This window comes from Oreochromis niloticus, linkage group LG10 (genome assembly GCF_001858045.2).
Source record: "Oreochromis niloticus isolate F11D_XX linkage group LG10, O_niloticus_UMD_NMBU, whole genome shotgun sequence".
NCBI lineage: Eukaryota > Metazoa > Chordata > Actinopteri > Cichliformes > Cichlidae > Oreochromis > Oreochromis niloticus.
In genome coordinates, this window is record NC_031975.2 from 31964310 (window position 1) to 32078770 (window position 114461).

General features: G+C 38.5%; 11 protein-coding genes and 1 pseudogene across 12 annotated transcripts; 10 read left to right on the plus strand and 2 right to left on the minus strand.

Moving 5' to 3' along the window:
* Window positions 1-11293: 11293 nt before the first annotated feature.
* On the minus strand, window positions 11294-21543 carry LOC100696948 (homeobox protein CDX-1). 2 transcript variants are annotated; one of them, XM_005465113.4, is made up of 4 exons: window positions 20894-21543; window positions 16082-16192; window positions 15395-15543; window positions 11294-14577 (listed from the first exon to the last, which is right to left on the minus strand). In XM_005465113.4, exons 1-4 carry the CDS (start codon window positions 21360-21362, stop codon window positions 14332-14334), a joined length of 975 nt encoding a protein of 324 aa, XP_005465170.1. In that variant the 5' UTR covers window positions 21363-21543; the 3' UTR covers window positions 11294-14331. The 2 variants fall into 2 exon arrangements, with proteins under 2 accessions (XP_005465170.1, XP_003459584.1); XM_003459536.5 differs by lacking the exon at window positions 16082-16192 and having other exon boundaries at window positions 20894-21542.
* Window positions 21544-30780: 9237 nt separating this feature from the next.
* LOC100694836 (histone H4) lies at window positions 30781-31191 on the plus strand. The gene has a single exon (XM_003459529.5). The coding sequence runs from the start codon at window positions 30832-30834 to the stop codon at window positions 31141-31143; it is 312 nt and encodes a 103-aa protein (XP_003459577.1). The 5' UTR covers window positions 30781-30831; the 3' UTR covers window positions 31144-31191.
* A 2304-nt stretch (window positions 31192-33495) lies between these two features.
* On the plus strand, window positions 33496-34337 carry LOC100694569 (histone H2B 1/2). Its single transcript, XM_003459528.5, has one exon. The coding sequence runs from the start codon at window positions 33537-33539 to the stop codon at window positions 33909-33911; it is 375 nt and encodes a 124-aa protein (XP_003459576.1). The 5' UTR covers window positions 33496-33536; the 3' UTR covers window positions 33912-34337.
* A 2169-nt stretch (window positions 34338-36506) lies between these two features.
* On the plus strand, window positions 36507-37063 carry LOC100694299 (histone H4). The gene has a single exon (XM_005465112.4). The coding sequence runs from the start codon at window positions 36523-36525 to the stop codon at window positions 36832-36834; it is 312 nt and encodes a 103-aa protein (XP_005465169.1). The 5' UTR covers window positions 36507-36522; the 3' UTR covers window positions 36835-37063.
* Window positions 37064-40164: 3101 nt separating this feature from the next.
* On the plus strand, window positions 40165-40704 carry LOC100694023 (histone H2B 1/2). The gene has a single exon (XM_003459526.5). It carries the CDS (start codon window positions 40205-40207, stop codon window positions 40577-40579), a length of 375 nt encoding a protein of 124 aa, XP_003459574.1. The 5' UTR covers window positions 40165-40204; the 3' UTR covers window positions 40580-40704.
* A 1620-nt stretch (window positions 40705-42324) lies between these two features.
* Window positions 42325-42840, plus strand: LOC100693754 (histone H3). The gene has a single exon (XM_003459525.5). The coding sequence runs from the start codon at window positions 42378-42380 to the stop codon at window positions 42786-42788; it is 411 nt and encodes a 136-aa protein (XP_003459573.1). The 5' UTR covers window positions 42325-42377; the 3' UTR covers window positions 42789-42840.
* Window positions 42841-45923: 3083 nt separating this feature from the next.
* LOC102076201 (histone H4-like) lies at window positions 45924-51326 on the plus strand. Its single transcript, XM_025910736.1, has 2 exons — window positions 45924-45943; window positions 51009-51326. The coding sequence occupies exons 1-2, from the start codon at window positions 45924-45926 to the stop codon at window positions 51274-51276; spliced, it is 288 nt and encodes a 95-aa protein (XP_025766521.1). The 3' UTR covers window positions 51277-51326.
* Window positions 47550-47987, plus strand: LOC100693492 (histone H2A). Its single transcript, XM_003459524.5, has one exon. It carries the CDS (start codon window positions 47595-47597, stop codon window positions 47967-47969), a length of 375 nt encoding a protein of 124 aa, XP_003459572.1. The 5' UTR covers window positions 47550-47594; the 3' UTR covers window positions 47970-47987.
* A 1990-nt stretch (window positions 51327-53316) lies between the features above and the next one.
* On the plus strand, window positions 53317-54115 carry LOC100698543 (histone H1-like). Its single transcript, XM_003459541.5, has one exon. The coding sequence runs from the start codon at window positions 53457-53459 to the stop codon at window positions 54066-54068; it is 612 nt and encodes a 203-aa protein (XP_003459589.1). The 5' UTR covers window positions 53317-53456; the 3' UTR covers window positions 54069-54115.
* A 7747-nt stretch (window positions 54116-61862) lies between these two features.
* Window positions 61863-62706, plus strand: LOC100696682 (histone H2B 1/2). The gene has a single exon (XM_003459535.5). It carries the CDS (start codon window positions 61905-61907, stop codon window positions 62277-62279), a length of 375 nt encoding a protein of 124 aa, XP_003459583.1. The 5' UTR covers window positions 61863-61904; the 3' UTR covers window positions 62280-62706.
* A 541-nt stretch (window positions 62707-63247) lies between these two features.
* LOC100695624 (histone H4) lies at window positions 63248-63838 on the plus strand. The gene has a single exon (XM_003459532.5). It carries the CDS (start codon window positions 63479-63481, stop codon window positions 63788-63790), a length of 312 nt encoding a protein of 103 aa, XP_003459580.1. The 5' UTR covers window positions 63248-63478; the 3' UTR covers window positions 63791-63838.
* A 13956-nt stretch (window positions 63839-77794) lies between these two features.
* LOC100696151 (histone H4-like) lies at window positions 77795-82439 on the minus strand (annotated as a pseudogene).
* Window positions 82440-114461: the final 32022 nt, after the last annotated feature.

Sequence of the window (114461 nt, forward strand, 5' to 3'; positions counted from 1 at the left end):
GAGAGCTTCAGTCGTGAATGATTCACACGTCGCATTTAAATAAAAACATGATCTGTATGTGGACGCCATGTCGATCTTTGAGCCGCTGCTGAAACATAAAACATTTAAAAATCTTCACACATTTACTATTATATAAACAAAATATAAAAACTGTCGACTTTATTCCGTGTTTATCAGCTGTGATATATATTTGTAATATCTTTTATACGCAGGTCTGTGTCTGTGACTCAGAGCAGCACAGAATCCCTGTTTGTGGTTTTTATGTTATTTTTTCCAACATAAAATGATTTTTACTGTAATTCTGTTACTGCCTTTATTGTGTTTAGAGTAGACCACAGTGCTCTACATACTCCTCCTCACTGTTTGACTTTTGAGGTTTATTTTATAAGTTTTGTAGTAGTTTAGTCTTAAATCATAAACTATAATTTTTATAACTTTATACAGGGATAATTTGTGGTCTCCTATAAAAACAGTGCCGGCACGCTGCTGCAGTGTATATGACTCTCACATTAAAGGCAGTAAAATCCTAATAAATGGCTGTGAATCATGTAGACACAACAATATTATAAACTTCACTTAATTGAAATTGTTCAGCAGATAAGGGGACACACTTAAGTGTGCGTGTGTGTCGTCTATCTGATGTCGGCTAATGGGGCTGCGCTCGTTTACTATATGATGAGCTATAATTGGAGACAATAATGTGTCTGACTGATAGACTCCAATCACTGTTCATAAAACCGCTCGTTTCACCTGAAGACAGACACACACACAGTATATGATACGATATAAACTATAATAATCTGCCACTGTTTCTTTTTTTAGCGAGTTTAAGAGTTTGTTCTGTAATAATGTTGAATGAACTGTGTAGCAAATATATTTATATGTTTTTATTTGAATCTAAATGTAATTATGAATCTGCTGCACTTTTTATTTTTTTATTTCAAATTCCTTTTTGAGTTTGAAATTTATTTTTTTCTATTTGTGTTTTTCCTGAATTTTAAAATTGAATTTTAAAAGTGGGTCAGAAATATTTATTTACATTTTTTTTAAATTTAGAATTTTATTTAGTCTTGAAACCAACATATTTATTTTCTCTGTTTTTCTATTTTGTATTTGTGATAAATTTTATTTTTAAGTGTTGTTTTATATTATTCTTGCTCATATTCTTTGTGTGTTTTCCTGAATTTTCATGTATATTTATGCAGTTTTTAAAATTTGCCTTTACATTAATCCTATAATCTTCATTTCTTCCTGTTTTTTGTAAATTTATTTGCTGACACATTAAACTGGGACCATTTTCTCACTTATTCTTTATATATATTTTTTGTCTTAATTCAGTCTCGTCTACTGAGTGTATCATGTGATTTTATGTTTTTATTAATGTTTCTGTACAAACGTGTGTAAAAGTAATACAGTGATCACACACACACACACACACACACACACACACATGCTCCGTGTTGAGAATATCATCGGATGTGTTTCACGGAGCTGCTTCGGGGGAATACCGGTAGTCCCCATCATGTCTTCAGTATTATCTTACCTTTACAGCGCACTACCGTTCCTGCACTGCTCCTTTACGACTTCACTGTTTATCCACAATCAATGTGGCCAATACAGGGGCGTATTAGGGGCAGTAAGTATATTGTAAATGAAAGTTTATGGTAAAATGGCCCATAAACACGCGGCTGTATAAGTCTGGATGAGCTGCTGTGAGAGACGACTCCCTGAAGGATTATAGACGCTGGCGAGAGGCTGAGAGTTATTTGCTCGTTTTGTTGTCTTTTCCTTTTATTTGCACTAACTGTTTCCTCTGCTGACAGAAACGATGCAGTAAACACCTTTCACTTGCTGCAAACGTGTAAATGCGACATCATCGAGTCGTTTCATCAGCGTTCAGCCTCACTTGAAGACTTTTTTGTTTCAGTGCGAAGCCGCCGTCGGCCGTCGGCCTCCCGCCTGACAGATTTGTTCAAGGTCAACACTGTGCTGTTTCTCTGGCAGCCATTTTGTTTAGAAGAGATAAAAGGTGTCCTGAAATGGCCGCCACCCCACTCAGATCGTCACGTTGTCACTGGTGATCGGAGGCGTCTCTTCTCAAACACACCGACCGTTACCAGGAAGTGCAGAACACACCTGATAGCGCTTTGCCACAGAGCTGAAAGCTCGTTAGGAAAAAAATTTAAACGAGAGAAAAAAATAGTTACGTAAGTTCAGGGCTCGCTGTCCTCCACAGTCCCGGCCTTTCGAGTCCTCTGACTCGCTGCCAGGTGAACATTTGACCTCAGTGATAACAGACGAGGATGTAGTTCCTCATTAAAAGAGCTCACAAACAGCAGTCAGCCACCAGGCCTCCGTCATAAAAACACTCCTCCCCAGTGAATAGTTTCACACTCTTTAGGTAGAAAATCATGTTGTGGAGCTGCGTTCTCAGCTCAGTCATTTTAGTCTTCGGCTCGCCCACCTTTGCATGATTTGAAGCTAAGAAGAATAGTAATGAATCTTCTGCTGGTTCTTGGTCTCAAATAAGCTAATACAGCTGCTTTCTTCTGATTGGCCAGCTTCCACAAGCCTACAGAGGGGCATTTTTTCAACCTCAAGCCTCAAACAGTTTTTTTTATTACTGAAAGTGTCAAAATTGAGAGCAGACAAAACAACTGCTGTACAATGCTGTCCGCCATCTTAGTTGAATTGGTCACATGACTGGATCATATGACTAAAATGTGTCATCATTTTCGAAAGCCTCCGTTTCCGCTGTCCACACTGCGACGTGAAAACGACGTTTTCAAATGTATCCGCTTTGGAGAGCGTTTTCAAAAAGCCCCGTATTCCCTGACCAAAAATGCCGTCTCAGTGTAGACGGCCAAACGGGGAGAAAAACACGTGTTTTCAAGCGAAAACGTATTAGTGTGGGCAGGGCCTAAGCAGCAGCAATGTTTGTAGGGTTAATGAAGCGGAGCTAACTGATCTATATAATGATGTCAGAGCTGTGGTTAGGCTAACATAAACACATTATAGCACAGGCAAGATGGAGAAGGAAGATTAAAACTGCCAAAAACATACCAGCAGGCTTGGGCGATCCCTCCACAGCACGAGTCATTACAGGGTTCCTGCACGCTGCTGTGGGTTAGTCCTGATCCCGAGCTTCACACTGGAACATTTCTCAGCTGACAGTGATTCTGTTCTCAACATGTGGAGTAAAATTACTTTTGAAATTCAGCTGAGTTTTATTTATACAGCGCTAAAGGTGCCTCAAGGTGCTTTATATTGTAAAGTAGACCCTACACATATGACCCCCTATGAGCAAGCACTTTGGCGACAGTGGGAAGGAAAAACTCCCTTTTAACAGGAAGAAACCTCCGGCAGATCTAAATCTTCCTCCCACTGTATTATTTTCTTTCACTTTGAGCAGGTCCGGTCACATGACTGCACGTCTGCTTTACATTTGCCCATTTCCATCTTTATTATCCCTTAAAGCTGAAACAGTGGACGTGGCCCTCATCAGGTTTCAGGCACAGTTTGGCTGTCTGCATCTCCACAAGTCCAGACTCTGGCGGTGAATCCTCCGGCTGATGTTCGTCGCTGCTATCAGAGCTCATCGCGCCTCCTCAACAAACATTTCTGTGTCTCTGTGGTGAAGCCATTTTTATGGCGTCCACCCCCTAATAAACTTTATGGCAGTGAAGAGGCAGCGGCCGAGCAGCTCTGCTCTCATTACCCTCTGTTTACCTAAAAATGAGACACCGCCACAGCTGTTGCTATTAACAACACGGATCCACTCACTTTCTCCCTTTACAGAAGAAAAACATGGATGAATCTATTCATCATAGATTCAGAAAGCTTTGAATTGTTGTGTGATTGTTGTATACAGCCGGCCTGCTCATTCACCTCTGAGTTTTTCTTTCATCTGATCACTTTTATTAGCCTGTAAAACATGCAATTATGAAAGTTTGTGTTGCATTTACTGACCCCCTTCCTGTTCAAATAAAAAGGTGGTTTCAGTGCAGAGACAGTCACAACACAAACGATCTGCCACGCAGCGCTTAGGTTTGTTTGGATTCACATTTCATCAAACTGGTGTGGTTAAATATCATTCAGTTTGTACCTCATTATAAACAGACACCTCTGAAAACTGACGAAAACTTCAAAAACATCTTTGTCAGGCAATTTCTTTAGCTGCTCTGATGTTGTGGTGAAGAGATAATCCAGGGCTGAAAAGCTGCAGTTACTCTAACGTCCACCAGAGGCATCAGCTGTGAGCCAGTCCTCCCATGTTAAAACGTCCAACTTTACAGTAGAAATAAACATCTTTACAGTCGCCTACAAAAAGCAGCTCTGGTCTCTGTGGTTTCCTCTTTCGAGGGTTCATTTTTAATATAACTGTTTAAATTCTCAATGCAATACTCAATGCATCATGGGGGATTCCCATGATGCATTGAGTTTTTCCCTTCCAGTCACCTTTCTCACTCACTATGTGTTAACAGACCTCTCTGCATCGAATCATATCTGTTATTAATCTCTGTCTCTCTCCCACAGCATGTCTTTATCCTGTCTTCCTTCTCTCACCCCAACCAATCACAGCAGATGGCCCCGCCCCTCCCTGAGCCTGGTTCTGCTGGAGGTTTCTTCCTGTTAAAAGGGAGTTTTTCCTTCCCACTGTCGCCAAAGTGCTTGCTCATACGGGGTCATATGATTGTTGGGTTTTTCTCTGTATGGATTATTGTAGGGTCTACCTTACAATATAAAGCACCTTGAGGAGACTGCTGTTGTGATTTGGCGCTGAATGAATAAAATTGAATTGTACTAAGTATTAAGGTTTGCATTATTAGGGGCCTCTTTAACTGAGAGGTGGATGACACAGGTAGGTGCTGCTGGCTGGCTTTAGGATTTTAATTTAGATGCTACTGAACACTAATTAGCATGTATCTGTGTGATGCTAGCGTACAGTCTATGAATGCAGCTTGATAACCAAGCCGGCCAGCATTAGCTGATAATAACACTCCACTCTGTCATCCAGATGTGGTCACCTCTGGCTCTGAAAACCCACTATGGAGTCAATTACTCTAGTTGAGGCTTCAGAGTGGGATGCTGCAAATGAGTGTATTTAATCAGGGTGGCTACATCCATCTTTTCTACACCTTCTGTGGCTGTGGTTACAAAATACTGTAGTTCTGAAAAGTCTTTATTATGTCAGATTCCTGTCATGACTGAAACAACATAGCTTTGTATGATTTACCGCTACCTTTGTCATCTGAAGGTGAAAGCTGTCTGTTAAAACACTAAAACCTAAAGTGTAGTGGGTGTCCACACTTACATCAACTTATTATTGACAGCGTATGTTTTTGTTGGCTGTGTCACAGTGAATCATGTCATGTGTGGGCACAGTCCTATGTACTCTTAATCCAATATTGTAAAACAGTAAGACATTAACTCGGGTTCTTTTTATTTATGTTATTGTGACATTTTATTTATATCCATTATAACAAAGTAAAGTGACTTCACTTTGTTGTGCAATGACAATACAGATAATCAGATGATTATTTTTTGTCTTTGGTCTATTTGTCTTTGGAAACGAACAGGATATAAGCCTGCTAAATTTTAAGGAAATGTTTTATTTTCCACCACCTGTGTTACTGTTGGTCTCCTATAATTGATGCATGGACTGACATAACACTAACAACAGTCTGTAGTTAGGATAGACCCAGAGTTCTAAACATCTGGTAATAAAGAACTTATTTGAAGGTAATTTGGGGTAATTTTACATAGATTTTGGCTGCTAGACAGTAAAATGAGAATTTACATTTCATTATTTAACTAAGACTGAATGATTTTAGGCATGTTGCTTTAACATCTCTATTGAAGTCCTTTGAAAAGATCATCATTCTGCAGCAGGCAGGAAAGCTTATTGATCTACTGCAATTTGCATACAGGCCTTGTAGTGGCATTCAAGATCACGTTATCAAATTCCCTGTATCATAATACTATCCAGCCACATCTTTAGCTGATAAGCTTCTTAACCCATTTTTAACTTGATTTTAATCTTGTCAGCTGGATTTTAGACTAACAGATGTTAGGGTGTGATAGTCAACGGCTGTTTTTCCAATCAGCTGAATTCTTCTACTGGTTTGCCACAGGGATGTTGTCTGTCTCCCATATTATATATTTTGTACACTAATGAGTGTTGCAGTACACAGGCTAACAGGCATTTCATTGGTGTGATCAGTCATTTTTAAAGATCAACACACTGAAAACTAAGGAGCCCATCCTGGACCCCCCCATCGTGCACTATCAGTAGTAAATGGTGCAAACATTGAACTGGTGGATAGTTATAAGTATTTGGGGGTTGTTCTCGATAAGGCTCTGTCCTTTGAGCCACATTTTACTGCTACAGTGGAAAAGGTCCAACAACAACTGTACTTTTTAAGGAGATTGAGAGTTCTTAATGTTTCAAATGATAACCCTTTTTTGTTTAAATAAAAGTTTTATTGAATCTCTTTTTTAATGTTTTGTATCACTACTTGGTATGGTAATCTGTCTTTGATCAATACGACCAGACTTGGTAACCCGGTCAGGCTGGTCAAATTTCAGGGCGGACTCAGGTCCAACTTGTGGACTTCACATCAGGACATCAGGCAGGTGCTGAGGAAGGCGACCTCGGTCATGTTATGTTCAGATCATCCTCTCTTTAGAGATTTTCAGCTGCTTCCTTCAGGTTGTTGGGATAAAGTGCCAACAGTGAAGACCAAGAGACATAGAGTCTCTTTTATACCTACTGCTGTTGTCATGCTTAATAACACTGTAGCTCTTTTCATGACAACACAGACACAGGTTGGTTCTTTGAAACGGGCGTTTATTACTTGGGCTTTCTCTCCTCCTTAGCTTCACCATCGCCAATACGCCGTGAGAACTGGTCCTGAGCGAACGGTACAAACCAATTAACAACTTTATATGAGACATATTAACTCCAAACACAAACAAAAACATTTCTCAAATGACAAATACCTCGCTGACTGCTTGTCCTGAAAGGAGGTCCTTAAGTCCTTGTGTAGCTTTTCTTTTAGTAAACCTTTAGCTTAACACGCTTCATGAGAGACATCTGCTCCCTCGCAGTCCATCAAAAGTCTTGTGTACTCTTGTTAAGGGTATTCTCACGAGACACTAGCTCTTACACTTTACACATGTACATTTCAAATAAAGACATTTTTTAAGGCAAACTATATATATTCATGAAATTATGCAACTTATTATAAATCAATCATCCACATCATGAACTCTACATAGAACATTATTTAACAGCATTTACAAACACTAAATAATAAGCATTGTTGCCAACACTATCGCACATTGCACTTTGTTGACGTGGTTATTCTGACAAAACAGGCACACAGCTGTTCATTTTTGTTTACATCAGAGTACTGCAGAACAGCGCTGCCTAGCATGGTTGACATATGTTTATGTTCCATCTTTTTTCTACTTCCATTCAATGAGAGACAGCCGTGGGTAGTGGCCAGTGGCACTGTAACATTTGAACTGGTAACTGTCGTTGTACATGGAGCCACAGACTGAAAGGATCTGTCTGCTCTAGTCTTCAGTCTTGTATGAAGGCAGCTAATAGATTTTCAGCTTGTTAGCAAAGACAGTGGGCGAGCAGTGTGTAACACAGGTTTTGGTATGTAGTCTGGAGTTTGTCCATTTAGTACTTGTTTTGTAAGTATGACAATTACAAAGTAAATTTTTAAAAATGTCTGGGAGCCAAAGTAAAGAGAATAAAATATGAGATTGGTTGCTAGAGTGCATTAGGAGTCTGGCTGCAGCATTTCGCATCATTTTTCTGTACTGCAGTTTATTATGAGTGGACTAAGTGGAGCTGGGAGTGTCTGTTATCTCTGCTGAATTATAAGTGAATTTGCTGTTGATTTCTTCCCTGATAAACTTAACTGTCTTCTTCAGAAGAACTGCTGTTGGCATGCTCACTACTCAGTAATAAAGTATATTTTTATTACATTGCAGAATGACTGGCCTTTATTGCTTTGCATGCCATTACTTAGACTTTCAATTCTTTTTAGAGTCATAATGACAATTTTGAGATGCTGAATGGAGAAAAGATAAAATATACCGTCAGGCTGACAAAAGTTATCCAGTGTTTTTGCTCATTGAAAGATGACGACGTCTGCATTTCCTTAAATCTGCTGTAATTAATCATTTTAACAAATGAATACATTGATTAAAAAAACAGTTTCCTTGTGTATTTTTGCACATTAGCACAAAAAATATTGATATTATATTTATTATCATTTAAGAAAATACAAAATTAATATCATAAATAATATTCCTGTTGACATTGTTGTTATTTTTGCTCTTGATTAACTGTGGATGTGAACACTAACATCACTTTGCTTGGGGAGGGTGACAGTCGCACAAACCTCACAGCAGAAATAAATATATTTAAAGCCCACTACAAAAAGCAGTTTTGGTCTCTGCAGCTAGTTCGCTCCATTCATAACATCTTTATGGGGAGAAGTTATTATGTATGTTTGTGTGCTTGCTATCTCCTCCCAGACAAGCAGAGGAATCTTAATGAAGCTTTGCTACATTGTCAGTGCCAACGTCTGTTTCGCATATACGAATATTTTGTACAATTCCTACAACTATATATATACATATATATGTATATATATAGTTGTATATATTTATATATATATGCAAATTTGACAGTTCAATTGAGCCCTGAATGGTGACCTCATGACTGCACTCACTCTGCGCACATTTGCTGACAATTAGTATGTGTTGCTGTGTTCATTTAGTTAGTGCATATTCTGCATTTATTACGCTGCTGATTATTGATCAAGTTGTTGAAAGAAGCCACCATAAAATGCTTAAAGTCTAGAAAACAGTGAACCACAGCAGAAAACAACGACGTTGGTATAAGAAGACGAGGTTTGCGTGAGCATCATCATGTCACACAACTCATTGGATATTAAATCTTCTATATCAATGTATCATCATGTTACAACATGTATCTATATTATTTTAATACATTCTTCATTTTACATATTTATATTGTTCAAAATATGACATCTAACAGATTTGTTACAGTCTTACACTCAGTATTGCTCTACTAAATCTCCCAGGACACTGAACTTGCTAGTTTTATGAAATTCTGTGTAAAAAACATCATCTACTCATGGCCTCAAGTTCAAGAAGGCTCTTTACCTGTCACCATGATCACCTGACACACACACACACACACACACACACACACACACACACACATACTGCTGATAGTCTCTATCAGAGCTAAGATAGGACCGTTGTTGAAGGCAAAATGACCTGAGAAGGACAAAGGTCCAAGTATGGACGCACAAACACACACACAGCAGATAGCAGGATACTGTGCTCTGTTTGCCTAGTGTTCCTCTCTGCCCTTTGGACACCACACCTCAACTGCTGCATCAGTTAGCAAATACATGTGTGTGTGTGTGTGTGCACGCAACTATGTTTGCTTTGAGACCTGAGTTTACCACTTGACCCTGAAAGATGGTTATTAAACTACTATGATAACCTAAAACACAAAGGGGATTTGGGTGCACTCTGACCATTGTGTGGACGTTCTTCTGAACCAAAAAGTATACCTCATCCAGTTTTCCCTTCCATAATAATAAGAATGCAAAACGTGGATACCAAAACTAAACCTGCACATTGTGGAAGAACGGAGCCCCGGTGTCCAGGTTGATTGTGAACCTCAACACATGTAAATTTGCTTTCTTCCCTTCTGACACATCAGTGATTCCTGATGTTTCAATAATGCCGCCTCACCAACATCCATCCACAGTCTGCAAGGACGATGTTTACCCATCAGCTCTAATTATAATTTAATGCTGTGATAAATTGTTTTAAATGCAGATTATCTGAGTCAGCTTCCTTTATTTTTGTTGGTGCTCAACCTGCAATTTAAATCCTTTTAAACTGAAGGAAATCAAACATGTTGGAGGTTCTTCTAACATACTCAAGACTTCCCAGTTTCTGTTTTATAGGGGGAGCCTGTGATTTGAATTTGTTTTCTAGTTTGGACCTTGGCATCGGACAATACAATTACACAAACTTTCCTAAGAGTCAAGAAACCCAAAACACTAAAAAGAAGCTAGATTTTACAACATGTGGAGTTCCTCAGGGCTCCGTCATTGAGCCTGCTTTATTTAATACTCACACTTAGATTAGATGGGATTTGGGTCAGAAAGAGGCTCTATGCAGGTGAAAAATATTACATTTATGGGACAAATCTTTTTTCTTGTGGTATTCTTCATATTTACATCTGTTGCAGTTGCAGGTGCCATTGAGAGAGGGTGTCCCATTGTAAATATTTAATGTTGATTAACTGAACCGAAAGACCTGATTAAGTCTAAAAGCATCCTGCAGTCTTTTTCAGTACAACCTTACTGTAATACATGTTTGTTTGACTGTTGCCTTCAAACACTTCTACACATTCAGGAGTTAAGCAACCAAACTTGGCACACAGGTAGATCTTCAGCCCCTGAAGGTTTTTATCCATATCAGATATTACGACATCATCACATTGCATAGTAACAACCTACGAATGAGCTAAGACGACCCAAGTGTAGCATTTCAAAACTTCTCACACCTACAAAAAGCATTACGTGACTTTATTTTCATAATATTGATGTCTTATGACACAGCGACCTAACAACAAACTAAAATCACAGACCAAACACTGCTGTAGCTTGGATGTGTACTAGTGAGGTTTAAAAGAAGTGAAATTACTTTGTGATTGGCTGCAGCCAATCACGTTACACCCAGTTATTTATCAGTGGTGTTTACTGCACAAGACTTTTGCTCTTTGACTTCAGCTTTAAGGCAGCACTTCCTCCCAGTCAACATCCTGGAAAAAAACTACAGCAAGTCTGCCAAGAAGCACTGCCTCGAGGACAAACTCCACCCTTCTCCTTAGTCCAAGAAAATGCAACTGCGTGCTTGAATCTTACAAACCAAAACCTGAGAGATGACTACATTTAAGTTCTTGGTTTGTAAGATCATTCAATAGTAACTAAATCTGGAGATTAATTGGAAAAATATTCACATATAACACTTTATAATTACATACTTAACCTAACATTCCAGTCAAATGTTGTTCATTTCATTTATCACTGCATATAAATGATAAAGGTAGGTTACTGTAACACTCGGGTGTTCTGTTTAGTCTGGAAAATAAATACATTTCTTTAACATTATGTTGCTTTTCTAATTATGTGAATGAAAAAAAGAGATCATCAACCTCTTTTATGATAAAGCTTTTCCTTTTTTAATAAAAATTCCATTTGAAAATATACACGTGATAAAGTCTGACAGGTGAGATCACAAACATTTACAAGACATTCACTGTATGTAGAGAAGAACAAAAGAAGCAAAGATTTGACTGATTTTACTCACTCATACCACTGCTTTACTCATCCATGTGCCACTAAATAGGTTTACAAGCACTAAAGTAACGAGATTACTGAAAGTCTCATCTGGGCCTTACTCTGGAGGCATGTAGCTTCCTGTTCTGATATCATGTTAATATTTTGCCTGTTAAAGTGGACTGAAAATCAGCTTTTCCTCACAGTGTCTCAGTTTAACAGTCTGAAGTCAAGTAAAATTCTTGCAACTTCTGAAATGTGAGGACTAAAAAGTTTTTGTCACATATCATCCTAAAGTGAACAATTTCATTAAAAAAGAGAAGAAAAAAAACCCCCACTCAGTGCTGGAAACCAGCTCCAGGATGCTGCAGAGACCAGGAAAATCAGGTTTAACTACCATACACAGAAACCAGGACTGCTACATTCACAGCTTTATCCATTACAATCAGCATTACTGTAACCTGGCTGACTAAACCTCTGTCACCTGAAGAAGATCCTGAGTGAACTGAAGACACTGGGCCTTAATATGCAAACAGGTGATCTGCTGAACCTGTTTCACATTACAAACATGTTGCTTTAACCCTTTGGGCCATCAGGCAGTAAAAAGAAAAGCAAAGCACTCAGTTCATGCTTCTGTTTGCTTGCAGAGACTTTGGGCTACAATTTTAAAGTGCACCCATTTCATCTGCAGTGGTAGATGTTCATGTTAAACATGGCCATCGTCAGCAGGCTACCACTCAGAAGAAAGTGTGCTTTAAAGTTGGAGGGCACTGCACCAAGGCCAATCAGGAATCATCATTATGAGCTCTTAACAAAGAAAAGCCACTCTAACAGAGCTCGAGAATAAAATATGGAGCTGGAAATGAACATAATCCACTTTAACGAGACAAAACACACCTAACCAAAAAACAAACAAATTACAGGATCTATTTATAAGATTGGGTGGCGTCACATCAGTGACTTTCTTATATCTCAAAAAGAAAAACACACTTAATTTAGTAAAGAGTAAGAAATCCAAGGCTTCAGTGAAACAACAGTGCAAAGACCCAGAATAGACTTATCAATGCTAAATTTGTTTTGATTAGTAAAACATGAGCTGATCACATGATACAAACTGAGTGAATCAGGGTCAGTTTGATGACATCTGAGCTGATGTGAGGCTAAGAACCAAACCCCATGAAACCAAGGCTTCTGTTGAAGTGGGCACCAATGGCTCCTGAAGTCTCATTTAACCTTCTCATGTACAAAGTTCAAGTCTTAAATAAAGACAAAACTTTCCTGGTTGAAAAATCTGTTCAAAATATAAAAACATTTTTTGATTTTTTTTTTAAAATAAAAAACTGAAAGTTTTAAGAAGCACATGGACATAGAAAGGTCTCAGGACGAGTTATTCCACTAACACGTTAAAAAATAAACATAAAAAATCCAGAATCTGCTCTCAAAGTCAGAATTTCATCCTGTTTGTGACATCTTTATTTCAGCCTCCTGACTTTACTGAAATATTGATGGATGGCAGTTTTAAATAAATGGTTACTTCTTGCTATAACTGACTGAATAAGAAACTCTGCAAGACTACAAGTGTCTCACAATTTGGAGTCCAAAGTAAAAACATTTGATTCTACTCAAACAGCTTGTTAAAACTTTTCCTTAACTACTTAATCTCCATCTTTAAATTAATTTAACAGGCTAAAAGTAGATGGTTTAAAAGTCTCTAAAAATCACCATGAAGAAAGCTGCTTAAAGACATGGAAACATCTGAGGACACTTAAGCTAATAGTTTTCTACCGTGGTCCACGTTGAGTTCTACATGCTGTGAGTCGTGAACTTCCCTGAGCTCAAAATCTGGACTTTGTCGACTCAGTTTGAAAATTCCCAATTTCCAGCTTCAATTAAATGCAGCATTAAAACTGTGTGATACTAAAAATGGACTCAAACTAAAGGAGCACTTCCTTTAAGCAATCATGGTGCCATATTCATGCATGCATTCACAAGCCGAGTTCAGCAGCAGCTCCGGTTCGAGGGTTTTAAGCTCACACAAAAAAAGTTGTCATATTTAAATCAGCACAAAATCCGAGACAGTTTTATGATCAGTAACATTGGAGCTGTCGCTGTGAGGAACACCAGCTGTTTCTACACCTCATTAGTTCGTGCTACACTCATAATATTTATAGTTTAGTGTTTGGATCAAATAAGAAGATTTCACTCTAACAACATTGAAACAATATTAAATTGAAAACAAACTTCTACAAATATAATATAATTTGAAAATGTCCTCCTTGAAGTATATTTAGTGTTAAAAAAATGACTATTTTCCACACTGACAGAACAGTTTGTATCCTGTATCTTCCTGCTGCAGCTCTTCATAGAGCTAAATGAAATATTTAAACCACAACACTCAAGAATATTTCACAAAAAAAAAAGAAAAAAGGAAAGAAAGACTATTCTGTGTGAGAAGACAATGCACACAAAGTCAGCATTATATTTAGTACCTCTGTTATTTAACTCGGGCTTTTGTTTAAAGAGTTTGAAAAAACTTGTTTTATAAATATATATTTGCAGTGATGAGCTCAACAGCATCTTTGTCAAAGGTGAAAAATGTGTTTTTCCCCAAATACAGAGCTCCACCCACCACAAAGTTAGTCTAGGACATCGTGTGGTTGTCCTTTAACGACTGACCAATCCTTCGACAGATGGAAATCACCTGCAGAGATTCCTTTTGGTTCAGAGTCCAATCACAACAGGGAATTATTTGATGGACTGGAAGTTGCTAGCAACATCTCTCATTGAGATTTCTCTGATTTTCAGTGAACTTTAGCTTTAAGAAGGCAAACAGCAAGGTGCAGGATGAATGTTTCAGTCTGTAGTTCAGGATTTTTGGTCCACATCCCCGAAGTCAGTGTCCAATAAAACGTCGTCCTCAGTACTCCTCTTTGATGTTCAGAGCTAGAGAAGGAGACACCAGCCCATTGCTTCCACTGCTACTTGTCACCATTGCGACGTTGCTGCTCCCATTTGCATGGAGGCCATTGCCTCCACCTCCTCCGCCGCTGCCGTTACTGCCGGTGGGAGGGGTTGGCGTAGTGGTAGAGGAAGCCGGCTGCTGGAGTTTCTTCTTGTTGATCTTGCGCTCCTTTGCTCGCCGGTTCTGAAACCAAATCTTTACCTGGGATAGGAAAAAGGTCAGACATTGTTTACAGATTAACATGAATTATTCAAACACTTCCAACTATTGCACGTTTTTTTTCAGTAACATATTACTGTTTCTGCACGATCAGTAAGAATTTGAACTCTGAGACCTGACTTATAATTAGTGACAGCAGTCTGAGCTCTGAAATCTAAGATTATATTTGGGAAAAATATAAACCGTTCTTCGGTTTTTGTTCCCCGATTGCCAACACTCTACGATCATCACAAATGAGGACTTTAACAGTGTTAAAGGCTTCGTTGTTTTTGCTTAAAGGAACTCGTCTCACTTCTAAGCTACAGGAGATGCCAGAATTAAAAAACAAAACAACCCCCCACCTGCCCAATGATCAGAAGCCTCTCTGAGTGTCTCTACATCCATACTGCTTTTGAAAACTGCAGTTTTTTCTTTTTTGAATTGGATCCAGCCTGACTAATTAATCACCGAATGTATGCAGATGATACACTCGTTTTTGTGTATATCAGGTCTGAACAGTAAGCATTATTTATAGGCCAAAGATCCAGATGTGACACCTTACTCATGTTTGCCTTAGTGTCAAGAAATGAAGAAGTGCATTAATAATCCCAGTGCCGAGATAAATGCGAGGGTTTATTGACTTCACCTTCAAGTTGTGCAGTTAAAACAAACGAGAATCTCACTTTGTTTTCCTCATACTGGACAAAATCTATATTTTGACATAATGTCAGTGCTAAAAATCATCATGTTAGTTTAAAAGGGCAATCAAATAATTTCAGTGGTCTTCAGTAACAGGACAAGACATTTAGCTTTTGTGTACCTGTCTCTCTGACAGACTGAGTGCCGTGGCAAGCTCCGCCTTCCTTCTGATGGTGATGTATTTGCTGTAGTGAAACTCCTTCTCGAGCTCGAGCCGCTGGTGGTCGGTGTAAACCACTCGGTATTTGTCCTTAGTTCGTGTCTTTCCATCTGAAAAAACAAACAAAACATTTTTTAAAAACTGATTATATGAAAAGCTTAAGTCTCTTCTGCAGGATGCGCCCCCTGCAGGTAATCACTGCAAAGTTAAAGGGGGCTCACGTCAGTTTAACTTTTCTCGCTGCATCACTCAGCTCATGCTGGATTTGTGCATTATCTGCTGAATTTCTGAAGCAATTTTAGCAGAAAGATGAATAATTTAGCTACAATTAGCCAAGCTACACCATGTGTTTACTTGTCAAGTAATCACAATACAACTACTCCAAGTCCCATAAAAGCATATTACTCTGTTAGAGGCTATTCCTCTACATAAGTAGTGTGCACTGAAGTCATAATTTATATGGCTTCAGTGCACACAGGACATCTCACACCTCCATGTTTAATCATCTGCTTCAGCTACACAAAAATCACACCAGCTATTAGTGTGTAAAAGTGTGAATGAAGCGTATGTAGTGGAAGCATTTTATATTATGTGCTATAAACCTGTGAGACAAACTGCTGTAACCCTGATGGAGCTGCGTGTTCTTACCATGACTCCTGTATTCAAATTGACTCCCCGCCTCGGCTGCATTTGCATAAAACAGAGCCCTATCTGCTTTTATTCCTTTATGGTCCCGGTGTTCGTGTGTTACTGTGAACGCTGAAAATGAAACGAGCTGTTCAAACATTCAGTTAAATATTAAACTTTGAAAATTGGTTATATACCACACTGTTCCTCCACCTTAACTCAGGTGCCTACATTACCCACAATGCAAGTGGACTCCCAAAACACCCAAGAGCTTAAAGTCAGAGTGCTTTTAACCAATACGTCAATGGATCCCATGAATAACTCACACAGTTAGCTTATTTAGCAACATTTTTGGGTTATTTGCAAACACTTCATAGTATGCAATGCATTATTTATGTTATTATTTTTTAAAAAGAAAAAGAAACCCCTGAAATAATCCACTCTTATATGAAAAAGATTACATAACACAATAGTTGTTAATGTGTCTCAGAATCAGGACAAAAAGATCAAAGGTTTGAGTTTTGCATGTTGACCTCGAACACCTCATGACACCTGCTGTGAGAAAAGCACAGTGAAATGTAATCAGTCGTGTTTCGGCTTCAAAGCTCGGTTCTCTTTAACACAAATCTACTCTGTTACCTACATTGGTTACTTTGTTACTTTAACTGTCAAGAAATACATAAATCTTAAGGTCACGCTGTCTGAAAAATGATGTATTCATATCTGGGAACTGCTTTGATTATCTTCTGTGCTGTAGGGGGAAAAAAAACAAACAAACAAAAACAAATCGAACATCTTCATTGGTGGATTTTGAGAAAATCCAGAGACTGAAAGTCATTCATCTATTTTCAGTGTTTTGTATCCTTTTAAAATTATTATTTATTTGGAAGGATTTATTGAAACTCTGCTTTTCAAAAATTGCAATAAATAAAGAGTCAGTTCAGAAGGAAGTCACTGAGTTTGTGCCTTCTAGAAGCATTTGGTAAGTGAACCACGGAAATAATCTAAGGCATGATTTTTGTTGAATTGGGAATGCAACTTCAAAACTAAAACATGAAAAAGAAAGAAGCTAAAGAAATCATTTCACAGCTTTAAACAAGAAAATAAACCTACTTTGTGTGTATGTGTGCACACAACAGGAAGACAGTTGTGTTAAAGTTAATTAAAAAGGCCTTCATGGCTCTTTAACACGCTCTGATTCAATATTAACACTAAACACACAACAGCTCAATAAGCAGCGTGGCACCCCCGTCTGTGCTCTAATCGCTCACCGGGGCGAATTAAAACTCAAACATTTTAGTTCAAGAGGGAACATCTGTCTGAACTTTAGAGTTTCTGCTTCATTTGTTGGAAAGTAAAAACCAACAGTTTGATTCTCCTTCAGCTGATAAAGAGCCGAGAGAGCGGAGACGCTAATGAAGGAGCGTAAATCAAAAAGACAGAGAGGTTTACTCACAGCACAGACTGAGCCAAAGATGGGCTTTCAGAGGCACCGAGAGCTAAAACTGATGAGCAAATACAAGAAAAATAAGGAATCTTTACTCATTTCCTAATTTCTGCTTTAACAAAACCTGGTTCTGATTTCATGTGTGCTTCTTGTGGATGTTAACTCACAATTATGAGATGTATCTACAACAGGCAAACTGATACGACTCTAAACAATATGGAAATGTTGGAAAAAGCAAACACGAGTCACACAAACAAACTATTCACTCTAAACTTACAGTCAATAACAGAAAAGTGCTGTATTTTTACAGCTTCTATTGCAGAGTTACAGCTGATTACCAGGAATAAATGTGCAGCTCTTTACTGTATTCTTACATCTTATTTTTAACAGTAAATTCCTGCAAATGATGACCTCATCGTCAAATGCTCCAATGTGCATTTTCCCATGCAGCAGTTTACTATAAAACTACAGCTGAATACAGCTCAGATTTCACTCCAAACACCCGTCGAGATTTCGAGTGTTGCATTTTTATCCTTCTCAGAAGCAAGTGGGGAATTTACAAGCGCACATCTCTCGACTCCGTGGATGTAAACCACTATTTTTTCTTCACACTACAAATAAAAACACCCATAAAAGTCAACATGCATACAGAAGAGTCTTGCGTTTAAGTGCCGCGCGCAGCCGTAAAGCATGAAAATACAAAGAGTACGGGAATAAAACAGCTCCTCAAGTCTCACCCAATAAAAACAGAAGCAGTAAATTATACTAATAAGAGTACAAAACAAAATATTCACATCCACAATAGAGTAGAAGATGAAATTAACTTAACCATCACCCGAGGAAAGTACTTCATATACTCAGAGAATGAAATGAGATCCAGTGGAGGAATGTAAGATTGACCCGACTGTTTGTTATTCCCTCTCTCTGTCACTGACAGAGCGTGAGGTCATTTTTAGAGCTTTCTCCTGTAGGTCATGTGCACCTTCAGTTTTGGGACTTTCTCACTGACAAAAATATTGACTCTTGCAGGTGTAGTCCGCAGGGATGGGCGGTTAATCAGATGTTAGTCTCACGGATGATTTTAGCTTTAAATACTTCTGAAAACAGCATCATCTGCATCAAACTGCTATTCTTTGGGCTTTTTTTTTAGCTTTTGAAAAAAAGCCCAAAGTTAGTTGCCAACAGCTGCAACTCTCACCCGCCTGCATCTTTCTTTACAGACCTGCACAGCTGCAGACTTCCTGCGGTGGCGGTAGGTCGACTGCTACCTTTGAGTTGGCTTCATGTTCAGAAACACCTGATAGTCCGGCTCTAACTCCTTGAAGAAAGATGCTTTATCCTCTAACATCCCTTATTTATTTTTCATTCATATTTAAAATGAAAAACACATATTTAAGTTAAAGGATAATAGAGACTATTATTAATTTTTTTGACATAATATATCAGAATCAGAGAGCTGTGTTCAGGCTTTTCTTTGTGATGTCTCTAAACCTTCTATATTAACAGGATCCTTTACGATAAAGAGTTTTTAAAAGGCTTTAAAACAATTATTTAATATAAAATAATAAATGATGTTTAAAGTCTGGTGCAGTGCCACTTTTCATGTATATGAATTAGGGAATCAGGCTCCCTATGGAACGTTTTCTACACCAGATTCATGCATTTTCTATTAGATATTTTAATCACCTGTGGCCCCCGCCTCCCCTGTTCTGTGCCACCCTACTGTAAAATTCCTGGATACACCCCTGCTTAAAATGGACTCTGGTGTTTAACCTCTTACTGACCTCTCATCTCTGCAGGTTTCTAACAAATCCTTTTAAATTTTCAATCATAAATGCAACTTCAGACCATTTCAGGGAAATAAACCCGAAGGTAGTTTTTAGCCAGGTGTGTGAAACCCAAGACGTACCCCAAACACCCAGTCAGATCTTACTGAGCCTGTGCTATTGTTTTATATTAGAAAGTAAGATTAAAAAAAGAAAGCTCCTCCTGTGTTCCAGCCAATCCTGCTGTTCAGTTTGATTTACTGATTTTATTTTATTGCTTTTAATTATCATCACTAAAAAACGCATTAAGAAGCGAGGCTGAAGTTATTTAACAATCATTTCTTTAGAGCTGATAAGATGTTTTGTGACATGTAAGAGCTGCAGAAACCTCGAAGCCTGAGCAAAATTCACACTTCCCACTTCAAAGTGGGAACTATCTTGTCGGCTCTTGTTTTCTCCGCCCAGGGACAAGCGGAGGACAAAGGCCGAGCTCAGCCTGCCCGGAGTCACGACCAGCGGGGCGCATTTACATCACAAGGCTTCAAACCGGCTTCACCCGTTTGATCCGGAGACAGGCCGGGACCCGGACCCGGTGGGAACGCTTCAGCAGTCATGTCCTGACAGCGGCACCAGCTCATTCTGCAGGTTCAAACCTCCACGACGAATAAACATCGAGTACGAGTCAAAATCGGTGCAAAGAAGTGAAACATGCGATTCTGATGAAGAAAAGGTTTCAAAAATAGTCTGAAGGGGACGAAAGGAAATATTGGGCAATAAAATAAAAATAAAATAGCGCCAGGGAATCAAATTAAGCCGAACTGAGGTGAAGCTGCGTGACATGTGGAGCTTTTAATCTGAAAGTCTTAAGGAAACCAAAACATTAAAAATAATGAAAGCGGTTTAAAATAAATAAATAAATAAATAAATAAATAAATAAATAAATAGAGCGTCAGTGATGAGTTTCAAATTTAAATTCATTAAATTAAGTTCCAGGGTGAAGGCAATTACATCCAGATAATAAAATAAAAACGATCTGGGAAATCTTTCAGGAATAAATCTGCACAAGAAAAGGGGGAAAACGGAATTTAAGTAAATATAAAGTTTAAGCCTTGAAAACGTCAATTATGCGGATTAATAACATGTTTAATTCATTTTATTTTTACTGTGAGCATGAGTGGCTACATGCAGCTTATTTATAATATCTATGAAAGGAAAATCATCTCATCATAAGGAAAAGAATCCATTATCAGGATCATAAAGGAGGGGCTCGTTTTTTGTTAACCAAACTTCATCTCAGGCCGATTAATCGATTATAAGCGTGTGTGTTTCGTGCCGGGCTGCCGCTATCTCCAACCCGAGTACACATGTGCAGACATTTGAGTATCACTGCGTCTCATATCAGCCTCATATTAAAATGTCAAACAGACTGTTGGAGCTCGGTTTGCTTCAAGAATAAAATAAAACGGCAAGCAGCTGAAAAGTGATGAGTAAGCGGTTAAAGGCGGAAACATGAGCGGGTTTAAGGTAAAAACCTGGATATTGTTGGGGTGTTCGTTAGCTTAGCTGAGCGGGAGCAGATACATCAGCGGCATTAAGAGGGAACAGGTGTGGAGGTCTTACTGGGGTTGCTGGGCGGCGCGGAGGTGCGGATCCACTCGTACGGGGTCCTCCTCCGCGGGGAGCCGGGGGACAGTGGCCCCGCGGAGGCGTTCAGGGAGGCGGGGATCAGCGCAGGCGGCTGGCCAGGGAACTCCGTGGGCCCGAATCCCAGGGTGGTGCCCACCGCACCGGTCACGGAGGAGGCCGCGGGAGGCGCGTAGGGATGCGAGGACCAGTCGTCCCGCGCGGGCGGAGGAGGCGGGTATGCCGGGCTCCAGCCGCCGGCCGCCGGCGGAGCTTGCTGGGCCGGGTGCTGCTCGTTGCCGATGCCGTGGTGGTGGTGGTGGTAGGAGGCGAAGTCCGGGTACTGCGGGGGGGCGGGCACCGAGAAGTTCTGCGGGCTGAGGCTCAGGCCCGGGTGGCGCGTGACCGGGTTCTGGTGCGGGTACATGGCGGGGTCCTTGTCCAGCTGCAGGTAGCTCACGTACATCTTTCCAGGTGAGGGGACTCCCTCAGCATACTGCGGATCCAGCCTGCCTCTCTCACCTGGTCTGCAGGTAAACTTCAGTCTCTGAGTGCGCGCGTGTCTACCTGTCCACACCTCCACCTGCTCGCACGCCCTCTCTCTCTCTCTGTGGCGTCTCCATCAGCTGCCTGCTAAAAAACTGCAGCAGTCACATGTTCACTTTTATTGCTCTTATCTCCCTCCCTCACCTCTCCTCACCCGCCCCCCACACTCTCTCTCTTCCTCTCGCGCTCTTCTTCCTCTCTTCACTTCCACCCACTCCTCCTCTTCCTCCTCACATCATCCTCGTTATTTTAAAACTAAAACCTCTTTTTAAATTAAACCCCGATAAAAATTGAGACTCCACAGCAGGTTTTTCCCACGCTCGCCTCCTCCTCCTCCCCCGGCCTGCAGGCTCCTCTCTATCGGCCTCCATTTGCATGACAGTCCGCTGCTGGACTTCAAAGGCCTCCATCAAACGGACGGAGACGATCCGACAAATGACAGAAAACAGCTAACATGTCCTCAGAGAGACGGCAGACCGAGACATCCATCATTTTTTAATCATGACACTTTCAATATGATCTTTTCTTCATATAGACAAGTTTATTTGGCGAGCTTGAATTTCTTTTTCAAAAAGCTGAAATTTAAATGGAAGAAATCTTAAAATGTGAACTGGAACTGAGAAAAAAATCTGATATCAAAGTGTTTATAATTAAAATACATGCAATCACAATATAAACACTTATATCACATATTAAATATCAAATAAATAAAGTTTTTCAAACAAAAGACTTTAATAACTTCGTAAATCATCAGGCTTTAAACGATTTTTACATCCGACGTGTAAAAATGATTCATTTCTTGATGAATTCTGCATTTGAGGGAAAAATAGAACATTTTCTTCATGTGGACAAAATGTATAAAGATCATGAACGAAGCATTTAAACTTTGGATTCCTATTTTTTTTAATCCGTATGAAGGAGTGTAAATAAAACATCATCTGTGTTCATCAAAGTATTTAAAGGGTTAAACTATTTATCTTTGATCAGCTGATCTGTTAGGAGGTTAATATTGATCATTTTCATCTGTTTTATATGTCTGTCTGTGAGACACATTTCCCTCATTTTGCTCTCCAAATTTAATGATTTCTAATAAATGATTCAAATCTGAATATTTCACAGGCAGATGAACAGAAGCAGCTTTTCACTTTAGGTTAATTATTTTTTCTCTGTCAAAATTCATATTGTGTTTATTTGTGCAGCATCATTCAAATATAATAACTAAAATAAAACTGTTTAAAAAAGAGGATAACTGGATGAAAAATAAAAGAACTAATATTTACAGGTCAAACACATTTTTCCTTTGTTTTATTTATTTATGTATTATTCTCAAATTTGTGTTTTTAAATGTTTTCATCTACCATATATCTTAATGAATATGAATATTATATCTTTGACTACTAAAAAATTATCTGTTGCAGTTCATGTAAAATATAAAATGAAATGTGAAAAAGATAAAAATAAATAAATCAAAAAAACTTTTTAGTGTTTTGTAAAAACGTTATTTTTACTTCAAAGTACAAATAAAGTTAAAATAAAATGAATCCCAATCTGTCAAATTTTGAAAGAAACCGTTTCATATTAAAATCAAGTATTTTTTTATTTTGTTTGTTCAATTTAGTTTAATTTACCATGGTTTTATAAATATAAATAATATAAATGATAAAAGCAGATTAAATATATTTTACTCCATTTAATGTCAAACAGAGAATAAAAAATAAAAACAAGAATCTTAAATATGTATAAAAATAAAAAATGCAGGTCTGGAGGAAAAAGGGGTCGATAAAGTCGCCTCCAGGGACAAAGGAAGCAGGAAGGTCGAGTGGAGGTCAGCAGCAGCTTCGTCTCCTTCCTGAACTGAAAGTAAAGAGAAAGAGGGCGCGACTGTTTCACAGCACACTGACAGAAGCTAACGTGAGGCTTCAGTGGGTTTAAATGTCTTAAAACATTAAAGTTTGGATGATTTATGGAGCTGCAGTGTAGGAGAGAAGGAGGAGAAACTCTTCACTCATTTTACCATGGAGACGGGGACGATGGTTAATCAAATAAATTTATATGTTTATTGCATTATTGTAGCCTGTATACAAAAGATGGAGCGAGGGACGTAGCCACGGTAACAGCACTCGCTGTTTACTGAACATTTTGAGGCGTCAGCGTTGCTGTTTTGGATGCTCCCATGTTTGATTTTTGGAGTTAGACGTTGAGCATATTTGGATGAGAGGGTGGACTGCGAGTGTATCCCTGCTAATATGAAAGCTTCTTCAAAGTGATGGACATTTTAACGAATCAATCACTATGATCAGAAAAACAAAAAACATGTACGTCATTCTGCATGATGAGTATTTTTACTTTAGGTACTGATTTGGACTGATAGATTTGGATGCTACAACTTTGACTGAGTCTGAATAGTTACTTTGTCACGTTATAAAACAGTTATTTCAAACAAAATGATGCTTAATTATTCCATAAAAAATAAAGTAAAATTATACTACAAAAACTTTTCTTTGGAATTATATTAGAATCTGTTGTTTTAAAAGAAATAACAATAAAATTAATGACAGACCATTATTAAAAATACAAGTTAATGTCATAAAATGTAAGAAAAACCCCGTATACACCCACAGACACTATGAGAGATAAATGTAGACAGTGTGTAGATACTTTTTTACCATTGCGAGTTATTAGCATGTCCTGAATAATCCTCCCGAGCCTCAGAGTTATTTACTTTACTTATTTTATTCAATCTGACATGAAATGACAGTGTGAGTCCAAAAACTCATCAGGCCACTTTATTAGGTACACATTGCTAGTGCCGGTTTAGGTCCCCCCGCCCAGGAGCTTCCTAAACTCTGCATGCTTCAGATTCAATAATTCAGAGATTTTGGGCTGTGTTGATGTGATGGCGTCCCACAGTTGATGTGCTTTGCCATACACATGACAAAACACACTGAGATTTTTAAAAATTGTCAGAAAACAACTATTTTACCATCCACATGATCAGTTTTACTCTAAATTTTCATCATTTTGGAATTCATGTTTTGATTGTTGGGAAGTCAAATATACATTTTAGAAACGTCTAAAATCTTCTGTGTCTTGTATTTAATATAGAACTTGAGAGGATTGCATGAACTCATTATGAAAGTGTAAAGACTCCAGAGATCATGTGACCAGGTGCATTTCTGGGGTGACCTGCCAGGGACAATCAGCAAAGTGAGCGAAAAAACACAGGAAGGACATCCAGTGAGGGCATTGCATGTACAAAAAAAAAGAAAAAAGTCAATTATTTATATCCATTATTAATGTTGATAATTTAACACCTCACCATGAGGCTCAGATCCTCTGCTGTCCTGCGCTGAACAGCAGTTCCACTTTTTTAGCAGCTGAACTGATCAGAGCGGCCTGATCAGCTGACAGGCTGAGTCCCCGTTTACACCAACACCTAACGCCAGTATACAGTCAGCTGTGAACTGAAATCTGATGTTTTCATCACAATTTATATTATTTGAGCTACACGTCTGTCTCTGTTTCTTGTTCTTCGTTGGTCTGAGAAGCAGCGCCACCTGCTGTTTGTCTGGTGAACCAAATCCAGATGTTTACAGAACAGAAAACAGAATTCTGGATTAATTTTTAATATTATTTTGAGGATTTTCTAGAAACGTGTATAAAAGTGTGTGACATTTGAATGAAAACATACAGACATGTTTCATGTAAAAAAATGTGTGTAAGCATCATGTGGGGCGCTAAAAAAGTAGAAATGTGCTCTGAAAAGATTACTTTAAATGAAAAATACAACTAAAGTTAAACATTTTACTATTTTTTGTTATCATTTATGATCTCGAATGCTTTTCCATTCCAGATAACTGCATTTGTCATTATTAACAATTTACATACAAATATGCTGCTGATTTAAAATGTAAATATCTATTTAAGTATTTATCAGGAACTTTTATTACTCCTCAAACCTTTTAATTATTTAATGGTGATTTCAAAGCTCTTTTAAACTTTTTAAACAAATCTGCAAATAAACAAATTTTTGGTCCCTGCCTTGCTCATCAGCACCGTGCTGCAGGGATTTAAACCAGCAACCCTGCAGCAGAAGCCGCCCTTCTCCCTGTCCTCCGATCGCCCCTCCGCTGCCCTCCTGAAGAGGAATTATCTGCGTCTTTATGGATTTATGGGAGATTTATTGTTTTACACTGATGAGTATTTAGTTTAGTCTGCTGCAGTAAAAATCACATAAAAGCCACAATAATTCACACCAGCATTTATGTTTTCAAGTGTTTGATAGTTCTTATATCGATATCGCGTCATGTGAGGAGCTTCTGGTTAAACTGCTTCTGTATGACCAATATTTAGAACATGAATATTTATTTTCTCTCTCTCATGTGTGTGTGTATATATATATTGTGTGTGTGTGTGTGTATAAAACATCTATGGTTTGATTTCTTCGCATTCTTACTGACATCCTATGAGAATTCAACGTTAATAGCAGCTTTAGAAATATATTCACATGTTGAATCCTTATTGTTCCTGCTTTTTGTGTGTCTGTATATGTATAATTAACAGAATACAGATGACAGATTTTTGTTTCATTTTTTAATTTAATTTAATAAGATACATAAAAGTTATACTTTTATATTATTATTATTATTACACAAAAACAATATTGAAAGTTTTGTGTTGTATTTAGTAACATGTTGTAGCATTAGCAGCACTCGTTGTGACTCAGAGCTGCAACTGGTTATAAAAACAGAAGGCAGACAAATCTCATTATCTAAATATAAACATTTCATATATTTGTGATATTTATTATCGGGGCCTTTCCATGCTAACATGCAGACAGTGAATGATGAACATAAACATAAAGCAAAGGTCGATAAAACACCTGATTAAATGGAATATGACATAAACACATTTACAGAACTTTGGGTAAAATTTAAATTTATCTAAAAAAAGAAAAGGAATAATAAAAAATCATATGAATTCTTAGCATGTTGCACATTTTCAAACATTTCTGACAATGCTAATGCTTGTTGTAAAAGCAGCTACCTGTGCAATAAACACTGGTGTTTGTAATATTATAGCCCAGTTTTATAAAATTCATTGAGGCAGCGTGTAGTAATGAAAAAGATAAAAATATAGAACAACAACAAACAATAATGTTTTATATTTAATCAAATGTACCTAAAATAAGAAGAAACTGTGACCCTCAGCGTTTCTTCCTGTGTCTATGATAGTTTTCCTTTCGTAGGTTGGTATTAACCTCCCACTTATGATTTCATATTTTACAGCTGTAAAACTACAGACTAATCTCAGGACGGACGGGTTGGTTAATGACCTCTCACAGAATGAGCACGTCCAGACTCGAAGGTGATCTTTCTTTATTTCCTTTATTTAAACAGGTCAAAGCCTCTGTGAGGTCAAAAAGCTGGAAACTTTAATAATGTAAAAACACAACAAACAAACAAACTGAGGTTGGGGACGAGTTTAAAAATCGTCACGATCTCTACGAGCTTTACATTCTTCTAAAGACAAAACAAAATGAGAGACAACAAAGAAGAATTACAGAAAGAAACAAGAGAGAAGATAAGGATGATTGCATGTGTGAACTCGCTTCCATTTTGTTTCTGTTTCCCACTGTCACCTGTCTCCAGGTAAACCATTAACCAGCAAACAGCCATAAAACTCCACTTTATGGAAAGTTTGATGATGGTGGTTGTAAACAGCGAAGGCTTTTATTGCCTCGCTGGCTGTTGTTGCTCACCTTGACACAATTTGCATGCAAGAAAGAAATGCGGACGAAGGTCGGGCTGAACCCCACCCACCGCCTCAAAGAAGCTGCTGCTTCCCGTCAGGTTTACGTCTTTGTAAAACAAATTGCTTCTAAAATGCCTTAAAATGAGCTTTTTGTGATTCATGGTTCAAAATAATCGCTGCTTATCTACCAGTTTATGCTCTTTCTGAAATAAGTGCTTCTAGCTCTGCCTGTTTAAAGCCCACTTCCTCCTGACTGGTCGGCTATATCCACAGTGTTACTGGATCATTAATGTTCATTAATGAAGTTATTGCTTCGAAGTTGCAGCTGGAGATGATTTTAATGCTGGCAGATTTATCTGTAAGAACACAGAATGTTTATATCAAAAATCTGTAGTGTAAGAAATAATCGAAATAGAGGTTTTGGATATTAAATCCAGAATATAGCAGCGGGTGGAAGAGAAAAGATGGCCTTTTTGTAATTAAAGTTGTTTTTTTTTTTAACATTTAAACAAACATAACAACACAAAACACACTCAGTGAGGAAGAAAGAGAAGAAAAACGGGGGGGTTGAATTAAGGGTCTTGTTGTACACACAAAACCCTTAATTCTCAATCCAGACTGTATCTCACATTGAAAACAAAAACTGTCCCATTGTTCTGTTAGAGTCTCTGTCTGCTGCTCAGTCTTCCAGCATTTTCAGGGTTGGAGTCCGAGGCTCTTTCCAAAGTGTTAAAATAAGACGAAGACACGTCACAAGCACAGTGTTTAACACTCTGAAGCCTGCTTTGTCTAACTGTGGCACCTCACCTCTGTCCCCCATTAGGCACAATCTCGGTGATCTAGGCAATTTAAATTTCACTCAGCCCTCCATATATTTTAAAACATGTTCCCATACTGGGGAGACCAGTGGACGTTCCCATAAAGCATGTACTAGCGTACCTTTTGTTTCTTGGCACTTCCAACACAGGTCATCTTTACTAATTCCCATTTTATAAAGTCCCGTTGGTGTGTAATAGTACATGTAACAATGTAGATGGACACTAATCGATGCATATGGGTGGGAGTCATATTTCAAAGGGGTGGGGTAAGGATCTGCAGTCTGGATGGCCCTTTGTGCCTCTTTCTTCTCTCACGCTGCCCTCTTAAAACCATCTTTCTTCTGACTGGCCAACTTCTGGAAACCTGCCGAGGGGCAGGAGAGTTGAAGGGCAGTGGATTACACACTGACATTGTTTCTGGTCCACGTGTCTCCTACACTGGGTCAGGCTCTCTCATCTTTTGGTGCTGCAGTTCTGTTTCTTTCTTTATTTTTAAAAGAAACTCTTTATTGGTTGTTTTTGTTCACTCGGCTTTTTATTAGTTTTATTAGTATTATTTGCTCAGCAAATTTATTCACAGCAAAAGCAAAATTATTAATGATTCACGTCATTTCTGTGCAGAAAATGCAGACTAAATGAGCTAAATGTCACATACAAGGATGATTCTGGTGTGTATGTACATATATAAAAGAAATCCCCGCTCGCCCCCGTGGGCGCTCTTTGTCCTTCATGCTTGGGTCCTCTACCAGAGGCCTGGGAGCTTGAGGGTCCTGTGCAGTATCTTAGCTGTTCCTACGACTGCGCTCACGGTCTGTATAAGTAAGTAAATAAGGCATAAGCCTCTCCATAACACACTGGAGAGTCTGAAGAGCAGTTTCAGCAACAGCTTCCTTCAAACTCGCTGTCTGAGGGAATGTCACAGGTCGTTCCTTCTCGCTGCTGTCAGCTTTAATTGGGTCAGATCCACACATGTGGAAAAGTATTAATCACACCTCAGTGCACCCTGTCACCTTTGTACACCATAACATATTTGCACACATACTTGTCCTTTTATATTTATATGTATATTTATGTTTATACCTATATCTCTATAATTCTCTATTTATTTTAATATTTATCTATCATAAGTCTGTTTCTACACTCATTTTCTCATCATATTTGAGTACTTGATTTTTGTTGTATATTTGTTGCCATGACAACTCAGTTTCCCTCTGGAATGTATAAAGTTCCTCTGATTCTGATGTATGACAATGTTGCAATTCAAGGGTAAAAATCATATAAAGGATGATATCTAAGATGTGTGTGTGTGTTTTTAGAAAATAAAAAAGTATTAGTTTTCTTTATTTTCTTGATTATATGAATTAATGTGTGTATGCCTAGTTCTACTAAATGAAAAGAAAAAACTTCTTTGGGGGCTGACATCGAACATAAAGGTGTATCAGCACCCACCCAGAATGGTGATGTAAGACTCGAAAATAAGAAAGGCAGCAAAGAATGTGACGTTCCGTCCCACAAAGACCTTTTTTTTTTAGCTTAATTTCCACATCCAATGCTACATTTTAATCTTTAAGCCTTAGATTGCATACAGAATACCTGTGCTGCCACACCACCTCTACACTAACCTCTTACAGATGCTTGCTTCTGTGTTTTACTCTCCCTGTTGTCTTGACTTGTTCCACTTTTCCTTGAATCCTGTGTAAATGCCTAACCTTTGCCCTGGGCATCCTTTTTGAATTACTTATAATTTTGTTATTGAAAAATTTAGTTTCTCTGTTCTTACATTTTTTTAGATCCATTTAATCCAGGTAATCTTTATAAAAGCTATCCATATGTTCTATGAAGACATGTCCGCTATTGTTACTGTCGGTTCCTGAAAGTGTGACGTCAGTGAGCGGTTTTACTTTTTTTTTTTTAATACTTTATTTAAATATCAAAATTTACAATTACAAATACACACAATATAAACACCATACACAAATTATTCACGTTATGTTTTACATTTTACAAGGATAAAAACTCCCACGGCAAGACGTTACATAGTTTCATATCTATGGTTTTCCTCCTCCTCAAGTCCGCTACAATATTTTTACATACTACGGAACTACTTATCATTTTTTGTTCTATAACCCCTTTAGCCCTTGTTTTCCATATGTGTACATTTATAATGCACATCACCAACCAAAACAATCTTCTTTTATTTTCACTCATCTTTTCTTTAAACAAACCATATCTTACTGCTTTTGTATTATTTTCAATATCAAATCCGAGTTTATCCATCTTCTGTCTTATTTCAACCGTCCTGTAACATGATATCAATAGATGATCAAGAGTTTCGTCCTCGTCACAATTCTCCATAGGGCATTTCTTTGTAGTAACGAAGCAACTCCACTGAAACACAGCTCTTACTGGGAGACGTCCGACAGAGATAAGCCACACTGTATCTCTCATGTTCTCGGATATCACTTTGTATATGTTTTTAACTATTTTCTGATTTTCTTCTTTTTCAGCAAACTTATATTGTATCATACCTTCGTTTTTTATTAAATTGATTTTATTATATATTTGTTTTGAGTTTAATTGTAAAAGGTTTAAACCACACAGTTTCCACCGATCCCCGAACACAAGTTCAAAGTATGGCACTCCCGTGAGCGGTTTTACGTCTCTCCGTAGAGACGGTTGCAATTTGAAAAACATGGGCGGGGCCTTGTTAAAATTCGCGCTGTTTTCTCTGTTACGTCCGCAGACGGGAAACAAATATACAGCCTCTGCTAAGCAAGCGTTACTCAACTTTGATCGTTCGAGGAAAGACCTGTAACCATGAGTGGAAGGGGCAAGGGTGGCAAAGGACTCGGGAAAGGAGGCGCCAAGCGTCACCGTAAAGTTCTCCGTGATAACATCCAGGGAATCACCAAACCCGCCATCCGCCGTCTGGCTCGCCGTGGCGGAGTAAAGCGTATCTCTGGTCTGATCTACGAGGAGACCCGCGGTGTGCTGAAGGTGTTCCTGGAGAACGTGATCCGTGACGCAGTCACCTACACCGAGCACGCCAAGCGGAAGACCGTGACCGCCATGGACGTGGTGTACGCTCTGAAGAGACAGGGCCGCACTCTGTACGGCTTCGGCGGTTAAAGGCATTCATACCAACTAAAGTAACTAAACGGCTCTTTTAAGAGCCACACACCTCACTGTAAGAGCTTTGGTTTAAGTGTTGTATAAATTGTGTAGTCTTACTTTCCCTTGGTTGGGTGTTCAGTAGTGATGGCCAAATGAAGCTTACTGAAGCTTGTATTGAAAACTCGAAGCTTTTCAACAGTCCTCTCTGGTGACATCTTGTGGCTAAAAATATGAAGAGCAGCTTGAATCCACAAAATAAAACCAACTGCTTCATAATGATTGCCCACTCTACAGAGTGGAATTCTGTCTGTGTTGCTTTGAACGCGTATTTTTTGGTGTTTAAAAAAAAAAAAAATGTAGTTTATTTGTTTAAATAATTCTGACCAGTAAACTTTCCTGGTTTGAACATGCACCATGGTTTGGTCTTTCTTTGCTTGTGACTTCTTGATGTTGGTAAATACAATAATTGAAAAATACCACGTTACATATAACATACATATAATAATGCACATTATGCAGTATGCTTCTGCTGTGAGGTCCTGCCTCCATGTACTTATGCAGTTAATCGAGGGGTATATTTATAAATAATATTATATTAGGGAAATTTTCCTATATATATTTGTGACCTGGGAGTAGAATTGATTGTGAAATGGAAAGGGAAAATGCTTATGAAATTGCAAATTAAAAACATGATGCATTTAAGGAAACCCTTTTTCATTTTTATTTAAGAAGAGAATTTGTCCCACTGTGCGATGGCCGAACCTCTTCCTTTTCGTTAAGATAATTTCTCCTGCCTTAAGGAAAATCCCTTCACATGGAACAGAAGAGGCTGGAGTGCAGAGAAACTTGTAGAGATGCAGTTATACAGTCTACCTGGGCTCCACAAACTATCAGCTAAAGAGAATAAATAAATAAAATTGCTGCACATTTTGTAGACTAACATTTTAAGATTATTTTTTAAAATAATATATATCTTTTTATAACATTAGATGTTACGAGTCAAATGGAAGTTTTTCTAAAGTTATTTAATGATAGTTATATTATGAAAAGCAGATTTTTGACATTTTACGTTTTTCCCGTTTTCAGATAAAATAAAGACGCACAAAACAAAAGCAAACACCCAGAACACAAAGCTGGAAAACCCACCGACCAAAATCAACTCAAAATACTCCCACACAACAGAACCAAATCTCTCAGTAGAATGATCAGTGGTTCGCTATCTGTCACCATCAAAACACTCCACAAATCCCGTAAATGATTCACTTCGTTCCATTTGAATCAGGTACCGAAGCAGTTACGTGCGTAATGAAGCTTCGGACGTCACCGGTCACGTGACTTTTGCCAAACGAAGCAAGCTTCGACACAGTGCTTCTGAACCAGTGTGTTGTTTTTTTCGACACGCGCTCCGGAGCGTCAGCTTCAAGCGGGCCATCACTAGTGTTCAGTGTACATACATTTTAGCTTCCCCCAAATCATAAGCAGCTTATGTGTTGGAAGGCTGTATGTTACAACTCATGTGATTATCTGTTCAAAACTGATAATCACTGTTTAAATAAACAGATACGTTAACTTCCCGCAGTAGCTAAAACTCGTTTCAGCGTTTCTTTTTACACTAAAACTAATTTTTTTTTTTTTGGGGGGGGGGGGGGGTACGTGGGATTGAGGAGCTAGCCCTTTAGAGTAGTTGATTAAGTTAATTGCTGTACTCAGCGTCAGACTCTGGAGCTTATTCCAAATGTGGGTGTGAGGCAGGGTTCATCGTGGACAGGTTTTCCATTGCAGGGGTAACATGGAGGCAATTTTATTTTCCACAAGCCTGGCGTGGAACAAAAGTAGTAACAGTCTCACAAGGGTAAATAACATTCACAAAAATACTTTCATAAGAGTTTGATACAGGTCTGGTTTGAATGTTGTACTGAAATGACTACAGTATGTCCACAATTACAGGTCTAACGCTCTGAACTCTGCACAGAAGAATAAAAAAGTTAAAGCTGTTGTCTTGTTTGGAGATGTTTCCAGTGATATGTGTTCACATTAACAGACAATATGACTGAATACACAATAAGTAATATAAATACAGTTATTCTGGTGATTGCTATGTTGTCAAATACAGGATTTACATTTAACTTACCACAGTAACTAAAACTCGTTTCAGCTTTTCTTTTACACTAAAACTAGTTTTTTGGGTACGTGGGATTGAGGAGCTAGACCTTACTTTAAGCAGAAGGTCCTTTCTTTTTTCCATTGTGCGACTGCCAGTAACTTTTCACCCACTAAAGACTGGGAGCAACAGCTCGACCAATAGCAGGCGAGGAACTGCACAGCCGTATTTGCATACAGCGGAAATAAAAGAGAGCCGCTCTGCGCTGACGAGCACATTCTCTGCTGTGAAGTAGCGAAGAAAGAAAATGCCTGAACCCGCCAAGTCCGCGCCCAAGAAGGGCTCCAAGAAAGCCGTGACTAAAACCGCCGGCAAGGGCGGCAAGAAGAAGAGAAAGACCAGGAAGGAGAGCTATGCCATCTACGTGTACAAGGTGCTGAAGCAGGTGCACCCCGACACCGGCATCTCCTCCAAGGCCATGAGCATCATGAACTCGTTCGTCAACGACATCTTCGAGCGCATCGCCGCTGAGGCCTCCCGCCTGGCTCACTACAACAAGCGTTCCACCATCACCTCCAGGGAGATCCAGACCGCCGTGCGTCTCCTGCTGCCCGGTGAGCTGGCCAAGCACGCCGTATCCGAGGGCACCAAGGCTGTGACCAAGTACACCAGCTCCAAGTAAACTGCAGCTCTACTGCACTCACCCAACGGCTCTTTTCAGAGCCACCCACCTCTTCAGAAGAGCACATCCTGATGTTTTCCACTGCTGTTGTGTTGAATAATAATGAGAAACCCTACACACGGTTATTCTTTTTAATTATTAAATGGTACAATGACACAGTCTTAAATCTGCTAATGACATCAAAGAAGTGTATTCTGCAGGGATTGGTGATGCATAGCTCCCAAGAGCAGTCAGCACTGTTCTTCTTTAGACTGTTCCTAAAGACTGTACATTGGAGTGAACGATAAAATTCACACTGGCTGCTTTCATTTACATGTTTTCATATGACGCTGTTGTATAGTACTATATTCCATGTGGAATTTTCAGAACATGCTCCATAATTCTAAGACAAAGCCATCATAATAAAAAAACCTTTTGCTATGACAATTTTGCCAGTTTCTGTCAATTTTATTGTCAGTGTTCCATATCATAATATTCCTCTGGTTCTCCTGATAACCAGGAGAACAAAGGTTTTAAGAAGTTGCCATTTTGGGGTAGTTTTAAAAATAGGTACACCCTTAGTATTTGCACATCCTTTAGAGTGAAAAAGTTTGAGTTTAGAGTACAGTGCCAATCATATATTTAATCTCTGTAATAGTCTGGATATGTGTATTTCAGCCATTTGTATATATTAGAGATATTTCACATGTTATAACTTTTTGAATATATTATTTTATTTAATTTAGTTCAGTCTGCTATGGTTCTTATTGTCTTGGAGCAACTGTAACCATATAATTTCCTTTGGGATTAATAACGTATTCTGATTAGGAATTTCTCAAAAAAAAAAATTACATGAACATTAAAACACTGTTTTAACAAATTACTTTTTAAAAGTCGAGCTTTTTGATAAAACTGCATTCTGCCCAATAATCACCTAAAGCTGGATTCATGGACCAAGTCTCACATGGAACAAACGGGTAAGACAAAGAAGTGAAAAAAAGCACAAACATTATACCCATAATTCTGGTAGGATCCCGAGTGCTGAGGTGGAGGAGAGCCGTACGGGAGATCAGGAAGGTCAAAGGACATGTCTGCTTTTGAAGAGCAAAGGTACGTCCAAAATGGCAGTATTCACTACGCCCATTATGAATAAAAAGTAATGTGTAAACTTAACCTGGGAAAGGAATCATCTGCTCATCTACACAGGTCTCAGCAGATGGAAGCTTTCTTCTTGCACTCTGACAAGAGATGAGCTCATTTGTTAGCGTGATGAATCTTGAAGAATCTGTCATGAGTTATTTCATTGGCTATAATGAGATCAGCTGCGCAGATGATTGTGTTCCATGTAAAAACATCATTTCAACCCAGTTTCAAAAGGGTTGAAATTAGATTGAGAAAGAAAAAAGTGATGGGGTTTAGTGCGCTTTTAGCAAATATACATCAGTCTGCTGAGATCATGGAAAGCCTGTGTAGATTGAGCAGATGTATTTCAGCTGTGCAAGGGAAACCAAATCCCACAGAGATCGAGCTTTCACATTACTTCTAATCCATAATGGATTGTGGGTGTTGTTACTTCATGCCTTACGGCTCCTTGAAAGCTGGTTTACTCGTCCTCAAACATGTCACCTTCCTGCTGCAATTTCTGGATCTGCTTCACCTCATCTCCCAAAAGCAAAAAGTCTAACCCTCCTTCCACAAACTTGAATCAAATCCTTTCTAGCTCTTTCAGCCCTCAGCTGTTTGAAGTATTAAAAATGTGAGGTTTTAAGTCCTGCTGTCCACCACAAAAGACAATGAATAAGTTTTGTGAAAGGGTTAAAATTATTGTACATTTATGACATCTTAATAAACCAAATTGAAGATTGTAATGTGGAAGAAACAATTTCATCTTTAAGAGAAACATAATATCTGAAAACAGTGATCACGTAAACTCCCTGATAGCCATAGAATGTGGAAGCTGCAATGCCTGCCATTTTGACAAAAACTTAATGTTCTCTGTCTGTTATTTTAAATGAATGACATGAATGACAAGAATGTGTACTGCGATTTTTTTCAGTGTATATGTTTATAGTTATATCTACTTATATTTGGGTTGTAAAGCAATAAAGATAGCAGGAAAAATGTACGAGTTTTAAAGATGCTTTTTCATTTGCAGTAAGTGCTTCAAGAACAAAATAAAATGAAAAATGCTAGTTGTTTGAAAATAAAAACAGACTTTGCTCAGACATCATGAGGAGGCTTTGGCGTGAGTCTTTATGACAGATGTGTAGATAGTTTACTGGTAGTATTCTCAAGGGTCCACATTTGATTTAGGCCAGGTGTTTGGGCTGGTTATCCTTCCTGATGGAACCCTCTCAGGGATTTGTGTCTCTTCCGACCTCGAATCATGTGCTAGACTAATGAGTTAATCACTATATTATTTCTAATTAAAAACAAAGCTAAAATCGGTTCAGTTCCACACTGGGGCAAGAAAGTGGGCGGGGCTCATGAAATTCGATTCACCAAAAAAGGGAAAAAAAACAAACAAAATACGCCGCCGGTTTCCTATTACGTCCGCCACTCAGAGATAAGTCTAGAGAGCCCGCTTGCGGATGTCATTCGACTTTGTTTGTTGAAAGAAGAAATTATAGCCATGAGTGGAAGGGGCAAAGGCGGCAAAGGACTCGGAAAAGGAGGCGCCAAGCGTCACCGTAAAGTTCTTCGTGATAACATCCAGGGAATCACCAAACCCGCCATCCGCCGTCTGGCTCGCCGTGGCGGAGTGAAGCGTATCTCTGGTCTGATCTACGAGGAGACCCGCGGTGTGCTGAAGGTGTTCCTGGAGAACGTGATCCGTGACGCCGTTACCTACACCGAGCACGCCAAGCGGAAGACCGTGACCGCCATGGACGTGGTGTACGCTCTGAAGAGACAGGGTCGCACTCTGTACGGCTTCGGCGGTTAAACCTACTCATACCAATTGAAGTAATTAAACGGCTCTTTTAAGAGCCACACACCTCACTGTAAGAGCTTTGGGTTTGAGTGATAGTAATGTGGGATACTACTGACTTCTTTTGCGATCCAATACAAAGTAAAACTTTTGGTGGTATCGACAATACTGATCCGATACTTTGTACAAGAACTTGTTTTATTCTTTACATATTTTATTGTATCTCAAATTACAGCGTCATCATGATTACAGGACATCAGACTACTTGTTCTTATCACTTAATGCATAATTCATACAGAGGGGGGAGAGGAGAAGGGGGGTAGCTGAAGTTGTGCGCTATTTGAACACGTTGCCCACCTGCAGCACTGAAGGACTCCACGAGAGAGGTCTGTCTCGCCCTAGCAGCACCTGTCCCTCTCCTCTTCAGTTTACCTCAACGTACGCTCGTCATATTCTGTGGTATGATTTACTGAGGGGTTTGACGAGGTTAGTGGTGTTGCCACAACACCTCACTTTCTTGCCACAGGTATCGCAAGCCACGTCTCGGCTGTTTATGGATGTAAAATACATCTACATTTATACAGCTGTATTTCGCACATGACTATGAAAGGCAGAAGAGGAAGTAGTTCCTTCCAACGTAGACAATCTGAATTATATAGTTTCTTTCCACTGTGTTCCTGTTAATGATAAACTACAAATTTACCCTAAATTACTAAAATATCGATATTTTAATATGAGACTCGATTCTAGAACATTAAATGACTAGTATCGTAGGAATCGATATTTCAGAATCGATCAGCACATCACTAGTGATAGTAGTTCATACTATCCTGTATGGCATAGGTGTCTAGTTCTTCAATGTCAATGCTCATTAACTTTAAAAACTTTCCTGCAAACTGAGGGGAAAAACTGTGTTATTGATAGTTTTGGTTATTGTTTTCCTTTCCTCTTTAGAGCTATAAGTTCACCCAAGCACATGAAATGTTAGTGAAATCCCCAAGATGTCTTCAATTCAGTAAACTGGTGCTTGGTAGGGTAGCTCTAAGTCACAAGATGCAGATCCATTATAGAATACATAAATCAGGAGGCTGTGCGGCTGTAACTACACAAGGTGAGCATTATGTGACAGAATTCTTCAGCAGCATTAACAGTTGTTAATGTAGCATAAACTGAGTTAAACAGGAGAAAGTGATCAACCACATACGACTTAAGTTTTAAACTAGAATTTTATAAGCTAGATCTAACCTCAGTGATATCTCTGACATTGCAAAATTATTTAAAGACTATTGTGAAATGAGTGATTTTGAAAAATTTAACAGTGCAAAGATGGAGCAGGGCTGGCACATTAAAGAAGACTAACTGGAAAACATGCAACACTTTATGGAGAGGTTTGGCGTAATCTTCCATGTCTTAAAAGCTCACTAGCTATTAGTCATTTGTAAATTAAACACTTATTAAAAAGCTGAAGTTAAGACATTTGATTTAATTAGTCTCACTGGCAAGTTAAAGGCATGTAGTAGTTACAAGGGGTCATTTGAACCTTGAACCTATCAAGGGGTCATTTGTGGATGGTTGTCTCTCTGATCCTTCAGCCTTTGAGTATGACAAACGTTTTTGTAACTATGTAAATACAAGCAGCGATATGTTTGTCTTTAAGCCACACACCAAGGAAGTACGGCTTCAGTGCGTTGTCTGCTAAAACTGATCAGTTCAAAATACAGTTATGAAAATTGTTCTCAGGTGTTTTGTGGCTTTAATAAAGGATACACAATTAAACCATATATAGAATAATGAAACAATAATTATCTTTGGTTCAAATTCACAAGGATGGTGGTGGCACTTATGTTATAAGTTGTTGCTGGAAATTCAAAGGATACTCATTTTGAGGCAGCATCTTAACTGTCAAAGGAATAGTTGTTGAAATATGTTTTATTTTTTAAAGCCTTTATTTTCAAATGACATGTCAATTTACATCAAAGTACATGTCAAGACATAACAACACACACACAGAAAGAATGGAGATAAATAGTTTTGAGTATGTTTTTTTTTTTTTTTAATCTATTCATATGTTTTAAAGATCCCAAGGTAGGGGACTATTGTTCTTCTGTTCAAGCGTTTTTCTCCTCAGATCTGGAAAAATGTTTTTACCAACAGCCTCACGTCTAATCATTTTTTTGATCCACAACTACTTTAGCTCTTGTTTTCCAAATGTGGGTATTAATAAAACACATGATTAACCAGAAAAGACAATCCATACTTTATAGCTTTTATGTTGTTATCAATGTCAAATCCCACCCTAGCCATTTGTTGTCTAATTTCTGTTGTTCTATAACAAGATCACAGCAGATGTTCCAACGTTTCATCCCCAGCACACTGTGACACTGGGCATTCCTTAGTAGTAACGTAGCAGCTCCAATGGACTAGTGCAGCGGTCCCCAACCTTTTTTGCCTCACGGACCGGTTTATGCCCGACAATATTTTCACGGACCGGCCTTTAAGGTGTCGCGGATAAATAAAACAAAATAAAACTAGTACTGGTACAGAAAAAAAGAAGATTTATTCATAACACACGTGAAAAGACCCAGGAAAACCGAGTTAACGATAAAAACGATAACAAAATAATGCTGAAAACCGATAAAAACCCTGAAAACCATACATTTCACACCTGAGCCTAGACTCTCGCGGCCCGGTACCAAACGATTCACGGACCGGTACCGGTCAGAGGCCCGGGGGTTAGGGACCGCTGGACTAGTGCTCTAAAGCAGTGAAAGACCAACCCTGATCCACCTTAAATATCCATCCATCCATTCGCTTCTGCTTATCCTTTTCAGGGTCGCGGGGGTGCTGGAGCCTATCCAGCTGTCATAGGGCGAGCCACCTTAAATATATGAATACGTAATCTTTTAGGACATGTTGTGATGCAGCAAGTAAAGTAAAGGATTTATATTTTCACTCTTTTTTTTCTGATTAGAAATTGTACAACAAATTTCTTTCAGTTTGATTTCCAATTAAAGCTGGACACAAACATATGTGGTTTGAGAAATCAGAACACGAATAACTAACAATGAAGCAGCACAAATTCTCCTATGTCCCAAATGCCTCTCTGTTTCCCTCAAACACTGCATAAATGTCATGAAATCTGCTTTCTCAGCATCATTTAAAAAGACGAGCCGCATTGCATAGGTTAAATTAAACAGAGTGCTGGTTTCCTTTACTTTACATTGTGTGACTGCCAGTAACTTTTCACCCACTAAAGACTGGGAGCAACAGCTCGACCAATAGCAGGCGAGGAACTGCACAGCCGTATTTGCATACAGCGGAAATAAAAGAGAGCCGCTCTGCGCTCCTGAGCACATTCTCTGCTGTGAAGTAGTGAAGAAAGAAAATGCCTGAACCCGCCAAGTCCGCGCCCAAGAAGGGCTCCAAGAAAGCCGTGACTAAAACCGCCGGCAAGGGCGGCAAGAAGAAGAGAAAGACCAGGAAGGAGAGCTACGCCATCTACGTGTACAAGGTGCTGAAGCAGGTGCACCCCGACACCGGCATCTCCTCCAAGGCCATGAGCATCATGAACTCGTTCGTCAACGACATCTTCGAGCGCATCGCCGCTGAGGCCTCCCGCCTGGCTCACTACAACAAGCGTTCCACCATCACCTCCAGGGAGATCCAGACCGCCGTGCGTCTCCTGCTGCCCGGTGAGCTGGCCAAGCACGCCGTATCCGAGGGCACCAAGGCTGTGACCAAGTACACCAGCTCCAAGTAAACTGCAGCTCTACTGCACTCACCCAACGGCTCTTTTCAGAGCCACCCACCTCTTCAGAAGAGTACATCCTGACGTTTTCACATCACGTATGAATGAGGAGAATAATAAAGCTACTGAGCATCAAATAGCTGTCATTTGTTCATTAAAATAAATACTTTATAAAATGGGAGCAAAAAGATCAGTTTTTGCAAATAAAGTATAGACTATCGCTGTGCTTAGTGTTTCACTTATCAAAACTAAAGCTTAGAGTGGTGTTCAACATAAGGTCCAGTAGCAATTATCACCCTGATAAAGACGGGGTCCAGCCCACAGGACAGTTTTGGAAAACATGGAGGGTATGCCCCAAAGGTTCATGTGGATGTAGCTTTTGTGGCCTTCAATGTAAAATAAGTTTGGCAACTCTCTGTGATGCGTCGAATCCCTATTTAAACGAGGTTCTTTGTGTTGCTACAGTATTTAACTATCTTCCCACATACATCGCTCACAGCATAATTTCCTATGCTGAACGTAAGCGCAGTTATGATCTGTGAACAAAGTCAAGATTGCGTGTTTTGTGGTTTATGTTTTGTTTCTCGAGCTTCTCATTGGCTCCCACTCTTGCGGAGGCGTAGCACGCACATGAATAAGAGGCGGAAGGTGATTGTAGTTCCTATTAACAGGGTACTGCCCACTATCCTGCTAAGTGCTGAGTTTACTTTTGTCTGTATGTCGCATTTACGATTAAAAATGAATTCAATCAAATTAGATATTGATTTTTTTCATATGGGAATTGATCCTGCAACATGAAACGCTGGTATTGGAAGTATTGATATTTCAGGATCGCTCCTCACGTCACACCCCTCAGTCAGTGAGTGAGACGGTAGACAGCGGTGAGAAGAGCCGGCTCTCTGAAAACAGCCGAACTTTCCATCACTAAGCGCAACTGTGGTTTACTGATTTTCAAGTGCGTTAAATGATCCACATGAAAAACAAGAACAAACTTTTACTGTACGTAAAATGCCTTCAAAATGTAAGACATGAACATGTCAACTTGTATCAAGTTAGAACTACAACAGGAAAAACTGTGCTTTGGCAGTTAAACCGGTTTGACTTGGATCACATTTAAAACCAAAGCAGGATCCACTTCATCTAAACAACAATCCTGTTCTGCAGGATTATTAATCTGATTAAGTTACAAAACAATTGAAGATATTTACTGTATGAAGAAAATTGCACATAAAAATAGCTAGACTGATGTCTACATTTCTTAACCTATCAAGATAAACCACTTTGTTTTTCTTTACGCTGGTTTGAATATCACTGTAATGACATGTTGAGATGTTGTTCCAGTGACATAAAACTATTATATTTTACAATAATATATTATTATATAATATTTATTGTTATAAAGTTACACATGTAAGACATGAATCCTTACAATAAGTACGTTATACAGAAGCCCAATAAAGGATTTTAAACAAAGATCCATTCAGGCTGTGTTTATATTATTAACTAAACTAATTAATAATGATGGCCGTTGTAATTTATTGTTCTGAAATTACACTTTAATCTTTTTTAAACTTACTTTTAATCTCGTTTCCATAAAGGCGCGCATTTCAACCGCCTTGAAGGGAGTGGTTTCCTTTAAATTTTCAAATTCTCTTGGTCCAATGCCTGGGCTGATCCCGAACACGCGGGATACTTGTCTGAACCAATCAGCGCTACCCTAGCTCTGCCTCTTCCAATATAAGCGCGCGAGTCACCGCACTGAAGCATTCGTCTTTTGCTGAGAAGACAAACGACTTGTGTAAACAAGAAAATGGCCAGGACCAAGCAGACCGCCCGTAAATCCACCGGAGGAAAAGCTCCCAGGAAGCAGCTCGCCACCAAGGCTGCCCGTAAGAGCGCCCCGGCCACCGGAGGCGTGAAGAAGCCCCACCGTTACAGGCCCGGTACTGTTGCTCTGAGGGAGATCCGCCGCTACCAGAAGTCTACTGAGCTGCTGATCCGCAAGCTGCCCTTCCAGCGCCTGGTTAGGGAGATCGCTCAGGACTTCAAGACTGACCTGCGCTTCCAAAGCTCAGCTGTCATGGCTCTGCAGGAGGCTAGCGAGGCTTACCTGGTCGGTCTGTTTGAGGACACCAACCTGTGCGCCATCCACGCTAAGAGGGTCACCATCATGCCCAAAGACATCCAGCTTGCCCGCCGCATTCGCGGAGAGAGGGCTTAAGCTGTTCTGGGACCAGTTTACACCAAACACAACGGCTCTTTTAAGAGCCACACATCTTCAATAAGAGCTTGGGATTTTTCACTATGTGCTGGGTTAAAGCTCATTGATTTAACAGTACTTTATCAGCTAGTCTGAAGCCTTCTATCAGAGTGTTTAAATAACTAAACCCTTAAATAATTCAGGGAAATCGTCATGTCCTATTGCTTAATATTCATGTTTTGTGATAGAAGCTTATGACAGATACCTTAAGGTAGCTAAGAAAAAAGGTTAAGTATTTGAAGTTTTAAGAACCAGATCTAGTGGAGATGGTATTTTGTGACATTAATTTGTTAGTACTTCACGTGGCTGCACCGTATGACCCTGCAGGAAGGGTGCTCTATGAAGAAGGGAAGATATTCAAATGGCAGTGAGTCTGTCTGAAGTTTCCCAATCTGGGTTATATACCCAAAGGTCACAAGCTATGTTGGTTTTTGATGAATATGGTAAAGTATCAAAGTGCCAATTTGTACTGAGAGATGCAGTTTTTACCTATTGGGATAAAACAATTAACTTTAATACAAAATAAGCTGTCAAGTAAGACAGTATGCATGCAGTTATCATCATTTCTTTAAAACAAATGCTAAAATAAAGAGAAAGTTAAGACAAATTGTATGACAACGTGTCTGTTCAAATTTCCTGCTCCGACTTGGCCTCTGGATGTCTAGAGGCAAGAATCAAGCGTACCCAAAAGGAAGAAGTGCATCAGTGGTCATGTGCTCAGCACACAGAGGAGAGTGAGAGACTAACGGAGCTGCGGTAGAGCATCACATATGGTCAATGGTAACTTTATTGTCCCAGTGAGAAATTGATTTGCAGTCTGTCCATACAGAGAGACAAAAAGAAAAACAAAAGCCCCGAGGAAAAACAGCCCAAATTTTATCATCAAAAAAGTGCAATGTGCAGTGGCAGCACCCTTATGGTGTAGTACAACAGCAGCTGGTATAAAAGAGACACTCTGTCTCTTTGTCTTCACTGCAGGCACTTTATGCCGACGACCTGAGGGAAGCAGCTGAAAATCATTAGAGAGGATGATCTGAGCATAACGTGACAGAGGTTGCCTTCCTCAGCACCTTTAGCAACTTCTAAGAACAAGGTCATTGTTGGTACAGGACTCAAAAGTCACAACATAAATGTAAAAACCAGAGTTTTAGAAACCCATGGATTTTATGCTAAGTTACTTAATAAACCGTTGCAACCCAAAGAGCATATAAGCAATAATTTTATATCTCTACAAAGTCAGCTTCAGGTGTTCCTTCATCTCACCAGGTGTATCAATTAGCAGTTAAATCGAGGTAACACCTGAAGAGTATTGCATTGACACTGAAGTGCAGGGGTTGCACAGGATCATAACACTATCACATTAGAGCAGGGGTCCGCAATCGCAGCCCACGAGGGCCGGTGTCCCTGCAGGTTTTAGATGTGTCCTTGATCCATCCCAGCTGATTTAAATGGCTAAATAACCGTCTTGCAGTTCTCCAGATGCCTGGTAATGAACTAATCATGTGATTCAGGTGTGTTGACCCAGGCTGAGATCTAAAACCTGCAGGGACACCGGCCCTCGTTGACTGGGATTGGGGACCCCTGCATTAGAGCATAAGAACAAACTTAAACCTCCCTTTCTCCTTATTGTATTTAGTTAGCACAAGTTGGAAAAGTTTTATTTAAACATCATTTATTTGGCCTTTACATGGAAATCTGCTAACCTGCACAATTTATTGTTGTTTTTAAGCTCAGACTACCAATACAGGAGAGAACACAGTGTTTGTCTGTTATAGATCGATAGATTGCTAGATAACCATAGGTAGATATAGATAAATATTCTCACACAGGCTCAAACAGCTGCTAAAGTGAGATGTGATTGAATGCCTGATGAGGTACTGAGGTAGAAATTTAAAACCTTTGTTGGTTTGATGTTAGCACTGATTCCCTGATGCTATTTTAGGTCATGGTGATAAACAATGTGTGCAATCTAAATGATGAGATTCATTTGTTAGGAATTTTAAAAATACACTGGAATAAATGTGAATGTTCGGAGCTGTTTTCAAGCTAGAATAGAACAGAAAAGAAATATACTCTCTGGTCCCTCACTGGGGAAATTCCAGTGTTCCAGCAGCAAAGTGACAGGGAGATGGAGCATCCAGTTTCACACAGAAGTAAAGAATATAACATTTAAAAAAAACAAGAAATAAGAGATTGTACAGTGCAAATTTAAAGCATAAGAAAAAATACTGTACAGTTATTGAAAATAGCATGAGACTCAAGGAAATGTGCAACTGCTTAGGATAGGTTTGTACAAAAAGTATATTTGTGCTGAAAAACAACAATGACAGTTTATTTACAGAAAATGGGAAAACTGTGCAAATAGCAGCACGGATGTAAACCATGTTATGTGTACTATTGCCTCTTCAGTGATGGTCATAAAGTCTAACAGCTGCTAGGAGGAAGGAAATGTGATAACGCTGTGATAAGGATGTAGCAGTCTGTCACTAAAGGAGCCCCACAGTTCTGCAACAGCTTCATGCATGAGGTGGAAGCTAACACGTGTAGTTTATTACAAATGGATCTACAGGGATGACAGGGGACAAGCAGAGTTCCAATGCCAAAAGCACGCGATGTTTTGAAAAGCGGGTGCAGAATAGTGTTAAAATGTTTTTAAGGAGGAATTTTTTGATGCTATTAAAATGTATTTTTCTGAATCTGTAGTAGAAAAAGAGAATCTGAACAATGCTCAGGAGTATTCAGTCGCAATGTGATTCTCTAGAAGGACGTGAAGTTTTGTAACTGAAATGGAAAAAAAAAAGAAAGACATGTTCTTGTTAAATAATATAAGAAACACTTTGAATTTGAATTATTATTGGGGGACATTTAACCAAGACTTCAGTAAATTTCATAATATCTGAGTGTGTACTTTTATCACAAAGTGGAAATATATCATACTAATAAGAGTCCAGTACAAAAAAGCTTTTGATTTTACACATCATTTCTTGCTGGGTAATAAGACAGAACATTACAGCCTCTCTAATTATTAAGACATCTGATAAAACAGAAGCACTGTGTTTATTTTAATGGCAGTTTGTCAAAGATGAGACACGTAACATGTCGGGTACGTCAAGATAGTTGTTTGGAGCCATTGTTATTTTCTTTATATGTATCAGATTCCAATTGGGATTACAAAAAGGCTCCCACAGCAGAGGTTCAACAGTATGCACCCAAAGCCTCAGCTGACAAAAGTCAATGAGATTTCTGTAGAAGAACTGTAGGACATAAAACCTACTGCTGTAATGGTGGATCACAAACACAGTTAAAGATAATAATAATAATAATAATAATAATAATAATAATAATAATAATAATGATAATGGATTGCATTTTGCATTTGCTTTTCTAGACACTCAAATCGCTTTACAGTGCCACTATTCATTCACTCTCACATCACATTCACCACATCACTACTTATCATCTTTTGTTCTATCACTCCTTTGGCACGGGTTTTCCAAATATGTGTGTTTATTACACACGGTATTAACCAAAAGAGTCTCCTTTTGTCTTCACCCATTTTTTCTTTAAACAAACCATATTTAACTGCTTTAATGTTAACATCAACATCATAACCAATTTCTGTCATCTTCTGCCTTATCTCAGTTGTCCTATAACAGTCCAATAGAAGATGTTCTAAGGTCTCATCTTCATCACAGTCTATCATAGGACATTTCTTGGTGGTAACAAAACAACTCCACTGAACCACCGCCCTCACAGGGAGGCGCCCGAGCGAGATGAGCCATACCACATCTCTCATGCTTTCGAATAATAATTTGTCTTGTATATTTTTAACTATTGAAAGATTCTCGTCTTTATCTATGTACTTATATTGAATTATACCTTCATTTTTAATTTCATTAATTTTTTTTATAAATATTTTTCGTATTATCTTGAAGAATACTTAGACTATAATGTTCCCATTGACTTGATAACTCTCCAAACATAAGTCTGTGGTATGGTACGCCTGCTCTGGCTCTGCCTCTTTTTTTATTCCACACTTCCTCCTTCCCTCGAACCCACGGGGCACCCCGAGAAATTGCACTGTGAGTGTTTTTAATAAACGGGATTCGCAGAACTATCTCTAAGTCTGGGGCTCCCAATCCCCCGTGTTTCCTACTCTTGTACATAAATTTTCTCTTAGTCACGTGTTTTATAATTTGTATCTTTATTTTCCCATTTCATAATTTCCATTCTGAACCGCAACCCCCTGAACCACGCCCCAACTGATAATAGTATAAGTAATGTCATGGGTGGAGGTTTGTCAGCACTTCAAAGAGGTTCATAATTAATATGGCCAAATGTTATAACAAGCTCATAGTGCAATAATCCTGATTTGCTGCTGTGTATTATTTACATATGGAAAATAATGATTAATTTCTTTGAATTTTATTTATTTTTATAGATAACGTGTGCCTGAAACATTAACAAATTTATGGTGGTATATTCTTACATTTCCTTGTGTAGAGTCAAATTAAACAACTTAATCTATATTTTGTAGTTACTGTTATATATTTCAGTATTTCCAGGGTGAATTACTAAAATCGTTTATAGCATATCAGTTCGTACGGAAGTTAAATATGAGGTTTGACGTCATCTCTTATCTGATTGGACGCTGCTTCTCACGATCGCGCTAACCAATGAGCGAACAGCTGAAGTAGAATATAAAGCTGGTATTGGGGCTGTGTGAGTTATACTTTTCTCCTGTCAACAAGCGAAGAAACAATCAAGATGTCTGGACGTGGAAAGACCGGAAAAGCAAAGGCAAAGCCGAAAACTCGTTCCAGCCGCGCTGGACTGCAGTTTCCTGTTGGTCGTGTCCACAGGCTGCTGAGGAAGGGTAATTATGCTGAGCGTGTTGGTGCCGGCGCCCCGGTGTATCTCGCGGCTGTGCTGGAGTACCTAACCGCTGAGATCCTGGAGCTGGCTGGGAACGCCGCCCGTGACAACAAGAAGACCAGGATCATCCCCCGTCACCTGCAGCTGGCCGTTCGCAACGACGAGGAGCTGAACAAGCTGCTGGGCGGCGTGACGATCGCTCAGGGCGGCGTGCTGCCCAACATCCAGGCCGTGCTGCTACCCAAGAAAACTGAGAAAGCTAAATAAAAAAAAAAAAAAAAAAAATCACACGACCGTTTTCAATAAACTAACGGCTCTTTTAAGAGCCACTCACAACTTCTAAGAGCAGCATTTTAAGTACACTTATTTTTTTATTTTTTTGAACAACTGTGTGTTCGGTGTTGTCGGAGCACTAACAAATTGTACATGTTAAATGATAACTCAAATTTTAAAGCGATTCATATCTCTACAATATGTTTGTATGCTATATGTGCTCACACTCTGATCTGAGACTAAAGCATAAAAGCTAATGAAACTCCACTCGGTAAGCATATGATGATCTGCGAGTTTGCTTGCACCCGGTCAGTAGTTTTCTATTACGTCCGCAGAGCACAAATAAAGACGGGGGGCCCGCTGCTGTGACTTTCATTCGACTTTCTTCGTTCAGAGACAGAAACTCTATCCATGGAAGTAAGGGCCAAGGGAGGCGTTACTCAAAATAATCAATAGTGATAGCCGTTTTACTGGATACGTGCTAAACGACTTATACAAAATGACTGCCCTTACTTGTGCGGGTGATGTCTTAGTAATATTAAAGATCAAAAGGAGCTATTGATACTTAAGGAGTTGTTAACAAAATATGACCAAGCCTCCGGTGCCAAACTAAACCAGGAAAAGACTGAAGGAGAGTGGTTTGGACAAAACTCAAAGGAACCTATAATTGAATTAAAAACTAAGGAGATGAAGATTTTAGGTATTTGGATTTCTAAAAATGATCCATGTCTTTTGAATTGGAAAAAGAAAGTGAAATAGAGAATGAAGTAGCTAAATGGGACAACAAAAATACAAACTAAAGTGCGTGTGAATATTGTGAAAACATGTAGTCTCAAAGTTACTTTTCCTAGCTACTGTCTTTCCCTCTCCTCAGAAAACTGTTATCAAATTAAGTAAATTGTGTACTAAATTGATTTGGGGGACAAACCGTGAAGTAACGCAGAGGAAATTGATGTACAAAGGAAAAGAACATGGAGGATTAGGAGCGCCAGATCTTGGTATCATTTTGATGATTCCCTTTTTGAAAAATGTGTATAGCGTATTAGAGCGAAGCACCCACTGGATCCAAGGGAAGAAATCCTTGTGGGAAAAAAATGAAAGGGGGAGCCCGAACGGGAGTGCCATACTTTAAACTTGTGTTCGGGGATTTAGTAGATCAGTGGAAACTGTGGTTTAAATCTTTTACAATTAAACTCAAAACAAATATATAATAAAATCAATCTAAAAAAACCCGAAGGTATGATACAATATAAGTTTGCTGAAAAAGAAGAAAATCAGAAAATAGTTAAAAACATATATGACAAAGTGATATCCGAGAACATGAGAGATACAGTGTGGCTTATCTCTGTCGGACGTCTCCCAGTAAGAGCTGTGTTTCAGTGGAGTTGCTTCGTTACTACAAAGAAATGCCCTATGGAGAATTGTGATGAGGACGAAACTCTTGATCATCTATTGATATCATGTTACAGGACGGTTGAAATAAGACAGAAGATGGATAAACTCGGATTTGATATTGAAAATAATACAAAAGCAGTAAGATATGGTTTGTTTAAAGAAAAGATGAGTGAAAATAAAAGAAGATTGTTTTGGTTGGTGATGTGCATTATAAATGTACACATATGGAAAACAAGGGCTAAAGGGGTTATAGAACAAAAAATGATAAGTAGTTCCGTAGTATGTAAAAATATTGTAGCGGACTTGAGGAGGAGGAGGAAAACCATAGATATGAAACTATGTAACGTCTTGCCGTGGGAGTTTTTATCTTTGTAAAATGTAAAACATAACGTGAATAATTTGTGCATGGTATTTACATTGTGTGTATTTGTAATTGTAAATTTTGATATTTAAATAAAGTATTAAAAAAAAAGAAGCAAGGGTGGCCCCTTTTTTGGGGGGGGTTTAACTTAAATTTTATATTTATGTATCTAATGTAAACTATTATGTGTATTGCCATATAATTTGATGTAAAGTTTTTATGTGTTGTTTGCTTGTGAGTTTGCCATGAATTTTGAAAATAATGGCTTAAAAAAAAAAAAAAAAAAAAGCAAGGGTGGCAAAGGACTCGGAAAAGGAGGCGCCACTTTGAGAATTCCGTTTATTAAAAATGTTTTTAGCGCTCTTAATAGGGGAACTCCGTGGATTAGAGGTTATGTAGCACAATGGGAAAAATTAAAAGGTAGGGCTAGATCAAATATACCTTATTATAAGTTTCTTTTTGGCGACACTACAGAACAGTGGAAGGACCTTTACATTAACTGGACACAAGTATGCACTAAACAAGTTTATAATATAATTAATAATAAAACTAATGAAGGACAGATAAAATATAAGGGTGTGGGCGTAGAAGAATACCCGATAATAGTTAAAAATATCTATGACAAATTAATCTCTGAAAATATGAGAGATACGGTGTGGTTGATTTCTGTTGGACGTCTCCCTGTGAGACCCGTGGTTCAGTGGAGCTGTTATGTTACCACCAAAGAATGTCCTATGCCACGGTGTGCCGAAGATGAAACCCTTGAACATTTACTGTTATCCTGTTATAGAACAGTAGAGATCAGACAACAGATGACTAAAGTGGGGTTTGAAATTGATAACAACATAGAAGCTATAAAATATGGTCTGTTTAAAGAAAAAATGTACGACAGTAAAAGACGCCTCTTTTGGCTTATCATGTGTGTCATTAACGCCCACATTTGGAAAACCAGAGCCAAAGTGGTCATTGAGCAACAAATGATAGATGGTGTGGCTGTGTGCAAGAATATTCTTACAGACCTGAGAAGGAGGAAAACTTTAGAACAAAAAAAGAATAGCTGTTTACCTTGGGACCTTTTGAAGATATAATTAATGTTAAAATGTTTGAGTAATTTTTTTTTTTTGGGGGGGGGTTAATTTAAAATTTATATTTATGTATCTATTGTAAACTATTATGTGTATTGCCATATATTTTGATGCAAAGTTTTTATGTGTTGTTTGCTTGTGAATTTGCCATGAATTTTGAAAATAAAGGCTTTAAAAAAAAAAAAAAAAAAGCAAGGGTGGTAAAGGACTCGGGAAAGGAGGCGCTAAGTGTCACCGTAAAGTTGTTCTTGATAACATCCAGGGAATCACCAAACCCGCCATCCGCCGTCTGGCTCGCCGTGGTGGCGTGAAGCGCATCTCTGGTCTGATCTACGAGGAGACCCGCGGTGTGCTGAAGGTGTTTCTGGAGAATGTGATCCGTGACGCCGTCACCTACACCGAGCACGCCAAGCGGAAGACTGTGACCGCCATGGACGTGGTGTACAGCTTCGGCGGTTAAACTCATTCATACCAATTGAAGTAACTAAACGGCTCTTTTAAGAGCCACACACCTCACTGTAAGAGCTTTGTTCTTTCTCAAATAATATGGTAACATAAGCAATCATAATTTCGCATATCCGGACATTTCAATCAGTAAGCCAGATTTTGTTAAACTGTAAGAGGTTCAGACACTTAGTAGATTCAGTGTGTGTGGGTTGTTTGTTTCTTTTTTTTTTTGCCCCTCCCCCAAGCAGTAGCAACTTGACCAAGTCATTAAACTCATCTGAGCCCCTTCTCCAGTATTTGTGGTTTGAATGATTATCTGCTTCATTTTGAGGCACCAAGTATTCCTCTGACATATCAACACAAGCAAAGTGAAGTTTCCATCTCTTTCAAGTGCAGGGGAAAAACAAATGTGGCATACCAGCAAACTCAGCACTGTTTCAGTGCTTTCCAGAAAGTGGGAAAATGCACAAAGGATGTCTGAATGTACAGAGGCTCATAGAGACTAGTATGTCACGGCAAAATATTTCACCAATTTGTAGTTTTAAGTTTTTTGTAGGATACCATGTGAACCAAACATGATTGTTTAATCCAGTCAAAAAGTGAACTTGGGAATGTGCGTAAAGAACATCCTCTGAAGGAGATCTTCCCCTTCGTGTCATAGAAGAGAATCATGAAAGAGCCAAACAAGGGGTTTAGTTTTAGTTTCTCCTTTAATAAATGTTTGTTAGATGAAAGCATACTACATCACAATAAGACATGTACATTAACAACAATTAAATAGCTCATATCACCTTGTATGACTTAACCAGAAATCTCTTTATGAATTCACTGTGTTCTGTAACTCCTTCAATCACATTAGTGGGACGTCCATTATAGAAAAAGTAATTTCAGAGACAATCCATATTCATAAATCTGGAAAAACTCAATAGAAAAAAGCAGCTACATTTTAGTTAGGAAGTGATGATTATCCACATTTAAATATAAGTATCACAGGTATATAATACTAAGTATAGGTAATATTACTACTACTGCTACTACTACCAATAATAACATGTACTATTAGGTATATAAGCATCACCTCTGAGGCTAAAATTATCAGTGCAAGTCTGAAGCTTGTGAGGTTTTAGAAACTCCAGAAGGAATGAGAATATAAAGAAAACTTAGACATAGATGAAAAAATATGTTGGCTTCTAAAACAGAGAATGGGATAGAGAGGGACCTTCAAATGTCTGCCTTCAAGTTGGAGCATCAAATGGACGTAGCACAGATATTCAGAAAAACAGTGAAACTGAACAGAAACCAAAACAGTACAACAATGACTCACCTGCTCCACAGCTGGCTCATTTTTTCTGTAATTTGTAACCTTTCTTTCTGTTATTGTCTCTCTCCACACATTTTCTTTCTTTCTTGTTTTCTTGCGAAGCAGATAGTTGAAAGAGCCCTATAAACCGGCCTGTCTTCTTTAAACCGTCACAGCTTCCAATAGGCTAATCCCTTCCTTCGAATCGCGGACTCAAACAAGGCTACGAGGGACCCTTAATAATACAATTGTGTGTTATAATCCCCTGTAATGTTCAGTATTTCTCTCAATTCGTGATAAATGTTCTTAGCAAGAGAAACTTTTAAAGCGAACAGCTCCGTTGTGAAGTCTGGCTGTGACAAGCCTCCACCTTCATCAGTGTGTTTGCTGCGGTCACAATATCTTCATTTTATTCCAAACTGACTGCCAGCAGGTTGATGTTTTCACTTTGAATGTGTAAAAGAACATGTGGCTCAGCTGGAAAACTGATTTTGGTGCAGCTTTACTTGATTTGAAGTCCTTTTATGGGGTAAAAGAAGGGGCGAAGCCGCCAAGCTCCGCTGTGACTCGCCGAGGTTTCGGGGTTTCAGGGAAAAACTGCAATAAGCACCGGGGCTCAACATGAGCTAAATTTGAAGACACTCGTGTCCGCTTGTCGGCTGCTTTACTGTCAGTCCGCAGCGTTGCCCCTTGAGCTACTTTTTAACGTGTTTATCTGGAAGAGAAAACACAGAACAAGTTCACTCAGGCTGCAAGCGAGAGCGCCGCGCTGGATTGAGTCTCCACGGTTCTCATGTTGCATTGAAAAGGAGACTCCTGCTGCGAGTTTCTCATCTCGTCTCTCGGACTCCAGTTGGATCGCGAAAGCAACAAAGAAAACACAGCAAGGAAAAATGGCAGAAGTAGCACCAGCACCAGCCGCCGCTCCCGCTAAGCCAGCGAAGAAAAAGGCTTCCAAGCCCAAGAAGACCGGCCCCAGCGTCAGCGACCAAATTCTTAAAGTAGTGACCGCTTCCAAAGAACGGAAAGGCGTGTCATTGGCAGCCCTGAAGAAGGCTCTGGCTGCCGGAGGATATGATGTGGAGAAGAACAACGCCCGCGTTAAGATCGCCATCAAAAGCCTGGTTTCTAAGGGCACTCTGGTTCAGACTAAGGGCACCGGCGCTTCTGGTTCTTTCAAGCTAGGCAAGAAAGCCGCTGAGACCAAGGCCAAGAAGCCAGTGAAGAAAGCTGCTCCTAAAGCCAAGAAGCCTGCCGCTGCCAAAAAACCTGCGGCAGCGAAGAAGGCTAAGGCAGCAAAGAAACCCGCAGCTGCAAAGAAGTCTCCGAAGAAGGCTAAAAAACCAGCTGCTGCCAAGAAGCCCGCCAAGAAACCTGCGAAGAGCCCGAAGAAGGCCGCCAAAAGCCCGAAGAAGGTGGTCAAGAAGGCACCCGCAGCCAAGAAATCCCCGGCAAAGAAGGCTGCCAAGCCTAAAGCCAAAAAGACCGCAGCCAAGAAGAAGTAAGCTGTGATAGTTACGTTTGAACTCAAAGGCTCTTTTAAGAGCCACCACAATGCTACGAGAGCCTGTTCCTAAAGACATCAGTTGTATTTATTGTAAACCATGTGTCGCAGACACTGCTCAGAGACAATGGAGCCTAGAGAGGAATCAAATCTATTTATACCTGCTGGTTTATTGACTTTTTGGATTTAATATTTACTTGTACACACGCCAGCTAGCGTCCTAGTTCGATTCGGTGTGTGTGTGTGTGTGTGTGTGTGTGTGGGGGGGGGGGGGTTTAAACTCCACAGCATACTAAACTCGTAACTAAATTAATATTATTGGCAAAATATGACCCCTTGGCTCCGCCCAATTTAAAAACTGCTGTCACCAGCTTTCTATTACGTCCGCACATCAGACAACGAGTGGTGAGACCTTTATTTGACTTGGTATTGAAACAACTTTTATTTTCACTCATCTTTTCTTTAAACAAACCATATCTTACTGCTTTTGTATTATTTTCAATATCAAATCCGAGTTTATCCATCTTCTGTCTTATTTCAACCGTCCTGTAACATGATATCAATAGATGATCAAGAGTTTCGTCCTCATCACAATTCTCCATAGGGCATTTCTTTGTAGTGACGAAGCAACTCCACTGAACCACAGCTCTTACTGGGAGACGTCCGACAGAGATAAGCCACACTGTATCTCTCATGTTCTCGGATATCACTTTGTCATATATGTTTTTAACTATTTTCTGATTTTCTTCTTTTTCAGCAAACTTATATTGTATCATACCTTCGGGGTTTTTTTTTAGATTGATTTTATTATATATTTGTTTTGAGTTTAATTGTAAAAGATTTAAACCACAGTTTCCACTGATCTACTAAATCCCCGAACACAAGTTTAAAGTATGGCACTCCCGTTCGGGCTCCCCCTTTCAATTATTTATTTATTTTTTTTTCCCCACAAGGATTTCTTCCCTTGGATCCAGTGGGTGCTTCGCTCTAATGCGCTGTATACATTTTGAAAAAAAAAGAAAAAAAAAAAAGGGAATCATCAAAATGATACCAAGATCTGGCGCTCCTAATCCTCCATGTTCTTTTCCTTTGTACATCAATTTCCTCTGCGTTACTTCACGGTTTGTCCCCCAAATCAATTTAGTACACAATTTACTTAATTTGATAACAGTTTTCTGAGGAGAGGGAAAGACAGTAGCTAGGAAAAGTAACTTTGAGACTACATGTGTTTTCACAATATTCACACGCACTTTAGTTTGTATTTTTGTTGTCCCATTTAGCTACTTCATTCTCTATTTCACTTTCTTTTTCCAATTCAAAAGACATGGATCATTTTTAGAAATCCAAATACCTAAAATCTTCATCTCCTTAGTTTTTAATTCAATTATAGGTTCCTTTGAGTTTTGTCCAAACCACTCTCCTTCAGTCTTTTCCTGGTTTAGTTTGGCACCAGAGGCTTGGTCATATTTTGTTAACAACTCCTTAAGTATCAATAGCTCCTTTTGATCTTTAATAATTACTGAGACATCATCCGCACAAGCAAGGGCTGTCACTTTGTATAAGTCGTTTAGGACGTATCCAGTAAAACGGCTATCACTATTAATTATTTTGAGTAACGGATTTATTGCTAGAACATATAGAGCTGCACTTAGAGGACATCCTTGTTTCACTCCACATTCAACTCTAAAGGGTTTGGTCAGTCTTCCATTTACTTTAATCTGGACTAAGGATTTTTTGTATAATAATTTAATCATAGAGATGAAGGTTTCAGGCATATTGTAGGCTTTCATAACTTCCCACAAATAGGAGTGAGAGATGTAATCGAAGGCTTTCTTTTGGTCGAGACTTAAAATAAAAAATTCTGTGTCTTTTCTACTATAAATTATTTCCCTCAAAGTACATAAGTTATCCCATATCAAACGACCCCTTATTGCACATGTTTGCTCTTTTTCTATAATTTTCTCTAATACCTCCTCAAACCTATTCATGATTCTTTTAGCAAATATCTTATAATCGACATTCATTATTGTTAATTGTCCATAATTATTTATGTCATCTCTTTCCCCTTTCTTATATAACAAACACATTATTGTAAAAGGAGTCACCCAATGTTCCCTTATGAATGCCTTCATTAAAAACAGTGGCTAAAAATTCAGATATTTCATTTACTACTATTTTATAAAATTCAGACGGGAGCCCATCTAAACCAGGGGTTTTATTCATATTTAACTGACTGACCGCACATTCTACCTCATCTTTAGTAATATTTCCTAGAAGTGAGTTATATTGGATAGAGTCTAAGGGCTCTATTTTACTTAACAGGGATTCTACTGCACTTGTTTTTGGAGATAACGGAGAAAACATTTGGGAACCTTCTGATAACTCGCCTTTTATCTACTTCATTAATAAAGGAGTTTCCTCCAACATCTCTTATAGAGGAAATAAAATCATCATTACGTTTCTTTTGGTTAGCTCCGATCATATAAGTATATTTTTAAGTATTTATTTCGTGAATGTTGCATTGATCAGAGACATCTCTCAATTTCATTGTACGTATGACAATGACAATAAAGAATATTCTAATTCTAATATAATCCTCATTTCCATTTATATCACCTCCCATAGATTCTTGTATATTAAATAATATTTCGTTATTTACTTTTTCAATACTAACTTTAAGCTCCTCAATCTGGTTCTCTTCATCCTCATTTCTAATTTTTTTATTCTTCAAATAAATATATTGATTTACTTGTTCGTTATACTTCATATTTTTTGTATAATTTATTTCTCTACATTTAAATTTGAAAAAATTTCTCATCCGTTCTTTCAGTATCTCCCACAATTGTATATCAGATGTTGTGAGTTTTTTAAGTTGTAAAACTTTCTTAATTTCTTCCTTTAATTCCAAAACAAGTGTCCCGTCACTTAGGCAGCTCGTATTTAATTTCCAATAAGTGGAAGGGGGGTCAGTGCCACACAAAATCGTAGCTCTGACTACCTTATGATCAGAGAACTCAGTTACAAAGTCATTATATCTTAAAGCTGAAATTTCAGGAGATATATAAATTCTATCTATTCTAGTTTTAGAGGACGAGTCGAACCTTGTGAAGTGAGTTGTCTGAGGATTTAAGATCCTATATAAATCCCTAAGAGATGCGTCTTTACATATTTGTGTCAGTAGTTTGCCTTCCCTGGACTCTTTGAATGTCGTACTAGCAATCCTATCATTCTCTTCCGTCACCATATTAAAATCCCCACATAAAACAGTATTAAACCCACATTCTAACAAATGTCTCATTTTCTTTAGCAATTGCATTTTTATTGTTCTTTCGGGTGCGGTATATACATTAATTAACCGGAACTTTTGACCACCATAATGGCAGTCCACAAGTAAAAGCCGTCCAGGTATTATATCTCTTTTCTTTATGATATTCACATGAGTGTTCTTAAAGAAAAAGCCCACCCCGTCAGCACTATCGTCCCCTATTGAGATTACTGAGTGGCTTGGACCCCATAATTTATTCAGCTCTCCAATATCTTCATTGGTTTTCAATCTTAATTCTTGTAAACACAATATATCATAGTCCAGGTTTGCAGAAAAAGCACTTTTTTCTTTCTTAGTCTTTCTGATTGTAACCCTCTAACATTCCATGTTATTATTTTAAGAGTACTCATATTTATGTAGTAGAAGGTTATTCGGTAGAGAGAGGGAACATTGTAGATTCAACATTACCTTGCGGAGGGCTGGATGGATCGTCTTTTCTCTTGTCTCTGCTATAAGACGTCGTCGAGACACTTCTTTTCCTACCTCCTTTCGTTGTTTCGTTGACCAATTCCTCCATTGCGGGATGCTGTTTGTTTAGAAAAATCCCTGTTTGTGTATCCGCTTCATCTCGTCTTGCTGGGATGTCCGTAGGAGAAATCTCCACAGGAGTCGAAATGGATGATTCTTCACTATCACTTGCACTTAGGTAGCTTTCCGATGAATTTTCTTCCTCGCTTTCCCTTCGCTCGTCATCGCTCTCATATTCCACCTCAGAAGTTTCTGAGAAGGGTTGGTCGTCCGATTCTTCTTTACTTTTTGCTGTTATTTCTTTAAGTTGTCTTGAGGGCGTCAAATCCTCCTCTATGTTGTTATTGTTTGTCTGCAGCTCTGTTACTCCTGGAAGATTTGTCGAGATACGGTTGCCTGGTTCTTGTCCGGAAACAGCTTCAGGGACAGCCAATGGATTTGTTAAGGACACATTTCCATATGAGAGCGTTTCTTGTAGCGAGGTTGGATTTGCGGCTACTGGCAGCGCTGAGGTGGATGGAAAGGTTGTACAAAGAGCACTTGTGGAGGGCTGCTGGGGGGCTTTAGTTATATTTGCAAACGATTTGGGACATTTAAAGAAGGTGTGACCCTTCAGTCCGCACAGAGAACACTCGCTGTCATTTTGGCATTCTTTAGCTTTATGACCCAACTCCCCGCATTTCCAGCAGTTAAAGGTAGTGCAGTCTCTTGCCTGATGGTCTAGTGTTTGGCAGATGAAACATCTGTTTGCCTGTCCAGGATATATGATACGCCCATTAAAAGGGCCCAGAGAAATGGAGTTAGGGATGGAAACAATATGACCTGATTCATCTCTCCGCATTCGTACCTTGAATTTCCTTACTCCGTACCATAAGCCAAATTTATCAACCGGCTTAACGGGAGGTTGTAAGACTTCACAGTACCTTTGTAGGTAAAGTTAACTGTCCTGGTCTGGAACTCTTCCTGTCCAAAACTTCACCACAATTGTTGTGACTTCTAGATGAACTGGAGATTCTACTGACCAAGAAGTCAAGAAGTCACAAACTGAGTGCACAGCATGGCACATGTTTAAATGAGCAATGTTTATTCTTCAGAATCACTTTATAATCAAATAGACACAAACTTTTTTTTTCACCTCAAAAATACATGTTCAAACCACCTCATCGATATCGCAGAGAAGTGACACGTGATGTTAAACACAATCTATCAACTCAGCTGTGCAGAGGCAAACATAATGAAGTAGTTCATTTCAAGTTGTACATTCAAACACCTCTTCATATTTTTGTCCACCAGAAGACACCAAAGCAGAAAAGTGTTAAAAAGCTTACAGCAATTAACCCTTCTTCAATACAAGCATCAGTGCTTCGGAAAGCTTAATTTGGCCACCACTACACTTAATAATGATGCCAATATTTTGAGCCAACCTTTCAATATTGTCCTTTAAGGGTTAAACTACAGTGAATTCATTAAGACTGTTGTCTTCTTAATGTGTTTTAATGCTTTGTATCTTAAAGCCCCTAAAATAGTCAGTGATCACTGTCAGCATCTCTATGTTTTTATTTATTAGCATGTTTTAAAGCTCAGTTTTTAAAAATCTTACGATGTAACTACTGCCCATAAGCCAGACACCAAAGAGTCAGAAAAGAATCCCTCAGAGGTCAACAAAGATTTGAATGGGCATGTGAAGCTGAGGATCAGGCAGTTTTCATAGCTAGTAATCCAAATCAAATCACTTTTATTGTCACATCACTTGTGCAGGTACACTGGTACAGCACATGCGAGTGAAATTCTTGTGTACAAACTTCACAAGCAACAGAGGTGTGCAAAATACAATACATTAACATAAGAACGAGAAAAATATAAGAATGGGTAAAACTGTATGTGCATTACTGAATATGTATAGTAAATATGTATATCTACGTGTGTGTGTGTGTGTGTGTGTGTGTGTGTATATATAAAATTATATAAAATTAAATACAAAATTAAAAAAAATAAAAATAAAATATACAAAGGTCAGAACCATGCAGCAGTATAATAATGACTGTTTGTGTGGTGGGGATGGATCATCTCAGGTGTTCTCAGCATCTTTTTCCTCCGTCCTTGTCTCTGCTCATCAATGACCCTCATGTTAATTTTTATTGAGGGGACAAATGGTATTGTTTATCGTCCAGCTTATTGTGCTAATGCCTTTATATTATCCTAATCATAGCTTTGTAGCTAGCCACCACATAACACACCAATATATACCAGCCAGTCCAACTTCAGTAACCGTAATTTATGTCTGAAGTGATAGGAGATCTCTATGTTTTAATTTGTCAGAAATCCCTCAGTAAGAACATGTTATATCATCTTTAGATGGAGACTAGAAAGCTAACTCTGTTAAACTTTGAAAATTCTGTTTTCATGGATACCTGGATGTTAAACTTTATTGTTATATCTGGGAGAGCAGCCACACTGATGATTTTATAAAAGGTGAAAGAATTTAGAGAGTTTTTAACCCACTTCCATAATTCTTGAATGAAGGCATTAAAACAGCGAGGGAAGCAACTGGAAACTACTCACACAGATGTGAAACAACATCCAAGTAAAGCAGGAAAAGTAGACATTATAGTTCAACTTTTCTTAAAATATAAAGTGACAAAATACAAAATATGATACATTAATAAAACATGATACTAATTTTAAATAGGGAAGAAAACTTTTGGGGGGAATTTACAGTATAATATCTAGATGTCTATTTTAAACTATATATATATATATATGTATATATTATCAAGGTTATTGTTATTGTGCTGTCAGTTAACAAAAACTGTTCTTGGCTTTAAGCCAGACATTATTTAAAACAGACATACAAAAAATGAATAAACATTCATTGCTTACAGGGAAATGGTCTAAACAGTGAAGACTTCTTCCTTCACTTTATAGACTATTCTGTCCAGCTGCCATAGCACAATGACATCCTTGGTTGTTTCCTGAACACCGTTGGGTATGGTGCTGGTATTCCTCTCTGTAGTAACAGAGACCAATGGTGTTATCCACAGATTTCACACATGGATTTGAAGAGTGCATGAAATATTGTTCCTACAGCATTAATGAAAGCAGTAATTGTAATATGGTGGTTTGCAATGTTGCCTCACAGGAAGTTCCTGAGTTTGAATCCAGCGGCCTGCTGCTTTTCTTTCAGCAATTGCATGTCCCCCCCGTGGTTGCGTCCCGCAGTCCAAACAATGGTTAGTTTAATTGGTGATTCTAGATTGACTGTAGCTGTGGATGTGGGTGTCTGTTTCTCTGTGCCAGCTGTGCAGCTCCCCCACAAAGAATAAGAGCACAGATGCAGTGAGTCCTGTTCTTCAGCCTGCGAAACCCATCCATCCAATCTCAGCTATCACATCTAAGAAAAAGGAACCGTGGTCAGGGTGTTGGTCAGTCTCAGGATGGGGCTACAGATTGTGTGGAACTAAGTTTAAACATGTTTATTTGAGTTGTTTATGATGCTTATGACAATGCTGACGCTTGGAACTGGGAATCAAACCAGAACACTGGAGGTTACTTGCTGCTTTCATCTTCTTTCCTCTGGTCACTTCTTCAGAGCAAATGTACAACAGTAACACTATCAGTGGAACAGGTTTACATTTGTTTTTATTTATGTGTTTGTTTATTTATATTAAAAGGTTGTGAATCAACCTTTGCATTGCACAGAAGGATGTGAAATGTTCAACAAATGTTTAACACTTGGTGACGAGGTCATATACGATCTGTAAGCTTTCAAAATTAATAGAAATTAATTATTTATGACAGGGGGCCACATTTAACTGATTAATTGAACTAATTAAAGGGGGGGAAAACTGACGCTGACGGGAACTTCAAGCTTTCCTTTTTGGTCTTCCGTGTTTACACGGCACGCCCAGTCTTTCGAGCAAAGGCAGAGCGTCGACCAATGACAGGCAGGGATCTGCACAGCTTTATTTGCATACAGCGGAAATAAAAGAGAGCCGCTCTGCGCTCCTGAGCTCATTCTCTGCTGTGAAATAGCGAAGAAAGAAAATGCCTGAACCCGCCAAGTCCGCGCCCAAGAAGGGCTCCAAGAAAGCCGTGACTAAAACCGCCGGCAAGGGCGGCAAGAAGAAGAGAAAGACCAGGAAGGAGAGCTACGCCATCTACGTGTACAAGGTGCTGAAGCAGGTGCACCCCGACACCGGCATCTCCTCCAAGGCCATGAGCATCATGAACTCGTTCGTCAACGACATCTTCGAGCGCATCGCCGCTGAGGCCTCTCGCCTGGCTCACTACAACAAGCGTTCCACCATCACCTCCAGGGAGATCCAGACCGCCGTGCGTCTCCTGCTGCCCGGTGAGCTGGCCAAGCACGCCGTATCCGAGGGCACCAAGGCTGTGACCAAGTACACCAGCTCCAAGTAAACTGCAGCTCTACTGCACTCACCCAACGGCTCTTTTCAGAGCCACCCGCCTCTTCTGAAGAGCACATTTCTACACAAAATTTTAAAGTAACACAAACTGTTTAGTACTTGAAACCAAAAGCAAGTGGACAAAATGGAAAAACTTTTTGTGTTGTAAAATAAAACGATGACATCGTGACCAGAAGCTTCTTAATTTCCGGCTTTGTTTACAGAACTTATGTTTTTCACTGGAGTGAATGCACTGACAATGTTCTGTTAGTTAAACCTATAGATGTTTTTCTCATCAGTGACTAAATACTTGATAGCTGTTTCATGTATGAACAAAATGTCCTGTATTTGAAACTGCCTCTAGCATTTACAAAAACAAAGCTGTGCAAAGGACTTGTCTTCAATGAAATTAAGGGTTTTAGTATTGTGTGTATCCATCAGAGGGGAAACTTATTTCTTATTCCATATTTCATAATGACCGAAGCACACACGTGCATATCTATTTATAATTATATATGGGTAACATTGTATTTAGTTATTACATGTTAGACTGCCCTTTTGCTTTTCTTTCTTTTTTTCTTTGCAGTGGAGGGTATATGAGGTATTTTGGTATAATGAGAATAAAAAATAATTCTAATATCACTAAATTCACTTTTTAAACATGGAGCTTATCTTCTAGTTTTGTAGATGTTGCAAATGTGGATTTTCTGCATCTTCAGAGATATTTTTAGGTTTCTGGATTTTCATTTAGCTGTTGCAATAAAGATACACCATGTAGATTGTGCTTAGTGACCACAAAGCACATCTTGTTTCTGTCATCTCAAATTAAACGATTACAGACTTGTGTACCGCATTTTTTCTAAACTACCTAATATACTTAAAAATTAATTTTATGGTTGATCAGTGTGTTTGATATGAAGTAAAAAAGGTTCTAGTGAGTGTTACATGTTATGTAAAAAAAAATAAATAAAGTGAACTAGACTACTGACGGCGCTTTGGTGTGTCTCCCTGACAGACGTCATCTGTCGTTAACAAAAGACAAAATGTCAGCATTTGGACAACAAAGAGTGGGCGGAGCCACTAAGCTTCGATCCGCCCAGCAAAACTCGCCCGCATGCTTTTCTTTTACGTCCTCAGAGCACACATAAACACACAGGACCTGCCGCTGTGACTCTCATTCGTCTTTGTTTGTGCAACGAAGAAAGCATAGCCATGAGTGGAAGGGGCAAAGGCGGCAAAGGACTCGGAAAAGGAGGCGCCAAGCGTCACCGTAAAGTTCTCCGTGATAACATCCAGGGAATCACCAAACCCGCCATCCGCCGTCTGGCTCGCCGTGGCGGAGTGAAGCGTATCTCTGGTCTGATCTACGAGGAGACCCGCGGTGTGCTGAAGGTGTTTTTGGAGAATGTGATCCGTGACGCCGTCACCTACACCGAGCACGCCAAGCGGAAGACCGTGACCGCCATGGACGTGGTGTACGCTCTGAAGAGACAGGGCCGCACTCTGTACGGCTTCGGCGGTTAAAGGCATTCATACCAACTAAAGTAACTAAACGGCTCTTTTAAGAGCCACACACCTCACTGTAAGAGCTCTGTTCTCAAGTATATCAATATAAACAATTCTGAACGTGTTTTATTGCTCACTTTACCATTGTTTATGTCAAAAGCTGTAACAGACTCAGGCATTTACTATGCGTGTGGGGTTCCTTATGTTTTGGTGGGTTGTTGTGTGGTGTGTGGGGTTTTTTTTTTTTTTTTTTTTTTTTTTTTTTTGGTTAAATTTTTCCCCTCCCCAAGTCTCAAGTTGTACATAATCTGAGAACTATATTGAATTTGGAGGTTGCAAACCCATTCAAGCCTCAACATAGAGTATAAGGAACTTCAGACTTCACTACTGATTTGTAAATATGTTCCTACCTGAAACTCTGGAGGACCACAAGATCCACATGCATTAAAATAAAGAATTAAATGATTAATTGTACAATAAAATAATTATAAATTTGTTTATGAATTCTTTTATTTATTCAAACTGATTATTCAGTATGTATTTTAAAATAAAAACACTCTATTCAGTATTTCAAATTGAAAATGAATTCAGAAAAAAAAAAAATGTAAGCAAAAAATGTAGCAGTGGAAAGCTGAGCACAAACGGCAATGTATAAAAATCTAGGCAGCGAGCCTGTGTCTGTCCAACCACGGCATTTCTTCAGGATTTCTTAAATAAGACAGCTAATCCAGTACTTAATCCCACAGATAATCAATTTGCTATAATATAATAACCAATCCGTGCGCTAACAGGAAAGGGAAATGGATTTTCAAATGAGGAGTGGAATCACCATTTTAAATGTCAGAAATGAATCTTTGAATTTTGAATCCATTTACTTTCTCTTTTTTAAAATTGTGTTTTAAAAAAGATTTTGAAAATCTGAATGGGCTTTGAAATGAGATTTTAACTGAAAATGTAAGTGTTTTGGGTGAAATTCACACAAAAAATAATAAATGAAGTATGTATTAATCGATTAATAATTAAGTTATTGATTCATTTAAAAATAGCATTTTTATTTTAAATTACATTATTTGATAATAAATTACTTTAGTGATAAATAAATACAAAAATAAAACAAATTTGTAAATTAATTTACAAATTTACAATTTGAGTACAATTCATTATTTAAGCAAAGACTTCTTTATTTTGATGCATGTGGCTACTGGCTCTCTTTTACAATCTCCTGAATGTCTTAACCATTGATGGTCTTAACATAAAATATTTTTTTCCAGTGCAGTCTTTTTCAAAGTGTGGTACTCTCTGGTGGGAGAGTACGTGGGAAATCTCCATTTTTTTTTTTTAAAGATTAAATAATATACCATTGTGGAGGTATGCAAAGACGACACAAGAGTTCCCGAGGCTCTTCTTGGAACAGGAGTCAACAAGAAAACGTGTCCCTGAGCCTGAGTCCTATATAAAGAGTAGCCGTTCCCTTTCCTTATAGGGCTTTGGAGCGTGATGTCACTGGCGTGCCCCCCGCACGCCCCCTCCCGCCATGACAGTAGGCCAAAGAAAGCACACGGAAGTGTCAGCTATGGTTCATACGTGCTCTGTTGCAACGACAGATCACACGATAGGAAAGGCAAGCTGGAAAATGGGCTCTCTTTTCATTGTTTCCCCTCCTGGAGGCAATGGGAGGGACCTCATGTATCCGATATTACTAAACGAAGACGTCAGGCTTGGATTGCAGCGGTCAGACGAGCGGATATCGAGTTCTCTGCCATCCCCAATTTTTTGTTGGTTTGCTCGCGGCATTTTCTTTCCGGTGAGTTCTAAATAAATTCATATCTCTCTTAATAGGCTTTTAGTGTTATTTTGAATGCGCTGAGGTCATAGATAATTAGATAAAACATCCTAATGTGTGATGCTGCAGAACCATGTCATGTTGACGGAGTAGCGTATTATTTGGCATTATTGCAGGCAAACAGGGCCGTGCAGAGACGTTTATAGGGGCGGGTGCTCAAAGCTAAAAAGGGGCACATTGAACCAGGCTGAATAACAACAACACACATTCATCAAGAATCTAATATGGGATCGCATCATACTATATCACTGTTGTGAGGCAAAGCAAACGTAGCCTATGTTTTACCTGATGGGTACAATGTTGCTGTTGAGGGGTTGCTGCTGCTCCTGCTGCTGATAGTGCTGGAGGGCAGGGCTGTGCTGATCTGAGACTGTAGACATTAAAAAGTCCATAGGAGAGATGGGAGCTGATTAAACAAGTGTCATGAGATAATAACAAAATGCAAAGATTGGTGACAGCGCTTGGAACCATAAGGCAACAAAAAACTGAGAAATAAACTAGACCCTGCCTGTGAATCACTCTTTGCCTCTCTACCTCCTTCCATCCCCTCATCTCATCTATCACTCTCCACTTGCTGTCCATCTGAGAACAAGGCACAACTTGCTATTGCAATAAACTAGTATTTAATTATCCACACTTAACAACTCCTGCACTTAATCTATAATAAAATGATGACAGAAAAATGTTATAGAAGCAAAACATTTCAGTTGTGCTTATTATTATTTTTATACTGGAATACCTCTCCAACAACTGGTACATGTGTTAATGTTACCTGTGCTCTTTGTAATCCAGCTGCTGAGGGATCCACTGCCTTTAGTAGCCTCACACAGCTGCTACTGTTTCCTCCTCATGTCCTTACCAGCCATGTCTGGACAATGTTATATTATGAGTAATAATTCAAAAATCCATATACATAAAACACACACATGCACGCACACACAGTGACATTTTAGATCTTCTTCAGAATACTGTATATACTGTGGGCACAAGTTTGCATCATGGTGCTGATCCAGAATCCTTCCCTTATTATTTATTACTAGAGCTACAATAATAAAGCAATGAGGGAAAAAAAGTAATAAATTTATAATAATGTATTTATGATGATTCCATTTGTTTCACTATCCACTCTGTGCAGGCAGAAGGCTTATTACATTTTTAAACTGTAGAGATACAATAATTTTGCTGCTGTAAAATCAGCATTTTGTCTTATTTAAAATATAAATCTAATATAATCTGTTTCTTAATGTATGTTTTTTAAAATACAGCGTGTTTTTTTAAATATTATAATTATAATAATCCATAATTATGTGGACATGCATATTAGATCGTTTTAAGTGAAATATAATCCCTCCAGAAAGGCAGGAAAAGCCCTGTAACTTACTTTAAAACTAAATATGTTCCCTAAAACGGTGGACAGAGCTACAGACCCATGACAGCCTTACCCAGTGAGCCAGCAGCTATGACCAGCACTACTTGTGCAGTTAATAAAAGGACAGGTAAAGTTTGTCGCGCTGTTGCACACACAGCACGCTCATTTGTTTCAGTTCGTCAGTTGCCACAAGACAGCTTACCAACGTGTACGTGATAAGTTAATACTCCTGTGTGCTTTAGACTACAGTGTGCGCTGTACACCTACTTACTGGTTTTGTCGCATCAGTCTGTGTCTCTGAGTTAATTTGTGTTTCTCCTACAGCAAAAAATGCGCGTGCACTTTGTGAGCTCGTTCCCGGCTCGTAACCAGCGCGTTCTGCCATCAAGGGCGATCATTGGTTAATAGTGATCATGTGACTGATGCAAGCCAGATCCTTTTATTTAGCAAAAATGTGATTAATAGTTAAATATTATTGTTGAGGGGCACAGACAGAACTCCACACGCACACACACATTTAAAAAAAAATTTATTAAAAATTTTTTAAAAAATTGCCTCAACAAAAGGGCACTTTGGGCACCCATCAGGAAAGGGGCGGGTGCTCAAGCCCCTTCCGCCCCCCCCTCTGCACGTGCCTGCAGGCAAACCAGCATATGAAATATGAAACAGAAAAGAAAAGTATGTTTATTTTTTTTATTCAAGATCTGTTCACATGTACTTAGCAAGTACATACACATGAAATGCAAACTATTTACATGGCAACGCACAGCTGGCAACCTCTGGCTGTATCTTGGTCATATGGTCAACGTACTCACAAGTTGGAGGCTTAAAAACGGCCAAATCTTGTACCCAACCGTTTGTGAATTAGATGTGCGCCTCCGGGAATTTATAATTCCGAAAATGATTCGCCGTGTATGCGCTGACTCCACAGACAAGGTACGCGAAGATATCGGGATAGGACAACGGCGGTAGGCTGTCTGGGTATCCACTCCACTGCCTTTTTTCATACGGGTCCACATTACCGATGCACGCTATTTTTTCCATGTACCGTCTCTTGGCGTCTGGGCGCATTCGTTCGCGATACAGCCATTTGTCTTTTGCGCTGATTTTAAGCATGGTTCTGGCAGTCCTGCTATCAACACAGTGTGTTTGTTTTGATTTGTGGCCTTCTGACATGGCGCCGCGATCCCACAATGCACTGCGGCGTGACGTCAACTCCAAAGCCCTATTGCCAGCGGTCTCGGCCGCTACGGAGCGCTGGCGGGCTCATTTCCCTGAAAAGGCGGCACGGCACTGTCACGCTGATGGTAAAAACACAGCCCTTTTCCACGATGCCGCGGTGCCGCGATCCCAGCCACCATCGATGAGTTGGAGGCCACCGGGAGAATTGGTGGGCGTGCAGAAGATGCCATCCGTGAGTCAGGAACCATCGCCTGGATGCCAAAGCTCCTGGTAGCCAGGAGAATGCGATCCGCTTTTTCTGCGAGTGAGCGGTAATCCTTCGCGGCCAGCAGCGGGGAGTTGGTTAGGCCAGCTCGCACCGGCAACTGTCGGAGGAGGACGTGAGTGAAGAGGTATCTGCCGTCATCCATTCCTAGAAAGGACAGAGTGCTCTCCTTCAGCTTGAGTGCGGTACCATCACCCAGGCCCGAAAGAGAGAGGAGTTTCTGCATCGGAAAGGGAGTAGCGCCGCAGCAGCAGCACCAGCACCTTGAGAGCAGTGTATTTCCCTTGGGTGGGGCAATCCCGGAGGAGGGTCATCACACAGTGGGTGAACAGCAGATCCAGCAAGGCCAAACGCCACGAAGAGCAAACTGAGTTTTGACGTGCACGAATCATGAAGGAGGGTCGTGAAGCCAAAAATCCGGCGGCTTAACAGCCACAGCAAAAATTTAAACGTACAGCCCTGCCATGACTTCCGACATAAATGAAGGCAGAAAACTAAACAGTAGTGACGTTTGTAGGGTTATTGAAGTTGGGCTAGCTGGTATATAATGATATCCTACTTAATCACTAGCTACACAGCTATGTTAGCATAACATAAACACAGTGAAGCTGGAGGATGAACGCTAACTTTTTTCCACTCAGTGAGGGTTCCTGATGGTTAGGAACAAATGTAATGGCAGGATGCTGTTAACGGACCAAACTTCAGTCAGGAAAACAAGTGCAATATAAGGTTAGTCATTCATATACTGCTGCAGGGGCTGGGCTGTAGTTACATTGTAAGGTTTTAAAAACTGAGCTTTAAAATGAACAGTGGTGATAAAACCGACAGTGATCACTGAGTTTTTTAGGGGCTTGTTCAGATTAAATAAAACGAAATACAAAGCATTAAAACATGTTAAAACACAACAGCCTTAATAAATGCCGAGTAGTTTGGACCCGGAATCAGGTTTCATCACTTAAAGATTGCATATCCCACCTTTTGTGAATGTTTTAATGCAGTACAGTTGTTATTATTTTCACTCGTCACATCACGTTTATGACAGTTAAAATAAATAACATTCATATAAGACATAAAATTGTCTGTGTAAACTGTATGTGGTGTTAAATAGGGCTATACTACTGTACTTTAATGTTGGTGATAAGGGTGGTACGTGAAGAGCCATATATTTTATGAGGTGGTACTCATTGTGAAAAGTTTGAGAACCACTGGTCCAGTGGAAGCGCATTCTGCATCCTGAGTGGGAGTTCACTACAAGCTATCATCAAAGGTTGCCCTGGAAAAGCTGAGGGAACATGCTGGTGACCCCAGCGACTGCTACATGGCCTTGTGCTCCACGCTGGGATACAGTAGTCAAATTACAGCGTGACCCACAGCTCACCAAGCAGGAGAAAGGGGGAAGAACGACAACCACAGCTCCAGCTGTGTCTGCAAAGACCACTGCACACACACATACACGCACTGAAACACAAATTTTCTACAGTTTTGTAAAAACCAACAATAAATGCCCGTTTTTGTCATTGCTCAAATGATGTGACAATACAAAAAAGCCCCAATACAAAACAAAAAGCAAATCAATGTTACTGTTTCTGACCTGCAGTGTTGAAAATATATAAGGTTTCATCAGCTGCAGAGTAAAAAAATTACAAATCTTTTTTTACCCCTGAAAGGTTAGTGATAATATACAGTCAGACACGGAATAAAAATTCATTACAACAACTGATGATAATTTTAAAAAATTCAATTGGTCGAAGTGATAAAATGTTTTAAAATATAATCATATTAAAGCGTTTTGGGAATGCAAACAGGTGGTGACTATTTTAAGGCACTTGACATGCTGAGTGAATAGTGACTTTTAAGAAAGTCAAAGGGTTAATTCTTTATCACAGTTCTTTCTGGTCACATTGTCCTTATAAACTCTTTGATGTAATAAACCTTTTTAAATAAAACCTTTGTTTGTTTGTTTGTTTTTTACTTTTTAGCCTTAATGGCACTTGTTGTTTTTTTCTTACCACATTTAGCTTTTTTATTCAATCCTTATTATGTTATTGGTATGAAAGTGCAAAAATATCTCTCAGCTGGTATCAATCTGTTTTTGTGATTTGATTAAGATTATTTGTATATTGCATCACATTTTATATAACACTATACACTCTATGATGAAATGTACATAATTAAGGGTTAGTGTATATCTTGTTCTAATAAACATCTTAAAGCAGCTTTTCAGTTATGTATGAAATCACACCGATTGGGTTAATGTGTTTAAGCATGAAATGAATCGTGTTAACAGTAGATATAAATGAAATAATATTTAGCAAAACTTCCATGATGCTAAACTTTAATTAATAAAGTGCAGACACAGAAATTTGCTTGTTGTTTGTCTAAAAAAATTTTAAAATTATTTTTCAAACACATTTACTTAAAGTTGTGTTTATTTCGTTTTTTTTTTTTTTTTTTTTAGAATAATACAAATAATCCTGTTATTTTGTAATGTGAAATCTCAACACAAAGCGCAAGTTTCGTGTTTAAGACGTCATCTTACATGAGCTTCATAATGATTGGATAATCCCACACATGCTCACTCTGACCAATCAACGAGCAGCTCTCGTGATATATATATATATATATATATACACATATATATATATATATATATATATATATATATTTGGTAGTAGGAAGGTTAATACTGACGAGGAGCTGAACAAGCTGCTAGGCGGAGTGACGATTGCTCAGGGCGGCGTGCTGCCCAAGAAGACAGAGAAAGCTAAATAAAATCCTGCGACTGTCCTCAACCAACTAACGGCTCTTATAAGAGCCACTCACAACCTCTGAGGGTAGACTCGCTCACAATAATTAAACTGATTGTTTAATTCATAGGTGTGAAACTCACATTCACACTAGAATTGAAGTAGGCCAGCCCTGTCATTCTATCTGTGTGTGTGTGTGTGTGTGTGTGTGTGTGTGTGTGTGACACATTTAACTGCTTTACTACATGAATAAAAATCTCACTGACTTAAATTGTGAAATTATTACCCACCACCTATGATTTTTTTTTTTTTTTTTTTTTTTTTGTAACTTGCTGTAAAGCCAGAAATTTGTAGTTGAGCAGACTTACAAATCACTACAAACTCTCATTTAGGTCTGAGGTTCATTTAGACCAGGGGTCGGCAACCTTTCTGATGATGAGTGCCATCTAAAATTTCCTCAGAAGTCAGTGTGCCATATGACCGCAGTAGCAATAAATGTAATAACGCTCTATATTAACAGTTACACATTATATAGAACAACTTTATAGAATTATATTTGTTCACAGATGTTGGCAGCTATCAGTGAATAGTTATCAGCTATTTGGAAACAAAAAAAAGACACTTTTTATCCATAACAGCAAATGAACTGTACAACAGAAAATACAAATGCTATTTATGGTCTCCTCACAACAATGATAAGAAAAATAAACTGGGCCAATATGGCATGTTTGTTAATACAGAGACACACATGTTAATGTGATCTCTGGTCTCCGAGTGTCCAGCATTCAGACGGCTACCTGAGGACACTCATGTGAGAGAAAATCTGTTCACACAGATATGTAGAGCCAAATACTGTCAATAAGGCCTCTGCAATGTTCTGAAGACAGTTAAACTTGTCAGGTAGTGATGTCCAGCAGGTGACAATGCAAGCTCCATGAACACGCACAGCTGTGGATTCTAGCTGCGTTTGTAGTTCTGCAAACTTTGACCCCCACAGAGTCGAGCTTTTCAGTTCAGTCAGCTGCATTTCAATGTCCTCTGTGTCCAGGCAGCTAATGTTAGACAAATCCAGCTGCTCATTATGGTAAATGGCCTGTATTTCTATAGCGCTTTACTAGTCCCTAAGGACCCCAAAGCGCTTTACATATCCAGACATCCACCCATTCACACACACATTCACACACTGGTGATGGCAAGCTACGTTGTAGCCACAGCCACCCTGGGGCGCACTGACAGAGGCGAGGCTGCCGGACACTGGCGCCACCAGGCCCTCTGACCACCACCAGTAGGCAACGGGTGAAGTGTCTTGCCCAAGGACACAACGACCGAGACTGTCCAAGCTGGGGCTCGAACCGGCAACCTTCCGATTACAAGGCGAACTCCCAACTCTTGAGCCACGATCGCCCAAAGCTTTCTGGTTTGATCAGAAAAGAAAACATTGGTCCATACACCTGAAAGTCCCAAAAACACATTGTGAATTCTGTTTCGAGTCTACGGATGTATCCGTGTATTTCCGCGGTGCTGATGCTGCACTGAGCGGGCAGCTCTTGAAGCATTTGAAGTGTCGAAATGTGGAAATTTCAGCATCGCTTGAAAAAACTGACAGCTAACAACGTCCCTCTCACCGGTAGGCTAAATTATTTTTAACCAATTACAATTTGAATCTGGTAGTTTGGGTTGTTAGCTAAGATACCATCATTAAGAAGCAGCACAACTAATGTGTCTATGCGAGCTAATCTGCGATGTGCACCGCTGGCCCGGCCATTTATTTTTTAATGCACCTTGTTAGATTTGTATTGTTTATTGCCATTTATGCTTAGAGATATTTACTCATATATGCTTAGAAGTATATAATTAGGTGTAGATTGGTAGAGGTTTGATCCTTAATAGTCTGCAAGCTTTGTGTGCATTCCAGAGCTCTCTGACTTTCACACCCACATTTTAGGAGCATGGGAGAGGTCGTACCTTGTCTTATTGTTTTATGGTAGGATAAACGTATCTATGTCTGTTTTAGTCTAAGTGCCTTTTGTTTAGATGGACGGCTCTGGGGAGTCTTCCTGGGGTCACAGTTTGACACCCCCCCCCCCCACACACACACATACAGACAAGGTATTCTTTGTTCACATGCATACCTATATAAGAGGTCATATGTTAATGAACCTATGCATATTCATGTAACCACAATAAAAGAGCAGTGTTACGGGAGAGCGGACGAGAGCAACTGGGGTCAAGCGAAGGAACGGCGCCTGTCCAGTTCTCTCCCGTGCACGTGAAACATAAAGAATGTTGCCTACTCGTGTCTTGCTTGCTGTGTAATCACATTGCCTTCAACGTTCCAGCGAATAGGTTCAAGCTACAAACCTATCACACCTTCTCAGATTAATTCACTGCGTGTTGTGCCCAGGGCTGGACTGGGACAGAAAATCGTCCCAGGGCATTTTGACTAGAGACTGGCCCCCAGGTATTATAGGAAAAGCCATAAAGCCTTTGAATGAAAACAAACGCTGTTGTGACAGTGATGTACAGTCTTGTTGGTAAATGTATGATTTCTATTCATTTTACATCAGATAAAAACTTTGGTTGTAAGATTCAGATAATTATTTAATAACAGCCAGACATTTTAAATGAGAATAATAAAGAAAAGTATTTCCTTGTCCCCCCCCTTTCCCTGTTAATGCCCTACCTGGCCCCCCTGGCAACACTTTGCTAGACCCGCCCCTGCACAGTTACCAGCTGTCAGCTACGTAGAAAAGGATCCTGGTGTTATTTGTCTCTCAGAAACAGTTCATAACTTCAACTCATTCATGTCACCTAAAAGGTAAACCTGTTTCTCCATCACCTGTTCAGCTCTGATGATTCAGTAAGGACATCTCCTGGTTTCATCTGCATGTTTCCCTCTCACCAGATAACCAAACCGATATCATGACCAGCAGCTTTACAGCTGTGGCTCCAGCAAACATCAGCTGATACTAGAAATTAATATTAAATCAATTCTAACAACAGCTGATCAAGCTTAAAGGTGCTGCTGTTGTTTAGCGCGACATCCGCTGGTTTCCTCTTTCTGGCGCAAAGTGGGCGATAAACAAACAAGAGAGAAAAGCCGATCAGCTGATCATTGATCAGTTTCATGATTGAAGTAGAAACGGGAGAGGGAGGGGGAGAGAATGAGAGAAGAAGAGGCAGCTGCAGCGTAAAGACGCAGAAAAACTCCAGCTTTGATTCTTTTTTCCATTCTAGCTGAAGTCCGGGACAAACTGCGTTCCTTCTCAGCTCAATACGAAACGCGTAATATTTTCTCTGAATGCAGGACGATTCCGTTTTTTATGGGACAGTTGGCAACTCTACTAACTAAACTTATGAATGAAATAAAGTTCACTATCAGTAACATCATAGCACCCGCCCAGCTGTATAGAAACTCTGTCATGCTAGCTAGCACGCAGTACGAGTTATTGTAACTGACTGTAAAAAGTCAGCACAACGAAAATAAACTCCACCTAAACTTGGTTTATATCTGACCCAGATAGACTGCAGGTCATTAACTTCTTACCTGAAGTTCAGTTCACCGGACACTCGGACCGGCGGCTGCCTTGGGTCTCTCCTCCTCCTGCCTCCCACCTGGCCTCTGTGGAAGCTCCGCCACAGACACCACCAAATAACTGAGTTATTTATTTTTACACCAATCCACCACCTTTCATTGTTTATACCGTTGCAAAAAAATAAAAATTAAAAAATCATCGGCCCACCTGGCAAATGCCTGATGGCCAGTCCAGCTATGGTCGTGCCATCAGTTAACCCTTCGGGTGCCAGCTATGGCACGCGTGCCCAGGGATGCCGACCCCTGATTTAGACAGACACTGAGCCACAGCTCCATGCTAGATGCAAACACACTTTGTGTGCGGTGTATTGTATGCAATTCTGATCTGTAAATGTGGTCTTTCTCAAAGAAGCTTTATTTTTACCTGGAAGGATGTCAAACATAGACAACCTGGCAAAACTTTGTGATGGTGTCGTTTTACATCACAGAGTCAAAGGAGTTTGCAAAGAAAAGCGTCTGGACTTCTTTAAGTTGCTTGAAGACGTTTCACCTCTCATCCGAGAAGCTTCTTCAGTTCTAAGGTCAAATGGCCGAGAGTCCCAGATTTAAACTCAGTGGGAGTATCCCCCCAAGGAGGGACAAAGGACCCCCTGGTGATCCTCTAATCACATACGCCCAGGTGTGAAAGCGGGTGTGGGACCTAATCAGCCAGGGTTTCGGGTGAGCTCATTGTGAAACCTGGCCCCACCTTGTCATGTGAATTCCTGAGGTCAGATGGCCCAGGATGTGCGTGGGCGTTAAGGCGTCTGGGGAGGGAACTCAAAACTGGATTATAGATGGCAGACAGTTGGTGTCGTAAACCACCGCCTCTGTTCAAAGATGGTCGCTCACAGTGGACATAGATGGCCTCTTTCACTCCTCTTTCAAACCATCTGTCCTCTCTGTCCAAAATGTGAACATTGGTATCCTCGAAAGAGTGTCCTTTATCCTTAAGATGCAGATGGACTGCTGAGTCTTGTCCTGTGGAGGTGGCTCTTCTATGTTGTGCCATACGCTTGTGAAGTGGCTGTTTGGTCTCTCCAATGTAGAGGTCTGGGCATTCCTCGCTGCACTGTACAGCATACACCACGTTGTTCAGTCTGTGTTTTGGAGTTTTGTCTTTCGGGTGAACCAGTTTGTGTCTGAGTGTGTTGCTGGGTCTGAAGTACACTGGGATGTCGTGCTTGGAGAAAACTCTCCTGAGTTTCTCTGATACACCGGCTACATAGGGGATGACAACGTTGTTGTGTCTGTCTTTCATATCCTCCCTCGCTGGTGTCTGATCTTCTTTTCTGTGCCTCTTTGCTGACTTTATGAACGCCCAGTTCGGATAACCGCATGTTTTCAATGCTTCCTTTACATGTGTGTGTTCCTTCTTTTTCCCTTCAGGCTTAGAGGGAACAAGTTCTGCCCGGTGGTGTAGGGTCCTAATTACTCCAAGTTTGTGTTCCAGAGGGTGATGGGAGTCAAAGAGGAGGTACTGGTCCGTGTGTGTGGGCTTCCGGTAAACTTTAATGTTGAGGTTGCCATTCTCTTCAAGGTGCACAGCGCAGTCCAGGAAAGGCAAACAGTTGTCCTTAGTGTCTTCCCTGGTGAACTTGATGTTTTTATCCACGGCGTTAATGTGCGCAGTGAAGGATTCCACTTCTTGTGTCTTGATTTTGACCCAGGTGTCGTCTACATATCTGTACCAGTGGCTGGGTGCTCTTCCTTTAAAAGAGCCAAGAGCCTTGAAAGAGGAGTGAAAGAGGCCATCTATGTCCACTGTGAGCGACCATCTTTGAACAGAGGCGGTGGTTTACGACACCAACTGTCTGCCATCTATAATCCAGTTTTGAGTTCCCTCCCCAGACGCCTTAACGCCCACTCACATCCTGGGCCATCTGACCTCAGGAATTCACATGACAAGGTGGGGCCAGGTTTCACAATGGGCTCACCCGAAACCCTGGCTGATTAGGTCCCACACCCGCTTTCACACCTGGGCGCATGTGATTAGAGGATCACCAGGGTGTCCTTTGTCCCTCCTTGGGGGGGATACTCCCACTGAGTTTAAATCTGGGACTCTCGGCCATTTGACCTTAGAACTGAAGAAGCTTCTCGGATGAGAGGTGAAACGTCTTCAAGCAACTTAAAGAAGTCCAGACGCTTTTTCTTTGCAAACTCCTTTGACTACGATGACCTGGATGACTGAGAACCTTCACAGACATTTTACATCACAGAATTTACAGTTGCCTTTGGTACTTTGTTTGCAGTTTAAACAGACATGTTGCATTTCAAGTGCAAGTGCATAAAATCAAGGTACTAAAAGCATATCTTTGACAGATAATGTTCATTGTATGAAGGTCATGTCAGGACTGTAAGACTGTTCTGGTCATGATATTCTTATTTGTCCATCATCAAGCCCATGAGCTTTTACATTTTAGGTTTGTTTTTTTTCCTTTTAATCCCACACTCTGAAATTCAGTATTGAATGAACAAGACCATTTCAGGTAGTTAGATCACACATTAAAAATTGTTACATTGATATGATTGGTGAAAATGGTATTTCAGTCACAGATCAGGAAGAAGTTTCAAAAGCTTTACAGGGCTCCATCCAGTCATGTCTATAATTACAAATTAATATAAATAAACCTTTAAATAAATTGAACACAGTTTTGAACCATCTACTAGATCAAAGGTGGGTTGGTTATTTAAGAACTACTAAATAAGCACTTCTGCTTTAAGCGGATTTCAGGTAGGAAAAAATTTACAAATAAACTGAGAAATCAGTGAAATCTAATGATATTCTTTTATTTAGTCTATGAATGTTCACACTCCTGCTAGAGGTGAGTATTGATAAACACTGGTATTGATTAGGTCTGTAACCCTCTGAAGTTCAGTATATGGCTCTGTGAATCATTTTAAGTTTGAAAAAATATGCATGCATTACAAATAGCTCCAACTGTTAAAGGCCATGAAAATATGTTCAGAATTAAAGTTGGTATTGGTTTGTCATAATTAGAAGATTAACAGGACAGAAAACATCAGAGGACAAAGCTCTTACAGTGAGGTGTGTGGCTCTTAAAAGAGCCGTTTAGTTACTTTAGTTGGTATGAATGCGTTTAACCGCCGAAGCCGTACAGAGTGCGGCCCTGTCTCTTCAGAGCGTACACCACGTCAATGGCGGTCACGGTCTTCCGCTTGGCGTGCTCGGTGTAGGTGACGGCGTCACAGATCACGTTCTCCAGAAACACCTTCAGCACACCGCGGGTCTCCTCGTAGATCAGACCAGAGATACGCTTCACTCCGCCACGGCGAGCCAGACGGCGGTTTGGTGATTCCCTGGATGTTATCACGGAGAACTTAGATCACACACAGGGAGGATATCACTCTAGTTTGAAATGTAACACTAGAGGTTGAAAGTACCCCCCAAAAAATAAAAAAACAAAAAAGCCAAAACAACATTCTATTCGTAATCCTGTTCAGCATGTAAAGTCAAACACATTTGCTTCTCCAGGATGAGCTCTAAGCTCTTCTTGTTCGCACTGTGTATTTATTCAGAGCTTTTCACAGCCAAGTGACCACAAGAAATAAATAAATTAATATAATGTTAAACAATATAGTGTTGGTATCAGGACTGTAAGACTAGTCTGGTAATTATTAGGGCTGGGTATCGTCACTGATTTCTAGAATCGATTTGTTTCCGATTCACAAGGTCCCAAATCGATTCGATCCACGATTCGATTCAATTCAATTCAATTCAATTCGATTTGAATCTGGGAAATTTTGACAGTCAGAAATATTATAATTCAGATCAGTACATTGACATATTTTTGTATCTATAAAAAGGAAGCTGACACTTGTGAGACTTTATCAAAGGTGTGAGCGTCACAGCAGATGCCTTTGTGTCAAAGTAGCTGAAGATAAAACACAGAAAAACATGAAGGTGGTTTTGCTGGCCTGGGATTTTATAAAAATATTCTGCAGTACATCAAAAACGAAAGAAAACCATTAATAAACATATGAACGTTACCTCTGACGTTACAGCGGTTTTATTAGAGACACGGCTAAGCGTTTTGCATTTTGCATAATTTTAAAAAGTTTAAATTTGTTCAGTATTGAACAGCAGACATTAGGTTTTCTATGTAAAACGAAAAAAAAAAACAGCGTCCGACAGCGCTGTAAACAACGGTAGACTTGTGCGTAACAAGCAAGCGAATAATGCAGAAAACAGATTTTTAGACGGGAAACTGTTCTTGAAGTACAGAGAGAGAGAGAGAGAGAGAGAGAGCTGTGCATCGTGATGGAAGCAAAACAGTAAAAGTCAGAGTGATTTCATGACGATGTTTATGTGAAGCGTAGTTTGGATCTTCTTTTGCTGCTGGTTCGGTCACTGTTGTTTGGAGAGAGATCAAACTAACAGCTTTAGAATCAGCGCAAAAAGGGCGTGAACACAAAGCGCGGACCCGCCGAAACATCAGAATCAGCGAGCTGTCGGCTTTCAGCCCCGACCGTGTCCGTGCAGTTGTTGTGCCAAAAAGTGATTGTCTGGCAGAAAGTGATTGCCGTCCGCGGGAGCGCGCGCAGCCGCTTAAAGCTGCAGCGCCCATCGGGTGAGAAAGGCGACATCTCACTGATTCTGATCCGCGGGTCCGCGCTGTGTGTTTACGTCCTTGTGCAGAATCCGTGTACCTGCTCTCATTTACTGTCTTAGCTGTTTGGTGGTTGTTGAAATTTTGTGAGATTTCACCTGAGATTCTGGCGTTTAGGGCAAAATAAATTTATATTAAAAAATCGATTCAGGATTTTAATGAATCGATTTCATGTTATCCAAGCCAGAATCGATTTTAATCGATGAATCAATTATTAAAACCCACCCCTAGTAATTATGTTGTTATTTGTCCACCAAGTCCATGATTTTCTTTTACAGTGTTTTAAAAATAAAACCTTTTCAAAGAAGCCAGCAGAGGGCAGTAGAGTACAGCTCTAACTCTCATTGATAAAGTGAATTTGGTCTCTTGCTGTGCAGATGTGTGGATGTTTACTGCTCAGCATGGAAAGCTGGCTTTCCAGTGTCCATGTTCATCCTGAGAGCTCCACTTTGGCTCAGAAATCTCTTTTTTTAATCTTCATAATTCAGCATTATCAATAAATATCTTCAGACAATGAGGTAGTGGAGCATACGGCTACAAACTTGTGGCAAACTGAGCAGTTTGCTTGGTTAGTATGGAGGACCACAAGAGTCACGCAAATCAAAATAAAGAATTCTGTGCTTAAATAATGAATTGTAGAATAAATTCTGCAATTGTAAATTCATTCTTGAATTCCAATTTAATAAACTGATTTTTAAAATGCTTTTAAAAATTTCATTTCAAAAACCTAACATCAGTGCACTTAGCCCCGTTATTTTAAGACCATCTTAGCTTATGAAAATGTTATGTCACAGCTGTACTAGCTAGCTACGTGTTTTGTAAGCTGCTGTGCTCTTCACAAATAAAGCTTGAAGCAGCTCAGACTATTAGAACCAGCACTGAGGCCTGTTACATTTATACAGTGTTAGGGCAATGGCTGCAACCTACAGCCTTTAAACTATGCTGAGTACAGCATAGGGTATGCATTTCAGATATCAGTCTGTCTTTTCCAGCAGGATTTCATGGATCAGACCCAGTATAGGAATTGTAGAAATTCAGTCCAGCTGCAGAGTGGACACTGTGCTAACTTGGTGTGCTGCTCCCAGTAATGCTTCAGAAGTAAGCTCCTATGATTGCTGGTACATATTCACCAAACAGGAATCTTCAGCTGGCACTTGAATTGCTGCAATTATAAGATTTCTTAGTGTGTCTTGATGACATGAAGGGTAACAGAGCAAGTTGTCCTCTGAGATCAAAGCAGTGAACACTAACCCTCTCCCCTCAGCGATCAGAGACAGCTGTGGTTCTAGCAAGAGGGTAGTCAACCAAGTGTCAAGTTACACATGAAGAGTAGAAGTTCATCTTTGAGTATACAAATGAACAAATTTGTCAGTGACCTTCATGGTTCCTACATTCATATTGGATTTCCTAAAACAACGCCTGACTCATTTTATGAACAGCTGACCATCACTGACATTCACTTGTTGTTCCCCTTGTAGCCTTGTACCCTGTAAAAGTCATAAAGATTACATTACTTATTTAGTCATTTGGAGTACTTTTGCTCTCAGTTATTATAATATTTCCATAATCAAAGTTAAAATCTTCCTCAGTGGCAAAAACACGAGGACATTACCATGTTTGAATATGTTTGGTTCTTGGGTATCTGAATACTAACCAAAGAAAATCTACAGGAGCTCTACCGTCTGTGCATTTTAATCGTAATTAACTGAGTATCCAGAGTCGTATGTAGTGAGGAGGTAAAATTATTAACAAGATGATCGACCTCTGTTGGAGTAGCGTTCAGATAGCTGCTCTGCTCTGTGTTGGTACAGGGCATTGAAGATGATAACAGTGGGTGGATTATATTCTTAAACTTAGTTACAGCACTTTCAGAAAGACATCTACTGTGATAAAGTCTACTCTCCACTGCTGTGTAATCAATTATTGTAAATGTAAATGTTATCAGGAAATGATCAGACAGCAGAGGGTTTTCAGGAAACACTGTTAAATGTTCAGTTTCTATGCCATATGTTAAAACAAGATCTAGACTGTGATTAAAGTGGTGGGTGGGTTCTTTTACATTTTGAGAGAAGCCAATTGAGTCTAATAACAGATTAAATGCGATATTGAGGCTGTCATTTTTAGCATCTACATGGATGTTAAAATCACCCGCAATAATTATTTTATCTGAGCTGAGCACTAAATCAGATAAAAAGTCTGAGAAATCAGAGAGAAACTCTGTGTAAGGCCCAGGTGGACGATAGATGATAACAAGTAAGACTGGTTTCTGAGTTTTACAGCTGGGGTGGACGAGGCTAAGCATCAGGCTTTCAAATGAATTAAAAGTCTGTTAGAATCTCCCAGTTCTTTTAATCTTTGGGCTGAAGGAAGGACAATACTCGGTGTATAAATGCTCAATCAACAATTATTTATTTCCATATAATTCAACACTTAAGAGCATAAGAACCATCATGATGGGGAGACCTGCCTGCAGAGGGTCACAGCAAGTCTCAAAATGGTGACGGGTTACTCAGCCTTTTATAGCCTCTAGTAGCCCCCACCTAGTCGTAAAAGCCTAAACATTCACATGTTTTCTCTCTTACGGCGCCTAAGTTATGACCTCGGCTCCCTGTCTTTCTGCTCTCTGTAAAGGTGGGGGTATGGAATGTGGTCGTCTCTTCTATTATCGGCACAAGGTCTTCTGCACACAACATTCTCTTCATGATTCAGCAGTATGAAATGTCAAGAAACAGTGTAACACATTCAACAGTGTCGAGTAATACAGGTCAATCAAATAGATCTAATGATTTTCACACTCTTTTAAGTCAGAAGTATAATGCAAACTAAAACTACATACTGATCACACTATATTAAGGGGTATAATATGATCTACAGCAGTATCATAATTCAACTACTTTGATTACAGATATAAGGTAACATATGATAACAGAATAATCTCACAATTCCCCCTTTTGATCTCTTTTTTAAGAGATCACTTATAACATACACTCCAGCGTTACAAGGTCCAGTTCTTCTTGGTCCTGAGGCCCTCTGTCCCCCTTTAACGGGTGGACCATATGTGGGATGACCTCTGTGTTTACGCAGTTCAGATGCAAGAAAAATTAGATTTACAACAATAACAGCAGTTACAGATGACACTCCCATCACTCCTCAATTCTCCCACAGCTTTATTTTGGTGCTACAGTTTCCCACTCCCATTTTTGGTGCCACCTTATACCTTTCAAATGTACTCAGACTAGAACCTCTGTCTAAGGAGCTTTTAACCTTTATTTTATTGCTGCAGCTACCAGTATCTTCCAGTTGGGTGATTCTCAGCTTCTTTCTTCGACCTCAGGGGTTAGACCACCCTTTAGTCGTTGCACAGATCAGGGGATTATTCTGCCCCGATTTCAAACAAAGATCTGTGTATTCTGGGGTCACAGCTGTGTCCCCCTTTTTACCAAGATCCTCTCGAACCTCGTTGGTCTGGTGTTCCTAGATTTTGGCCAACCCCTTCATGGTTATTGCTGTGTTTATGGGATCCATCTTCTCGAGGAGCCCAAACGCCATGACACTTGACCCCAGTTGCTGTCTCGGTAGTCCCTACATCTGTCTCTGCTGTGAAGGGTCCTCATATCTCCGTGTCCCCGTCTGGTGTCTGTTCCTTTCTCTGCAAGAGACAGAAAACCAAAACACCTCTCTCCCCAGCCTTGATAATTGTGTGGATGCCCTCAAAGGGCTTCCACACTATTGAGTTCCTGTTTCTCTTTATTCTTTATTGTGTGGATGCCCTAAAAGGGCTTCCACACTATTGAGTTCCTGTTTCTCTTTATTCTTTATTGTGTGGATGCCTTCAAAGGCATCCACACTATTGTTTTCCTGTTTCTCTTTATTCTTTATCTTTATTATTGCTCTAGTTGCTCCGTTCTTTGCCGATTAACTACTGCCTCAGTTTTCAGCCGATTTTCTCCGTTCAAACTCTAAACTGTTCTGCTCTTTCTGCTAACGACTGCTATGACTTTTGGTGTTTATTACTATTATACTTTTTAAAATATTACACTTTTTTCCTTTAATTTGTCCCATTGAAATGAATGGGAAACTTCCACAATTCTGTGCAATTAACTCAGAGTGAGCACTGCTCCTTTCTGAAACTTCTCTTCATGTCCGAACAACTTCTTGCTGCTCACTCAATTTTCACTCAACCCCCATAAACTATACATCAAAACGTAGGTATTTTTGCTGGCTTTCAGACAATGTTACTATCTTTATTGTGAGATTTACCGTTTTTTCGCAATTTGCCTCGAAGTGACACATGGTCTGGATACTCCCCATTCAAAGTCTATGGGGAGGTTTTGAAATTCAGAGCTGAAATTCTGTAACAGGAGGCATTTTCAAATCGTCATATCTCCTTAACAAAGCAAAGTTAGGACATGAGGCTTGTGCCAATATATCTTCAGACACTGCTGACACTCACAGTGGAAGCAGTTTTTACAATTATCTTACCGTTGAGCAATGAATTACGTTTGTTTGAGGGGCGGAAATCTGTCCTTCTCTCAGTCTTCAAACTCTGGAAATGAAGCCGTTTCTTCTCTCGTCATATCTCCGCGACGGAGGTACAAAGAGCTATGAAAATCGCAGTCAAAATACACCAAAGTCCGCTGATTCCCCCAGTATAAGAATTATGCTGCTAGCCCTCCTAGTTCTTGAGTTACACGACGTTTTGTAACACAAAAAAACGGCGTTTTTCGCCTCTCACCGCGATCTATTTCTGATTGCTGATGTCTTTGTTTTTCAGCCGCCCGCCCCCTTTCCAGGTGGCGCAATCAGTAATGACACGGCTCTGCAGCTCAAAGGTCGTGGGTTCAATCCCACCTTGGTCAACATTTTTTTTTCACTACAAATTTATACACTATCACAGACCTGTAATTTATATTGCTAATTTTTTTCACTACAAATGAGTAGTGCAAAAACATACTATGTCTGCAACATCACAGTATATCTGTTATGTTATAGTATTACTACTAAGTCACAGTATTTCTGCCAATTCGTAGTATTACTGCTATTTCATAGTATTTGAGTGAAATTACAGTGTTTCTGCAAAAACATTGGTTGGTATTGGTTTTAGTTACCTTTAGCGTATGTGCTAGTTAGCGATAGCTATGGCAGCCCAGTTGTTTTATTGTTTTGGGCTTGTTCCTGCTTTGTTTGATCCCCCTGCAAATTTATGTGAATTTGTACACTGTAATATCGCTGTATTACGTAATGGCTAAGTAGGAGGCTGACTGTTACTAAGTGCATCAGTGTACATAGGTCATCTCTTGTGTTGGAGTGCCCTCTTGTGGCGCCTTTTGGGTAGTGCCTTAGTAAACGTGAACACTGCACAGAAGTGGTATCAGACTAGTTTGTAGTGGAGGAATTTGTTACCAGTTTCTTTCATCTTTAATCCTTATTCATGTTGTAATGTAGTAACTTTTGTGGCACAAATACCACAATATGGCAGAAATACTATGTTTTGGCACAAATACTTTGATTTGGTATACTTTAGCTTCTTCACCCCTTTTCAGCAAAATTGTCATTTTTTTCACCCCATTTTAGCAGTTTTTCTAATATGGACCTCAGATTCTTCTTAACGCTCCATGGCAGAAATACAGACAAGTACACAGCCTGATGAAGCAGACAGAGGCAGTACCTCTGATTGGTGAATTTGAGCAGAACCAGGTTGTTCTGCCTCTTTTCAGCAGAAATTCTGCTCATTCACCTCTTTTCTGCAAAATTTTCAGCCCTTTTACCTCTTATCAGCACAATTCTCAGCAGCTTCTGCTCATTCCAACATAATTGTCAGTCTCTCCATCTTTGTCCTTGTGAGAGTGAGTTTAGCACAGTGAGATGAATAGCTCCTTTGAACCTGGCCAGGCCAGGTTCGATTCCAGCTTAGGGCAACATTTTTTTTTTCACCACCATACAACTTTTTGCAACTTTTCATCTTTTTCAGCTTTTCAGCAGACAGCTTCAGCGTTAAGGCATCCACACAGCATTTTCGCAGGAAATGCAAATTTTTCTAGTTATTATTGTGTGGATGCCCTAAAAGGGCTTCCACACTATTGTTTTCCTGTTTCTCTTTATTCTTTATTGTGTGGATGCCCTAAAAGGGCTTCCACACTATTGAGTTCCTGTTTCTCTTTATTCTTTATTATTCTTCACGTTGCTTCCGTACGTTTTTTGCCGTCTATCTACTGCCTCAGTTTTCAGCCGATTTTCTCCGTTCAAACTTTATACTGTTCTGCTCTTTCTGCTAATGTTTGCTATGACTTTTGGTGTTTATTACTATTATACTTTTTAAAATATTACACTTTTTTCCTTTAATTTGTCCCATTGAAATGAATGGAAAACTTCCACAATTCTGCTAAAACTTGCTTGTTTTTGAAACTTAACTACTTTGTCATACTTTCACCTAGAAACTCCATTCAAACTTTAAAATGTTCTCAGACTATTGGGCTATTCCTGAGTGATTCAGCTTTTTCAGATCTTCTACCATTTTAATTTTATACCTCTTTAAGTTTTCAGTTGCAAAATTGTGATTTTTCAGAAAATACATGCGTTGTTATGGTTGCTATGCAATTAACTCAGAGTGTGCACTCATCCTTTCTGAATTTTCTCTTCATGTCTGAACAACTTCTTGCTACTCGCTCAATTTCCACTCAACCCCCACAAATTATCTTTTTCAGTCATTTTCAGCAGACAGCTTCAGCGTTAAGGCATCCACACAGCATTTTCGCAGGAAATGCAAATTTTTCTAGTTGTGTGGATGCCCTAAAAGGGCTTCCACACTATTGTTTTCCTGTTTCTCTTTATTCTTTATTATTCTTGGGGTTTCCGTACGTTTTTTGCCGCTTAACTACTGCCTCAGTTTTCAGCCGATTTTCTCAGTTCAAACTTTAAAAAATTCTGCTCTTTCTGCTAATGTTTGCTATGACTTTTGGTGCTCATAACTTCTATACTTTTTGAGATATTGATTTTTTTTTGCAATATTTTTTGCCCATTTTTGCACATTATCAGTGGCCTGACTAGTTTTCCTTGCCCGGTTGAGCCGTGTTTTAGCTCAGTAAGATGAGCAGCCGTTCTCAGACTGGGAGGCCCGGGTTCAAATCCCGCTTATGGCAACATTTCTTTCAGTTCACAGTTAAACTTTTTTAACTCAATTTCAGCTTTTTCACCCCTTTTCAGCAAAATTTTCAGTTTTTTCACCACTTTTCAGCACAAATCCCAGCTTTTTCTGCTGTTTTCAGCAAAAAAAACTCTTTTCAGCAGAATTTTGAAAAGAGTTCTGCAGAACTCTTTTCAGCAGAAATTCTGCTGATTGAACTCTTTTCAGCAGAAATTTCAGAATTTTCACCTCTTATCAGCACAAATCTCAGCTGTTTTCAGAAAAAAACTCTTTTGAGCAGAAAGTCTGCTGATTCATCTCTTTTCAGCGCAACTTTCTGCTTCTTTACCTCTTTTTAGCAGAAATTCTGCTGATTCACCTCTTCTGCAAAGTTTTCAGCCCTTTCACCTCTTATCAGCACAAATCTCAGCTGTTTTCAGAAAAAAACTCTTTTGAGCATAAATTCTGCTGATTCATCTCTTTTCAGCGCAACTTATTGCTTCTTTACCTCTTTTCTGCAGAAATTCTGCTGATTCACCTCTTTTCTGCAAAATTTTCAGCCTTTTCACTTCTTCTCAGCACAATTCTCAGCAGCTTCTGCTCATTTGGCAAAATTGCCCCTTTCTCCATCTCTTGCTTTTGCGAGAATGAGTTTGGTTCAGTGAGATGAGCAGCTGCCTTGAGACCAGAACGGCCAGCTTCAAATCCCGGACATGGCAAAACCTGTTTTCAGTTTTCTCTTTTGTTCTTTTGTTCTACCTCTTTTCTGCAGATATTCTGCTGATTTATCTCTTTTCTGCAAACTTTTCAGCCTTTTTGCCTCTTCTCAGCACAAAAAATGAGCAGCTTCTGCTCATTTTAGCAGAATTGTCAGTCTCTCCTCCTCTTTTTTGAGAGAATGAGTTTAGCTCAGTGAGATGAGTAGCTGCCTTGAGTCCAGGAGGGCCAGGTTCGAATCCTGCTCAGCGCAAAACTTTTTTTTTCACCACCATACAACTTTTTGCAACTTTTCAGCTTTTTCAGCTTTTCAGCAGACAGCTTCAGCGTTAAGGCATCCACACAGCATTTTCGCAGGAAATGCAAACTTTTTCTAGTTATTCTTGGGGTTTCCGTACATTTTTTGCCGCTTAACTACTCCTTCAGTTTTCAGCCGATTTTCTCAGTTCAAACTTTAAAAAATTCTGCTCTTTCTGCTAATGTTTGCTATGACTTTTGGTGCTCATAACTTCTATACTTTTTGAGATATTGAATTTTTTTTGCAATATTTTTTGCCCATTTTTGCCCATTATCAGTGGCCTCACTAGTTTTCCTTGCCCGGTTGAGCCGTGTTTTAGCTCAGTGAGATAAGCAGCCGTTCTCAGACTGGGAGACCAGGGTTCAAATCCCGCTTATGGCAACATTTCTTTCAGTTAACAGTTAAACTTTTTTAACTCAATTTCAGCTTTTTCACCCCTTTTCAGCAAAATTTTCAGTTTTTTCACCACTTTTCAGCACAAATCCCAGCTTTTTCAGCTATTTTCAGCAAAAACATCTTTTCAGCAGAATTCTGAAAAGAGTTCTGCAGAACTCTTTTCAGCAGAAATTCTGCTGATTGAACTCTTTTCAGCAGAATTTTCACCTCTTTTCAGCCCAAATTCTGCTTATTCACCTCTTCTGCAAAATTTTCAGCCTTTTCACCTCTTATTAGCACAAGTCTCAGCTGTTTTCAGGAAAAACTGTTTTGAGCAGAAATTCTGCTGATTCATCTCTTTTCAGCGCAACTTTCTGCTTCTTTACCTCTTTTCAGCAGAAATTCTGCTGATTCACCTCTTTTCTGCAAAATTTTCAGCCTTTTCTCCTCTTATCAGCACAATTCTCAGCAGCTTCTGCTCATTTCAGCAGAGTTGTCCGTCTCTCCACCTCTTCCTGGTCAGAGTGAGTTTAGCTCAGTGAGATGAGTAGCTGCCTTGAGACCAGGAGGGCCAGGTTCGAATCCTGCTCAGCGCAATTTTTTTTTTTTTCACCACCATACAACTTTTTGCAACTTTTCATATTTTTCAGTTTTTGAGCAGACAGCTTCAGCAATAAGGCATCCACACAGCATTTTCGTAGGAAATGCAAATTTTTCTAGTTGTGTGGATGCCCTTAAAGGGCTTCCACACTATTGAGTTCCTGTTTCTCTTTATTGTGTGGATGCCCTAAAGGGCTTCCACACAATTGTTTTCCTGTTTCTCTTTATTCTTTATTATTCTTGGGGTTTCCGTACACTTTTTGCCGCTTAACTACTGCCTCAGTTTTCAGCCGATTTTCTCAGTTCAAACTTTAAAAAATTCTGCTCTTTCTGCTAATGTGTGCTATGACTTTTGGTGCTCATAACTTCTATACTTTTTGAGATATTGAATTTTTTTTGCAATATTTTTTGCCCATTTTTGCACATTATCAGTGGGGTCACTAGTTTTCCTTGCCCGGTTGAGCCGTGTTTTAGCTCAGTGAGATGAGCAGCCGTTCTCAGACTGGGAGGCCCGGGTTCAAATCCCGCTTATGGCAACATTTCTTTCAGTTAACAGTTAAACTTTTTTAACTCTTTTCAACACAAATTTCAGCTTTTCCACCCCTTTTCAGCAAAATTTTCAGTTTTTTCACCACTTTTCAGCACAAATCCCAGCTTTTTCAGCTGTTTTCAGCAAAAAAAACTCTTTTCAGCAGAATTCTGAAAAGAGTTCTGCAGAACTCTTTTCAGCAGAAATTCTGCTGATTGAACTCTTTTCAGCAGAAATTTCAGAATTTTAACCTCTTTTCAGCCCAAATTCTGCTTATTCACCTCTTCTGCAAAATTTTCAGCCTTTTCACCTCTTATCAGCATAAATCTCAGCAGTTTTCAGAAAAAAACTCTTTTGAGCAGAAATTCTGCTGATTCATCTCTTTTCAGCGCAACTTGTTGCTTCTTTACCTCTTTTCTGCAGAAATTCTGCTGATTCACCTCTTTTCTGCAAAATTTTCAGCCTTTTCTCCTCTTATCAGCACAATTCTCAGCAGCTTCTGCTCATTTCAGCAGAGTTGTCCGTCTCTCCACCTCTTCTTGGTCAGAGTGAGTTTAGCTCAGTGAGATGAGCAGCTGCCTTCAGACCAGTAGGGCCAGGTTCAAATCCCGGTCATGGCAAAACCTGTTTTCAGTTTTCTCTTTTATTCTTTTGTTCTACCTCTTTTCCGCAGAAATTCTGCTGATTTATCTCTCTTCTGCAAAATTTTCAGGCTTTTCGCCTCTTCTCAGCATAAAAAATGAGCAGCGTCTGCTCATTTTAGCAGAATTGTCGGTCTCTCCTCCTCTTTTTTTGAGAGAACGAGTTTAGCTCAGTGAGATGAGTAACTACCTTGAGTCCAGGAGGGCCAGGTTCGAATCCTGCTCAGGGTAACATTTTTTTTTCACCACCATACAACTTTTTGCAACTTTTCATCTTTTTCAGCTTTTCAGCAGACAGCTTCAGCGTTAAGGCATCCACACAGCATTTTCGCAGGAAATGCAAATTTTTCTAGTTCTTTATTATTATTCTTAGGACTTCCGTACGTTTTTTGCCGTTTAACTACTTCCTCAGTTTTCAGCCGATTTTCTCAGTTCAAACTCTAAACTGTTCTGCTATTTCTGCTAATGTGTGCTATGACTTTTGGTGTTTATTACTCTTATACTTTTTAAAATATTACACTTTTTTCCTTTAATTTGTCCCATTGAAATGAATGGAAATCTTCAGAAATTCTGCTAAAACTTGCTTGTTTTTGAAACTTAACTACTTTGTCATACTTTCACCTAGAAACTCCATTCAAACTTTAAAATGTTCTCAGATTATTGGGCTATTCCTGAGTGATTCAGCTTTTTCAGATCTTCTACCGTTTTAATTTTATACCTCTGCAAAATTTCAGTTGCAAAATTGTGATTTTTCAGAAAATACATGCGTTGTTATGGTTGCTATGCAATTAACTCAGAGTGGACAGTGGAAATTTCTGAATTTTCTCTTCTTGTCCGAACAACTTCTTGCTATTCGCTCAATTTCCACTCAACCCCCACAAATTATACATCAAAACGTAGGTATTTTTGCTGGCTTTCAGAAGATGTCACTATCATTGTTGTGGGATTTACAGATGTTTTGCAAATCTCCTCAGAGCAACACAAAGTCTCAAAACTCTCCATAGAAAGTCAATGGAGAGTTTGTTCAAAATCAGCGCTCGATTTCTCTAATGAGAGGCATTTTCAAATCGTCATATCTCCTTAACGAAACAAAGTTGAGACATGAGGCTTGTGCCAATATATCTTCAGACATCCCTGATGCTCACAATTCAAGAATTTCTTCCTCACCTATTACCGTTTGGCCATGAATTACACATCTTTGAGGGTAGGAAATTTGTCCCTCGCTCAGATTTCTTCAGATTTCAAACTCTGGAAATGAGGTACTTTTTTCTCTCGTCATATCTTTTTGATGGATTTCAACAGAGACCTGAAAATTTCCATGACTGTTCACCAAAGCCTGCTGTTTCTTACAGTGAAAAATTGTTTTTGATACTCCATATAGATTTAGAGTTACAAAACGTTGTTTGAGGGCAAGTCAAGGCAGTTTTGCTTTGCCTCTACTCAGTTACAGTGTGTTACAAGTCATATATCTTCAATAATTTATATTTTATCTCTGAATTATGAAGACCTGCAGATTCCCCCATCTCTTCTGAACAAAACGGTGTCAGAATGACCGTTCTAGCTCCTACGGTTAGGAAATTATGGCCATTTGTTCGAGGGGAATCCTGAATGTGAGAAATACACTGAAGAAAACCCATAGCTCTCTCTGTGTCTGTGTGTGTAAGTGCTGATTACAGCAGGTGCAGCTAATTTAGCTGACCTAGATTTACCAAGCCCAGACTCTTAACAGCCCCTGTACACTTTGCTCTCTGTGTATGTGTGTGTGAGTATCAATATTTCTCCCATGTTAAAGTATTACTCCTCCATAATAGTATTTGTGCTAAATCAAAGTACTTCTACTACATCTTAGTACTTCTGCTCAATCATAGTATTTTTGAAAAATCATGTTGTTTGTGCCAAATCATGGTTTTGGGGCAAAACCATAATATTTATTTTATGTTATAGTATTACTACTAAGTGGAGGAATGTCTGTTATGTTATAGTATATTTGCTGAATACAATATATCTGCCAAATCATAGTATTTATCCCAAATCATAATATTTATGCAAAATTACAGTATTTCTGCTAAAAAGCAGAAATAATACCTTTTAGCAGAAATTTCTGTCAAAAGATATTATTTATGTTAAAACATAGTATTTGTGCAAAATCATAGTATTTGTGCCAAATCATAGTATTTATAGCAAATCATAGTATTTGTGCCCAAACATAGTATTTCTGCCAAATTTTAGTATTCCTTCAAAATCATAGTATCACTGCAATTTCGGAGTATTTGAGCAAAATCGTAGTATTTGTGCAAAAACATACTATGTCTGGTAAATCACAGTATATGTGTTATGTTATTGTACTACTACTAAGGCATAGTATTTCTACCTAATCATAGTATTCCTTCAAAATCATAGTATTACTGCAATTTCATAGTATTTTAGCAAAATCGTAGTATTTGTGCAAAAACATACTATGTCTGGTAAACCACAGTATATTTGTTATGTTATAGTATTACCACTAAGGCATAGTATTTCTACCTAATCATAGTATTCCTTCAAAATAATAGTATCACTGCAATTTCATAGTATTTGAGCAAAATCGTAGTATTTGTGCAAAAACATACTATGTCTGCTAAACCACAGTATATGTGTTATGTTATAGTATTACTACTAAGGCATAGTATTTCTACCAAATCATAGTATTCCTTCAAAATCATAGTATTACTGCAATTTCATAGTATTTGAGCAAAATCGTAGTATATGTGCAAAAACATACTATGTCTGCAAAATCACAGTATATCTGTTATGTTAAAGTGTTACTACTAAGTCACAGTATTTCTACCAATTCATAGTATTTGTACTAAATCATGGTACTTGTGCAAATTATACTATTTTTTGCAAATCATAGTATTTGAACCAAAACATAGTATTTGTACGAAATCATAGTATTTCTTTTAAATCATAGTATTTCAATCAAATCTCAGTAGTTGTGCTGAAACGCAGTATTATTGCCAAATCATAGTATTTGTACTGAAACATAGTATTTGTGCCAAAAGAGTATTTCTACTAAATCATAGTACTTGTGCAAAATCATAGTATTTCTGCCACATTGTGCTAGTTGTGCAAAAACATAGACTGTCTGCAAAATCATAGTATATCGATTATGTTATAGTATTATTACTAAGTCGTAGACTCTCTATTTTGTTATAGTATATCTGCTGAATACAGTATATGTGCCAAATCATAGTATTTATAGCAAATCATAGTATTTGTGCTAAAACATAGTATTTCTGCCACATTTAAGTATTTGTGTAAAACCAGAATGTCTGCAAAATCATCATATATCTGTTATGTTATAGTATTACTACTAAGGCATAGTATTTCTTCAAAATTATACTATTTTTGCAGAAACATTGTACTTCTGGTAAATCATAGTATTTCTACTAAATAATAGCATTTCTGCCAAATCATAGTATTTGTGCCAAAATATTGTATTTGTACACAGTCGTAATATTTCTTCTAAATCATAGTATTTCAATCAAATCTCAGTAGTTGTGCTAAAAAGCAGTATTATTGCCAAATCATAGTATTTGTACCCAAACATATCAGTTCAACTTATTTAACTCTTCTCAACAGCCCAACACCTCTTCTTCACCCCGTTTCAGCAGAATTGTGAGTTTTTTCACCCCTTTTCAGCACAAATTCCAGCTTTTTCAGGTGTTTTCAACAGAAATCTCTTTTTTAGCAGACATTCTGCTGATTCACCTGTTTTCAGTGCAACGTTCTACTTCTTTACCTCTTTTCAGTAGAAATTCTGCTGATTCACCTATTTTAAGCAGAATTTTCAGCCTTTCACCTCTTATCAATACAAATCTCAGTATCTTCTGCTCATTTCAGAGGAAACCTTTTCACCTCTCCTCTTTTCAGTACAAATTTGAACTTCTGTACCCCTTTGAAGCAGAATTTTTGCCTTTTCACCTCTTTTCAGCAAAAGTTTCTGTTTTTTCACTTGTTTTCAGCATAATTTTTCAGTTTCTTTACTGCCATACAATTTTTGCAGCTTCTCATCTTTTTCAGTCATTTTCAGCAGACAGCTTGAGCGTTCCGGCATCCACACAGCATTTTCGCAGGAAATGCAAATTTTTCTAGTTGTGTGGATGCCCTCAAAGGGCTTCCACACTATTGAGTTCCTATTTCTCTTTATTGTGTGGATGCCCTAAAAGGGCTTCCACACTATTGAGTTCCTGTTTCTCTTTATTCTTTATTATACTTTATTCTGGTTGCTTCCGTACGTTTTTTGTCGTTTAACTACTTCCTCAGTTTTCAGCCGATTTTCTCAGTTCAAACTCTATACTGTTCTGCTCTTTCTGCTAATTATTGCTATGACTTTTGGTGTTTATTACTGTTATACTTTTTAAAATATTACACTTTTTTCCTTTAATTTGTCCCATTGAAATGAATGGAAATCTTCAGAAATTCTGCTAAAACTTGCTTGTTTTTGAAACTTAACTACTTTGTCATACTTTAACCTAGAAACTCCATTCAAACTTTAAAATGTTCTCAAATTATTGGGCTATTCCTGTCTGATTCAGCTTTTTCTGATCTTCTACCGTTTTAATTTTATACCTCTTTAAGTTTTCAGTTGCAAAATTGTGATTTTTCAGAAAATACATGCGTTGTTATGGTTGCTATGCAATTAACTCAGAGTGTGCACTCGTCCTTTCTGAATTTTCTCTTCATGTCTGAACAACTTCTTGCTACTCGCTCAATTTCCACTCAACCCCCACAAATTATACATCAAAACGTAGGTATTTTTGCTGGCATTCAGAAAATGTCACTATCATTGTTGTGGGACTTATAGACTTTTTGCAAATCTCCTCAGAGTAACATAAAGTCTCAAAACTCTCCATAGAAACTCAATGGAGAGTTTCTTCAAAATCAGCGCTGGAATTCTCTAATGAGAGGCATTTTCAAATCGTCATATCTCCTTAACGAAACAAAGTTGAGACATGACGCTTGTGCCAATATATCTTCAGGCATCCCTGATGCTCACAATTCAAGAATTTTTTCCTCACCTATTACCGTTTGGCCATGAATTACACTTGTTTGAGGATAGGAAATTTGTCCCTCGCTCAGATTTCTTCAGATTTCAAACTCTGGAAATGAGGCACTTTTTTCTCTCGTCATATCTTTTTGATGGATTTCAACAGAGACCTGAAAATTTCCATGACTGTTCACCAAAGCCTGCTGTTTCTTACGGTGAAAGAATGATTTTGATGCTCCATATAGATTTAGAGTTACAAAACGTTGTTTGAGGGCAAGTCAAGGCAGTTTTGCTTTGCCTCTACTCAGTTACAGTGTATTACAAGTCATATATCTTTAATAATTTATATTTTATCTCTGAATTATGAAGACCTCCAGATTCCCCCATCTTTTCTGAACAAAACGGTGTCAGAATGACCGTTCTATCTCCTACGGTTAGGAAATTATGGCCATTTGTTCGAGGGGAATCCTGAATGTGAGAAATACACTGCAGAAAACTTATACCTCTCTCTGTGTCTGTGTGTGTAAGTGCTGATTACAGCAGGTGCAGCCAATTTAGCTGACCTAGATATACCAAGCACAGACTCTTAACAGCCACTGTACACTTTGCTCTCTGTGTATGTGTGTGTGAGTATCAATATTTCTCCCATGTTAAAGTATTACTCCTCCATAATAGTATTTGTGCTAAATCAAAGTACTTCTACTACATCTTAGTACTTCTGCTCAATCATAGTATTTCTGCTAAATCATAGTATTTTTGACAAATCATGGTATTTGTGCCAAATCATGGTTTTGGGGCAGAACCATAATATTTATTTTATGTTATGAGATTACTACTAAGTGGAGGAATGTCTGTTATGTTATAGTATATTTGCTGAATATAGTATATCTGCCAAATCATAGTATTTATCCCAAATCATAGTGTTTATGCAAAATTACAGTATTTCTGCTAAAAAGCAGAAATAGTACCTTTTAGCAGAAATTTCTGTGAAAAGATATTATTTATGTTAAAACATAGTATTTCTAATAAGTCATAGTATTTCTGCCTAATCATAGTATTTGTACTTATTCATAGTACTTGTGCCAAATCATAGTATTTGTACCCAATCATAGTATTTCTGCAATATCATCGTATTTGTGCCAAATCATGGTATTTTTTTGCCAAATCATGGTTTTGGGGCAAATCATGTTATTTGTGTCCAGTTAAAATTTCTGTTATATTATAGTGTTACTACTAAGTCGTAGAATTTCTGTTATGTTATAGTATATCTGCTGATTATAGTATATGTGCCAAATCATAGTATTTATAGCAAATCATAGTATTACTGCCCAAACATAGTATTTCTGCCAAATTGTAGTATTTGTGCAAAAACATAGAATTTCTGCAAAATCATAGTATATCTGTTATGTTATAGTATTACTACTAAGGCATAGTATTCCTATCAAATCATAGTATTCCAAATCATAGTATTACTGCAATTCCATAGTATTTGAGCGAAATCGTAGTATTTGTGCAAAAACATACTATGTCTGCAAAATCACATTATATCTGCTATGTTATAGTATTACTACTAAGGCATAGTATTTCTACCAAATCATAGTATTCCTTCAAAATCATAGTATCACTGCAATTTCATAGTATTTGAGCGAAACTGTAGTATTTGTACTAAATCATGGTACTTGTGCCAAATCATAGTATTTTTTGCAAATCATATTATTTGAACCAAAACATTGTATTTGTACGAAGTCATAGTATTTCTTCTAAATCATGGTATTTCACCCAAATCTCAGTAGTTGTGCTAAAACCCAGTATTATTGCCAAATCGTAGTATTTGTACTGAAACATAGTATTTGTGCCAATAAGAGTATTTGTACTAAATCATAGTACTTGTGCCAAATCATAGTACTTGTGCCAAATCATAGTATTTCTGCCATATTGTGCTAGTTGTGCAAAAACATAGACTGTCTGCAAAATCATAGTATATCTGTTATGTTATAGTATTACTACTAAGTCACAGTATTTCTGCCAATTCGTAGTATTTGTACTAAATCATACTACTCGTGCCAAATCATAGTATTGAAATCAAAATATAGTATTTGTACCAAAGCATTGTATTTGTACGAAGTACAGTATTTCTGCCAAATCATAGAATTACTGCAATTTCATAGTATTTTGAGGAATCCCTTTTGTTATAGTATTACTTCTAAGTCATAGTATTTCTGCTTTGTCATAGTATTTGTACTGAAACATAGTATTTCTGCCAAATCATAGTATTACTGCTATTTCATATTATTTGAGTGAAATTACAGTGTTTCTGCAAAGACATAGTATTTCTGCCAAATCATAGTATTACTGCTATTTCATAGTATTTGAGTGAAATTACAGTGTTTCTGCAAAAACAATGGTTGGTATTGGTTTTAGTTACCTTTAGCGTATGTGCTAGTTAGCAATAGCTATGGCAGCCCAGTTATTTTATTGTTTTGGGCTTGTTCCTGCTTTGTTTTTTTCCCCCTGCAAATTTATGTGAATTTGTACACTGTAATATCGCTGTATTACGTAATGGCTAAGTAGGAGGCTGACTGTTACTAAGTGCATCAGTGTACATAGGTCATCTCTTGTGTTGGAGTGCCCTCTTGTGGCGCCTTTTGGGTAGTGCCTTAGTAAACGTGAACACTGCAAAGAAGTGGTATCAGACTGGTTTGTAGTGGAGGAATTTGTTGCCAGTTTCTTTCATCTTTAATCCGTATTCATGTTGTAATGTAGTAGTACCACAATATGGCAGAAACACTATGTTTTGGCACAAATACTTTGATTTGGTATACTTTAGCTTCTTCACCCCTGTAGGCAAAATTTTCATTTTTTTCACCCCTTTTCAGCACAAATTCCAGCTTTTTTGGCTGTTTTCAGAAAAACAAAACTCTTTTGAGCAGAAACTCTGCTGATTCATCTCTTTTCAGCGCAACTTATTGCTTCTTTAGCTCTTTTCTGCAGAAATTCTGCTGATTCACCTCTTTTCTGCAAAATGTTCAGCCTTTTCACCTGTTATCAGCACAAATCTCAGCTGTTTTCAGAAAAAAAACTCTTTTGAGCAGAAATTCTGCTGATTCATCTCTTTACAGCGCAACTTATTGCTTCTTTAGCTCTTTTCTGCAGAAATTCTGCTGATTCACCTCTTTTCTGCAAAATTTTCAGCCTTTTCACTTCTTCTCAGCACAGTTCTCAGCAGCTTCTGCTCATTTAGCAAAATTGTCAGTTGCTCCATCTCTTGCTTTTGTGAGAATGAGTTTGGTTCAGTGAGATGAGCAGCTGCCTTGAGACCAGAAGGGCCAGGTTCAAATCCCGGTCATGGCAAAAGCTGTTTTCAGTTTTCTCTTTTGTTCTGCCTCTTTTCTGCAGAAGTTCTGCTCATTCACCTCATCTCTTGTGTTGGAGTGCCCTCTTGTGGCGCCTTTTGGGTAGTGCCTTAGTAAACGTGAACACTGCAAAGAAGTGGTATCAGACTGGTTTGTAGTGGAGGAATTTGTTGCCAGTTTCTTTCATCTTTAATCCGTATTCATGTTGTAATGTAGTAACTTTTGTGGCACAAATACCACAATATGGCAGAAACACTATGTTTTGGCACAAATACTTTGATTTGGTATACTTTAGCTTCTTCACCCCTTTTCAGCAAAATTTTCATTTTTTTCACCCCTTTTCAGCACAAATTCCAGCCTTTTTGGCTGTATTCAGAAAAAAAAAACAACTCTTTTCAGCAGAAACTCTGCTGATTCATCTCTTTTCAGCGCACGTTTTATGATTTTAGCAGCTTTTCTAATATGGACCTCAGATTCTTGTTAATGCTCCATGGCAGAAATACATACAAGTACCCACCTGATGAAGCAGACAGAGGCAGTACCTCTGATTGGTGAATTTGAGCAGAAACAGGTTGTTTTACCTCTTTTCAGCAGAAATTCTGCTGATTCACCTCTTTTCTGCAGAAGTTTGAGCAGCTTCTGCTCATTTCAGCAGAATTATGAGTCTCTCCACCTATTCTTTGCAAGAGTGAGTTTGGCTCAGTGAGATGAGTGGCTGCCTTGAGACCAGGAGGGCCAGGTTCAAATCCTGCTCACGGCAATATTTTTTTTCACCACTTTTCAGCACAAGTCCCTGCTTTTTCAGGTATTTTCAGCAAAAACATCTTTTCGGCAGAATTCTGCTGAAAATTCTGCTTATTCACCTCTTCTGCAAAATTTTCAGCCTTTTCACCTCTTATTAGCACAAATCTCAGCTGTTTTCAGAAAAAACACTTTTGAGCAGAAATTCTGCTGATTCATCTCTTTTCAGTGCAACTTTCTGCTTCTTTACCTCTTTTCTGCAGAAATTCTGCTGATTCACCTCTTTTCTGCAAAATTTTCAGCCTTTTCTCCTCTTATCAGCACAATTCTCAGCAGCTTCTGCTCATTTCAGCAAAAGTGTCAGTCTCTCCACCTCTTAATTGGGAGAATGAGTTTGGCTCAGTGAGATGAGTAACTGCCTAGAGACCAGGAGGGCCGGGTTCGAATCCTGCTCATGGCAACATAGGGGGGTTTCTTTCACCACTTTTTTAGCAAAATTTCGCCGTCTTTACCCCTTTGCAGTAGAATTTTTTGCTTTTCACCACTTTTAAGCAAAAATCTCTCCTTCTTCACTTGTTTTCAGCGGAATTTTCAGTTTCTTCACCACCATACAACTTTTTGCAACTTTTCATCTTTTTCAGCTTTTCAGCAGACAGCTTCAGCGTTAAGGCATCCACACAGCATTTTCGCAGGAAATGCAAATTTTTCTAGTTGTGTGGATGCCCTAAAGGGCTTCCACACTATTGAGTTCCTGTTTCTCTTTATTCTTTATTATACTTTATTCTGGTTGCTTCCGTACGTTTTTTGTCGTCTAACTACTCCCTCAGTTTTCAGCCGATTTTCTCAGTTCAAACTTTAAAAAATTCTGCTCTTTCTGCTAATTATTGCTATGACTTTTGGTGCTCATAACTTCTATACTTTTTGAGATATTGAATTTTTTTTGCAATATTTTTTGCCCATTTCTGCAATATTATCAGTGGTGTCACTGATTTTCTTTGCCGGGATTACCTGTGTTTTAGCTCAGTGAGATGAGCATCCGTTCTCAGACTGGGAGGCCCGGGTTCAAATCCCGCTTATGGCAACATTTCTTTCAGTTAACACTTAAACTTTTTTAACTCAATTTCAGCTTTTTCACCCCTTTTCAGCTAAATTTTCAGTTTTTTCACCACTTTTCAGCACAAATCCCAGCTTGTTCAGCTATTTTCAGCAAAAACATCTTTTCAGCAGAATTCTGAAAAGAGTTCTGCAGAACTCTTTTCAGCAGAAATTCTGCTGATTGAACTCTTTTCAGCAGAATTTGCACTTCTTTTCAGCCCAAATTCTGCTTATTCACCTCTTCTGCAAAATTTTCAGCCTTTTAGTCACCTCTTATTAGCACAAATCTCAGCTGTTTTCAGAAAAAACAGTTTTGAGCAGAAATTCTGCTGATTCACCTCTTTTCAGTACAACTTTCTGCTTCTTTACCTATTTTCAGCAGAAATTCTGCTGATTCACCTATTTTCTGCAAAATTTTCAGCCTTTTCACCTCTTATCAGCACAATTCTCAGCAGATTCTGCTCATTTCAGCAGAATTGTCAGTCTGTCCACCTCTTCTTTGTGAGAATGACTTTGGCTCAGTGAGAAGAGTTACTGCCTTGAGCCCAGGAGGGCCAGGTTCGAATCCTGCTCAGGGGCAACATTTTTTTTCACCACCATACAACTTTTTGCAACTTTTCATCTTTTTCAGCTTTTCAGCAGACAGCTTCAGCGTTAAGGCATCCACACAGCATTTTCACAGGAAATGCAAATTTTTCTAGTTCTTTATTATACTTTATTCTGGTTGCTTCCGTACGTTTTTTGTCGTCTAACTACTCCCTCAGTTTTCAGCCGATTTTCTCAGTTCAAACTTTAAAAAATTCTGCTCTTTCTGCTAATTATTGCTATGACTTTTGGTGCTCATAACTTCTATACTTTTTGAGATATTGAATTTTTTTTGCAATATTTTTTGCCCATTTCTGCAATATTATCAGTGGTGTCACTGATTTTCTTTGCCGGGATTACCTGTGTTTTAGCTCAGTGAGATGAGCATCCGTTCTCAGACTGGGAGGCCCGGGTTCAAATCCCGCTTATGGCAACATTTCTTTCAGTTAACACTTAAACTTTTTTAACTCAATTTCAGCTTTTTCACCCCTTTTCAGCTAAATTTTCAGTTTTTTCACCACTTTTCAGCACAAATCCCAGCTTGTTCAGCTATTTTCAGCAAAAACATCTTTTCAGCAGAATTCTGAAAAGAGTTCTGCAGAACTCTTTTCAGCAGAAATTCTGCTGATTGAACTCTTTTCAGCAGAATTTGCACTTCTTTTCAGCCCAAATTCTGCTTATTCACCTCTTCTGCAAAATTTTCAGCCTTTTCGTCACCTCTTATTAGCACAAATCTCAGCTGTTTTCAGAAAAAACAGTTTTGAGCAGAAATTCTGCTGATTCACCTCTTTTCAGCACAACTTTCTGCTTCTTTACCTATTTTCAGCAGAAATTCTGCTGATTCACCTATTTTCTGCAAAATTTTCAGCCTTTTCACCTCTTATCAGCACAGTTCTCAGCAGCTTCTGCTAATTTCAGCAGAATTGTCCGTCTCTCCACCTCTTCTTTGTGAGAATGAGTTTGGATCAGTGAGATGAGTAGCTGCCTTGAGTCCAGGAGGGCCAGGTTCGAATCCTGCTCAGCGCAATTTGTTTTTTTTTACCACCATACAACTTTTCATCTTTTTCATCTTTTCAGCAGACAGCTTAAGCGTAAAGGCATCCACACAGCATTTTTGCAGGAAATGCAAATTTTTCTAGTTGTGTGGATGCCCTCAAAGGGCTTCCACACTATTGAGTTCCTGTTTCTCTTTATTGTGTGGATGCCCTTAAAGGGCTTCCACACTATTGAGTTCCTGTTTCTCTTTATTGTGTGGATGCCCTAAAGGGCTTCCACACTATTGAGTTCCTGTTTCTCTTTATTCTTTATTATTCTAGTTGCTTCCGTACGTTTTTCGCCGTGGATCTACTCCCTCAGTTTTCAGCCGATTTTCTCCGTTCAAACTCTAAACTGTTCTGCTCTTTCTGCTAATGATGGCTATGACTTTTGGTGTTTATTACTCTTATACTTTTTAAAATATTACACTTTTTTCCTTTAATTTGTCCCATTGAAATGAATGGAAATCTTCAGAAATTCTGCTAAAACTTGCTTGTTTTTGAAACTTAACTACTTTGTCATACTTTCACCTAGAAACTCCATTCAAACTTTAAAATGTTCTCAAATTATTGGGCTATTCCTGTCTGATTCAGCTTTTTCAGATCTTCTACCGTTTTAATCTTATCTCTCTTTAAGTTTTCAGTTGCAACTTTGTGATTTTTCAGAAAATACATGCGTTGTTATGGTTGCTATGCAATTAAGTCAGAGTGAGTGCTGGTCCGTTCTGAATTTTCTCTTCATCTCTAAACAACTTCTTGCTACTCGCTCAATTTCCACTCAACCCCCACAAATTATACATCAAAACGTAGGTATTTTTGCTGGCTTTCAGACAATGTCACTATCTTTATTGTGAGACTTACCGTTTTTTCGCAATTTGCCTCGGAGTGACACAAGGTCTCAATACTCCCCATTCAAAGTCTATGGGGAGGTTTTGAAATTCAGAGCTGAAATTCTGAAACGGGAGGCATTTTCAAATCGCCATATCTCTTTAACATAGCAAAGTTAGGACATGAGGCTTGTGCCAATATATCTTCAGACACTGCTGACACTCACAGTGGAAGCAGTTTTTACAATTATCTTACCGTTGAGCAATGAATTACGTTTGTTTGAGGGGTGGAAATCTGTCCTTCTCTCAGTCTTCAAACTCTGGAAATGAAGCCGTTTCTTCTCTCGTCATATCTCCGCGACGGAGGTAGAACGAGCTATGAAAATGGCAGACAAAATACACCAAAGTCCGCTGATTCACCCAGTACAAGAATTATGCTGCTAGCCCTCCTAGTTTTTGAGTTACACGACGTTTTGTAACTCCAAAAAACGGCGTTTTTCGCCTCTCACCATCTATTTTCTGACTGCCCAAGTATCTGTCTTTCTGACCGCCGCCCCCTTTCCAGGTGGCGCAATCAGTAATGACTCGGCTCTGCAGCTCAAAGGTCGTGGGTTCAATCCCACCTTGGTCCACGTTTTTTTTTTCACTACAAATTTATACACTATCACAGACCTGTAATTTATATTGCTAATTTATTACAATTCTGCAAACTTTTATGATTTTAGCAGCTTTTCTAATATGGACCTCAGATTCTTGTTAACGCTCCATGGCAGAAACAAGTACACAGCCTGATGAAGCAGACAGAGGCAGTACCTCTGATTGGTGAATTTGAGCAGAACCAGGTTGTTCTTTCATTTCATTTTTTTATTTATTTCACACATGGTTCAACAGTGTTTCTTTTTCTACATACAGAACCTTCTGCCTCTTTTCAGCAGAAATTCTGCTCATTCACCTCATCTCTTGTGTTGGAGTGCCCTCTTGTGGCGCCTTTTGGGTAGTGCCTTAGTAAACGTGAACACTCCAAAGAAGTGGTATCAGACTGGTTTGTAGTGGAGGAATTTGTTGCCAGTTTCTTTCATCTTTAATCCGTATTCATGTTGTAATGTAGTAGTACCACAATATGGCAGAAACACTATGTTTTGGCACAAATACTTTGATTTAGTATACTTTAGCTTCTTCAGCTTCTTCACCCCTTTTCAGCAAAATTTTCATTTTTTTCACCCCTTTTCAGCACAAATTCCAGCTTTTTTGGCTGTATTCAGAAAAAAGACAACTCTTTTGAGGAGAAACTCTGCTGATTCATCTCTTTTCAGCGCAAGTTTCTGCTTCTTTGCCTCTTTTCTGCAGAAATTCTGTTGATTCACCTCTTTTCTGCAAAATTTTCAGCCATTTCACCTCTTATCAGCACAATTGTCAGCAGCTTCTGCTCATTTCAGCAAAATTGTCCGTCTCTCCACCTCTTCTTTGTAAGAATGACTTTGGCTCAGGGAAATGAATATCCGCCTTTGAGCAGAAATTCTGCTGATTCATCTCTTTTCAGCGCAACTTATTGCTTCTTTACCTCTTTTCTGCAGAAATTCTGCTGATTCACCTCTTTTCTGCAAAATTTTCAGCCTTTTCACTTCTTATCAGCACAATTCTCAGCAGCTTCTGCTCATTTAGCAAAATTGTCAGATTCTCCATCTCTTGTTTTTGAGAGAAAGAGTTTGGTTCAGTGAGATGAGCAGCTGCCTTGAGACGAGAAAGGCCAGGTTCAAATCCCGGTCATGGCAAAACCTGTTTCAGTTTCTCTTTGTTCTTTTGTTCTGCCTCTTTTCTGCAGAAACTGCTGATTTACTCTTTTCTGCAATTCTCCCGCCCTTTTCACCTCTTTCAGCAAATTCTCAGCCTTCTGCTCAGCAAAATTTCAGCTCTCTTCCATTTCTCTTCTCTCTTCTTAGAATGAGTTGTCAGTGAGATGAGTAGTTCTGGTGAACCAGAGATTCTCTAGGGCATGTTTTTTTCACCATCAACTTTGCCTTTCATTTTTCAGCTTTCAGAGACAGCTTCAGTAATCCAACGCATTCGCAGCAATTTTCTGTTGTGATGCCTCCTTCCAACTAGTTTGTTCCATGGTTCTCTTACATCCAGTTTATATCGTGTCCGGATGTGCCCTCAATTAATGTGGCTTTCTACACTAGTTGGAGTCTCTTTCAATGTTTCTCCTTTCCCTTTGATTTCTTATTCCTTTTTTTATATTTTCTTTCAAGCAGGCAGAACTCTTTCAGCAGAATTCTGCTGATTGAACCTTTCAGCAAATTTTCACCTCTTTCAGCCGATTCTGCTTATTCACCTCTGCAAAATTTCAGCCTTCACTCTTACCACAATCCAGTGTTCAGAAAAAACCTCTTTGACAGATTCGGATTCATCTCTTTCAGGCAACTTTCTGCTCTTCCCTCTTTCTGCAGAAATTCTGCTGATTCACCTCTTTTCTGCAAAATTTCAGCCTTTTCACCTCTTATCAGCACAATCTCAGCAGCTTCGCTCATTTAGCAGAATGTCGTCTCTCCACCTCTTTTGTGAATGAGTTTGCTCAGTGAGATGAGTAGCGCCTTGACCAGGAGGGCCAGGTTCGAATCCTGCTCAGGGTGAATTTTTTTTTCACCACCAACAACTTTTTGCAACTTTTCAGCTTTTCAGCTTTCAGCAGACACTTCAGCGTTAAGGCATCCACACAGCATTTCGAGGAAATGCAATTTTTCTAGTTATTCTTCAGTTGCTTCCGTACACTTTTTGGACTAACTCTTCCAGTTTTCAGCCGATTTTCTCAGTTCAAACTCTATACTGTTCTGCTCTTTCTGCTCTTTCCGCATGACTTTTGGTGTTTATTACTGTTATACTTTTTAAAATATTACACTTTTTTCCTTTAATTTGTCCCATTGAAATGAATGGGAAACTCCACAATTCTGCTAAAACTTGCTTGTTTTGAAACTTAACTACTTTGTCATACTTCACCTAGAAACTCCATTCAAACTTAAATGTTCTCAGATTATTGGGCTATTCCTGTGATTCAGCTTTTTCAGATCTTCTACCGTTTTAATTTTATACCTCTTTAAGTTTTCAGTTGCAAAATTGTGATTTTTCAGAAAATACATGCGTTGTTATGGTTGCTATGCAATTAACTCAGAGTGAGCTGTCTTTCTGAATTTTCTCTTCATGTCTGAACAACTTCTTGCAACTCGCTCAATTTCCACTCAATCCGCACAAATTATACATCAAAACGTAGGTATTTTTGCTGGCTTTCAGAAAATGTCACTATCATTGTTGTGGGGTTACAGAATTTTGGCAAATCTCCTCAGACAACACAAAGGTCGAAAATCTCCATACAAGTCAATGGAGAGTTTGTTCAAAATCAGCGCTGGAATTCTCTAATGAGAGGCATTTTCAATCGTCATATCTCTTAACAAAACAAAGTTGAGACATGAGCTTGTGCCAATATATCTTCAGACACCCTGATGCTCACATTCAATAATTTTTTCTCACCTATTACCGTTTGGCCATGAATTACATTGTTTGAGGATAGGAAATTGTGCCTCGCTCCGATTTCTTCAGATTTCAAACTCTGGAAATGAGGCACTTTTTTCTCTCTCATATCTTTTGATGGATTTCCACAGAGACCTGAAAATTCCCATGACTGTTCACCAAAGCCTGCTGTTTCTTACGGTGAAAAATGATTTTGATGCTCCATATAGATTTAGAGTTACAAAACGTTGTTTGAGGGCAAGTCAAGGCAGTTTTGCTTTGCCTCTGCTCAGTTACAGTGTATTACAAGTCATATATCTTTAATAATTTATATTTTATCTCTGATTATGAAGACCTGCAGATTCCCCCATCTCTTCTGAACAAAACGGTGTCAGAATGACGTTCTAGCCCCTACGGTTAGGAAATTATGGCCATTTGTTCGAGGGGAATCCTAATGTGGAAATACACTGCAGAAACATACCTCTCTCTGTGTCTGTGTGTGTAAGGGCTGATTACAGCAGGTGCAGCCAATTTACTGACCTAGATATACCAAGCCCAGACTCTTAACAGCCCTGTACCCTTTGGCTCTGTGTATGTGTGTGTGAGTATCAATATTTCTCCCATGTTAAAGTATTACTCCTCCATAATAGTATTTCTGTAAATCAAAGTACTTCTACTACATCTTAGTACTTCTGCTCAATCATAGTATTTCTGCTAAATCATAGTATTTGGCCAAATCATGGTATTGTGCCAAAGCATAGTATTTCCACAAAATAACAGTATTTCTGCTATGTCATATTATTACTGCTCATAGTATTTCTGCCAAATCTTGGTATTTGTTCCAAAGCACAGTATTTCTGCCAAATCACAATATAACTGCAAAATAAAGGTTTTGAGCCAAATCATAGTGTTTGTGCTAAATCCTAGTAATTCTGCTCAATCATAGAATTTCTGCTATGCTGAAGTGGTTTTTGCTAGATTATAGAATTTCTGCTAAGTCAAAGTATTTCATGTAAATCATACTACTTATACCAAGTCCCAGTGTTTCTGCCAAATCATAATTCGTAAATAATGTGGCGTGTTGGTGGAACAGCTAGTTCTCTCCCATCATGCCTTGGGACATGTGCTGCTGTTTAGATGTTCTTGTTTCATTGTTTATGGTTACGTTACTTTTAACTGTTGTCTTGAATGCTGTGTTTATACTACGGTACAAAGTCACTGACAGTTATTGTTTTATAGGAAGAATGCAGTACCATAAGTGAGTTCTGTTATGCTTTTATTGACCCTTGAAGCACATTGTGGCACAAGCAAGTGTTTAATAAAGAGCACACCCTACCAGCTTGGGGTAGAAATACAAGCTCAACATCTCACTCAGAGCTTCTTTGTAAGATTCATCTGCATGCTGCCAATTTATCTTCGGGCACTGCTGACACTCACGGTGTGAGCAGTTTTTACTGTCATCTTACTGTTGAGCCATAAATTATGTCTGTTTGAGGTTGGAAATCTGTCCTCCTCTCAGTTTTCAAACTCTGAAAATGAAAATTTCTTCTCTCGTCATATCTCCACGACGGAGATACAAAGAGCAATGAAAATCGCAGTCAAAGTTCACCAAAGTCAGCTGATTTGCCCAGTACAAGACTTGTGCTTCTATCCCACCTAGTTTTTGAGTTGCACGACGTTTTGTAACTACAAAAACGGCGATTTAAGCCCCTCACCGCCATCTATTTCTGACTGCTCATCAATCTTTTTTCCAGCCGCCAGCCCCCGTTCCAGGTGGCGTAATTGGTAATGACGCGGGTCTGCAGGTCAAAGGTCGTGGGTTAAATCCCACTTTGTTCAACTTTTTTTTTTCACTACAAATTTATACACAGACCTGTAATTTATATTGCTAATTTATTACAATTCTGCAAAGTTTTATGATTTTCTGAGCTTTTCTAATATGGACCTCAGATTCTTGTTAACACTCCATGGCAGAAGTCGCAGTATTTGTGCTAAAACATACTATGTCTGCAGAATCACAGTATATCTGTTATGTTATAGTATTACTACTAAGGCATAGTATTTCTACCACATCATAGTATTCCTTCAAAATCATAGTATTACTGCAATTTCATAGTATTTGAGCAAAATTGTAGTATTTGTGCAAAAACATACTATGTCTGCAAAATCACAGTATATCTGTTATATTATAGTATTACTACTAAGGCATAGTATTTCTACCAAATCATAGTATTCCTTCAACATGATAGTGTTACTGCAATTTCATAGTATTTGAGCAAAGTCGTAGTATTTGTGCAAAAACATACTATGTCTGCAGAATCACAGTATATCTGTTATATTATAGTATTACTACTAAGGCATAGTATTTCTACCACATCATAGTATTCCTTCAACATGATAGTATTACTGCAGTTTCATAGTATTTGAGCAAAATCGTAGTATTTGTGCCAAAACATACTATGTCTGCAAAATCACAGTATATCTTTTATGTTATAGTATTACTACTAAGGCATAGTATTTCTACCACATCATAGTATTCCTTCAAAATCATAGTATTACTGCAATTTCATAGTATTTGAGCAAAGTCGTAGTATTTGTGCAAAAACATACTATGTCTGCAGACTCACAGTATATCGTTATATTATAGTATTACTACTAAGGCATAGTATTTCTACCACATCATAGTATTCCTTCAACATGATAGTATTACTGCAGTTTCATAGTATTTGAGCAAAATCGTAGTATTTGTGCCAAAACATACTATGTCTGCAAAATCACAGTATATCTTTTATGTTATAGTATTACTACTAAGGCATAGTATTTCTACCACATCATAGTATTCCTTCAACATGATAGTGTTACTGTAGTTTCATAGTATTTGAGCAAAATCGTAGTATTTGTGCAAAAACATACTGTGTCTGCAAAATCAGTATAACTGTTATGTTATAGTATTACTACTAAGGCATAGTATTTCTACCACATCATAGTATTCCTTCAAACTCATAGTATTACTGCAATTTCATAGTATTTGAGCAAAGTCGTAGTATTTGTGCAAAAACATACTATGTCTGCAAAATCACAGTATATCTTTTATGTTATAGTATTACTACTAAGGCATAGTATTTCTACCACATCATAGTATTCCTTCAACATGATAGTGTTACTGTAGTTTCATAGTATTTGAGCAAAATCGTAGTATTTGTGCAAAAACATACTGTGTCTGCAAAATCAGTATAACTGTTATGTTATAGTATTACTACTAAGGCATAGTATTTCTACCACATCATAGTATTCCTTCAACATGATAGTATTACTGCAGTTTCATAGTATTTGAGCAAAATCGTAGTATTTGTGCCAAAACATACTGTGTCTGCAAAATCAGTATAACTGTTATGTTATAGTATTACTACTACGGCATAGTATTTCTACACATCATAGTATTCCTTCAAAATCATAGTATTACTGCAATTTCATAGTATTTGAGCAAAGTCGTAGTATTTGTGCAAAAACATACTATGTCTGCAGAATCACAGTATATCTGTTATATTATAGTATTACTACTAAGATAGTATTTCTACCACATCATAGTATTCCTTCAACATGATAGTATTACTGCAGTTTCATAGTATTTGAGCAAATCGTAGTATTTGTGCCAAAACATACTATGTCTGCAAAATCACAGTATATCTTTTATGTTATAGTATTACTACTAAGCATAGTATTCTACCACATCATAGTATTCCTTCAAAATCATAGTATTACTGCATTTCCATAGTATTTGAGCAAAATCGTAGTATTTGTGCAAAAACATACTATGTCTGCAAAATCACAGTATATCTGTTATGTTATAGTATTACTACTAAGGCATAGTATTTCTACCAAATCATAGTATTCTTCACATGATAGTATTACTGCAGTTTCATAGTATTTGAGCAAAATCGTAGTATTTGTGCAAAAACATACTGTTTCTGCAAATCAGTATACCTGTTATGTTATAGTATTACTACTAAGGCATAGTATTTCTACCACATCATAGTATTCCTTCAAAATCATAGGTATTACTGCAATTTCATAGTATTGAGCAAAGTCGTAGTATTTGTGCAAAAACATACTATGTCTGCAAAATCACAGTATATCTGTTATGTTAAAGTGTTACTACTAAGTCACAGTATTTCTGCCAATTCGTAGTATTTGTACTAATCATGGTACTTGTGCAAATCATACTATTTTTGCAAATCATAGTATTCGAACCAAAACATAGTATTTGTACGAAATCATAGTATTTCTTCTAAATCATAGTATTTCAATCAAATCTCAGTAGTTGTGCTGAAACGCAGTATTATTGCCAAATCATAGTATTTGTACTGAACATAGTATTTGTGCCAAAAGAGTATTTCTAATAATCATAGTACTTGTGCCAAATCATAGTATTCTGCCACATTGTGCTAGTTGTGCAAAACATAGACTGTCTGCAAAATCATAGTATATCTATTATGTTATAGTATTTACTAAGTCGTAGACTCTCTATTTTGTTATAGTATATCTGCTGAATACAGTATATGTGCCAAATCATAGTATTTATAGCAATCATAGTATTTCTGCCACTTATAGTATTTGTGTAAACCAGAATGTCTGCAAAATCATCATATATCTGTGATGTCTTCAAAATTATACTATTTTTGCAGAAACATTGTACTTCTGGTAATCATAGTATTCCAATAAATAATAGTATTTCTGCCAATCATAGTATTTGTGCCAAATATTGTATTTCTACAAAGTCATAATATTTCTCTAATCATAGTATTTCAATCAAATCTCAGGAGTTGTGCTAAAACGCAGTATTATTGTCAAATCATAGTATTGTACCCAAACATATCAGTTCAACTTATTTAACTCTTCTCAACAGCCAACACCTCTTCTTCACCCCGTTTCAGCAGAATGTGAGTTTTTTCACCCCTTTTCAGCACAAATTCCAGCTTTTTCAGGTGTTTTCAACAGAAATCTCTTTTAGCAGACATTTGCTGATTCACTGTTTTCAGTGCAACGTTCTACTTCTTACCTCTTTTCAGTAGAAATTCTGCTGATTCACCTATTTTAAGCAGAATTTTCAGCCTTTCACCTCTTATCAATACAAATCTCAGTATCTTCTGCTCATTTCAGAGGAAACCTTTCACCTCTCCTCTTTTCAGTACAAATGAACTTCTGTACCCTTTGAAGCAGAATTTTGCCTTTTCCCTCTTTTCAGCAAAAGTTCTGTTTTTTTCACTAGTTTCAGCATAATTTTCAGTTTCTTTACTGCCATACAATTTTTGCAGCTTTTCATCTTTTTCAGTCATTTCAGCAGACAGCTTAAGCGTTCCGGCATCCACACAGCATTTTCGCAGGAAATGCAAATTTTTCTAGTTGTGTGGATCCTAAAGGCTTCCACACAATTGTTTTCTGTTTCTCTTATTCTTTATGTGTGGATGCCCTAAAGGGCTTCCACACTATGTTTTCCTGTTCCTTATTCTTTATTATTCTTCTATTGCTTCCGTACACTTTTTGGCACTTAACTACTTCCACAGTTTTCAGCCGATTTCTCAGTTCAAACTCTATACTGTTCTGCTCTTTCTGCTCTTTCGGCAATGACTTTGGTGTTTATTACTGTTATCTTTTTAAATATTACACTTTTTCCTTTAATTTGTCCATTGAAATGAATGGGAAACTTCCACAATTCTGCTAAACTTGCTTGTCTTTGAAACTTAACTACTTTGTCATACTTTCACCTAGAAACTCCATTCAACTTTAAAATGTTCTCAGATTATTGGGCTATCCTGTCTGATTCAGCTTTTTCAGATCTTCTACCGTTTAATTTTACCTCTTTAAGTTTTCAGTTGCAAAATTGTGATTTTTCAGAAAATACATGCGTTGCTATGGTTGCTATGCAATTAACTCAGAGTGTGCACTCGTCTTCTGAATTTCTCTTCATGTCTGAACAACTTCTTGCTACTCGCTGAATTTCCACTCAACCCCACAAATTATACATCAAAACGTAGGTATTTCTGTTGGCTTTCAGAAAATGTCACTATCATTGTTGTGGACTTATAGACTTTTTGCAATCCCTCAGAGTAACATAAAGTCTCAAAACTCTCCATAGAAACTCAATGGAGAGTTTCTTCAAAATCAGCGCTGGAATTCTCTAATGAAGGCATTTTCAAATCGTCATATCTCCTAACGAAACAAAGTTGAGACATGACGCTTGTGCCAATATATCTTCAGACGTCACTGATGCTCACAATTCAAGAATTTTTTCCTCACCTATTACCGTTTGGCCATGAATTACACTTGTTTGAGGTAGGAAATTTGTCCCTCGCTCAGATTTCTTCAGATTTCAAACTCTGGAAATGAGGCACTTTTTTCTCTCATCATATCTTTTTGATGGATTTCCACAGAGACCTGAAAATTCCCATGACTGTTCACCAAAGCCTGCTGTTTCTTACGGTGAAAGAATGATTTTGATGCTCCATATAGATTTAGAGTTACAAAACATTGTTTGAGGGCAAGTCAAGGCAGTTTTGCTTTGCCTCTACTCAGTTACAGTGTATTACAAGTCATATATCTTTAATAATTTATATTTTATCTCTGATTTATGAAGACCTGCAGATTCCCCATCTCTTCTGAAACAAATCGGTGTCAGAATGAGCATTCTAGCCCTACGGTTAGGAAATTATGGCCATTTGTTCGAGGGAATCCTGAATGTGAGAAATATACTGCAAGAAAACTCACACCTCTCTCTGTGTCTGTGTGTGTAAGTGCTGATTACAGGCAGGTGCAGCCAATTTAGCTGACTTAGATATACCAAACCCAGACTCTCAACAGCCTCTGCACACTTTGCTCTCTGTGTATGTGTGTGTGTATATCAATATTTCTCCCATGTTAAAGTATTACTCCTCCATAATAGTATTTGTGCTACATCAAAAGTACTTCTGCTCAATCATAGTATTTCTGCTAATCATAGTATTTTTGAAAATCATGGGTATTTGTGCCAAATCATGGTTTGGGGGCAGAACCATAATATTTATTTTATGTTATGAGATTACTACTAGTGCAGGAATGTCTGTTATGTTATAGTTATGTGCTGAATATAGTATATCTGCCAAATCATAGTATTTATCCCAAATCATAGTATTATGCAAATTACATATTCTGCCAAAAGCAGAAATAGTACCTTTTAGCAGAAATTTCTGTGAAAAGATATTATTTATGTTAAAACATATATTTCTGCTAAATCATAGTATTTCTGCCAAATCATAGTATTTGTACTTATTCATAGTACTTGTGCCAAATCATAGTATTTGTACCCAATCATAGTATTTCTGCAATATGATCGTATTTGTGCCAAATCATGGTATCTTTTTACCAAATCATGGTATTGTGCCAAATCATGTTATTTGTGGCCAGTTAAATTTCTGTTATATTAGTGTTACTACTAAGTCATAGAATTTCTGTTATGTTATAGTATATCTGCTGATTATGGTATATGTGCCAAAATAGTATTTATAGCAAATAATAGTATTATTGCCCAAACATAGTATTTCTTGTAGTATTTGTAGTAGTAGTTGTTGTAGTATTTGTGCAAAAACATAGAATTTCTGCAAAATCATAGTATATCTGTTATGTTATAGTATTACTACCAAATCATAGTATTCCAAATCATAGTATTACTGCAATTCCATAGTATTTGAGCGAAATCGTACTATTTGTGAAAAAACATACTATGTCTGCAAAATCACATTATATCTGCTATGTTATACTATTACTACTAAGGCATAGTATTTCTGCCAATTCGTAGTATTCGTACTAAATCATACTACTTGTGCCAAATCATAGTATTGAATCAAAATATAGTATTTGTACCAAAGCATTGTATTTGTACGAAGTACAGTATTTCTGCCAAATCAAGAGATTACTGCAATTTCATAGTATTTTGAGGAATCCTTTTGTTATAGTATTACTTCTAAGTCATAGTATTTCTGCTTTGTCATAGTATTGTACTGAAACATAGTATTTCTGCCAAATCATAGTTTTACTGCTATTTCATAGTGTTTGAGTGAAATTACAGTGTTTCTGCAAAAACATGTATTTCTGCTAAATCATAGTATTTCTGTTTGTCTTAAAGTACTTGCACTCAATTATAGTATTTGTGCCAAAGTGTAGTATTTCTGCCAAATCATATTATCTCTGCTAAATCATAGTGTCTGCCAAATCATAATATTTGTGCCTAAACGCAGCATTTGTACCAAAACATAGTATTGCTGCTATATCATAGTATTTGATCCAAATCATAGTATATGTCCTAAAACATAGTATTTCTGCCAAATCATAACTATTTGTCCTAAAGCATAGTATTTCAACAAAAATCACAGTATTTTGCTATGTTATAGTATTTGTGCTTGTAGAAAAACCTGTGTATTGTGAGCTACATTACCAGCAGCCTCTGAGCAGTGAGGGAATTCATGGGACTTCTGAGCTAGATGGTCTTCCTTCGTTCCTGGGCTAACGATTGAGGAGAGAGCTGCTGGGAAGGGAGCAAATAGCCCATCCTGTATTTGTTGGGGATGGTGTGTGTCACATAAACGTGAGTTAATGTT

What these genes read in the sequence shown, in the direction of transcription:
- LOC100696948 (XM_005465113.4), bottom strand. Translation starts at nt 21,362, where the DNA reads ATGTACGTGAGCTACCTGCAGCTGGACAAGGACCCCGCCATGTACCCG. An exon ending in CGCGCCGCCCAGCAACCCCA is followed by an intron (nt 16,193 to 20,893) that starts GTAAGACCTCCA and finishes TTTCATTTTCAG; the next exon opens with CGTTCACAGTAACACACGAA. An exon ending in ATTTGAATACAGGAGTCATG is followed by an intron (nt 15,544 to 16,081) that starts GTAAGAACACGC and finishes TTGTTTTTTCAG; the next exon opens with ATGGAAAGACACGAACTAAG.
- LOC100694836 (XM_003459529.5), top strand. Translation starts at nt 30,832, where the DNA reads ATGAGTGGAAGGGGCAAGGGTGGCAAAGGACTCGGGAAAGGAGGCGCC.
- LOC100694569 (XM_003459528.5), top strand. Translation starts at nt 33,537, where the DNA reads ATGCCTGAACCCGCCAAGTCCGCGCCCAAGAAGGGCTCCAAGAAAGCC.
- LOC100694299 (XM_005465112.4), top strand. Translation starts at nt 36,523, where the DNA reads ATGAGTGGAAGGGGCAAAGGCGGCAAAGGACTCGGAAAAGGAGGCGCC.
- LOC100694023 (XM_003459526.5), top strand. Translation starts at nt 40,205, where the DNA reads ATGCCTGAACCCGCCAAGTCCGCGCCCAAGAAGGGCTCCAAGAAAGCC.
- LOC100693754 (XM_003459525.5), top strand. Translation starts at nt 42,378, where the DNA reads ATGGCCAGGACCAAGCAGACCGCCCGTAAATCCACCGGAGGAAAAGCT.
- LOC102076201 (XM_025910736.1), top strand. Translation starts at nt 45,924, where the DNA reads ATGTCGGGTACGTCAAGATA. An exon ending in ATGTCGGGTACGTCAAGATA is followed by an intron (nt 45,944 to 51,008) that starts GTTGTTTGGAGC and finishes AAAAAAAAAAAG; the next exon opens with CAAGGGTGGTAAAGGACTCG.
- LOC100693492 (XM_003459524.5), top strand. Translation starts at nt 47,595, where the DNA reads ATGTCTGGACGTGGAAAGACCGGAAAAGCAAAGGCAAAGCCGAAAACT.
- LOC100698543 (XM_003459541.5), top strand. Translation starts at nt 53,457, where the DNA reads ATGGCAGAAGTAGCACCAGCACCAGCCGCCGCTCCCGCTAAGCCAGCG.
- LOC100696682 (XM_003459535.5), top strand. Translation starts at nt 61,905, where the DNA reads ATGCCTGAACCCGCCAAGTCCGCGCCCAAGAAGGGCTCCAAGAAAGCC.
- LOC100695624 (XM_003459532.5), top strand. Translation starts at nt 63,479, where the DNA reads ATGAGTGGAAGGGGCAAAGGCGGCAAAGGACTCGGAAAAGGAGGCGCC.